Source organism: Eptesicus fuscus, chromosome 7, assembly GCF_027574615.1.
Source record: "Eptesicus fuscus isolate TK198812 chromosome 7, DD_ASM_mEF_20220401, whole genome shotgun sequence".
Classification (NCBI taxonomy): domain Eukaryota; kingdom Metazoa; phylum Chordata; class Mammalia; order Chiroptera; family Vespertilionidae; genus Eptesicus; species Eptesicus fuscus.
In genome coordinates, this window is record NC_072479.1 from 96,348,346 (window position 1) to 96,470,241 (window position 121,896).

At 46.5% G+C, this 121,896-nt stretch overlaps 2 protein-coding genes and 1 long non-coding RNA gene across 7 annotated transcripts; 1 reads left to right on the forward strand and 2 right to left on the reverse strand.

Annotated features, from left to right (window-relative positions):
* Positions 1–26,664: 26,664 nt before the first annotated feature.
* CKAP4 (cytoskeleton associated protein 4) lies at positions 26,665–38,151 on the reverse strand. The gene is made up of 2 exons (XM_008144934.3): positions 37,526–38,151; positions 26,665–29,131 (listed from the first exon to the last, which is right to left on the reverse strand). Exons 1-2 carry the CDS (start codon positions 37,982–37,984, stop codon positions 27,803–27,805), a joined length of 1,788 nt encoding a protein of 595 aa, XP_008143156.3. The 5' UTR covers positions 37,985–38,151; the 3' UTR covers positions 26,665–27,802.
* Positions 38,152–70,904: 32,753 nt separating this feature from the next.
* Positions 70,905–113,627, forward strand: TCP11L2 (t-complex 11 like 2). 5 transcript variants are annotated; one of them, XM_008144726.3, is made up of 10 exons: positions 70,949–71,202; positions 80,652–80,845; positions 83,399–83,534; positions 85,284–85,404; positions 86,373–86,596; positions 88,411–88,547; positions 102,440–102,627; positions 102,839–103,020; positions 105,486–105,658; positions 111,210–113,627. In XM_008144726.3, exons 2-10 carry the CDS (start codon positions 80,686–80,688, stop codon positions 111,452–111,454), a joined length of 1,566 nt encoding a protein of 521 aa, XP_008142948.2. In that variant the 5' UTR covers positions 70,949–71,202; positions 80,652–80,685; the 3' UTR covers positions 111,455–113,627. The 5 variants fall into 5 exon arrangements, with proteins under 5 accessions (XP_054575418.1, XP_008142948.2, XP_028005972.2 ...); XM_028150171.2 differs by having other exon boundaries at positions 70,950–71,202; positions 83,402–83,534; XM_054719441.1 differs by lacking the exon at positions 70,949–71,202 and adding an exon at positions 71,227–71,610.
* On the reverse strand, positions 85,302–120,772 carry LOC114232661 (uncharacterized). The gene is made up of 5 exons (XR_003618753.2): positions 120,739–120,772; positions 116,226–116,341; positions 110,694–110,894; positions 95,755–95,864; positions 85,302–85,383 (listed from the first exon to the last, which is right to left on the reverse strand). It is a non-coding gene; the product is annotated as an uncharacterized LOC114232661 (long non-coding RNA).
* Positions 120,773–121,896: the final 1,124 nt, after the last annotated feature.

A 121,896-nucleotide genomic window follows, 5' to 3' on the forward strand; every position in this document is an offset into this window, starting at 1 on the left:
GCTGGCCCAGCACAAAATGTTTGGCTTTGGCCAAGTCAGGATGCAATGAAAACCAGCCGGGAAGCTGAGCATGACCAAGATCAACATTCACCAGGACAATAGCAACCCATCTGTCCATCAGGCCTTGACCATGAAGCTAAATTACCCACTGCCCTAAGTCCTTGTTCAAGTTGCTCCGCAACTTACAGAAAACTTGCCTTGCATGCCAGGGACTTTCTAAGACATTTCATTGCAGGGACAATGGGGTGGAGGAACTTGTGGACGATTGCCTGAGAACTAGAAAACTCGTGAAAAATGTCCATGATTTCAGTGGAAGGGAAATACAACTGCAAGCGTGGGATGTGGGTGGAATGGGGTAAGAAAACATTTTAAAGAGAAAATAATTGCAAACACATGAGAGGGAGAAAGGGCATGGCCCAGGCTAGGAGAGTGTAAGAAAATAAAATGAAAACAAGAAAAGATTTGGCATTATATTTGTGGGTTTTAAACCAATTTTAGAGTTGACAATTCTACTCTCCTGGAAAATGTCTACTCTTAGAATTTATGAGATATTATTTACTGAGTAGGTAGCGTGTGCCAGAAGCTGCTCTCAGCCCTTTGCACATATTATTTCATCTAATCCTCACACCAACCTACGGGGCAGGTACTAAGATTATTCCCATTTTTCAGATAAGGAAAGTGATTTTACAACTTGAACCAGACCTTGAAAAATTATCTTAACCAGTAGTTTCTAGATTGACTTGTACATCAGAATTATCTTAGAAACCCTATAGAATCTGGGGCTCTATTCTAGATACCACACCCCAATCAGAATGGTGATCAGTAACTGACTAAAGAGCCACTTTTACAGAGCACCCACATGATTCTCACATTCAACCTTGTTTGGAATCCACTTCCAATCCAACTGACCTCTGTTTTCCAGACCAGAAAAGCGAAGCCCAGAGAGTTCCAGTGACATGCCCCATATAACCAGCCTGCTGGGAGCAGAGCCAAGACCAGAACCCAGAGCTTGTCATATGATGCTCTTGCCATGATATCACTCATTCTTCACTGGAATCTTAAGTGGGGGGAAGGTGGTTTCTTTCTCTCCCACGAAATCACTAGACTTGTCATTTGGCTCACCCAACTCGTGCCCAAACCCTTTAACTGAACTCAGTGCAATTAAACAAAGTTTGGCTGAGCACCTACTATGAGCTACACACTGTCCTTGGTGCTACAACCCTGTGGTGAACAAGACTATCACAAGCCCTGGCCCTCAGTGCAGCAGAAAAAAACAACATAAAAAATATAACCAGCCCTAGCTGGTTTGGCTCAGTGGGTAGAGCATTGGCCTGCAGACTGAAGGGTCCAAAGTTCCATTCCAACCAAGGGCACATGCCCAGGTTGAGGGCTCGATCCCCAATAGGGGGCATGCAGGAGGCAGCTGATCAATGATTCTCATCATTGGTGTTTCTATCTCTATCTCTCCCTCTCCCTTCCTCTCTGAAATATATATATATCCATCTTCCTGAATGAACTAGAATCAGCAGAAAGCAATTTTATTTTCTCATCACTACCCCTTTAAACCTGCTCCATCTTCCTACTCCCTGGAAATCTTAGGTGTCTTAGATGGATCCTATAGGTATTCTGGCCACTTTTGAGTGTTCAAGAATAGCCTTGTGTTTCAGGTCTTTTGGAAAGTCCCATTTGGCAAAGCTGCAATCCCTCATCCACTTAAAAAGTTCTTCCCCACCCTCAGCTTGGGACTGGCTCAGGCTCAGGACCTTCCATGGAGAAGAGGGTAGCGTGGTTTCCTTTGCTAGTTCTTGCCCTTCTCTCCAGCTCACTGGGCTTATTTAGGGTCCTCTGGGGCCAGAGTCAGGAGCCCAGAGAGCACGAAGAAGAGACTAGAAAGGTAAAGAAGGTGAGAAAGTTTTATGGAGCCAGGGTCGTCTGTACTACTCAAATGTCCTCAGTCATGGGAGATGTCCAAATGCTGGTTCTTTCTCCCGTGATGGCTTCCCCTCCTTCCCTCCCTCCAGCCAGTGATGGAATTGGCCTCCTGCAATTCCCTGATGGGGGCCATGCCTCCTGCCACTGACTTCTCAACCTCTCACTTCTATCCATGTATCCTATTCAGACACTATCTGTTGGGGTCACCTTGTGCTTCATAAGGGATGGGGACCCCTCTCAAAATGACTCAAGTCTGGTTTTCCCTCCCTAGAACCAAATCCAGGCCCCACTGCTATTGGGAGGACTCTTCATCCCAGCGTAGACCTTCTTCCTCCCTTTCTCATCGGGGCAGCTCCAGGAGGCCTCTCTCTTTAGACCCTCCAGGCATGAGTTGTGCACCAGTCACTAAGGCCCTTCAGTGCCAGGGGTTTTTCCAGATGATTCTCAGAAGTCCTCCTCATTTGGCTTAGAGGAAGGGGAGAGAAGCATGCCCTCCCTTCCCCCATTCTGACTACTCGCTCTCTAATCTCTCTCAATTGGTTCTCACACCCCATTGTATGTCCTCCATGTGGGTGATGAGCTAAGAATTTTTAAAATAAAAACCAATTTCACAATCTCTTAGCATGTATTACACAGATGTTCTCAACCCTTGGGTACTTTGCCAAAACAGCAAAAGTCAAATATAACATCCTGTTACATGAGAAATTACAAATCCAGAGTGCCAAGGGAACACATAGCAAGGGTATCTGGGGCCAGCCCACTTTCGTTCCTAAGATCTTTCCCTCACAGCTCTCAGGTGAGGTACCAAATCCCTCCTCTAGGCTTTAGTAGACACTGGCTTTCTAGAGGGCAAATGAGTAGCTTTTGCTGTCACTCAAAAGTCACCCATCCCACTCCTCCCAAACAGCCACTGCTTTGCATTGTATAGTATATATTTAACTTTATCCACGAGTGGCCTCGATATACTTCTGTTCCTATCTTTAAAAACATCGACTGTAGCCCAGCTGGCATGGCTCAGTGGTTGAGCGTCAACCTATGAACCAGGAGGTCACGGTTCAATTCCCGGTCAGGGCACATGACTGGGTTGCAGGCTCGATCCCCAGGGTGAGGCGTGCAGGAGGCAGCCAATCAATGATTCTCTCTTATCATTGATATTTCTATCTCTCTCTCCCTCACCTTTCCTCTCTGAAATCAATAAAAACATATTTCTTAAAAAATAATAAAATAAAATCATAGATTGAAAACTCCTATGAAGGAGTCTAAGACATCTCTAGAATGATGATGTTGACAACAACGATGTTGATGATTGATGACTGTGATCATGTCAGTTAGCAATGCTGATAGTGATTAGGGGTGAAGAAGCAGAGAGAAATGATTGGCCCACGCCTCCCTATCTTTTCTAATGATTAATACACAGCCCAGCCTTCTAGATCCAACTCAAAAATCTATCACTTCCATCAATACCGTTCCAGAGACTGGAAATATTATATTGTGTACCTTCTACATCTAAATAGTACATTGTAGCAGCCAGCCTACAAGAGAGCCCCCACTGATCCTCACCTACTGGTATTCATATCTTTGTGCAGTCCACTTTCACACTGAAGAGGCCTGGCCCACGTTACCAAAAGAATGTTGTGGAAATAATGCTGTGTGACTTCTGAATTGAAATATAAAAACTGCCATTTCCACCTTGCTCTCTCTTTGAACATGAACTCAGTAGAAATCCAGTTGCCATGTCATGAGGACGCTCAAACAGCCTTTGGGAGAGGTACACGTGGTAAGGAGCTGAGGCCTCCTGCTGGCTTGTCAGCCATGTGCACCAACCACTGCGAACTGGATCCTCCAGCTTCGAGACAGCTTTGTGCTGACTGCAGCCCCAGCTGACACGTTGACCTTAACCTCGTGAGGGACTCTGAGCCAGAATGAAAGATCCCGAGCACCCAAGGTAAGCAGCTCCAGAATTCCTTACGCATAGAAACCGTGTGAGATAATAAACATTCATTGTTGTTTTAGGACCGTAAATTTTGGGGTAATCTGTGATATAGCAATAGATAACTGATACAATGGTTAAATGCATGAGCTCTGGAATTACAGTGCCTGGATTCAAATCTTTTCTGTATCGCTCACTGCTGGGTGATCTTAGACAAATCACTTAATGTCTCTGAGCCTTGGTTTCCCCATCTGAAAAAATGAGGAAACAATAATACCTGCTTCCTACTCGTGAGAGAAGATTCAATTAAATGCGATGTGCCTCTAAGGCACGAAGCACGGGGCCTGGCATAAAGAGGACACCAAGTAAACATTAGTTCTTCTTGCCAAGCCCCTCAAAAGCTTTCCTGATGTCCCACGTAAAATGAGTCCTTTCTTCTCTGAATTCTGAGCGCATTTGCCATTGTTTTTGCAAAAACAGAAAGAGAATGAGAACAGAGTTGACTTTATCTGAGCAGGAGTCAGTATACTGGATGCTTGACGTGTGTGATCACATCTGATCTTTGCACAGTCCTGTAAGTGTAAGGGGTCTCAGCTTAAGCATTTAAGTCTTGTTCATTTTAATATGTTGACGTGTGGCTTGTCCAGCAGATCGATGGGGCTAGCCTGAGAGCAGGCTATTTGTATGAGGGACCAGGGAGCCCCCTAAGAAACATGCCACCTTAAGGGAGTCAAGATTTTTAACATTAAAGACGACCGATTAAAGATGGCCAATTAAAGAGGACATAAATTCTTTGACACTCCACACATTGTAAGGTAGGATCTATTTCACCTCCCCTGAATCCGGGCTGGCCTGTGACTGTTTTTGACAAATAGAATACAGTGAAAGTGACACTATGATAATTTTGGGTCTAGCCTTTGAAGAAGACTCACAACTTCCTCTTTGGTCTCTTGGAGCCTCCAGATCAGAGCACCCAGCACCGTGGTCGGCAAACTGCGGCTCATGAGCCACATGCGGTTCTTTGGCCCCTTGAGTGTGGCTCTTCCACAAAATACCACAGCCTGGGCGAGTCTATTTTGAAGAAGTGGCGTTAGAAGAAGTTTAAGTTTAAAAAATTTGGTTCTCAAAAGAAATTTCAATCGTTGTACTGTTGATATTTGGCTCTGTTGACTAATGAGTTTGCTGACCACTGACCCAGCAGACAAATGCCACCAGGTGATTCTAGTTAATACCAAGTAGAGCATCAGAAGCATCCTGCAGAGCCCTCCCTGAATTCCCTTGTGTAAATGTATGAGATATAATAAAATGTTGTTTTAAGCCACTACGTTTTGAGGTGGTTTATGATGCAGCATAAAATATATCTGACATGTGTAGGATCCACATATCCCAAAGTACCTATAGATAGAATTCAGGGAGTCCATACGTTTGAAGGGGGGAAATTACATCTTAATTTTTGCTAACCTGTAACTGGAATATAGAATTTCTTTTATTTAGAGTGTAGGCAGCAAACCTCACTCGTATTGGCTACACCTATGACTTTGACACTAATAAGGGATTTATAGGCTTTTCCAAACTGTGTACACACACACACACACACACACACACACACACACACACGCACACCACACACCCGCATGCACACATGCATAAAGCTTAAGAACACTGGAAGAGAGAGCAAAGCAATGGGCCAGTGTTATGGGAAGAAGGATGATTCTGATCATGAGATTCTATTTCCAAACTGTCTATGACTCATGCCTGAGCCCCAGAAACAAGGGGTCTGCATTGACAGTCGTCAAAAAGGCTGTTTTACTGAAATAACTGTAAAACCTTGAGAGCCCAAAGTGGCATTGACACAGCAGCACAAACAGAAGCAGACAGCTCAGCCAGAGCCAGAGAGAAGAGGAGACGGTGGCAACGACTCCAGGCAGCCGGAAGGACTCTGTGAACACAGGCTGGATGGGGGTGGGGGGCTATTCAGAAACAGTTGGAAATAACTCTGAACAAGGAGGATAGAGTAGAGAGACAGTCTTTAGGACAGTGTGGAATGGCTTGGAAAACATGGGCTATACGACATCAGCAAAATAATGACCTTTTTGCAGGGACCAGACGAGGTTCAACAACTTAACAGAAGACATTGAGGTGGTACGTGGTCGAACCAGGATTCAAACTCAGAGCTGTCTGGCTCCAGGAAGTTGGTCCAGCCTTACCTGCTGGTTCTCCTTATCGAGGCTCGTGGTCTTCTTCACACATCTTGAGCTCCCAGACATCAGTGTCTGCTCACGTTGTTCCCTTCACTGGTTTTCCTTCCCCAGTTCCTCCTACCCCTCACTCCACTCCCGAAAATCCCTTTCATATAAGCTTTTTCTTGTCCCATCAGAAGAATTTATTGTGCTCTATATTTCCATAACCCTCTATTCATTATAGATTTTTATCACATTGCAAGCTTTGGCCTCGTTGTCTCCCTGACTGGATTAAGAATAGAATTATTATTATTTATCATTATTATTAGCTAACATTCACTGAACACCTACTAGATACTAGTCCAAAGATCTAACATTTAGGTATTTAATAGCAATAACCCTATAATATAGACACAACTATTACTTTTATTTTACAGACATGGAAATTAAAACACAGAGAGTTGGGTCAACTTGCCCAAGAATACCCAGCTACTAGAAGGCAGACCTGGGATTTGAACCTATGTCTGTCTGACTAGGTTCTAAGGCAGAGATCATGCCTACAGTTCTTTACACCAAACATGAGGGTCTCACCCTTGTGTGCGCTCAGTAAATAATCCCTGAATGAATGATGGATAGACATATCATGTCTATTTGGTCAGTCCTTCTACTCCAGGTCCTGCACCTGGTGCATGAGAAGATGCCCATTAATATTTGTTAATGAATCAAATGAATGAATATGTTTCTATGTTTCTGGTGCCCTGTGGGGGGGGGGGGAGGAATCCTATATAATAAAAGGCTAATATGCAAATCGACTGAACAGCGGAACAACTGATAGCTATGATGCACACTGACCACCAGGGGGCAGACGCTCAATGCAGGAGCTTCCCCCTGGTGGTCAGTGCGCTCCCACAGGGGAAGCGCCACTCAGCCAGAAGCCAGGCTCATGGCTGGCGAGCACAGTGGCGGGAGCCTCTCCTGCCTCCGTGGCAGCACTAAGGATGTCCGACTGATGGCTTAGGCCCACTCCCCATGGTCATCCCCCCCCCAACCAGTCGGACATCCCCCAAGGGCTCCCAGACTGCAAGAGTGCACAGGCTGGGCTGAGGGACCCCTCCCCTGAGTGCACAAATTTTGTGCACCGGGCCTCTAGTACAGACATAAAATGATCCTCTCAGGCAAGAGTGATCACAACTCTTGATTCTGAAGTCCTGACTCTTTTCTGGGGCCATCACCACCAACAAGCACTTTTCAAAGCCTAGCAGAACCCACACCCTGCCACGTTCTTAGACTGACTTCCTGGCGACTGGGGAGTCCAGTGAGCAAGTCAAGGAGGAACGAAGTGTGCTGTCTGTGAAGCTTCTGGCTAGAGTTACATTCCGAGCCAGACCCTGAGGTCTGGTCTTGAAGCAAGCCAAAATTCATAAAGAGCAGACTTCATATTCTCAAGCCACTACTTCAATAAAACAACAACAATAATAATGCGTTGAAAGAATAACTAGTTCTATGCCATTATTTACAAACCCCTGGCCCAGCCAGGCAGCTTCAGTGTAAAGCCTCCAGGTGTCCCAGGTGACAGGGAAAGATGAGGTGTGATACAGAGAGAAAAGGGGGCTCATTTAGCTCTCACGACAGCGGTGCTTTGCGGTTTTGCTGGGGGTGATGGTCCCAGCCAGACCAGCACGGCGGCCCACTTTTCCTCACCTGGTTTTAATCACCCACCAAGGTCCCAGGAGGACCTTTTACCTGCCAGGTGCATTTCTAAAGTGGGCACAGGGAGAGGGAAGGAGAGGCCCAGAGGAGGGGGGAAAAATGGGGTATGCAATTTGGGATTCTTTTGAAATAAAACAACACAGGCCATGAAGTTAAATTAAATACTAACTATAAAAGGCTCAGCCCAGGACCTGGCACAAGATTAAATGCTAAGTAGGTGTGAGTTCCCTTTCGCTCTGCTGTTCCCAGATCGGGCCTAATCTACTGCTAACAGGTGAGTAGAGATTTTTAAATTCTGTGTTCAGTGTCCCAGTCAGGGCTAATATTCAGCCAGTATGCCCAGTAACACTGGACTGGCTGTTTATGGTAAGTCTCCATCTCACTGGGGTCATGCCTCTGCCTTCTAGTTATGATATGGTTTGAATATTACATCTGGGGCCAAATATTCATTTATTCAATACATATACAAGGGGTGTCTACTACAGGCCAGAACCTGGTCAAACAGCAGTGAAAGACTGGATGAAAAAGGAAATTGAAAATGCCCTCTCTGTTTATGGAGCTCACATTCCAACGGGAGAGACAAATAAAGTAGCATAATCCGCAGTCGGTGAGATGGGGGTAAGTGCTATGGAGAAAGCGTAGGACAGGCTCAGCCAGGGCAGGAGAGCAGTTTTTGAAGTTTTTAGCGAAGTGTCATACACATAAGGAAAAGTGAGCCCATCGTAAGTGTTCAGCTCGACCGATTTTCTCAGAGTGCATGTAGACATGTAAGCAGCATCCAGCTCAAGACACAGAGCATGAACAGAACCTGTGGGTTCCATGTCACAGCCAACTTCCCTGGGATGGGGGGGCATCCCTGGAGCTGTTGGCCAAATGTTTCCAGCTCTCTGTCTCCTGGACATGAGGCAAGATTGCAATTCTCTGCTCCCTGTTAGGGACAGCCATTCATTTGCCCTGGCCTGTGATACGTGAGAGGGAGCAGTGAGCATCACTTCTCCATGACCCCCATCATGCAGGGCTGGTGGTGGAATCCTTGTTACCTTGGAGTGTCCATCAGCCTGGGTCCCAAGGGACTCTAATGAGAAAAGCCCTGCTAACGTCCAGTGGGCATATGGCATGTGGACAAATAAGTCGTTGTTGGTTAAGCCACTGAGATGAGGGCCTTGTTTGTTACCTCCGCAGAGCTAGCCCATCCTGACTGATAATGAAGATGATATCTCATGAGAGATCTGAGGAGATAGGAGTGAGCCTTCTGGAAACCTGGAGGGAGAGCAAGCCAGGGGCAACATATTTCAAGACCCTAAAACAGAAGTATATGAGGTGTGAGGAACAGGGTCTGAGGATGAAATGCCCAGAAGCAGACCCTGAGACAAAGATTTGAATGGAAGGCATTTATTTGGCAGTGAACCCCAGAAACACTGAGAAGGGGGTGAAGAGGTGAGACAGGGAAGGGGCAAAGTCATTATAGGGAGGGTCTTTCATAAGCAGTTACCCTGGGGCTCAGTCCCCCTGGGGACATCTGGGAGGTCTCAGACCTGTTCCCCTGGGGCGTTTATCCACCAACACTGGCTATTGACTGAGGCTGCTCCCAGAGCTCAGGCCTGAAATGGGATGGGGAGGGACAGGGGCTGTGGGCAAGATACAAACATCCACTACAAACAGCAAGGAGGCTGAAGGACCAACATATATATGTATAGAAGTATAAATTACAGAACCACCCAAAATCCATTGGCAACCTCTCCAGACTAAACAAATTATCCAGGCTTACTGCCTCATCGGGACTATACAACCCCCTCCTACCTGTTATGCTGCCTCTAGCCTCACTCACCCTGATCTGATCCATTCTTCATGCTCAACCGAAGTGGTCTATAAAACATGAGAATCTGACAGGGCCACATCCCTGCCCAGAATCCTTCAGTGGTTTTCCAGCTGTGTCAGGATAAACAGCAAGCCCTCTGCGTTGGCAGACAAGACCCTGTGTGTGTGAGCTGGCCCTGCCCATTGCGACAACTCATCCCCTCCACTCTCCATCTCATCGCTGATGCTCCAGCCACAGCCTATGGCTGAGCACCCCCACTGCCCCTTGTCCTCTCAAAGCCCTATGCCTCTGCGAACGCTGCTCTCTCCACCCAGAGTGCCTCTGCGAATGCTGTTCTCTCCTCCTATGCCTCCCCTTCATCTTTGTTCACCTAATCAACTCTCATTCATTCATTCATTCAGCAAATATTCACCCAGGGCATGCCATGCGCCAGGCACCAGGACACAGCTGTAAATAATCAGACCAACCCCTCTTGCACTCAATGAAGATTACTAGGGGGAGAGACCAGTAATAACAAAGTAAATGAGTAAGGAAATCAAATAGTAGGAAATGCAGTGACGCCAAAATAAATAAATAAATAAATAACCGTGTTACATGACAGACATCGGTGATTAGGCGGGAAGACAATGTTGATTGGGTGATCAGGGAGGGCCCTGAGGAGGTGATATTCGAGGTGACTGGTCGGAATGACAAGAGGTTATCTGTCAGGCATGTAAGCACTGAGGCAGCAAGTTCTAGGATGAGCAATCACACGGGCAAAGGCCCTGAGGCAGGAAGGAATTTGGGGTGTTGGCATAACTGAAAGAAGGTCAGGGTGGTGGGGCATAGCAAGCCAGTAAGAAAGACAGAAGATGCGCTTAGAAGGCAGGGTCCAGGTCAACATGGAGGGCTCTGCTGGCCATGGGGAGGGTGCAGGACTTTAGCCTACCATGTTCAGTGCAGGTGACAGCTGCCTGTGTGTTCTTCTCCAGCCACTGGAGAAGGTTAGGGATAACAGAGCCACTTCTAGGATCCATCTCTTACCATAAATAACCCTGACAGAGAGTCCTCAAAGGTAGGCTTGCTCCAGACATCTATTCTTGTCCTTGCCTCTCCCTGGCTGTGTGACATTAGACAAGTTATTGAACTTCTCTGTGCCCAGAATATCTCCATACATTTCTGTTCTATCCTCTGAGTGATACTGAACTAACTCGGCCTTGCAGGTGAAAGAGAAGAACCAGCAAAATTTTCTCCCACCAGCAAAGTGTTTTATGAGTCCTCTTTGATACCACAGACCTGGTGTTGTCTCCTGTCTCCATTGCTTTCTTGAACAAATTATTTAATCTCTCTTAGCCTTGGTTGTCTTCGTTGTAGAATGGAGCTAATAATTGTCCCCACTGCATCGTGTTTGGGGAATGGTTTTGTGAGGTAAGGTGTTTGATCGCTTACCATAGTCTTTGCACAAATTAAAGCTCACTATATAGTTTCTATAATTCTTTTTATCAATCTTTCCAATACCATCTTGGCTCAGCCACCTCATTACTTCCTCTGTAAGAAGGCTAAGATTTGTAGTACAAGGATCCCCTGCCACCCTCAAAAGTTCACCCTCTAATCCTGACGTCATGAAAAGACAGGGGTCCTAAACTAGGATTCAAATTCCATCTCAGCCAATGGCTGGCTTTCCAACCTAAAGCAAGTCCCCTCTGTCCTCTGGGTCTCACTGCATGACTCACGGCAACTGCTTTTCAAAGAGGCCTGTGGTAGACAAAACAAGGGTCTCCCAGAGATGCCTACATTCTAATCCCTGAAGCCTGCGACTATGGGACCTTACACAGTGAAAAGGAATGTGGCACATGTGATAAAGTTAAAGAATCCTGGATAGATTGGGGAGATGATTCTGGATAATCTAGGTGAGTCCAATGTGATCACAGGGGTCCTGAAAAGAGTCAGAGAAGGAATGCAATGAAGAAAGCCGAGCATCTGAAGATGCTATGTTGCTGCTTTGAAGATGAAGGAAGGGGCCATGAGCCAAGGCATGTGGGCGGCCTCCAGAAGTTGGAAAAGTCAAGGAAACAGTTTCTCCTCTAAGAGCCTCCAGAAGAAACCAGCGCTGCCAAGACCTTGACTTTAGCCTAGTAAAACCAATTCCGAACTGTGGCTCCCAGAACTGTAAGAGAACAAATGTGTGTTGTTTGAAGACACTATGTTTGCGGTCATTTGTGATAGGAGCCATAGGCAATCAATACAAGGCCCCTGAGTGTGAGTTCTTTAAGAGCTGCTCTCGCCTGGCCTGTGTTGCTCAGTGGTTGAGCGTTGACTTATGAACTAGGAGGTCATGGTTTGATTCGTTGGGGCACATGCCTGGATTTGGGGCTCAATCCCCAATCGGGGGCATGCCGGAGGCAGCTGATCAATGATTCTCTCTCATCATTGATGTTTCTATCTCTCTCTCCTCTCCCTTCCTCTCTGAAATCAATTTTTTAAAAGAATTTTTTTTTTTTAAAGCTGCTCTCTGCCTGCCTTCTTTCATGCCCCTCCCTCTGGCCACTGCTACTGCTAACATGTAAGGTGAGTGACTTGGCAGGTCAGCAGGTGGCTGGAGCTCCGGCAGAGGGGAGAAGCATAAACACAGGGTTTTATTACCCAGAGGCCAAGGGTCGCTGCACCTTCGTTAGACCAGAGCCAGATGTCACAGAAACTGAACCGCAGCTTCAGAATCACAGCTCCCCAGGACACGCAGAGCCTGGGGAAGGTCAAGGGATTATCTTTCCAGCAAACACTTATTATGCTTTCCACCCTTACTCAGAACCAAAAGATTTCATCCCTTACTCAGAACCAAAAGATTTCACCCCAACCAGATCCATCCTGGCAAATAAAACGGGACCATCCGCAGGAATTCAGCACAGCGGTGGCTTTTTGGCATCCGACATGCAAAGTGCGAAGGAGAAAAACAACAGCGATCTCCTACAGCGCGGCGCTCATCCTCCGTAATTACCCTGTTATTGCCGGTTTCATGTGCTTTCTTTCTTTTTCTCCATAAACAATGTAATTTGCCATTACTTTTAAGAAAGTTCCTTGGAGAAAATGCAAAAAAAAAAGGGGGGGAGGTTTCAGGATCCCTCCCCATGGTTAAAACCGCTAGACTCCAGATTTTTCTGAGAAGTCCCATAAACATTCTCCCATGCGGAGAGCCCTCGCCTGGCACCCAGATGGGTGGCCAGGGGCACACCTGCTGAAGGCAGCCCTCAAGGCCGGGGGTGGGCCGAGAGAGAAAGTGGGCCGTGCAGGTGGGCAGGGCAGAAATGCGAGCCAGGGGGCTGGGGCCGGGGCTGGGGCTGGGGGAGCCCTGGGCTTAATGGGATCCACCTGTTGCAAACTGCCTGGCAAGGGGAGCCCTCCAGTCAGCTGGGCCCTTTTTAAAACCATGTGCTTTGAAAATACACACCAAGAAATAGCGAGAATCAAGGACAGGAAGGGTGCGTTGGTGAAAGTGGGTGAGGAAGGAAAAAGGAGTGGGAGACAGAGAGAGAGAGAGGAAGGAAAAGAAGGAATGGAAAGAGGGAGGAGGGAGAAAGGGAGATACGGAGCTCATTTGGGGCGCAATGAATTTAATACGCTTGTCCCTTTCATGGATCTTGGCTGCCGTGGACACAGAGAAAGCCCTGGTATGGAAGGGTGTCGGCAGCTCACTGGTTCATCAGAAGGCCCGAGACACAGTCCCTGAAAGTATTCAGACAAGAGGGAAGCAAAGTTCCTGTGGGATCAGTCGGTTGTGGATGCTGCCAGGGCCAGTACCATCCTGGACAGTTACACCTCCACCCAGGACAGTTACACCTCCACCCTGGACAGTTACACCTCCACCCTGGACAGTTACACCTCCACCCTGGACAGTTACACCTCCACCCTAGACAGTTACACCTCCACCCTGGACAGTTACACCTCCACCCTGGACAGTTACACCTCCATCCTGGACAGTTACACCTCCACCCTGGACAGTTACACCTCCACCCTGGACAGTTACACCTCCACCCTTGTCAGTTACACCTCCACCCTGGACGTTCCACGTCGTCAGCAAATAACCTATCTCTGAACCTCAAAGAGGAAGAGCGCTAGGCGGGGAGTCTGTGACGGGCTGAGAACTGGAAGAAAGGGCGTTCCGTACCGGGGAGTCCGCCGTGAGGCCTTCAGACATCCAGGGAGAGATGCCAAGTGTGCACGTAACCGGAGCTGGTCCAGAGCGCAGAAGAGAGGTGTGGGCGGGAGGTGTCTGGCCTCGGTGTCCTCAGCCTGTGGAGGTGGCACGCCGAGCCCGGGAACAGATGGCATCGTCCAGGAGACAGGGAAGAGCAAGGATGAGGACTGCCCGTGGCCGGCTCCTTCGGCCTGATGGAGGAAGAGAAGCCCACGCAGGTCCCGAGAGGGCGTGGCCAAGGACGCCCGAAGCAAACCAGACGCGTGAGGGCAGGTGGACGCCAAGGGAGGAAATGGGCACCTGTAGTGAGCACAGCGGTGGGGCCCGGGGAGAGGAGGGCGGGGAGAGCTGCATCTTGGAAACCTCTGATGACTTCAGCAGGAACCACTCCGATGGAGGGGCTGAAGAGGGAAGAAAAGGAGACTCCTTGGGAAGTTTGCCTGTGGGTGGAGGCATGAGGTGGGGTGGGCAGTGGATGGGGGGGATTTTGTTGTTGTTTTGTTGGGTTTTTTGGAATGGGCAAGAGATGAACACGTTCAAGACTGGACTGGATGGAGCCAGGAGAGATGAGGTTGGGTCATTCTGGATGGTTCGGTCATTCGTTGGACAAATAATATTGGACACTTAGCTACAGGCTCGGGCAGGATAGCACAATGGCCCAGACCACAGCCTCTGGGATGTTTGAATCTTGATTCTGCCCCTGACTAGCTGAGTGACCTTGATCGAGTCCTTTAAACTCTTTGAGCCTCAGTTTTCCCAGCTGTAAAATGAGACCAATAATATAACATACTTCACACCCTTGTGAGGGCTAAATGAGTTAAAGCGTGAAAACAATAACACCAGCAAACCTTTAAGAAGCGCTTGTTATGTGCTTTGTATTTACCGATTTCAGACAGGTGTGTAAATGCAGTCCCTGTCCTCCACCAGAGCCAGACACTGAAGTAGAAATAGTGATTTTTTTTTTAATGTATTTTTTTCTGGGATTTTTTTTTTCTCTGTCTCCATTAGCCTCTATAATGTAGACATGAATGTATATTTTCAACAAATCTTTATCAGGTTCCTACTTGAATGCACTAAGCACTTCAATTCTCACAAATAGCTCTGTGAGGGACTGTTAGAGTCACCCCATTTACAGGTGAGGAACTGAGGCAATAAGAAGTCACTTAGCCTGAGTCACACAGCCAGGCAGCCAGTTCCAGAGCCTGCCACTAGGCTTTCTTGCCCTCACTAATTCCAAGAAATGCAAGGGTAATAACGGGAAGTGAGGTAAGCGGTCCACAGCCAACGGATGCAGAAACACACTGGGAAGTGGGAAGGAAGCAGGCTAGGAGGCTCCTAAGCAGGGCTCACCTGACCAGCATGTATCCTTCCGAGGCTGGCTTTTGGGTGAATCTGGAAGAATTAGAGGCCAGTGGAGATGCATTTACCCTGAACCACCCAAAATACCCAGTCGTCTCTCACTGACAAGTTAGACCCTTGGTGGTCTCCTTAGAGAGAATCTTGTCCTTGAGTTCCAGGGCACCCATTCAAAGGACTCCAATGGAAAAAGACTCTTCCCAAAGTCACTGGGGGACCCCAGGGCTCCGACAGGGTTTCTAAAGCAGAACGAGGCATGCTCCGTGCAGCTGGGTGAGCCAGAAAGGGTTTTGCCTGCTGACTTCACTTTTTATCTCTGCCAAGGGGCACCCCGAGGCCACCACAGACTCTGCATCCAGCCATTTCTGGAAGGAATTTCCACCAAGAAAAAATAATGGGCTTTGCTGTAACAAAACGCAGAGATGAGCAAACCACCAGTGTGTGGTGTTTGTAACTTTAATTGTTTCTTTGGGATTAAGCGTTTGCCCCAACAAGGGCAGGGGCAGACTGTAATGGTGGATTCCAAGCTGCTTGAGGTGGTTTGACACGCTGCCCAGTCCGAGCACATGACCCTAAAAAATATTTTAAGGCATTTTCCCAATGCTGGATTGACTTAGAGAGATTTGGGTCCCCACAAAGGAAACTTCCCAGCTGCCCACACACTCCCATCCCTCATTCCCCTCCATCCCCACCTCTCCGCCGAGTCTGGTTTCTTCTTAACATGAGCTTATTTGGAGTTCTTGGCTAATTCATTCCAATTCTCTCCTGATAGGATCGCAGAACCTTAGAGCTAGAAGGGTCCATCAGGAAAAACTGGGCCAAACTTATTTTACAGAGCACAGCTAATTCCAATAGTCTGGACTGGAACCTGCAGCTTCGGGGACCAGTCCCTTCTCTGTCCTCTGCACTACACTGCCCTCTTCTGGTAATGGCTGGAAATTGCCTTCTGGGTCTGCGTCTAGTTTCCAATACTCTTGAAGCTCTGACACCTCCTGGGGCAGACTTTTCTCTGCAGAGCGGCTCCAGGGAGTGAGGCTCTAGACTGAGTTTCTCTGCAAATCTCACTCCCTCTCTCATATAGTGCTGGCCAACCATAGGCGGCTTCATTTCACAAGCCTCACATTTTCTTCCTTTTTTTTTAACTTTTTAAAAAATATATTTTATTGATTTTTTACAGAGAGGAAGGGAGAGGGATAGAGAGCTAGAAACATCGATGAGAGAGAAACATCGATCAGCTGCCTCCTGCACACCCCCCACTGGGGATGTGCCGGCAACTAAGGTACATGCCCTTGACCTGGAATCGAACCTGGGACCTTTCAGTTCGAAGGCCGATGCTCTATCCACTGAGCCAAACTGATTAGGGCTCTTTTTTTTTTTTTTTAACTTTGTAAATGTTTTTTATTGATTTCAGAGAGAGGGAGAGGAAGAGAGGGATAGAAACATCAACGATGAGAGAGAATCATTGATCCACTGCCTTCTGCATGCCCCCTACTGGATATAGAGCCTGCAACGTGGGCATGTGCCCTGATCTGGAATTGAACCGTGACCTCCTGGTTCATAGGTCAGCACTCAACCACTGAACCACATCAGCTGGGCAAGCCTCACATTTTCAATTCTCTGCCTTTCAGTCAATTTCTAAGTACTATGTACTGAGTACCTTACTGTGGGATGGCACTGTTCTAAGCACCTCAGGTGTAGTCTTTCTTTTAAGCTTCACACAACCCTCTGAAGTAGGTGCTATCATTAGCATCAACCCCACCTATCACGGGAAACGGGCACGGAGAACTGCAGTAGCTTTCCCTATGTCAGGCAGAAAGTGGTATGGCTGGGATTTGAATGCAAATAGTCTGCCTTCAGAACGCTATTTCTTAACCATTATATACAAAATAGAAGTATTATATACAAAATAGATGTACATAGAGTTGTATTCGTGGACATGATGGCATGCCAATGTTATTGCTATGGAATAGGGAGTGTGATTTTATTTATTTATTTATTATTTTTATTTATTTTTATTGGGCAGAGAATAGCCGTTAGAGACAGAAACATGTGAGCCTGAATCATGGTCCTACCACTTACTGTGTGATCCCAGGACAAATTATAGAAACTTTCTTAGCTGCAGTGACTGATCAGCAAATCAGAGACAGCACAGCTGTTCTTACTCCCTAGGTCCACAGTGGTCGGCAAACTCATTAGTCAACAGAGCCAAATATCAACAGTACAACGATTGAAATTTCTTTTGAGAGTCAAATTTTTTAAACTTAAACTTCTTCTAACGCCACTTCTTCAAAATAGACTCTCCCAGGCCATGGTATTTTGTGGAAGAGCCACACTCAAGGGGCCAAAGAGCCGCATGTGGCTCACGAGCCGCAGTTTGCCGACCACGGCCCTAGGATAATCGTCAGGATTGAGATAAAAAATGTATTCAGTCCTAGCTGGTTTGGCTCAGTGGACAGAGCATTGGCCTGCGGACTGAAGGGTCCCAGGTTCAATTCTGGTCAAGGGCTCTTGCCTGGGTTGTGGGCTTGATCCCCAGGAAGGGGCGTACAGGAGGCAACCAATCAATGATTCTCTCTCATCATTGATGTTTCTATTTCTTTCTCCCTCTCCCTTCCTCTCTGAAATCAATAAAAATATATATTTTTAAAAATGTGTTCAACTTGACACATGACATAAAACACAGATACTCAGTTATGGGGTGCTGCTGCTATTTACATTAATGTCTAAGCATGCAACATTAGCTGCTCCAAGGCTCAGTGCCTGCCTGGACATGGGAAGGAGAAAGACCATTGGGACTCTAAGCTTCTACAAACAAAAGATTCCTACTGGCAAAACCCTTAATGAATCATTATACATTTTCAGAAGGAGTTCATTAGGGGGAGAGTATACATATTACAAAGTGTTCGTGTCACATAAAAATGCACCCATGGGCCTTCTAAACAGTGATTGTCTTAGTGTATTTTAATGGTGCAACTGTGTGTACTCTTCTTCTAAAACACAATAGTGTTTTTTTTAAAGGAAATTAATCCTGTAATCCCCACTTTAGACACTAGATGGCACTAAATTCTCACTTCAAGCATCATCTCTGGTTCCAAAGCCACCAGTCCTACTGATTGAGAGCTACTCCCCAGCTGAAAGTTCAAACGTTTGAGCTATTCTAGATTTGCTACTGGTGATTCCAGGCATCTTCAGGAAATAAACAGACTTCAGATAAAGTTACACAAGATGTCATCCCAGCCTGGCAAATATGCCCAATAACAAATGTAACGAATTACTGGCCCCATCCCAACAAGAAAGAAAATATTTGAGCAGCCACTGTCTACCAGCCTCTGATGCAACTAGGAATCTAGCCTTGGTAAAGACAGAAGTCATCCCTGCCCCTCCTCCCCACCCCCCCAAGAGATTTGCCCACCTGCCCCCAGGGATTTGCCCACCCTCTCGACATTTTTCCCTCAGCCTCGTGCTGCCCACAGGAAACTCCCAAAGAATTATATATGACTAGTAGCCCTGCGCACAAATCCACGCACCAGTAGCTCTCTGCGGGGCCTGGCCGCTCCGCACCCACTCCGTGCCCACTGCCCAGAGGCCCTCTGTGGCTGGGGTGGAATGCTTGCCTAGGACTGGGGGACTCCAGTGGGGCTGAGAGGACTGGGCACCGCCATCTTATGGCTATGGGCGCTGCCATCTTTGTGACGGAGTGACGGTTAATTTGCACATTACAAACCTTTTTATTAGATAGGATGATAAAGTCAAAGAAAGTTGGAACTGGAAGAGAACTTGGGAAACCATTTTATCACCCACCTCACTTTACAGATAGGAGGAAAGGCTGAGAGAGAAGATGAATTAATTATCCAAGGCAACACAGGCAAGCAGACCAGCACCAGGCCCAGCTCCCTGCTCCCAGGTCCTTTTCCACCTGCCTGCTGTCCTTACAGCTCCAGCTGGGGACACCCTTCCTCCCTCCACCCCCCTTAGAGAGCAAACCAGGACCAACCATACCAGTGAATGAGAAAGAAAAGCTATGGTCCTGAGTTTCTAAGAGAGGCTCCGTGGGACAGTGAGCATCTTAACACCAGGCAGCTACACCCAATTAGTAACAGGCATTTCAACAGAACATTACCCAGTATTTAAACACAGATAGGCCGCGGTTTCCTCATAGCCCATTGCCCAACAGGCATTGCTTGTGTGTGTTCATGACCAGCATGCTCAGTTTGGCCAAGGCGCCACGCCCTTCCCACCCAGCATGCAGTTCCCTCCCTGCAGGAACTCGGCTGCCCTGATCCTTTGCTGCCTTGTGGGCAATTGGGGATCTTTGCTTAGGCCTGGGGTGCAGCCAAAACAAATAGTGGGGGAGAGAAGCAGGAACAAGGTCCTGTCTCCTTCACAGTTAGTGTCCTAGCTTGGAGGAGCAACTTCCTCTCCCTGAGACTCACTCTCGCCATCTGCAAAATCAGGGAGTTAGACTGCAGACCCTTCTCAGCCTCCGCTCTCTCAGGCCTGCCACATGGCTTATTCAGCTATCATTATTATGAAAACTAATTAATCATGTTTAAATATAGCACTTCATGAAGTATATGGAGGCCATTTGTTTTCTGACCTATGCTATTTTAAACAATAAAAGTGTGAGTTTTCCCCTATGTTGCTTCTTCTCCTTAAAAAAAATTTTTTTTTAAATTACAACATATTCCTAACATACCAAAAGGTATCCAGGATGTGGGGAAATGGATATATATGTGGTAAGTAAATAGAGCAATCTGTCTATTGTGCTAAGTAATAGAGATATGAGTGCTCACAGGACTAGTCTTGCAATTTTTCTGTTTGAATAAATGTTGAGAGGAGAAAAAAGTATTAAGAATAATAGCACAAATGCACAAGTAGCCCCCAAAGAAATCAAACAACCTGAATTTGGATATGCTGTCTCCTACTCATTTCACTACAATATATATATATATATATAATATAAGGCTAATATGCTAAGTGTCCCCTTGGGAGTTCAAACGGGAGACCGGGAGTTTGATTGCTCGCTATGACATGCCCTGACCACCAGGGGGTGGCACAGAATGAAGGAAGGCCCTGGCCAGCAGCCTGAAGGAAGGCCCTGGGCTGCCCCTGATGCCCAGCCAGGCCTAGGGACCCTACCGGTGCATGAATTTCATGCACCGGGCCTCTAGTAGATAATATTATTCTACATGGTTTCTTCATTTTACGTGCAAGTTTTCTTACTATTTCCTTCAGCAACTTGTTTCTTTTCACTCATCATTTCAGTGGATGGATTCCTCTGCACTGATACCCTGCGTGATTCTGACTTATTCATTTTTATTTGTGTTTTGCGGTCCATTGTATGAACAAGTGGCAATGTAGTTATTGGTCAGGTTGCCAGAATTTTTAGGCGTTTCCAACTTTTTTAGTCATAAGCAGTGCTGCGATGCCCATTCTTTACATGGTGTCCCGTCACCTTGTATACGTCTAGCAGGTGGACAGGGCTGTGAGATTGTGTGTGGAAGAGTGTGGCCTCTGGAGCTTCAGGCACAGCTGGATCCAGGGCTCATTAGGAGCCTGTCTCATGCCATCTCTTGGCTTTGCTTTCTTCTGTGCTGGTGGCTTCATTCTCTGTAACGGCCCCTAGAGGTTCTGGGCTTATGTCCTGTCAGCTTGGCAGCCTCAGTGGACAGAGGGCACCCCTTTCTGGAAAGTCCAGCAGCAGTTAATGGACCAGATTGGGGCATGTCTTCATCTTGAACAAGTCAGACCAGGAGAAGAGAGTTTCTCATTGGCCAAACCTGGGTCATGTGCTCATCCCGATCAGTCTCATCAGAGCCAAATGGATCGAGAGTGATGAAGGGCTGGTTCTTTTTTTCTTTTTTTTTTCTTCTTCTTCTTCTTCTTCTTCTTCATTTTTTTTTTTTTTCTTATTCTTTTTTTTAAATATTTCTATTTATTTCAGAGAGGAAGGAAGAAGGGGAGAGAAAAATAGAAACGTCAATGATGTGAGAGAATCCTCCTGCATGCCCTCTTATTGGGGATTAAGCCTACAACCCGGGCATGTGCCCTGACCAGGAATCCAACCGTGACCTCCTGGTTCATAGGTTGATGCTCAACTACTGAGCCACGTCCATCGGGGGAAGGGGTGGTTCTTTAAAGAAAAATAAAGAAGTGGTTACCACATTATGGAGGACTAGATACTGGGAAGGCAACACAATGGCAACCATGGTCCCAGACCTCATCACTCCCCCTGTATGCACCCCTCTACCGTGATTACAGTGTCCTGTGTCCTGTTCAGCTAGGACTCTCCAAGGAATGGAAACCTCCTCTCTCATCCCTACTCCCCAATCGGGTGCAGCTCAGTGCCCCACTCATGATAAACAGCTGCTGTGGAACCAACCCCTGACCGAGCACAGCCTGAGGAGGGGGAGGGGCAGCCATCCCTCCGCCTCTGTGCTTTTCACCTCCTCCCACTGTGGCCCCAGCCCCAGAGGCAAGACAAGAATGCTCCCACCACATCGCTCGCCTTTCTCTCAGCAAGATGGAGACCCGGAATGCATCGTCCAGTTCACACATCTGCAGGTTCCCAGACACCTGGGTGCCGCATGTTTTCTCTAGGTGACCGGGGCAAGATTTATCAAGATAGAAATGTGTCCAGCCTCCTGGGAATATACTAAGAACGGTTATACATTTGAATAGGGTGGATTTTATGGTATATGAATTACATCCCAAGAAAGCTGTTGTTTTTCTTAAAGGACTACCATGTCTCATAGGGTATGATCCCATGCATTTGAAATTCAGAAATGGGCAAAAGTGGTCTATGGTGAGAGTGGTCAGAAGAGTGGTGACCCTGGGGGCTACCGGCTGTGGGCCATGGAAAGCCCCCAGAGGGCTGGGAATGCTGTTGCCGGAAGCCAGTTCCAGCATGTCATAATTGCAAGAGTTTCATCAAAAGGTTGATGGAACTTGGGGACTCCACAAGGGCTGAGTCACATATGTTATCGCCTGTTGGAATGGCTAAAGGCATTTCCCCAAACCTGAAAAATATTTGAATAGATGATTGTTTGCTGCCAGACAGCTCAGGGCATCTTAAGCTACATGTTATTGCCTCCTACTGGCCAAACACCTGAACAGCCGTAGGCTATTCCCCAATCTGACAATGCTTCTATACAAAACCCTAGCCTTTGAAGTGTATATCTCCACCTTGCCTTAGGACAAATTGTGTTAATAAAAAGCAAGGGGTCCTGAGACAAGGAGAACTTAGCTCCTTTACCTAAAGCTCCTCTGACCCCCAATGCCTTTCAAAATTATCTTTTGTCTCTGGACTCTTACTTCAGTTACACATGGATCCTTTCTCCAGATTGCTGAACCCTTCTTAATGCTGGAACAAGAACCCTGGCATGCTGTGTCCTGATCTGGTGGTTAGTCCATGGTGAAGCATGTGTAGAGATTCATTAGCTGTGTACTTCAGGTGCATGGGCCTTAAAGCACGCAAATTATCTATAAGAATAAAAGCGTAATATGCTAATTAGACCGGACAGCCGAACGACCTTTCGGACATCCGAAGCCTCTAGTATTTCAATAAAAAGTAAATCCCAAAACTGTGAGGTACCATCCAGAACTGAAATGTCAGTGCTGACATGTACACATAAGGAACTGTTGGACATTGAAATTGGGTCTCAAAAGAACTGTTGGCCCAGAAAGAAACTCACTACAGACTGATTCATTTGTCTGTCACCATAACCATTATTGCTTGTCTCATTTTCGGTTCTTATAAGTGTATTTCTAAGAGCACATGATCTCACTCATCTAGGGGAAATAATGAACAACATAGACTGATGAACAAGAACAGACCCAGAAACAAGGAAGCATGGATCAGACTGTCGGGCCTCGGGGGGTGGGTAGGGAAGGGTGGGGATAAAGGGAGAGATCAACCAAAGGACTTGTGTGCAGACATATGAGCCCAACCAGTGGTTAAGGACAACAGGGGGGTGGGGGCATGTGTGGGGAGGGGGGTGGGATGGAAATGGGGGGACGAGGACAAATATATGATACCTTAATCAATAAAGAAATTTAAAAAAAAAAAACTGTGAGGTAATTTTAAGTGAAGAAAAGAAGCCAGTTCTAGAGTCATTCCGACCACAGGTTTCTAACTTAGAAAACTGGGTTCTATTTGTGCCTCTACCACAGCCTTATCTGTGCCTGGTAAGTACTTGGCATGAGCTATTTAACCTCTCTGTGCCTCATTTTCTCCACCTGTAAAATGGAAATAATAATAGTATCTTCACTGTTGTGCCATTTTGAATGAGTTAATCCTTGCAAAACCCTTGTAACAGTGGTTGGCACATAGTAAGTGCTCAATAAACATTAGTTCTTTCTCTCGTTACCGATGTAGGTCAAGCACAGTGTGATCTCTGTGGATAGAGAGATAAGAGACACAGCCCTATCACCCATGCAGTGCACCACCCAGTGGGAAGCCAGCAGCCCAGGAAGAGTGCCCATCCAGCCTGTGGTTCCAGGACGGGAACACGGAGCACTTGGAGTGGGAGGAGGAAGAATGTGCAAAGGCGCCTGGTGGTGGAGCAGGAGGTGCGTGAGGGATGGTTCAGTGGGTCAGTGCAGTTACGAGCAGAGTCCATGAAGATGAGGCTGGGTGGCAGGGAGAGAGCAGTCGGCAAGTTCCTTCTCAGCCCACCGTGGAGCTGGGGTTTTCCCCTGAAGCCAAAGGGGGACACTGAAGGATTTAATGGGCGACACAGGCAGGTCTCCTTTGAGAAAGACCACTCTCTGAATAGCAGACAAGGTAGAGACAAGGGAATGTGCCTGCACCTCAAGACATATACTGTAATTTGTACGTTTAGATCATATTTATTGCTGGTCTCCTCCCAGCTGGACCATGTCGATGGAGAGAATGCTCTGAGATGCGGGATGGGGTGGCTGTGTCAGGGCTTCCCCCAGCGGGCGGGGGGAGGGAGGGAGTGTGGAGAGGCAGGAAAACGGAAAGGCAGAGAGAGGGGTGACTCCTGAGCTTCTGGCTCAAGGAGTGAAGGGGGCAGTGGTTTCACTTACTCTGGGTGGGGGAGGGGAATGCTGCCTTTAGTTTGGAACCCTGTGAGAGGTCTGGTGAGGTGTGTGGCCAGATGTTACTAGAAAAACAGATCCGTATCTCAGAGGCATGCTTTGAGGAAGACATAGGGTGATTGCAAAGTATTTAACCACTGGGAAAGCATGGGTGCCCATGCATTAGAATTAATGCTGGCCATGGGGCTGCACAGGGTCCTGGAGGCCCTCGCTGTGCCTGGGTGTTAACCTGTCAGTTGCTGGGCTGAGAGGTCTAGAGGTCCTGAGGGAGGCACTCAGGTGGCTCAGGGATACAGCTCTTTACCAAGCAGCACATTAGATTGAAATATGGTTACCTCTGGTATGGCTGCACATGGACGAGCCTGGAGCTCTTAACTCCATGCCCGATGTTGTGCTAAGCTCAACCCTCTCCACCCATGACCTCATTCAAACCTCACAACCACCCTGTGAGGTATCATCACCACCATCCTCCTCCTCCTCCTCACCATCATCTCCATTCTGACAGGGGCAGTGGTAGAGCTGTCTTCTCACAAGTGTGCTGGTAATCTCACCTGGGAAATTTCACTGCAGCCTCTGATGCTGGTGCTGGATCACCTGCAATTTAATCAACATCTTCAATAGTTTGTGCACATTCCCTGTTCAAAAAGCAGGGCAGCCCTAGCCGGTTTGGCTCAGTGGATAGAGTGTCAGTCTGCGGACTGAAGGGTCCCAGGTTTGATTCCAGTCAAGGGCACATACCTCGGTTGCAGGCTCTTCCCTGGCCAGGCCCTGGTTAGGGCTCATGTAGGAGGCAACCAATCGATGTGTTTCTCTCACATCAATATTTCTCTTTCCCTCTCTCTAAAAATCAATGGAAAAATATCCTCGGGTGAGGATTCACACACACACACACACACACACACACACACACACATACACACAGCAGGGCAACCGTGTTTCCTGAAGGTTCCCCTCACTCATGGAGGCATTCCAAGAGACATCCCTCAGCCCTTTGCAACCTGTTCTAACCACCCCCAGCCCAGCCCTGGCAGAACTGGCCACTCCCTCCTCTGTGCCCTACTGCACCTGGCTATGGCACCTGTAATTCCATATGACAACTACCGTCATCCCCACTGGAATGTAGGCCCTTGGAGGACAAGGAGCCTGTCACACACATCTTGCATTCATCGATGCTTAGCAAGCATCTGGCTGTGGGCTCAATAAATGTTTGTTGAATGAGCAGATACATGAACGAGACTGAATTGTGATTATTATTTGGGGTAAGATGGAGCTCCAATTGCCCTACCATCAGGAATATGTAAATTCATAATGCATTCCTTTTATTTTCATCACTTGAATGTTCATTTCTCTGACCTTTGTAGATATTTCCTACTATATTAAATAGCGATCTATTAAACTACTAAAGTCTAGGATTATAGACTACAGACATGATGGAAGAGCAAGAATGTGCCTGATGCAACCAACCAACCTGAGAAAGAACTCAATTTAACTTTCTCGGGAGCATAGTTTATGTTGCTCAACCCCTCCCCAAATGAGGGCAAAACTAGTTGTTATAGCATATACTTATCAACTCTCAGACTTTAAAATAAGAATGCAAATGACTTCTAACACCTATAAAGGGCCAGTCCTGATTGGCAAACTGCTTTGGGAACATCATGCTCAGAGGCGTGAGGCCTTAGAGATGATGCCTCTGGCACCTAGAATGATTGACGGAGGGAAGCTCGGAGATGAAGGCATGAAGCTACATATGCACTCAGGTCCTGGCCCACCTCTGCTCCCTGGGTAAGGGGTTGGGGGGCGGGGAGGGGAGAGGAACTCCTGCTGCTTCAGGCTCTGAGCCGTGACAGCAGGTGCTCACAGGTCAGTGTGGCCCTGCACTGGTGGTGTTAGGTGAAGGGTGCTGTCATGGTTTTGAGGGACTGGGTTCAAATCTTGACCCTGCCATTTCCTAGCTAATGATCTTGCATGTTGCTTCTCGGCCTGATGCCCTGTTAAATGGAAAATGATAATGCCCACCTCCAGGAAATATTAGCAGGAACAAACAGAGGCCAATGGAGTGCTTAGCACAATGCTGGCACACAGGTACTCATAAACCCCTGTATTAGCTAGGAGGTAGAGGCAACCTGGGAAGTAAAGGCAACATGCCCAGGTTTGTACTGGGGTCGAAGGTTGCCAGATGGTCTGAGACCCTGGATCTCATACCGGGATGCACTTTAGAATCGGCCGGGGTGCCTTTAAAATCCTACTGCCGGCCCTCTTTACACCCCCTTCATCCCAAACCCGAGGGCAGGCCCGGGCCTTTTTAAAGCTTCCAGAAGATTCACATAGCTAACAAGAGCCGTGTCAATCCAAAGTTCCAGGCCTGAGAGTGAGGCCATCCTGATTTCAGAATTGAAAAAGAGAGTCTGAAAATTGAAAACTTACCTTTCTAATCCTCAATGCGGCACATTAGTAAAAGACATCATAATTACTAAATTCTCTGAAAGCAACCACTCTGGGAAAGTAACAAAGCTCAAGTGTTTATTAAGAATTAAAAATACTGTAAATAAGCCATACAGTCCATTTCACAGTAAACTAAACAAACCTTTTTTTATCGTTTTCTTTGCTTTTTTCCTCTTTTTTGAAAGGCAAGACAGCCATTAAAGAGCAGCACAGCCCGAAGGGGAGGGAAACAGCACACAACTACGGAAGATGCACACGCTCCTCACTGCCGGCGGGGCCCGCACACCCCTTCCCGGACACCGGGGCGAAATAAAGACGCGGCCTCCACTCCCCAGGGAGACAGCCCAGGCCTTTGCGGACAGCCCCCCTCACACGTTTCCTGAAAGAATCCAAGGACTCCCCTTGCAGGGATTATAAACCTATGCATTTTGGGGGGCACCCTACCAAGAGGTGGCACAGGTCGGCCACAGGGGACTCTGTGGGGTGTTGTGCCTTCACATTCAGGACCGTCTGGATTCTTTGCATAGTTACCTTTGAGATCAGGAGAGGACTCGGGAGAGGAAAGGGAGAGGAAAAAGACACCCTCACCACGGGAGGCCACAGTCCGCACCTGCTGCTTGTCGGCTGAAAAACGAGGGGCTCTCCCCCTCTCGGTTCGGAGCTGACGTTTATGAATTTTAACCAGTTTAAAGTGGAAGACAAAAAGTGAGTGACATCTCCCGAACACTTACTTCTTCCGGAAGTATAAAAAAAAAAGGTAAAATGAATTTTCCTTAAAGACAATCAGAGAGAAAAATGCCCCTTCCCCCCCACTTTTTTCACTTCCAATCTGCCAGCCAGGCAGGCTTTGTTGAGGTTAGCGTTAATCTGCTTCTGTTAATCCTCAGGACAACCATCCCCGTTCTCTGACACCAGAGACATCCCTGCTGCCCGGCACCTCCGCCTGCCGGCCGCTGGGCCTTCAGGAAACCAAGCAGAAGCTGAACGCTTGAGAAACCAGTGGTGTGTGGTAAGGACTGTAAATAAATTAACCGGGCACAGAAATACAAAATGCTGTGGTGTCCTCTGCTCTTTAAGAGGGGACAAGAACGTGAGGGGGAGGGGCGCACGGGAGAAAATAACACTTTTTTTTTTTTTTTTTTTTTTTTTTGGTCATGAGAAATTGGGACTTTCAACCGCACCCTGCAAACACAATCCATTTAGACTTTTTCATGAATTTTTTCGACTTGCACAAACAACCTGTCCAGGTCATTCCTCAGGTCATCGAGCAGACCCTTGGCTGATTCCAGGTTGTTCTCGTTGGTTTCGATTTTCACTGAGTAGGCCACCAAGCTGTCCACGGCAGTCCTGAGCATCTTCAAGTCCGACTCCACTTGGCTGACGGAGGACTTGAGGTGGTCCAGAGAAGACAGTCTGTCCAGGAAGTCCTCAGGCGGCAAGCGGGCCGCCTGGGCCTGGTCCTGGCCCAGCAGCGTGTGGACTTGCTCCTGAACCTTCTGGAGCGTGTCCACGGTGCTGGGGAGCTCGCCCACGCTTCTCTTCAGCTCCTCCACGTCGCTGTAGAGCGAGAGCTGGGCCTCCCCCAGGCTCCTCACGGTGCTGGCCAGGCCGCCCTTGTCCGCCTCCTCCGAGGAGTCCAGGCCGGCCAGGCGCTGCTGCAGGGCGGCCAGGCGCTGCTCGCACTCCTCGCTCTTGGCCAGCAGGGACTCCAGGCTCTCGCTCTGCCGCGCCGAGGCCATCTGCACGGCCTGGACTCCGTCTTCCACGGTCTGCAGCCGGGCGTCCAAGCCCTGACTCTTCCTCTGGAGCGCGTCGAGGGCGTCGGAGTGTTTGAAAACCCCATCTTCTTCCGGCTCCAGGGACTGGGCCTTCAGCTGGCGCAGCTCCTCCGCGAGTCTCCTGACCTCCTCGGGGAGGCGGGAGGTGGCCTCCTCCGACTGGAGGACCTTCTCCGTGAGGGCCTGCAACGTCAGGTGCTCCGAATCGGCCGCCTCCTTGAACTTCTGCTGCTCCTGTTTGAGGCTCACCAGCTCTTTGACCTCAGTGTAGACATCCGACTCCATGGTCTGAAGGGTGCTTCTCAGGGCCTCCAGGTCCTTTTCTTTGGACTTCAGAGAGGTCTGTATGTCCTTCACGACTCCCTTCAGGGCTTTCAACTCCTGCTTGTCCCCCTCGGAGTGCTCCAGAGAGGCAACCTTCGCCTTCACGTCGTTGATCTCCTTCTGGCTCCTCTTCTGGACCTCAGTGAAGATGGCGATGTTGTCGTTGATGGACTTGGTGAGCTCCGTCAGCCTCTCCTCCACCGTGTTCTCGAGGGACGTGAAGTCCCGCTCCCGGGCATCCTTCACCACGTGGATGCCGTCCGAGAGGTCCTTGAGAATCTCGTTCTGGAGCTTCTGCAGAACTTCGCTGATCCGGTTGATCTCGCTCTCCCCTTGCTTCATGACTTTCTCCGCGAGCTCTTGCTTATGTTGGAAGGTTCTCAAGAAGGACTCAAAAGTCCCCAATGTGGCTTGCAGAGACTGCACCTGTAACCAAAGTCCAGATGTTAATTGCTAAGAAGAGCTGATGAGTGTTAGGCGACACAACTCATTTCTTTTCGTCTGCCCAGCTTCCAAGTCCCACCTCTTCTAGAATGACACCACAATTTTCCTTTGGAGAACCATCCTTCCACATACAATCTATGTGGTTTGGGGGACCAACCTAAGGGCCCTCCCAAGTGCTCCAGGGATGGTTTCTAACACAGGCTTAGGCAATCAGCATTCTCCATCCACCTCCCCCTCAAAATGGAGCCACAGTGATTAGTCCAGGGATGGGCATATGGCCTAAAGCAGGCCAACAAGTCAATTCCAGAACTTCCTTTAAACCTACTCAGAAAGAAAGCCACTTTCTACTGGAGACTGCTAGCTGCAGAATGAGGGAGCCTGGAGCTGAGCTACGCAGACTAGCACAGGAAGAATGCGGGTCTAAGAATCAAGCCAGCACAGAGGGAAGCAGAAGTGAGAAACACGATAACAAGATCAAGGTCTGAAGATACAATCTGAATTCCCGGATGCAGCTATACCTGAAGGAATCTCTCCCCACCCACTGCTCTTTGAGCCAAGTTTCTAGCTTTTGCAAGAGAAAGAGTCTCACAACTTTTCATTGAAAAATAGCTGAGGCACGTGGGAGACACTGGGCTGGGAGGCAAGAGACAGGGCCCGGGTCTCTGTCACCACTTTTAGCTGTGTGGCCCTGCACAAGTCATCGTCCTTACCTGCAAAATGTGAGCGGTGGACCAGATGATCCTTTAGCATTCTCTGGCTTAGTGAACACATTATGATCCCGGGAGTTTGCCATTACACATTCATTTTAAATAAATTCTACCCTAAACAAGGTCTGACCTCGGAACTACCCCCAGGGAGCTGGTTTAATGTACTGAGAGGCTGACAGATGATGATTAATGGCCCGGGCTTTATCCGAATGTGGTACACGGGGCCACATAGAATGCTTTCTTACACACATACAACAGCAAAAAGAGCCTGAATCTATCAAGTCTCTAACTTTTTGTGAATTGGTTAGTCACCAATTCACAAAAATACATACTAGTGAGAAATATGCCAGGAGGAAGCAATCAGCCAAATCCACAAAGTGGAAAATTCCACAGGACAAATAACCAGGATCTTCAACAAGTAAGTGGCATTATAAATGGCATTTTAAAAGGGAGAAAGACAGGAGACTATTGCAGGTTAAAAGAAATGTAAGGCTTATCAATCAAATGTAATGTGCAGACATAAATGGATCCTGATTCAAACAAACCAACTGTAAGAGAGACATTTTTTAGAGAATTGGGGAAATCTCATTATGAACTGGGTATCAGAAGATAATAAAGAATATCTGTTAACTTTGTTAGGTATAATAGACTGTGTTTTGTCGAAAGAAACAAGGAAAAAAAGAGAAGAAACTCTTATCTGTTAGAAATAAATCCTAAAAATACTTGGGGTGTGTCAGTCAGGGATTAATTTTATAATTAGTTCCTAGTTCACTATCCACAGGTCTGTCAGGGCCACACGGGCCCTTCAGAGGGCCTAGAACCAACTGGCAACATTTTCGGAAGCCCTGCACCCACTGTGCCGCTGAATCTTCTGGGTCAGGGCAGGCCAGCTTCTCTGCCCAGGCTGAGACCACTCAGAAGACCTGGGCCATTTTCCAAAACTGGGAACCAACAGAAACCAGGTGGGCACCCAACAGGGCAGTGGAGCAGAGTGCTTCAGCATCAAACTGAGGGGAGAAGGGGTGGCAATGGAATGAAACAATAGAAAAAAATGATAATTACTGAAACTGGGATTCATTATATTGGTCTCTGTTTATGCTTCAACATTCCCGTGATAAGAGGTTAAAAAATAAAATAGTGTGGGCTCCAGAACCAGACTGCCTATGTTCATAGCCCAGCTTGGACACTTCCTGTGTGCTTGTGGGCAAGTAACTTAACCTGGGGTCAGGGCACCCCAGGACCTTCCGCTCCACCACTCAGGATCTGTGCGTGACCTTGGTTTCCTCAGCTGCAGCATGGAAACAAAAATAGTACCCGATTCAGGCTTGTTTTGTGAGTTAACCTATGTAAAGTGCTTCAATTGTACCTAACACATAGTGAATGACCAACAATTGGTAAATGGCATCTTCATTATTGTTTAAACTTTCTTTTGAAGTAGCTCAGAAGCCTGGAGATTCCTAGACCATCCTTAGCCCAATGCCAAAGGGAAAACACTACAGGAATGGGAACAGGACACCTGGGCTCTAGTTCCAGCCCCACCAATAACAAGCTCTGTGGGCACAAATAAGTCACACTCGCTTCCCAAGTCCCAAGCTCCTTGTCTATTAACAAACAGGTTTCTCAAGTCCCTTCTGGCTTCTACCAGTCTGTGATTTTAAGATAAATTAGACTAAGGTTCTCAGGGACTCTAGGATATTAGACAATTTTCCTGCCCAACCAAATATAACCTGAATCATTAAGGACAGTGGAGAGAACTCACCTCTAAAACTAGGTTATGTAATCACAGTACTTGCCTGTTCTAAGCATAGCACTCAGAATAGAGGTGTGAGAGCAGCACCTGCAACGTGCACGTGTTCGCCAATGTTTTCTGAATGAATCAAAGAATAAATGAATTAACAGAGCAAAATCTAATGAGGACCAAGCTGGTCCATTTCCTCTCCGATCCCTGAATGTCACTCTGGGCTGGCTCTTTACAAATGGCTGGGAAGGGGACTAGATCAGAAATTATGAATGAAACCAAACAAACCAACCCTCATCATTATGGAAAGAACATAGAAAGTGTACCCCCCATCCCCCACGGGGTACTGATGTTGTTGGTTGTTCATTTTTACATGCAAAAACCCTTATTATAATTAACTAGTGGCCCAGTGCACGAATTCGTGCACATTGAAAGGAAATTAATTAGAAGAAATATTTTAATATCACTATTTGCCCTTTCTCTATAATAGAAGTGTCAACCAAATTCACAATCGACAATGACAGATGGAAAGAAACAACATGTGTGCAATTGGCACCAGCGAGAGTTTTATATGTGTTGCGCATGCAACTTAGCCTTTTATAGATATAGAAAAAACTTGCTTAATTAGACCTGCTTTCTGATGTAGCTAAACTTTTTCCAGCCCAGTGAAACACCCCAACTTCTCTTTCAGGTAATTGTCAGCAACACAGCAGTAAATATCAACACGAAGCAGATTATTATTGTAGATCATGCAGGGAGAACAAAGGGTAAAATATTTAACTGCAGCAGTGTTTGATTATATTCTGCACAGTGAGAAAACCTGAAGTCATTTTCAAGGTCCACCATTTCTTACTTTTCAGTTGGGTCAAGTTTCTAAACATTCTAAATCTCCATTTTTCGGTTAATGAAAAGAAAATAGGATTCCACTGAGTCTCCTATCTACCTACTCCAGGACTTCTGTGAGGATCAAATGAGATGAGGCATAGGAAAACGCTTCACAGACATTTGGTTAAAGTGTGAAATGTTTCCACCTGGCTATAAAGCAAGTCGTGTTCCTGGGCTGAAGAAACTGCAAGGAGGCTAGTCATCGCTAGGGAGAGGAAGCCAGACGTTGCTATGTGACATCATTACTCAGATGAACACTTAGCATATTAGCCTTTATATATATATAGACTACAGGCCTAGTGCATGATTGAATCATGCACGTGTAGGGTCCCCTACACGCTTTCCCTTTCAATCACGGGGAGCTGGGTGCCTGTCCGCTGGTGCACCAGGCGCCGGAGGCTTCTGAAAGGCCTGCTGCCTGAGTGGACAGGCACCCAGCTCCCACGCTTTTGCTTTTGATCACGGGGAGCTGGGTGCCTGTCCGCTGGTGCACCAGGTGCCGGAAGCTTCTGAAAGGCCTGCTGTCTGAGTGGACAGGCACCCAGCTCCCACGCTTTCCTTTCGATCGCTGGTGCACCAGGCCTTTCAGAAGCCTCCGGTGCCGCGGAGGCTTCTGAAAGGCCTGCTGCCTGAGTGGACAGGCACCCAGCTTCCACGCTTTTGCTTTCGATTGCGGGGGAGCTGAGTGCCTGTCCACTCAGGCACTCAGCTCCCCCTCTTTTGATGGTCCGCGTGGCGGGACGTCATCTCGCTGCCCCAGAGGCCCCTTCTGTGCTCGTGCCGCTGCTGGCGACGCAGCTCAGCGTCCCGCCGGCCCAATCAGCTACCCCGGCCACACCGAGTCCCCCCCCCCCCCGCGCCTCCTGGCCAATCGTGGGCATAGCGAAGGTACGGTCAATTTGCATATTTGTCTATTATTAGGTAGGATATGCAATGGATGCATCTGTTCCCCCAGTATATGCGGAGTGCCACTAAGTGATGGGTACTGGACAAGACGTCAAAGATAAAATAACAGCTAAGACAGGATCCCTGCCCTCAAGGAGCTCACAGCCTGGGGAAGGGGGATAGTGGTGACTGTCATTCAGTAGAGTGCTTACTGTATACAAAGTACTTCAGAGATATCATCTCATTCCATCGTCATAATAATCTCATGAGTTGGTGGCTCCCATTGATCATTTTACAAGTGAGGAGCCAGAGAAGAGGTAGAGCTGAGGATCAAAATCCCTGAAGGTCGGACTTCAGAGCCCGAGCTCTTAACCTTTATGCCAGGCGTCCTCAAACTACGGCCCGCGGGCCACATGCGGGTGTTTTTGCCGTTTTGTTTTTTTACTTCAAAATAAGATATGTGCAGTGTGCATAGGAATTTGTTCATAGTTTTTTTTAAAACTATAGTCCGGCCCTCCAACGGTCTGAGGGACAGTGAACTGGGCCCCTGTTTAAAAAGTTTGAGGACCCCTGCTCTATGCAGTATGCTTGGGCAGAGGTGTGTTCAAGTGCACCGAGTGCCTGGAGGTGCTGCCTAACCCTGAAGCCGACTCCTGGTCAAAATGGGAAAACAAAGAAATATGACCAGAGAACTCACTCTTCTACAAATAACAAGTGGTCTCATTAAACCGCCCCCACCCACTAGGCCTAAGCTGACTCCTTCAACCACTTGAGGCCACCCTGGATCTGCCAGGGCACCCCAGGACCTTCAGCTCCACCACTCAGGGTCTGTGTGTAACCCTGAACCAGTAACAACCGCTCTAGGCTCAGCTGGCCCCTCTGTGAACTAATAAATGACACATGCCTCAGAGGGTGGCTGGGAAGCACTTGAGAGAATGCCTGGTGTTAATATGTGAATACTAACTATGAAAAACACTGTAGGTATAATACTATGAATAATAATAGTGAATACTGATTATGAATAATAACACTGTCCATATATGACCCTGCTGAGATCCAAACCTCAGCCCCAACCAAGCCTCATATAGAGTTATAAAAAGGTTTCAAACTTAGGTTGTCAGAGGACCCACTACTCAATCCAAAATAACTTACTTACTGTCTACCCAGAGTTGCACACAGAAGGGACCACACACTGTGGCAAATCCTAATACTGTTCTGGGCGTGTTCTGAGTTACAAGTCAACGGAGTAAGCATAAATTGAGCACTACTGCGTACCAGGCAAGGCATAGGAAAGGTAACAAAATGAACAGATGAGTGGTTAAGAGTGTTCCGGGATACCCAGCCAGCGTGGCTCAGTGGTTGAGTGTCGACCTATGAACCAGGAGGTCATGGTTCTATTCCTGGTCAGGGCACATGCCTGGGTTGAGGGCTTGATCCCCAGTGTGGGGTGTGCAGGAGGTAGCTGATCAATGATTCTCTCTCATCATTGATGTTTCTATCTCTCCCTCTCCCTTCCTCTCTGAATTCAATAAAAATGTGGTGTGTGGTTTTTTTTTTAAGTGTTCTAGCCCTACCTGGTTTGGCTCAGTGGATAGAGCACCGGCCTGTGGACTGAAAGGTCCTGGGTTCGATTCCAATCAAGGGCACATGCCCGGGTTTCGGGCTCGATCCCCAGTAGGGGGTGTGCAGGAAGCAGCCGATCAATGATTCCCTCTCATCATTGATGTTTCTCTCTCTCTCCCTCTTCCTTCCTCTATGAAATCAATAAAAAAATATTTTTTTTAAAAAGTGCCTGGGAGACAACTGTGATTTGAACCCTAGCCCTGCCATTTACTAGCTGTGTAACTATGCAAAGTTCCTTGTGTCTCACTGTTCTCATCTGCAAAGGGGGATCACAGTACAGCTGACCCGTGAGCAATGTAGGAGTCAGTGGTGCCAACACCCCTGTAGTCGAAAATCCACATACACCTTCTGACTCCCCAAAACCTAACTACTAATAGCCTGTTGACCAGAAGCTTTATCATTAACATAGTCGATTAACACATATTTTGCATGCATTTTATATATAATATACTGTATTCTTACAATAAGTTAAGCTAGAGAATATAAAATATTAAGAAAAGCATACAGTACTGTACGTATATATCAAAGAATCCACATATAAGTGGACCTGTGCAGTTCAAACTCATGTTGTTCAGGGTCAATTGTACTTACCCCCTGGGGGTTGTTGTTAAAGAAATGAGTGCACAATAAATATGATGCATTAAGTAATAGCTTGATTGTGCTACTAAATTAGTATATAAAGAAAGGTCACTAAATAGTGATCACTATTTCAATACTTTACAGATGGGTGGATTCTTAAAAATCTAGATGGGACCCTCCTCTCAATGTGTAGATGGGAAAACTGAACCCCAGAAAGGAAAGGAATCCACACAGCAGTGCCGAGAAGACGTGGGAACCAGAAAAGAGGGAATAAGAGAGACAGGGAGGAAGTGAAGAGAAGAAAGCCCAATTTCTTCAACCTAGATTCATGGCCTCCCCCATGTGGGCCCCAATTTCAATCACCCCTCTCACAGCTTCCCATTACAAGCAGGGTAGCCACCTGCTGTCCCTCAAACACGCTCAAGATTGTCCCCTGCCTGTGTGTTCTTCATGCCTTTTCTCAACAGTTACTAGATCTCCACTGAGCCTACCCTGACCACCAGGATACAGGCCTAGGCAAACTCCACACCCTCTCTCTTCTGGACAGTTCCCCAGTTTCCCCTGATACAAACCTACTTTATGTGCAGCTTCACAAATGATTCGTGTCTTTTCCGCTTCATATCCTCCACGGGGCCCACGTGAAGCCATATGACTATCAGACTTCAATAAATATTATGATTGATTAGTAAGTGGGTGGATGATAAGGACGAAAATGGGAGCCTAGTGATTACACTCCAACAGCATTTCTATTTTTTAAGAATGATTTAACATTCAGGAGAGGCAAAGCAGCACTGCCTACTTGATTCAAAAAAAAGTCACCTCCCCTGGCCTGCAGCACTGAGCAGACTGACTCATTCCAGTTGCTCTGCCGGTCTTAGGGGGAAATTCCCAGTCCTGCATACTCCACCAAAGTGGAGAGGAACTTGGCAGGCCAGGCCGCATGCTGGGAAAAGGAGGCAGCAGTTTCAGCCTCATAAGTGGTGGCGGGATTTTTTTATTTCAATCAGGCAACCAACTTTCATGGAGCAATGACATTGGTGGAGGTCGGCAGAGGAATGAGATTTGAGGTTATTGCACTTGGCATGGGAAAACACACAGAGAAGGATGGAAGCTAAGCGACTCTGGGTTAAAAATCTGGGTCCATCCGCACACCTGAAATAGGCCCCTGCGAAGCCTGAAGTGGGCACTGGACTGGACATTCTCATGCAGCCCGCCACTCACTAGCTGGGGTCTTGATCCATTCACTTCATCTCTCTCTAACCCTCAGGGTTCTGGTCTGAAAAATGCAGTCAAAACTGCCAGACCCACCTCCCTCCCAGGGTTGCTGCGAGGATTAGATTACAAGTGAGTAAGCCTTCTAAACACCACCTGAGCGGTATCATTCACCAATAACAATGACCTACGAACTTGGCCTTTCCTCTCCTCCCCAGCTGGAGTGTGCTGCTTCAAAGGCCCACCTGGGCACATGGGTCCAATCAAGGACAACGGGGCCCAAAGATACGATACATTTCCCTTGAACTTCGTAAATGAGTAAGACTCCCAGGTCTTCCTCCCCCAGGCTCCGGATCTATGAAACACTGGCTCAGATGACCCCCGCTGGGAGAGCCGGGGTACTTGCGGCCTTGCCAGAGGCTTCCAGGGATGCGCTGGCTTCCCTTCCAACCTCCTCTCCAGACAGCTCTGCCCATTCAGCGGTTCCTAATCCAAACAGAACGGGCTCCCCCGCGCCTGCCTGCCCGCCTCCTTACAGGTCACCGCTCCTGTCCAGTGACAGGCCTGGGCCCCCCCTCGCGGCGGCGGTCCATCCCTCGGGGCCCATTCCTCCGCAGCCATTAACAAAGGGGGTCAGGGGACCAGCCCGGGGAGCCCGGAGGCCGGATAGGGGGGGCCGGCTCCGGCCACGGGTCTGGGGCAGGGCGAGGGGTCCGGCTGTGGGGGCGGGGGCCGGGGGGAACCCACCTTCTGCTCGACGCCCTGCAAGCCCTGCCCGAGCTCCTCCCGCTGCCGGCAGAAGTCCTGGTGGCTGCTCCGGACCTCCTGGACCTCCTCCAGGACGTGGTGGACACACCAGCCCGAGAAGGCGGCCGCGGCCACCAGGACGAGGTAGAAGAGCCAGTTGAGCGCCCGGCCCAGCCTGCGCGAGCAGGACGCCGAGGACGAGGCGGCGGCGGCGGCGGCGGAGGCAGAGGCGGCGGCGGAGGAGGACTTGCCGCCGCGGTGGCCCTTGCCGTGCGTCTGGCTCTGCGGCGGCTGCGGCGGGTGCTGCTGCGGGTGCGGCGCGGGCGGCGGCGGCTGCTGCGGCGCCGGCGGCGGCTTCTTGGCCACGTCATCCGCGCCGCCCGACGGGTGGGCGCCCTTCTCCGAGGGGCTCGCGGCGCCGTGGCCGCCCTTGGAGCCCCTTTGTTTGGCCGAGGGCATGGCGAGCGCGGCGGCGGCGGCGGCGGCGGGGCCGCGGGCTGCGAGGCGAGCGAGCGGGACGCGCGGCCCGGGAAACTTCCGCGGCTCCCCCGGGGCTGGGCGAGCGGCACGCGGCGCGGCTGGCGTCGGAGCGGCCGAGAGAGCGGCGGGCGGCGGGCGGCGAGGAAGGAGGCCGGCGGGGAGGAGGGAGGAGGAGGAGGAGGAGGGGGCCTGCCTCCGCCGCGCGCGCCGACCCCGCCTCCCGGGAAGGAAGGCCGGGAGCCGGAGAGGGGGTGGGGGTGGGGGGAGCCTGCCACGCACGCGGGCGGCGCGGCCCCTCCCCTGCCGCCACGACCCCAAAGGGGAGGGCCACGGGGGGGGGGGGCCCCCGCGGGTCTGTGGGGGCGGATCGGGGTCTCGGACGGCGGAGGTGGGGGTGGGGAGGAGGATGGCGGTGAGCGATCGAGGTCTACGGGGGCCGAGGGGTGCGGGCTGGCCGAACGGGACTACGGGGCCGGGGGAGGCGGCTGAAATGGGGGAGAGGTGGGAGGGCGGCCGGGCGGGGTCTGCGGAGCCGGGGGCCGGCGGCCGAGGTGGCCCGAGGGAGGGAGGGGGCAAAGGACTGGGTGGACCGGTGCTGAGGCTGGCGACTGAGCTGGGGCCACGGGGGCCTCGGGGATAGGCGGCCGCGGTGGGGGTGGCCAGGCCAGGCGGGTCGGAGGGAGGAGAGTTGGGGATGCCACGGTGCAGAGGGCCAAGGGCGCGCCCCCCTCCCTTCTCGACCTGTGCGGAGAGAGGAAATGAAGGAGGGCGCCCCAGGAACCCTGCCCCTGGGAGTAGGAGTAAGGGGGCGGGAACAGACCCCCCCCCCCATTCCTTCCCGCTGGGAGTTGGGGCATCCCCTCCCCCCCCCCCCCCCCCTCCCGTCCCCACATGCCATCCTCCAAGCCCGCCGCGGGGCCAGGCCCTGTCTCTTTCCCCGGGTTTGAAGGCGGAGGCTGGAAGAGCTGTCCGTGAAAGCCAGTCCACCCGGAGGCGGGAGTGGGACAGTTAGCGAAGATTCTCGGACTGTGTGAAGTCTGTTCCTGGAAACACACACGTATTGAGTGTCCCCTTAGCCCAGTCAGTCCACTGTCAACGCCGTTTACTATTTTTTTCTGAAGCCCGATCAACTGCGTTTTTTTCGGGGGGTGGGGGGGCGGGGGAAAGGGGGTCCCGCAGTCTGTCCAGAGTCCTACTAGAGCCAGGTTCTGGAAACCAGCAGCAGGGCACTAACAACTAACAGGGAGGGGATAGGGTTGTGACCCCTACGTTGACAGGAGCAAATATATTGATGCCAAGACTGTGCGTAGCAACTTCCACGTGTTCTTAAAACTACAGACGCCTTGGAAGGTCGGAATGATTCTACCCGTTTTACAGGAAGGAAACTTGAGGCTGAGCCTCCACCCCAAATGACTGGCTCAAGGTCACATTCAGCCACCTGCTTCTTCCAGAGTCTGTGCTGCTTACTCACCTCAGAATGGGAAGGAAATGGGCCCCCATGGAAATGAAGCAACTTCCCACTCTAGGGCTAGTTGCTGCTGGGGTGGGGACCAAACCCCACGACGCGGCTTTCCTCCCCAACCTGGTGTCCGGTGTGTGTCTGGCACTGGGTGTGCCCAGCAATGTGCTGTGGGAACACAGCCTCTTCTGCCTGTTCTCTCAATTCTATTTTTTAAAAACACTGCCCGTTCTTAAGGCCGAGCTCAAATGCCTTCCCTATAACAGCACCCGATACCTCTCAGGGGGACTTCGAGCCAGCAAATAATTGAACATATATATGTTCGAAATAGCAAGCCTTTGTTTAGCTCCCACTGTGTGGCAGGCAGATGTCTGCAAACTATTAGCCTCCCCTCCTTGAGGACAGGAAGCAACCATTGCTTATATTTTTCTTTATATCTCACCTGGTAAGGCGCTTTTTAAAATCTCTAGTGAATGAATGAACCCATGCGTGCCTGCCCTCAAGGGGCCTGCATTACCTTTGGAGAAATGTGCAGAAACATTTTGAAGCTAATTTGTATGGTTGAGAATATAAATGTAAAGGGAACTTGAAAAGCAAACCCCTGGGCTGCGCATGGGGAAGTCTTCTGGGCCAGAACGGTCTTGAGCGAAGACTCGAAAAATGGATTTGCATAGGAAGAGAGCAGGGAGGATATTTCTGTGGCAAAAATGGGGTGAGCCCAGGACACCTGCCTGATATGAAGGGTGTGTGGTGCAATATAGAAAAGAAGGAGATGAGCTGGGTGGAGTGGGTCCAGATTGCAGCCAGGCAGAAGAGTCACTATTAGTGTGGGAGGCTAGAGTAAATCATAGTGGGTTCCACAAATACAATCATTTGCACCTAGTTCAACCGGACACACAACTCTGACTTCAGGTGGGGGTTGGGATGGAAAACATAACACTAACTCATCAGAAGGTACTAGGAAAGCCTTGTTTAAAACTTCAGCTGAGTTCTGATTGTGTTTAGAATTTCTAGCACACACAAAAGCGATCATCCTCCTTCAAGCAGCCATCCATATGAAGGCAGAGATAGCAATAACTTGCAAAACAGCTTTGGGGGCCCAATCAAGCTCGCCTGGGAGGCAGGAGTGCTACTTTGTTAGCCCGAGGTCTGCCATCAAACTAACTGTGACCTTGAAACTCGCACTTAACCTCCTCTGGATTTCATGGTCACCCTTTCTGCATCTCTAAAGACCTTTCTTACTACTAATCTAGTTGTTTAAATATATTTTTATTGATTTCAGAGAGGAAGGGAGAGGGAGCGAGATATAGAAACATCAATGATGAGAGAGAATCATTGATCGGCTCTCTCCTACACGCCCCACACTGGGGATAGAGTCTGCAATCAGGGGATGTGCCCTGACCTGGAATTGAACCATGACCTCCTGGTTCATAGGTCAATGCTCAACCACTGAGCCACACCAGCTGGGCTATTAATCTGTTTCTTAGAGAAAATAGTCATCTGATGGTTATCAGAAATAATTAAATATTTAAATTTTTAAGTTGATTTAGACCAGGCGTCCTCAAACTACGGCCCGCGGGCCACATGCGGGTGTTTTTGCCGTTTTGTTTTTTTACTTCAAAATAAGATATGTGCAGTGTGCATAGGAATTTGTTCATAGTTTTTTTTTAAACTATAGTCTGGCCCTCCAACGGTCTGAGGGACAGTGAACTGGCCCCCTGTTTAAAAAGTCTGAGGACCCCTGATTTAGACTGTAAGCCAGCTATAAAAGTGAGGTTTTTTCCCATTCTCTGACTCTACCGAGCCCTGGAAGAATAGAGGGGAGCCGGAGGGGACTGTTACCATTTTCAGTATTTCTCTTTCCTCATGTTCCCCTGGGAGATAGTGAAGTATAGTGGTTAAGACACAGGGTCTGGAAGAGACTGACTTGCGTTCCAAGTCATTTTCGTGACAGACGGGGGAACATGACCTCTCTGAATCTCTGTCTTCATCTGTGAGACGGGGGTAATAACTACTTCGCCGGGTTGTGGTGAGGACTAAATGAGAGACAGCATCTAACACTGGGCACATAGCAAGGCTCGGTGAATAAAGGGGAGCTAACGCAATTTGCAGAGTCATTGAGGGGAAAGTATAGCTGCACAGACCTTGTACGTCCAGGTTTCAATGATTTTCTTTCATCACTATTTCTTGGCGCTTCCAGCACCACATGTGGCTTATAGACCACAGGCTCTGATGTATTTAACTTGACAAAGCAGGCACTGTTTTCCTCTGAAGCCTGGTTCCACGGTGGCTTTTGGCTGCACCCAGAGGAGGAGGTTGGTAAGTAGTCGTGAAAGTGCATCTTCCAGGGCAGGAAGGCACTGACGAGTCTCCGTGGAGGAGGTTTCCATTCTTCTGCCCCGTCTTCTGAGCATGCACTTAGTCGGAGTTTCCCTTCGTTTCCCTCTAGAGTTCTTCTCTCTCCCTTTTCTGCTTTGTCCTCCCTCAAGTGTGCTGATGGCCCCCCCAGTGTGTGCAACAGCTGGGGACAATGAAACACTGAAACACAAAAAGGCTGGGGAAATGAGCCCAGGCTTTGGCTCCCTGAGAAGTCAGAGAAAAGGAGGCCTCGGGACAGGTTGAGGGGGTTTGCCTGGATGAACTGCCACTGCCTGTTGCTGCCCTGGTTGCAAGCCTCGTGGTGTTCCTTAGAGTTTAGGAGGTGCATACCCGTGGGGAAAGAAGAGGGTGGGAGTCCTGGGCATGCTCTTGGGAAGGAGAATGTGTGTGCTGGGACCTTCGTTTTGAGGGGTTTTAAAGACAGGCCGTTTAGGGGGGATCTCAGTAGAACATTCATCATCTTTATGCTGATGAACCAAAATGAGGTTTATTCTCTTCATCTGTCCTTGGGTGTGGTTGGCAAATGGCACTAGTTGGATTTCTGCTACCTGTCTTTCTAAGTAGGGTGATTTCAGCTATTTACCCTCTGGTGGGAAAGGAAAAGTGCAAACCATTTACTCTTAAGTGTCCTTGGTTTAGAGAAGATAGGACTTACTAGATGGCTGCAAGCTGCTGTCTAACTATCTGTCTCAGTTTCCCTATTTCACTTGTCCTGGCTCACTAGGCTGTCTCACTCCCCCTTCAGAGACTTCCATCCCTGAAATCTTTTCAAGGTGATGAGGGAGGGCAGTCTGTCTTCAGTAACTGCTTCCTGCTGACAGAGGCCGTGGTCACCGCCTGCATAAAGTGTGGAAGTCTCTCCCTGCCTGATTTAAGGGGGACAAGGGAATGGGATCAGAGACTGGGACAGAGAGGCTGCTAGCTGATACTTCCAAAGTAGGGACAGGCTTGAATCCCCGAAACATCATCATCTTGATATGGAATTCTATCATTCCAGAAGTGAGGTTGGCAGATTGCTCCACATTTCATCGACTCAATTATTTAGTCCTGAAAATAAGTCAGTTCAGTTAAATGGTTGAGTGTCACTCCAGGAGGTGGCAATGCAGATGGGCATTCAAAGTGAGACCTATATTGTGTAAACAAGCAATCAGGTATTTCATGAGGAGTATGCCTATGAAAATAGAAGAAGAAAAAAAAACCGAGGTTAATGATCACAGCAAATTATCAACCAAATGCTGAGTCTGTAAGACTGTCCGTCGAGAAGGCTTCAAGTTTCTTTTGCTGGAATGAAAATGTTGTAGATGGTGGGAACGGCACCTGGCGTTAGACCGGTGGGGTCAGACTGGACCTGGGTTCAGCAACCTCAGTACTTGAGATCTGGCTAGGAAAGAATTCAGAGCCAAGACTCAAACTATCAGAGAACTTTTATTTATAAAATCACAGAGGTGGAAGAAGTACTTTGTAGAAGAAATGGGCTTAGGAAATAAGTTATAGAGGCCAAGGAAGGCCCTTGGACCTTGGGAGTGAAGAGGCTAATGGTAACATGCTGGGGGGAGTGGGAGGGAGGAAGGAGGAGGAGGAGATGGAGGAGAAAAGGAAAAGGAAAGGCAGGGGTGTGCTCCTGGGAGGGAGAGTGCACTGGGTCTTCCTTCCTAAGGATTTTAAGGGTGGAGATTTTAGGGGAGGTCCCAGGGGAAGAACCTAACAGAATATTTATCAGCTTTGCAGGTGTGTCCTTTCAGGGTCTGGGTCTCCACTGATGGATTGGTGTCAGCATCAGGGAAGGGGGTCATCATCCAGTGCAGCTGGTCCTGAGGTCAGCGTGGGATTGCTGGTCTGGACTTGCCACTTTTCTGGGCCTGAAGGTGAAATACAACTGAGGCCTAGATGTTATCTCTAGGGAGGAAAGGTCGGGGTCCAAACCGAATGACCAGTGATCTGCTAGGGGAGGAAAGGTCACCCTGGGGCGAGGTCCCACCCTACAAATGTCCTTTGCTAGGCACCCAGGGCTTTCCCCCTGGTGACCTTCTGTACCTGGCCCACGGCCCTTGCTCTGCTCATGTCTGTCTAACTGCCTGCCACAAGAGCAAGCAGTGACAGTCTGACAGATCCTTTTTATCTGCAATTAAATATCTCTGGTGATGTCATCAGATGCTCAGGTAAATTCTGTGTGGTTGACATTGCATCAGTAGTTCTCAAAATTCCAAGTCAAAGGACGGGAGAAAAAGAAAACATCAGCTTGGAGGGTTGAAGACAGCTAGGAGAATTCAGCAACCAGTTCAGCAAAGCCTCTTCAGAACACTGTTGGATTACATGGATCATAAACTACAAGATAGAGCTTTACAAGCCTGCAGCCTTGGTTTTCTGCATTTCAGAATGTGAAAATGGAAAACCCCAATTACTGCTGATTGCCTCTTCTCTGTTCCAGGTTGATAACACCCGCCCCCTCCCCCCAAGAGGCCAAGGCATGAGCCTGAATGCCTTGCAAACAGCATGTGTGTTAGATGTGGGGCCTCCCTTATAGTTTGGTTCTGGAGAGCTAGGAGCCCTCCTCCAAGCCTCATGGTTCATACTCCCAGGAGCTCCCCAGCCCCAGATCCTATAGCTCCATGCAGTTGAGGAGTTATTTCTTGGAGCTCCTAACACTATATGTGGCTTCTAGACCACAGGCTTCACCTCCCTGAGTCCCAGTTTTTAGAGAAGATAACCACAGTACCTATCCTGTAGAGGCAATGTGAATATTAAATTGATTTTCTCCTCTACATCTGCTTCACTCATAGCCTTCTTCACCCCAGCACATGCCAATAACATCCGTTTAGTTACTCAGGAATGATCCTTGACTCTTCTCTTTCTCTCACCCATCCCCCCCACACTCCATGCAACATATTAGTAAATCTTGTCTTTACCTTCAAAATATATCCAGCGTCTCCCACTTCCCATGACCTGCACCACTCGCTACCACTGATCCAAGTCACCATCAAGTCACACTTGATCCTGGGTCACTGAAATAACAAACTGGCCTCTCTGCCTAAGCACTTGCTGCCCTGTGGTCTGCTTTCAACACACCAGACAGAGCAATCCCTGGAAATATGTCAGATCATGTACACCTTTTCTAGAACCCTCCAATGACTTTCCAAGTCAGCGGGAGTAGAAGGCAAAAATTGTACAATGCCCTCCACAGCCCCCATGTTCTGACCCCCTGCTGCCTGCCCTCTCTGATCTCATCCCCTCTTATTTGCCCACTTGATCACTGATATCAGTTACAAAGTCCCCCGTATCGCTCCTCAATACGCCAGGTATGTTCCTACCTTGGGCCTTTTGTAATTTTGTTCCCTGTGCCTGATGAACTTACGCCCCACCCCTCCCCCATCCCCGTCTTCCACGGTGCAGGGTCCTTCACTTCAAATGTCACCTCTAGGCATCCTCGTCCTTGACCATCTTATATAGACTAACAACTGCCCCACCTGAGACTCTTTCTTTTCCTGCTTTATTTCTCACTATAGTATTCATTTTCCTCTGACATGTTACATACTTGTTTAATTACTATTGCCTCTTTTCATGAGACTGTAAGTTCCATAAGTGGGACCTTTATTTAACTCACTCTTGTGTCCCCTAGTACCTAGAACAATGTCTGGCACAAAATAATGAGTTCAATAAATGTTCTGAATTTCATGTTATTCAAGTCCCTCTCTGTCATAGAGCCTTCTCTTTCATAAGACAGCCACAAAGGAGGAGAGGGCAGGGGAGGAACCCAGTGAGGAATGACCTAAACTTCAATATTGTGACGATGGGAATGATGGGATGGCGGTGAGGACAGTGATGATGGGGACGGCGATGACACAGAAAGGATGATTGCTAACACTGTTGGGCTGCAGGGGAGCTGCAATATCTCAGTAAGTTGACATTTACTGATCAGTTATTGTGTGCCAGGCACTATGCCAGGAGTTTCACATGTATTATTACCTCCTTTCATCCTCAGGGAGCCTTTGATGTAGGCACCACAGTAGTACTGATCCAGTTTACCGATGAGGGCGGACAACTTCCTCAAGGTAAGATCCTGGAGCTCACCCTCTCAACCAGACATGAATGTATAGACAGATAAGAAGAGCAAAGCCTAGCATGATGAAGTGGCTTCTCCAAGGCCAGTCAGCCTTCTGATAAGATCCAGACTCTTGATAAGCATCATGAATCTCAAACTGGGAAGGGTTAGGCAGGGTTATATCTCCACCTGAGACTGGTGATTCACTAATTCACTTCCACAACTATTCCCTCTCACTATGCTGCTGATGGATATATTATATATAATGAGGATCATTGCCTTAACATGTCATTAAAAAACCCTTCATAATCTGGTCCTTTCTCCAGCCTCATTTCTCCCTCAAATTCCTTCCTACTCTATGTAGCCAGATTGAGCTTTCCTTCAGGTGCCCTAATTTGCCATATTCTCTAAGGAACTCAGCTTCCTTAACCCTTTTCCTGACCCCACCGCCAACCTAGATAAGTGTCCCTCGTTGGTGCTCCCCCAGCTCCCAGATAGGTCATAGTACTTACCATGATATATTGTCATTGCCTATTTACTTAACTGTCATCCACTCTAGAGCTTGCAGGGCAGAAACTGTGATCTGTTCCTTTTCTTATCCCCAGTGCCCAGCAGTTTGCCTGGACTGTAGGAGGCACTCAGTACGCGGTGGGTGGACATGGCAGTAGATAACTTACAATGCTAGGCTTCTTAGCATCCCACACTGTCAGGGAACCCATTCTTTAGGGAGTGGGGCTATTGGGAAAGTATCAAAGTTGTGAAAATTTAGCAAAAGTAGGTATTATGTGGAAATGCAGTGTGTTATGATAGGTTCAGATAGCATGGTATAAATGGATGTTGCTAATTTAACCAAAAAGTAGAAGAGGTGAATGGATATGATGGATCCCTAAGTCAATGGGATGGAAAAGTTGCTATAAGAACCCCACTCTCAGAGACCGTTTTTATCCTGCTCCAGCCTTACTCAAGAATCCCCCATATCTCCTTATTAGAATCAAATCACAATGACCAGGCGTGGGGGAAGGGGGAGGGGAGTTTAAGAACTATGCCTCCCCTCCCAGCTAGGATTCTGTTTAACCTACCTCCCCCAACCCTCCAGCCACCTGTAAGACTTTGTTCTTTGTTCAAACTCTTCTCCCCAATCCTCCAACCTGGAAGGCCCAACCCCCTCCTCTAGGAAAATCTAGTCCCTGACCACCTGTCCCACACCCCCACTCCATTGGTCCCTCCTTCACTTGGGTTCCTCAGAATGATACAGATTGGGTTTGCTCCTGTCTAGAAAACTAACAACGTTGTGTGGTTTGGGGAAGTTATCTTAACTCCTGCTTCCACATTTATGGAGTAGGATGAATACTTCACAGGGTTCATGGAAAGTAATGAATATGAAAAAGACCATTGTAACTGAAAGCTACATATACATAACTATCATTATTATGTGTCAACTAAATAAATCCAGCCCCTCTATAATTCAGAGCCTACCTGGGTATTTTCAGCTGTAGAAAAAATCTAAAATAGTGTCTATAAACTGTGGCTTAAAGTACCAATAGCATAGAGTCGTGATGCGGTTTCAGTGAAATAATATCAGTAAAGCACCCAGAATGCTCTATTTCGGTAACATGGAATTACTACGTAATTAGTGAAATATCCCCATCAGGCCATAGACCCGTAGAGGGCAAACACCTGTCTGCCTTGTTCACTGCACTATCCTCAGTGCTTACTGTTTGGGTGGATAATTGACTCTGAGAAAATATTTTGATTCGTGCATTGAATCAATTTGAGCATCTGACTTAGGCAAGGGGGCTAGAGCAGTGAACAAACAGTCCAAAATCCCTACTTTATGGAGCTCTCACAGCAGCAAGGGAGGCCAGGCAATAGCACATGGGTAATACAGTATGCTAGCTAGTGCTAAGGAGGAAAAATAAAGTCGGAAAGGGAAACAGGAAGTCTGTGGAATTGGGAGGAGGGTTGTGAGTTTAGATGGTCAGGGAGACCCCACTGAGAAAGTAATGTTTCTGCAAAGAACTGAAGGAAGTAAGGGAGCCAGGCGTGTAAATATCTGGAAGAAGAGCCCTCCAAACAGAGAAAAGAGCAAATGCAGGGGCCCTGAGGTGCATATGAGGAGCTAGAGGAGGCCAGTGTAGCTGGGGTGAGTGAGTAATTCAACAAGTATTTATGAAGGCCCCACTACTGACTGAATAAATGAATACATGAGCACAATGCCTGGCACACAGTCACCTCTCAGCATGTTTCTGTTTTTATTATCATTGTCATTATCAATATTATCTCTGGATTTCCCTCATCCCATCACCAGTACCAAGACCCGGCACCTAGTAAGAGTTCAGTAATTGCTTGGTGAACCTAGTCTTGCTGTCCTGTGTAGACTGGTGTCCGTAACCATGAACACCCGGTTATCCGTTGAAGTTTAGCTGCATTGGAGACTTATTGTCTCCTTACATTGGCCTTTGCTCTGAAAATCCCTAGGCCTTAAAGTGATAACAGAATTGTATGTAAATGCAGTATTACCGCATATCACTTTGGTTGAGTTCTCCAACCTTCGGAAAGATAGAGGGAAGTCCAGCGGTTCCAATTCTGTGACTTCTGCTCAGTTCTGGGCCCTTTCATTTTATGGGGTCCCCTAGAGGAATGGCAAGCACCGGGCTCTGGGCCCAGCATCCTCCTTGGCTTTGGGGGATGTCACCTGAGACCCAGCACCAGAACTAAGCCTGCTCTGCAACTCAGATTAGCCTCGGCAAAGGTTTCAGCCTAGAAGTGAGTGGGTGGGTGTGGGAACTGGAGCTCCCCAGGAAACTTTCAAACACAATGATCGTCACAGTAATTCAGGAAACTTGTCCAGTAAGTGGAAGAGATTGAGAGTCACTAATGAACTAATTAACTCCTCTCTGAGCCTCTGCCAGCCAGGAGATTTCAAGTCTCTTAGAAAGGAGCCTCCTTAAAGACATAGGATACTCTTTTCTCAAAGGGAGAAAGTCAGTATTACTGTCTAATTTAAGCCCTTCTTGTTTCAATAAACCGAAGTCCCCTTATTCTTTCTTCAAGTGAAAAAATAGCATCCCTCTCTTGATCTACTTCTCTGATGTCCAATGAAGGCAAAGCAGACAAGAACTCTGCTCATAGGAAGCTTTCAATTCAGTTGTCACGTGACTCTAAATGCATTCATTTCCCCTGCAGCTCAACCCCTCCATCTGTCATCCAGGAGCTTCCAAGACACCTGTCCTAAAGCCAGGGCTCTGGTGTGTGATCAGTGTACAAAGCAGAAGAGCCCGTCTTTTCCTGTCCCAGTGTTTTCTCTCGTTGTTCCCCAAAATACCCTCCCCGTGAGCAGGCTGGCCTTTCTCTCTCTCCTCTCCTCTCTAGTACCACGGAAGTTCCGTTTTTCAGAATGAGTGATCTCTTTCCTCCTCTCCACCCAACCCAATGCTGCTCTTTTAGGAAAAGAGCACTGGCTTTAGAGTAAAGAAGGACATCCTCATTTTAGAGAAAACTAAGGCTGGGCCCAGAGTGTTTTAGCAGTTGGCCTAAAGTCACACAGCTCATCCCTATCAAGAGTCAGGGTTTGAGATCATATATGTCTGATTCCAACTCCCCTCTCCTTTTTCATCAGTCCTCGCTGCTTTTTTGGATGGGTGACCTCCAATTGAATTAGAACCCAATTCTAAAATAAATATTTGGTTAAACTTGTAGTACAGGGCGGCATGGACAACTGAAATTAAGGCAGAATAGACTTGCATGAGAAATTTTATAAAAATGACTATGCCTGTGTTTTTTGGTGTTGGTTTTTTTTTTTGTTTGATTGATTGATTTGTTTTTTAACAACAGCTTTCCTTGCTTTCCAGGCTAAGCTGCCTGGAGGCTGGGATTATCTTTGCTACTGATCACAGGTGCCCTGTAGGGAAGCCAGATTTTGCCTTTGCCAAGCTTATGAAGGTGCTTTGTGAAGTTCAAAGCGTCTCTCCATTTCTCTAAGGAAAAGGGGTTCCTTTCCACAAAGGTGCAGCCTCTTTGAAGGTTTCTGAAACCTCGGGGATTGAAGAACAACTTGGGCCTCTTTCCATTTCTCATCCTGACATGTATGCGCGTGCTTCCTCTAGAAATGTCTTGCATCAGTTCATCCCAAAGGCAGCTATGATGCAGGTCTGGCATGAGCCAAAGGCTCACTCAAGAGGAAGAAGAGAGAATTAATTACGGTGTCAGGTGCTGAGCCAGACATTTTATACTTGATTTCCCATTGAATCATCACAACCCTGTTAGGCAAATATTATTATGTCTGTTTAGGACAGAAAAATGAGACTCAGGGAGGACCAGTGATCTGCCCCAATAACGGAGCTTGCAAGTGGCAAGAATGGGGCTGAAACCTACATCTGCCTGAATCCAAAGTCCATGCTCTTTCTACTCTCTCTTCTGAGGTTTCCTGGACCTACGACTAAATTCATCTTGGCACTGACACCTCTCTCAGTCTGCTCCCTACCTATCTGCCCAGCTTTACCCACCACCAGGGAGCTTTTAAAAAATAGATGAACCCTGGCTCTATATCAAACCTACCAATGGCAGGGCCTGGACATATCTAAGAATCACTGCAATATATGGACTCTTTATTCCAGACAAACTCCACCCCACCCCCCCAATTAATGCTTGTATTCCCCACCCCCCTTCACCTCTCCCTCAACCAGAATTCTGTGGAGAAGGGAAGGCTTCCATAGTGTTAAAAGTTTGGGGGAAATGACCAATTTAGATGCTCAACTCAGCCACACACTATGACAAATTACAAATGAATGAAATCATTGAATACAAAAGTTTCAAGCCTAGGCAAATAGGAAATAACTGTTTTTAAGCCTAAGGAAAGAACATAGAAAAAATAGCTGTTGTAATATGAGAAGCAAATGTTTGTATATTATTATCTTAAAAGGCCACACCAATAGGGTAAGTGCTTTGAAGACCCTATCTTGTTTGCCGTTATAGGGTCAGTGTCTACAGTTGCTTGGCCTGTAATAACAGATCCGTAAATATTTGTTGAATGGAGAGTTTTTTTAAAAAAAAAAAAAACAAAAACACACCTTAAAACCCCAGGAAATAAGGAAGCAAAAGACATGAAAATACTTCACAGAAGAATAAATACGGTTACTCAACACACAGAAGCACATTGCTCACCTAAGAAATAAGCACATTTCTTATTTCACTGGTGAAATAAGAAATAGAAACAATTGAAATACCAATGGGTTATTATTTTTGTCTGTGAAACTAATTGAGATTTTTTTTTTTTTTTTTTTAGAAAACTATAAAATGTAATGCCAAGTCGATAGGTAAAACAGCTCCTTCATGCTGTCCTAGATTCCGCCACTTCAGAGACTCATAGAAATGGGAACTGGGTTCTGACAGTATTGAAACGATCACGGTAATGGGAATCACTGGGTTTGTCTCACCAGCAACTCGCCCTCCCCACTTCTGACAGACCCCACAATCCGCAGGCAGTGCGCCTACCCTCTGACCCAAGGAACGAGTAAAGGCTGGTTAGCCCTTCCCTGGGATTTCTCAAAGCAGAACTGGCTGGAGGAGTAACTCTCCCTTTTCTTTGGTTATGAATCAGTAAGGATGTGACCTGGAAACTGCTAGCAATCATAGCTCTTGGAATCTGGAGAGAGTATATCTGTGGTAGAATAAAAATATCAGTTGGTTTGCAGAAAGAATCCTGTCAACATTGGATTCCCTGCTTCCTGTCATTCCTGAGGTCATTTTGTGTGTCCCTGCTCCTCCCACATGTGGATGACGGAAGTCACTCATCCCCCACTCTGAGTGTACGCCAGCGTGGGCTCCTTCTGGTTTGCACGAGTCTAGTGTTAAATTGTCAGGAACTTTGCTAATCGGTTGTTAAACGGTTGAAGCTTAAAATCAGCGCTGGTAGAAGAACTGACTCCACAGCCGTGGGGGAGTTTCTAGCCCAGGGAAATCTACAAACAGCGCACATCAGGGCTTTTCTTCCACAGATGTTTTTTCTGTCTTCTTTCCTTCGGCTTCAAACAATTATTTCCTATTTGCCTAGGCTTGAAGCACTTACCAGCACGCCACTCTCCTGACGCTGCCTGGACTGGATTTCTGTCACTAGCCTTCCCAAGAATGTTGGGCAATGAGGCCAGAGATGCTGAGAGCACCCCAATCCCACCTAAGACTTTTATTATCCCCTAGTTTACCAATGAAACCTCCCCAGGCAGTCTCCAAGGGAGGCAAAACCCTAAGGGGGAGCTTTATTTCTAGGTGGGCTTCAGGCTGCGCCTCAAAACAGAACTCTGATGCACAAAACTGTTGTACAAAGTCACAGCCACGCCCTTAAGGGTGGAGCCATTGGGCCCGCCATTTTGCAGGGGAAGGTGTAAGTGCATATCCACCCATGCCTGAGGAGATGGACCCACAGGAAGATCTCAAGAGAAAGTGTATTTTCCTCCAAACCCAGCAAGAAGCCCTGGCAGAGGCCGGGAGGCTCCCAGGCCTGCTTGCCACATGGGAGCAAAGAGAGAAAAGGAAAAATCAGGGTTCCTCCAGAAGTTCCTGCTCTGGGTCAGCTTTCTCTCGCACTGCATTCAGCAGGTTGGCAGAAAAAAGAGAAGCTGTGCCCATCTCCAGACCTCTTTCTCCCCGGCCACGCTGCCCACTGACCTAGATGACCCACTCAGTGCCTGGGCCTTTGTTTAATCACATTCCTCCTCTCCCTCCTCCTCTTGGAAAAGAAGCCAAAAAGAGGGAACCAGGAATCGGACCATAACCTCCTCGTTCCTAGGTCTGTGTTTAACCACTGAGCCACATTGGCAGGGCCAGAATTTTTTTGACTATAAGTAGGAACATTAAAACTGTTGTTACTATCGGGCCTCAGAGGGAGGATAGGGGAGGGTAGGGGGAGGGTGGGGGGGAGGGGGAGAGTTCAACCAAAGGACCTGTATGCATGCATATAAGCCTATCCAACGGTTAAGTTCAACAGGGGATTGGGGCATGCGTGGGGAGAGGGGTGGGATGGGAATGGGGGGATGAGGACAAATATGTGACACCTTAATCAATAAAGAAATTTAAAAACAAAACAAAACAAAAAAACTGTTGTTACCTTCTACATCAGTGATTTCATTTTTGGGAATGGTTTCTAAAGAAATAACATATATATATATGTAAAAGCCTAACATGCTAATTGTTCCTCCGACTGTTTGACCATTCAACCAGTTGCTATGACGCGCACTGAACACCAGGGGGCAGATACTCCGACCAGTAGGTTAGCTTGCTGCTGGGGTCCGGCTGATCAGGACTGGGCCAGACATGCCCTGGAGCCCTCCCATGGTCCCTCCCCAGCCCTGATCGTGCACTGGTGGGGTCCCTTGGCCTGGCCTGCGCCCTCTCAAAATCGGGGACACCTCAGGGGATGTTGGAGAGCTGGTTTTGGCCCAATCCTCAGGCCAGGCCAAGGGACTCCACCAGTGCATGAATCTATGCACCGGGCCTCTAGTATAAAATAAAGGAAGAGATTTATGTCCAGACTTGTTTAGTACTGAGTTATTTAGGAAAAAAAAACCACACACACTTGGAATCTACACAAATGTCTAACAATAGGAGAATGATTAATTACTATATACGAATTCAATTTAATGTATCCCAGTCATTAAAAAATGTCTTAAAGAGACTATATTAAGACTAGAAGCCCAGCACACGAAATCGCACAGCCCCGCCCACCCGTGCGTGCCTTGCAGCGCCCACCTCTCCGTGCCCACCTGCCCACCGCCCCGCCCATCCGCCGGCCGCCAGCCTTGCTGCTATCGGAAGCTGTGGGCTGCACCGCGTGAGCCGCAAACCCCGCCCCGCCGCCACGAGCAGCTCAAGGGCCGGGGGAAGGGACCGAGAGGTGCTCCATGCACCTCCTGGTGACCCAGGCTGCTTCGCTCCAGCCACTGCTGCCACCCACCTGGTTCCCCGTGGTTCCCCATCTGGTCATTATGGTGTCACGGTGTAATGGCCACAGGCCTTTTATAATATAGATTGGCGGGGGGAATCCTATGCTGAATAGATGTTAATTAGGATTTAAGTTTTATATTCAGAATGACTGGCAATACAAAAAGAAAAAAAGGCCACCTACATCATGCATTGACTGAAAACTGGGGAAGGAAGGCCTACTCTTGCACAAATTTCGTGCACTGGGCCTCTAGTATAGGGATAAAGAAGAAAGCTGCATGTATCTGGGGAGGAGGGAGCAGAATACTGGCTGCAGGATCCGTGGTCCCTGTGTCTCGATCTTAAAATCCCGGTAACAAGCTAGTTAATTTTCAATGGTGTTAAAACCCATCCACCAGTTCCTGGGACTGGAGAATGGTTAGCATTCCTAAGGCAAACTCCCGGAGAGGGTCAGGGTCCAGGCACAGCAACCAAATCAAAGCGCTTCCTGTCCTTTGTTCTCAAAATGTATTTTCTTTTCTGAGCAATGGACCCATCCGGCCCCAGGCGTCCTTACAGCTCTGTTTTTCTTCTTGCAGCACATCCTCCAGTTTCCCAGGGTCTGTAAGAAAACCTCTTCTCTATAGTTAGTAACGTGAATAATCATTCAATAACTGGGGTCCTGTTCCTATTACGTGCCCTTCCCCCTTTCACTCTTATTGTCTCCAGTGTACAAATGAAGAAACTGAGGCCCCATGTCAGAATTTCGAGCCTGGTCTGTTTAATTTCAGAGCCAAAACACATCATCCAACTCACCCTCCCCAATAAGAGAAGACAATAGACAAATAATTAACATATAACTATATTTATATCACTAGATATGTATATAAAATAAACTTCTTTTAAGCAGTAGATCCATCCCTCAAGGCCAGTTCCATCCAGGCTTACTTCTTTCATGAGAACGGCTTTTTGTCCCTAAGCTCTTACACTGATGCTTGCTCCCTTTCATGGACTCTTACTCTCTCTTACATTGATGGCTATCTTTTCATATTTATAGGATCTACACTCTCAAATAGGCCAGACAGCCTGGGATTAGGAAGGGCATCTTCTCCTCACTCTTGTTCTTTCCTCCCTCTCTTCCTCTCCTTCCTTTTGCAATCTCTACATCATAAGAAAAAAATGAGCTGGAAACTCCCACATTTCTGTCTTCGGAGAAGTTTAAAAGCCTTCCCCGCGATTTCTGCTTACTTTCTTAAGTTTACTTTCATGTGGCTGCTTCTGCCTCCAACTCCTGATTCCACTGAACTAGTTCACTCAGGAAATGGTCTCACCCTTCTGTCCCTGACTCAGATGGAAGCTCAGCCCTTTCCTCGTGTTTCTACAGAAAACCCACATTATAGCCCAGCTGGTGTGGCGCAGTGGTTGAGCATCAACCTATGAACCAGGAGGTCACGATTCACTTCCCAGTCAGGGCACATGCCTGGGTTGCGGGGCTTGATCCCTAGTAGGAGCATGCAGGAGACAGCTGATCAATGATTCTCTCTCATCATTGATGTTTCTATCTCTCCCTCTCTGAAATCATATAGATATAGAGATAGAGATAGAGATAGAGATAGAGATAGAGATAGAGATAGAGATAGAGATAGAGATAGAGATATATTTTAAGAAAGAAAACCCACACTACAAGGTGATCTGGATGCATAGGCTTTATCAAAGATACTGGAGGGCAAGGAGAGGTTTGCACTGTTGAAACACATTCAACATGAATGTTAAACAACCCTTTGAAAACAAAACAAAACAAAACGCTTTAGCTAGCAGGCCCTGGAGATGTATTATTTATTGGCTGCTTTGCTCTATGAGTATCATACTAGTCCCTCTTCCTCTCTCCCGCCCTTTCTGTGTTCTGCACAGTATTCCGCTTCCTCAAGTCCCAACCTTCAGACTCAGCTCCTGATCCTTGCAGGTGCCCAGCTGAACAAAAGGACCTTTCACAGAAACGGAATCCACTCTTCTCGTGCTGGTGGATGGCAAACATTGTATCTCCTCTGCTACAGAAATCTGTGAATTTAATTGAGAACCTGCTTTGTGCCAGATGCTGAAGATATACTAGTAGAAAAGTGGAAAAAATAAGCAAACAACAATTCTTAAGAATGTCATCATTAAGTTCCTTAGGACCCATAGCTTTGGAACAAGTAACCCCCATACCAGGTCATTGGAGCTATAACGAAGGTGAGGGCGAAGGGGCCTGCTGGAGGGGATGAAGCTGCTTGCAGATTTGTGCCCCTTTGAGACTCAAGGCCCAGACACACAGGAGCCTTGAGTTCCGAGTTCCTTTCTCTAGCCATGGGTTCAGCTGCTGTTCCTCACATTTCCCCTCCGAAAGCTCCTCTTTGGCTGTGGCTGCCACGAATCTTTCCATTGCATTACACAATACCCCAACATCCCGACCTAGACAATCACCCCAATATGAAACTTGCAGAAGAATAGCTCTGCAGGGTGCCATGCGCATCTGCAAGGCCCTTGGATGGTTTGAGCAACAGAAGATATTGAGGGTTCTCCAAAGGAAGTCAACATGTGCTAACACACTCAACAAAGTCCGTTTTCAACCCAAGTTCCCTGTCTTGTTTTGTTTTCCCCACTTTCAAAACCAAAGGCAAACCAGAGCTCTTCATTTAGATTCTTCAAAAATGGTGACCTCTGTTATCACAAAGGATGTTGCCTCTTTTGACATCAGTTTCAACAGTTCCTTACCAAGCAATGGGCCTGTGCCTTACTTCGCCCTGGCTTGAGTTTTGAACATGGAACAATTGGTTGGCAAGACACTCAAGCGAGTTCTAATGTTTGTGGAGCACATGTTACATGCTAGTGATTGGGCTAAATATAACATCAAATTTTAAAAAGAGAGATTTAAAATCTGAGCCAGATTTGAGAAAGAAAAAGAAAAAGTGATGAGACCTCACAGCTGCGAAGTGGAAGAGCTGGAGTTTGCAGTCAGGTTCCTTTGAGTTTAAGCTCCTGGTATCTCCCCCAAAGCAATAACCTCTGGAAATAAAAGTCATAATGGCTTTGAGGTTGTTTCCTGGTAATTTGAGACTGGAAACCAAATATTTTATCTTTTAAGGATATAGTCAGGATCTGCCTTCACCCTAGCATAATATACTACTACTAGAAGCCCGGTGCATGAAAATCCATGCACTGGAGGGGGCTCCCTCAGCCCGGCCTGCCCCCTCTCACAGTCCGGGAGTCCTCAGGGGCAGGAGATGACCCAGGGATCAGGGGAAGGCGACACCCCATCACACCTCTGCTGCTGCCACTGCCAGCAGCGCAAGCCTCAGCCAGCCCTGGTTACCTGAGCCTCGGGCGGCCCTGGGCAGCTGGGCAGCCGCTATCTGAGGCTTGCCTGCACCTCGGGCTGGCCCTGGGCGGCTAGGGGGCTGAAGGGACTGGGGGACTCCGGAGGCAGGCGCATGGAGTATCCGGGCCCACCTCAGGGCGGGCCCGGCCTTGCCGCATGCCTGCCACCCCAGTGGGGCTGAGGGGACTGGGCACCGCAATCTTGTGGCTGTGGGTGCTGCCATTTTGAGGGTGTGACAGTCAATTAGCATATTCCCTCCTTATTGGCTGTGAGTGCCGCCATCTTTGAGGGCGGGGCAGTCAATTAGCATATTCTTCCCTTATTGGCTGTGGGTGCCGCCATCTTTGTGATGGTGTGATGGTCAATTAGCATATTCCCTCTTTATTAGATAGGATTAAGCTTAAAGTTCGAAATGTAATTATTGTTGTATTCTGGGTTGAGATATTTTTAATTAGTTTTTTATTATAAAACACATATAAGGTAGTTATAAAATTTAAAACTCTATGAAGTATACAGGGAAATGAATGTCAATAGCTTACAAACATTTGAATAGATATTTCACCAAAGGAGCTCTACAGCTGGCAAATAAGTATGTGAAGAATCTACATCATTAATCATTAAAGAAATGAACATTTCAACCACCCATTTAAAGAGCTAAAATGAAAAAGTCTGATCATGCTAGAGACTGGCAAGGATATTTATATTCCAGAGAAACTGGAATGCTCACACAGTGCTGGCGGGATGGGAAATGGTACAATCACTTTGGAAACCAATTTCTTAAAAGTTAAACATACACCTACCGTATGATCCTAGGTATTTACTCAAGAGAGATAGACGCATACACAAATAATAAACTGGCACACGAACACTCCCAGCAGCTTTCCTGGAAATAGCCAAAAGCTGTTAACAATCCACATGCCCATCAGCAGGTGAGTGATAAGCACATCATGACACATCCATACGATGTAATGCTGTTCAGCAATGAAAAGGAATTAGTGATTGATGCACTTAACAACATGGACGAATGTCAGATTAATTCTGCTCAATGAAAGAAGCAAGACCAAAGATAAGACATTGTATGATTCCATTTATGTAAAATTCTAGAAAATGCAAACTTGGAGTGACAGAAAGAAGATCAATGGTTGCCTGGGGACAAAAAAGGAAGGCAGAAGGGATTACACACAAATGTGAGGAAATTTGCGAGGGTGATGGATATACTCACTATTTTTTTATACTCACTATTATTATTGGGAAACTTATTCAACTGTGCAGTTTAAATATATGCAGCTTATTGTATGCCAGTTATACCTCAATAAAGCTGTTACATACACACACAGAGTCAATAGCCCCCAAGCCCTCTCTTGAAATTACCACTCATACCAATTTCATGATCATCTTTCTAGACATTTGTACAAGAGGGATCATGTTCTACACTATTCTACAATTTCCTTTTTTCGCTTAGACTTTTTGTTTTGTTTTTCATGTGAATGCATACAAATCTACCTCATTCCCTTAAATGGCTTCCTAGTAATCCAGTATGCAAATGTTTAGTGATATTTAATGCATCCTCTAGTTGTGGACATTTTGGTGATTTCTAGTTTTTTTTTAAAATATATTTTATTGATTTTTTACAGAGAGGAAGAGAGAGGGATAGAGAGTTAGAAACATAGATGAGAGAGAAACATCGATCAGCTGCCTCTTGCACACCCCCTACTGGGGATGTGCCAGCAACCAAGGTACATGCCCTTGACCAGAATCGAACCTGGGACCCTTGAGTCCGCAGGCCGACGCTCTATCCACTGAGCCAAACCGGTTTCGGCAATTTCTAGTTTTTACTAGAGAATTTTTTAAATTAATACAGTCATTTACAGAGTTATGAGCACCTACCTGACTTAGAAGCTTCCTGTTCATGAAAAGTCCCCTACCTACTGGTGCTTCCTCCTAATTTTTTTTTTTTTTTTTTTTACTGTTGTCAGTATTACAGATGTCCCTCATTTTCCCCTTCCATCCAACCCTTGGCCCACCCCAGGCCTTCCCAACACTATTGTCTGTGTTCATGGGTTAGGCATATATGCATATATGATCTGTGGTTAATCTCTTCCCATCCTCTCCACCTCCCTCCCCACTGAGATGTTATTCTATTCCATGCATCCATGCTTCTAGAATATTTTGTTCATCAGTTTATTTTGTTCATTAGATTCCACATATAAGATATCATATGATCTCACTTATATGTGGTGCTTTCTCCTATTTTATCCTTTCTACATACCCCCCAGGCAGCAACTAAGCTGTTCTGGCCTACTTGCTCCACCTGCTGGGCAGTGTAGGAAACTGCCAAGCGTTATTATTTTTCCTGTGAGTGGGCCTCCTTTTTTGCCCTCTCAAACCCATCTTGCCCCTGGATGCCAGAGTGGTCTTTCTACATACGAATATGATCCTCTCACTCTCCTCATGAAAACTCATCACTGAAAATAAACCCCAACCCCCTAATGCAAAGTATTAATACTCTGGCCTTTGCCCAGCTCTCCAGCCTCAATTTTAGTAATTCCCCAACTGGTACATGTATTCCAGAAATACATAACCAGTTGTAGCTCTCTAAACAGACAGTGCTGCTTTATACATCCATGCATTTGTACCTTCCATTTGGAGTGTCAAGCTACCCTTTCCTATGCCATGTTTGCCTATAGGTAAACTCCTATTCAACCTTCAAAACCCTACTTAAGAATCACCTCCTCTCTGCAGTTTTATCTGTTCCCTCCACATGGAGTCATTCATTCCTTCCTACCATGCCTGGCGTAAACATCCAATATCACACCTTTAACATTCCATTATAATTGCCTGTTTACATGTTTGTCTCTTGCACTACACTGGCTGCCTCACTAAACTACCTCACTGAACTTGAGAGCCTTGGTCATTGTTACACCTCTAGCATCTTCCATAGTGCCCAGAACATAGGAAAATGAGGCTTACTAAGCAGATCTGAACTAAAATGAGCTAACCACGTCACAGCCTCAAGGAAATGGTGCCGCATGCTTCTTATTTTTCTCATGTGTGCAGGGCCTGCCAAAGTAGGGTGCTATTGGTCAAGACACAAAGTCCAGAGGCTGAGACCAGTCAGGGGGGCTACACGCTTTTAAAGCTTTATCAAATACATTGCCAAGTGATATCCACCATCTGGTCAAGTCTGAAGATCATTCCAAGTATCTTGAACATGGCATTTCATTCAATGATTGGGAAACAAAGATTTGTTTGATGAATGAATTTTGGGGTTTGGTTTGTAGTTTACATTCTTGTCCCTTGGAGTGCCACAAGGAAACTGTTTCATCAAATGGAGAGTTTCCTGACTTTTTTTCTTACTTCCCCAGCAGAGAGAGTTTGGGGCCATCACGACCTTTCTTTTGCTTCATTTGGGATCCAAAGGAAAATATTTCACACTTTTACTCATTCATTCAACAAATACTGGGTGTCCCAAAAAACTGTATACACACTTTAGCTGCTGATAGGTGCCTACACAGTTTCAGACACCATTCTAGGCACTTAGGATACGTAAGTGAGGATATGTAAATGAATAAAGCAATGATCCCTCCCCTCTGAGCGTTTAATTCTAATGGAGGAAGAAAGGCAATACTAATAAGCATGGTAAGTACATCTTGTAGCATAGTGGAAGGGGAAAAGAAAGAGTCGAGCAGGTCATATCCTCCTATCTAATAAAAAAGTAATATGCAAATTGACCATCACTCCAACATACAAGATGGCCGCCCCCATGTAGTCAAAGATGGCCACCCCCATGTGGACACAAGATGGCTTCCACAAGATGGCCAGCAGGGAAGGGAATTTGGGGGCGACCAGGCCTGTAGGGGAGGACAGTTGGGGGCAACCAGGCCTGCAGGGGAGGGCAGTTGAGGAGGACCAGGCCTGCATGGAGGGCAGTTAGGGACAACGAGGCCTGCAGGGGAGGGCAGGGACCAGGCCTGCAGGGGAGGGCAGTTAGGGGTGACCAGGTGGGATCGGGCCTAAACGGGCAGTCGGACATCCCTTGAGGGGTCAGATTGGAGAGGGTGCAGGCTGGGCTGAATTTCATGCACCAGGCCTCTAGTATGCAGGCTGGGCTGAGGGACAATGGGGGCCAGCAGGCTGGGCTGAGGGACGAATTTCATGCACCAGGCCTCCCCCCCCTCCCCCCCCATGCACGAATTTCATGCACCAGGCCTCTAGTATGGCTATAAAGACATACATATCAAAATGTGGAAGCAAGCACAATACCATTGGACTTCCTATTATGGGAGATGATTTGCTCACTGTGTAAGCCAGTGTGAATTGGCTTTTTGTTCCTCAAAGCTAAAAGCATCCAAACTAAACTGCAGCCATCATTTTGGCATGCTCTTCCTTAAGAGCAATGCTTGTCATCCACTGGCCCCATCTGTTCCCTTGGCAAGGAAAATTTAATTACGAGGAGATAGCAGAGTCTCGGCGTCCACTTGGGGGTTTTCCCGAGGGCCTTTATGATACTATGTTCCTACTCATGTACCACTTTATTGCATCCATCCCAGGTAATCTCCTCCTCACTGTTCGACGAGGCAGTGAGAAAGCTGCACCTGACAGTGTACCCCCAGGACAGAAGTGAAGAGGAAACACCCAACTACTATGCACAGCCTTGCTCCATCCACAGGGGGAGGCCCCCAGCACAAGCCCAGACATCCATCTCTAGTCTGAATACTGCCACGGCCTCTGAACTGGCCTCCCTGCTTCCTTCTTGCCCTACTCTGTTATCCTCACAGGGGGATTCTTTTAAAACATCTGTCACTTCTCTCCAGTTGCTTCTCATCCCTTACGGGCCCTGTGCGACCTGGCCCCAGATTAGCTCTAACCTAGTGTGCATCCGCCCCCATCCCCTTCACCACCACACCCCAGCCACACTTGTTCCCTGGCTATTCCTTAAGTATGCCGGTGTGCTTCTACCTCAGGCCTTTTGCACTTGCTATTCCCACTGCCTAGAATATTCTCATCCCAGACACCTGCAGGCTTATACCCTCACTTCCTTCAGATTCCTGCTCAAATATAACTTTAGGAGGAATCTGAAGGATTTCTTGCCTGACAAACTACCTGAACTAGTACCTTGCCTGACCAAACTACCTAAAAGAGCACCCCATGCCTGTCTGTCCGTCTCCTTATCCTGCTTTATAGCACTTGCCACACCTGAAATTATGCGGATCCACTTATTTATTTCTGTGCGGCCTGCCTTCCCCTGCTAAAATATGAGCTCATTGAGGGCAGGGACTTTGCCTACTTTGTTCACTGCTTGGCCCTCTGAATACAAACAGTCCCTGGCCTATAGTAGCTGCTCAGTAAAACTTTGCTGAATGAATGAATGGTAACTTGCTGACTTCACCTCACTCCACGGCCAAGATAGGACATTCACACAAAGACATTCTGGTAAAGCCTCTTCTTGCTCTCCAATCCTCTTTTGACACTTATAATATCTTCAGGAAAGCTTCCATTTCTCTTTTCAGTCTCTTAAAGAAAAACGTAGATAGTGGGTGTTTTTTTAAGTCAGGTCTGATTAGTAATCTGATCAGTGCCCAAGTTCTTGGGCTGTGCACTGACAGAAGCGTCTCTGGAGGCCAAGCTGTGTTGGAACTGATGAAAGACCTCGTGAGGCTCCGAGCATGAGCAACCAAGAGTGTACAGGGCCAGGGCGGGGGCTCAGCTCCCACCTCTGCACTGAGCCCAGCACAAAGTTGGGAAGGTTTGGAGGCATCCAGAGGTTGTCTGTTTGGCAGGGACCTGGGCTGTCGCATGGCTTACAGTGGCAGAGCTGTCCAAGCATCTCTGTGAGCAGCTGACCTGGACACCTGGGAATCTGAGTAGGTGGGGACAAGCAGGCCTAGTGCCATGCGGTGTCTGTGAGCTCGGAGGCACACGTGACTGCTCAGGATTAACTGGGGGATGCTTTAAAGGAGATTCGTTTCCAGTGATGCAGATAGCTGGTGGGCACCCAGGCTCTCATAATGTGAGTGCAAAATGGAAATGTGACCTCATTTTCTGCTCACAGCCTTGTGAGTGCTGGGACCACTGGGTTATACCTGGAGGCGGGGGGCATGAGTTGGCAATCAGAGTTAGATATAAAAGCGAACCGGGTAAACCAATCTTCAAAGTCATGGAGAGGGTCAAGAAGTCATTAGTATATGCACCCCAAATTCTGCAACTATTTTCTCACTTTCCTTTCCTTAAATTAGCTTTCCCCTCAGACATCAGCATACTAGATTTTCTTCAAAAACTATATATTTTTTTCAGTTTTGTTTAATTACTAGGAGTGTATTATTTTTCCATTGCAACGAATCGGTGTTTTGAAGATATTATTGCTGGAATGGTGTTTTGTGGGTCACCTAAGGAGCTTTCAATTCTTTGTGTGCAATCGGGTGTTTTTGCAAAGTAATGCCTGAAAACTTTTGGAACATCCCTTGTTTATAAGTCAGAAACTGCTCCACAGTGAGGTGCGTTGCTTTTTTGTTTATTTGCTTTAACACTGATATTTACAGTGAGTGGAATGATCTCGGTCAATCCGTTTACTGTGGCCCAGAAAATCCTGCTTTTGGAGAAGAGAAAGTCAGGGAAGGGAGCGGCATGAAAGGATGGGCTGAAGGAGACCCTGGTTGGTTTGGGACAACAGCATCCGCCTTCTCCAGGAAAGTGGCTGTTGGAGGGTAGCCATGCTAAAGACCATTCATTCTGACCTGCGGTGTCTGGTGGATTAAGAACATTTCATGTCCTTTCAACATTTGAAGATTATCTCTTCCAGCGGTTCCAACCTGCTTCAAACCAACTTAATGGAAAAATGAACAAACTGTGCACGTGTGTGTGTGTGTGTGTGTGTGTGTGTGTGTGTGTGTGTTGGGGAGGCAGGCTTGATCGTTTAATTAGCAGTCTTTGAAAGTCTACTAAGGCCGAAGTACTGCTGGATGACCTAGAAGTGGGAGGGGGTGGGCATACTTACAAAGGTAAGTCAAACTTGACCCCTACCTTCCAGACACTAAAAAATCCAGAGGGGAAAATGAACATGAATACAAACAAGTTCATGAAGGATGTTCTTAGTAACACCTGAGGTCACTTTCACACCTGAGATTTTATTATTCTACTTATCCATTCAACAAATATGTATTCAGGTCACCTAAGGGAAATTGAAAGAGGGCCATGGGCAGAACAGAGAAGGTTAATTACTTCCAAATGTGGGGCAATAGAAGGTTATATGCAGATGGCATCTAAGCTGAATCTCAAATGGTGACTAGAAATTTGGGAGGTAAATTTGTGGGAACAAGGGCAATGCAAGAAAAGGGTAGGGTATAGGTAAAGGCTTGGACCAATGGGTGGGTTAGTGTCCCTAAAGCGTAAGTGGGGTTTGTGGTAGTTTCAAAACGTGTCTAACAATTCTTTGAAGCCCTTGCCACAAAGGGTGGGACGTAATTCCCCTCTCCTTGAATATAACAGTCTTTTAAGCAATAGAATGTGGTAGAAGTGACGATGTGTGACTCCCAAAGCCAGATTAGAAAAGTTCTATCAAACAGCATTGCGTGTATATTAAATGGTAATAATGGGACTACCATTTGGGAAGCTGGATCACCAAAATGACAAGGGGTCCCCACAACATCCCCATTTTACAACTGTAAAAATAGGGTCATATGTGTAATGAGTGGTGGAACTTGGCTATGAGCCCTCTGGTCTGTCTGAATAAAAACAAACAAACAAACAAAAAAACCCTCTTTCCACCATACTACATTCGCTTTTTATATATACAGTTAGTTTGTGCCTTAATGGATTTGCTCTTTGAAAACTTTTATCTACATATACTTGTAAATTTAAAACAACAACAACACCTTTTTAACTTTACAAGTATAATCGAAGTAGCCTTCCTTTAAATAAAGAATTCAGCGTAAGCATTAAAATTCACTTGTACACAATTACGTTGTACCCAACTTTTCAGGATTTGCTGATTATGTGCATGCAGTGTACCTGTAACATGAACAATGTCATGGCCAAGAATCCCTCTCTGGAAATCGCCCAGAAATGCCTCATTGTTGCTCTTTACTCCAAATGTTCTTGTAGCCAAATTTACTTCTTTTTCCCCTCTACTTCCTATGTACAGGAGAGAAGCACAAACAGCTTCATAGTTGAGGAAAGTTGGCAGCATGTCATTCTTCTTGCTTTCTGGAAGGCACAGCCATCCCTGTACCTGGTCCAAGCACCCTTCTAGAGGAATGGAATGTGGAATGTGATTACAAATGCTTTGGGCACTTAGTTGATATAATGCTTGTTGACATGTTGTTATGGAAATTAGATAATTACACCCATGGGTAATACTTTGCATGTGACACTGCATGTGTATGTGTGCGTGTACAGAAGCCATGAAATGTGTTCTGGTTTCTATTCTTGACCTGCCAATTCAGTGAGTCACTCAATATCCCTTGGGTCACCCAAACCCTCAGTGCCCTAATAAACTGTAGGAGCTAAAAAAAACACACACACACAAAAACAACCACAACATTTTCTCCCACCTTCTAAGCTCTTTTAGCTAAGCTAATAATCAAATTGACAGAGACAGGTTAACAGAAGAAAATCAAAATTTTAATACAGGTGCATGGGAAATTCACATAAGCTTGAAAATTCCAAAAACAATGAGGCCACATTGGGTACATAAGGCACTTTGGACAAAGGAGGAAGGGGGGGAGGGGTACTAGATTTCAGAAGTGAGAACGTCAATTTGCAGGTAGTTGTGGGAGAGCGGGACACACGGCAGGAAAGTTCTTGCTGGACAACTCGGAAACAACGGGACACGCGGGATATCTAACTAATAGGTTCCTGTCAGAAGCCCTCCTATTTACCTTACTTAAATCAAATTCGGCTAAGGTGAACATCCTAAGATTTCCTTCCTGAAGCAGATTTTTCTGTCTGAATCGCTTGGGCAGGAAAAGGGGGAGGGTGGAATGTTCTTTTAAAGTCTTATTTCTTAATAAACAACTTAAAATCAATATCCCCCCAAAGGCAGCTTCGGGGTGGCAAAAAAAACAACAACACAAAACCTTTGGTTCCCTTCAATACCTCATCCTAGAACCCCAAGGAACTCAGCTAACGGCTACACTACAGGCATCTGAATATTCAGGGCTCTCACTTTATCATCCTCAAAAGTCACTGTAATTAAAGTCCTATGTCACTTTGGGAAAGAATGCCTGTTCAGTTTATCATCAAAGGGAGGAAACCCTTAGAAGTCGAAGGTTGGGCAAAACGTGTTTTAAAAATGCAAGTAAATGCCATACATGTTGACGTTCTAAGAACTGGGCTTGAGAAGAACTACTGAAAAAGCAAAAATCAGCATTTTCCCACCCAGCATAAATAATGCTGACGTACCATAGAATTTTAAATTAAATTATCTTTTTAAAATAAAGACCTTTTGCAAATATATTCCTTTCTGTAATTTATATGAAAAGCTCCTTTTGCTTTCATGACTTTTAAAAAATATGAATAAAAGAGAGATGGGAAAGTTATTTATTGTGCAGTGTTAATGGCCCACCACCACTAAGGTATATTTAGGAGGACATACAATGATAAAAGTGGTGTGGTTGTATTGGCACCGTGAAATTATATTAGTGACATCTGAATGAATACATTCTTACTGGAAAAGAAATAAGCCATTTGCATTTATATAAACTAAACCACAAACTTCTCCCAACTGCCTCTTAAACCGTTTGGAGGGTAATGTTTTCATCCATTTCTATGCATTTCATATGTATAAAATACATTATTTGTGCTCTCAAGTACAGCTCTCAAGTTATAAATGGTATCACCACATAATCATTGTTCTAACTCACGTTTTTTTATGTTGAACACACTATCTGCAGACACAATTCTTAATCTTTTCCTTTATGTCTTCTAAGTTGTGCCCTTTATTTTAGAAGCTCTTCCCTCTCTGGTTTTCCAATTGATGTTTAAAGTGAAGATCAAAATATTCAACCATGATTGAGCTATGAAGGCATTTAGAAAAGGACTGCCTGGTGGCCCAGAGGTCGGATAAAGAGCATGACTGTGTTGGCCAGGGCTCTGAATCATCTCTTTGGCTTCTAGGTGCTCCTTTGAGCATCAGCTCTGCTTGGCCCCTCCCACTTCCTGCCCAGAGTTGTCTCCACTGCTGCTGGTCCTCACTCTTTTTTGCTTTCTAAGGGACAACAGTGGTTTCCAGGTAAGTGGAGGAGACCCATGGAGGGTGAAGGGTAGGTACTAAGAATGTTTTTTTTCTCTTAGTATGTGAGGGGTCAGAGCCTGGAGCTATGTCCTAGGTGTGAGGATACAAACAATTGGAATGAGAAATAACCTCCAATTTTATACTAATTCAATTCAGTGGAGTCAGAGAAAAACTGGTTTTGGTGCTTTGGAAACTTGATCAAGAATCAACTTTTTTATTACCTTCAAAACTGGTCAATGATCTAATTCTGCCTTATATTCAAGACAAAAAGAAAAAAATGACAAAATCTGCCAAAAAGGTGTGGTTAAATTTTGTACATTCAGTGACCAGTTTTCTAGTCTGTATATTAGCCAAATTATTTTTATTCCTTTCACTTTATATTGCCCTTCCCCCCACCCCTTTACTGAATTTTAACCTTTCCTAGCACCTTAAGATGAACAGGGAAGAAAAAAAGAAATGAGGTTCCATTTAATCAATTTTCCTACTTACAGTGGAGTCATATCTTATGTGAGGGGTTAGGTTCTAAAGTAACAATGTAAGGTCAAAATTATGTGCAATCAGAATTATCCTTCATAGTTCCTTCAATGGGCCATGAGGCCTGGGATACACCCCCGTGTTTTTGCCTACAGCATTGAAACAGATGTATGTTTCTTCAACTAGATAAAATAGTAATTGCTTTGCATTTGGGGACAGATTAAAGGAAAATAATTATCTGTAAATACTAGATTTATCATCTGTGTGGTGAGATCAGGACCAGCTACATAATTTGTGAGGTCCAATGCAAAATGCAAATGTGGGGCTCCTTGTTAAAAATTATGAATGTCAAGATTGCACCAGCAGAGCATTCAAGTGTAGGGTTCTTCCAAGGGTAGGGTCTTGTGCAACTTTACAGGTTGTACATCCACGAAGCCAGTCCTGGGTAAGCAGCTTGGAACATAATGAGAAACTGAGATCAACTCAGGAAGAGAAGCCTCAAAACTCCCGTACAGAGAATAGGGGCAACGTCACTGTCAGAGTTTGAAGTATTCTCTGTGCTCCACACACCCTGTCCCATCTGAGCAGTATAGTTCAACTTACATTATGCTAGATCAGCACAAGGCGCAGCTCCATTATGCAAGTTAAAGGGTTGAGAGGTTGCAAATCCACATTAACACTACAGTTTTGGATTTTTTCTATATTTTCTCAAGGATTCATTGTAACTTAAAACTCGGATGTGTAAAAAGAAAATGCGTATTTACTTTTCTTTACTAAGCAAACATTTTGACCTGTCCTTAATTCCTTGCCAAAAGCAATAGATCAAGTTTAGTCTATTGTGTAGTTTATAGGAGAAAACAAGCTGCATTACCATGAGTTCTCTAAGTGGTCCTCCCCCCCCAAAAAAAAGTTAGAAAAATTAGGTGTGATAATACCTTCTTAAAATAAAAAGCTAATTACTTTACTTCCTAAAGAGGTTGCCTTTTCAGACATCCTCCCCCCCCCCTACCCCCCCGGCCAATGAGGTCTTGAACATAATCTGAGCAATGAGGATTTTATTCTATGACTGCCTGAGCTCTCCGTGCAAGAATGTGATACAAGGCTCATTTTGTAAAGGAACTGCCTAATACTTTGCAGCACTATATTTTTTTTCAAAGGGCTTTTATATCCAAGTCAGGCTGAGGGCAGTTGGTCAGGTAACTGACCAAAAGGTCTCCAGATAGCAAGCTATTTAATGTCAAACGAACAGAAGTTCGTGTTCCCAGGATATTTTCTCTCCCTGGCTCGGGTCTCTGATGTTACCCAACCTCTCCCACCTCAAGGTTCTCAACCCAAAACATGTTGAAACTTGACTCACCTGATTTGACAAAAATTGCTTCCTTGTGGTCTTGAGAGTTACATATGTGGGCTTTCAAATAAGTGCCATGCACAGGGTCAGGCAGTTGGTCACCCAGGAAGACTGGTCAACTCTCTTGACTCATGCTCACCTGCTCCAAGTGACATAATAGAGCAAAAGCAACATTTAAGCTCCTACAAAGCTAAACAAAGGAAGCAAAACTGAATGTGTCATTGTCACAGTGTCCAGAAGTTTGAAGGATATTTTTGGTTAATCTTTCTATTGTGGAGATTTTAGGGTGTTGATAGTAGCTGTGTGGTGGGTTATTGGGCAAGAATTGAAATTGGAGGCGTCTATTATCCTGACTGCTGATTCCAGCAACCTGTATAAACAAGGGCATGAAAGAACCTGGGTGGCAACCGCATTTTCTCTTTAATCTCTTGATTTGTATCAAGTTGTATATTTTTAGAGGAAGGAGGAGAGAATGGCATAAGGAGACACAAATGCAGCTTTATGCAGATCACCAGACGAGTGTGTTCAGAGTGGTTTGTCAAATAGTTTCAATAACTAACACTAATGGAGTGCTTACTCTCTACAGCCCTAACCACTTCACATGCTTTATTTCATTTTCTCCTCATTTGAATCCAAGACGAGTCCCTATTGTAACACTGAATTATTCCATCTAGGATAACTGGCTTTCTACCCCTCCTTTAAAATGTTGCCTGTCTGGTTTGTTTCTAGAACCAATTTTTGCCTCCACAATCCAGATATGATTTCAGCACTAAATAAAAATACATCAGTCTATATAAAATTCATTTACATAAAACTATCTCCTAAATAACACCAGTTTTTACCTGGCAGAAGACAGAGTGGTTTTCATGTGTGAGGTTGGGGGAAGGGTGTTTCTGAACACCCTGAAGCGTGCCCACAAGAGCTGAGCAGCTGGCCTGCCCGCACAGAGCCCATCCTGGCCCTGCTTATTTACATTAACCAGTGTCGAAACGTCTCCCGGACATAGAGCTAGGTGCTGCCAAAAACCCTAGAGGAAGTTAAGATGCTTTATCTTTTGCATACACACAAGTTTACTCCTCAGAGAGCCTGGGTGGGTGTGACTCCCAGGAGTTAATCGTCTAGTCCAGCCATATGCAAATCTGGACCCGTGTTTATGTGGAGGTGCAGACACAAACGTGGGTGACACTGTTGGTTGCTGACGTGCGTGGAAACACACTAGCCACGTAGTCATTTGGGCTGTCTCTGTGTCCACGGGGGGACAGGGAGCACCTAATTTGGATCGTCCCGTCTAAATGAGGGGTGTCTGGGTAGTAAAAGTTCCACCCGCGGCAGAGGAGCTTGCAGCAATGTCCACACTCTGCTGCGCACCCGGGGTTCCTTAGGGGGTCAGTCAGGCGCGTCTAGGAGCCCAGCCGCCTGTGCCCTCGCCGCGGCCCCAGCTCCCCCGCTCCGCCCCCAGTTCAGCGCACCCGTCTCGGCCCCGCCCCTTAGGCCCTGGCAGGCCCCGCCCCCAGCGCAGGCCGCTCTCGGCAGCGCTGCTGCCCCAGTTCCGTAAACACTTTTCTCCCCGCCCCTCGGAGCCCCCGGACTGCACCATTCCTAGGACGCGGGGGGTAGCGGCTTTTCTCGTGCATCAAAAACACCGTCAATCCAAGCTCTCCTCAGTTACTTTCATCCGAACGTGCGCAAACGTGTGTTGTAGTTGGGACATCTGTCAGAGTTCTGCTGGCGGAGCCAGGAGTGCCCTGGATCCCCCTCTCCCCCGTGCTGTTACCCCCCCACTCTCCGGTTCTGTTATGGTCACGCCGTGGCTGCCTCGTTAGAGTCCGTCCCGGCCCTTTAAATACCGCGTGGGGGGTGGGGTCGGGGAGGCTGGGGGTGGTTGGACTGGCGAGTTTTCCAGGTGCTTGTGCCGTGCTGGGTGAGGGGACACCCGGAGACCCTTGACTTGGGGCTCACTCGGTCGCCTTTCTCCTCCGCTGTCTCCGCGCCGGCCCGGTGCGTATCCACCCCGGGGGAGGGTCGCCGGCTCCGAGGTGCCGGGCCCAGGCCGGCGGAGGGGGACATGTTGGCGTGGGGCAGCCCGGGGCCTTTTGCCCCCCGTTGGAACTCAGTCCTGGGACGCCCGGGCCAGGCGCGATAAAGCCCGGCTTCTTGCTCCCCGCAATCCTCTTGTTTGACCTCGAACCGCCGTCCCGCGTGGGAGCGGGGCGCGGGCGCCGAGTAGCCACGACGGGTGTCCGGGTGGTCGCGGGCGTCGGGCCCCGGAGGCGGCCGGGTCGCTGCGGCTGGGCCGCTGGGTACATCTCGCTGGGCCCGAGCCAGCGACCGCTCTGCCAGCCGCTTCCCACCATCTGGGCTCCGGGAAGGGACACCCGCTCGCCTGCGACCCCCGGCCCGGCTGGAGTGAGCGAACCGAGCCTCGGTGAAGGCCAGGCGGGGCCCGCAGTGTCTGTTTAGGGTTTGTTGCCGGGGTTTCCCTGGCACTCGGCTTGCCCTCCGCCGTCCCCTCCCCCCAGGGTTTGTTTTGACAGGAAACGTGCTGCCGGAGGACCTGTGTATGAGTGGGGGTGGGGGCGTAGCCTGTGCAGACTCCGGTGCGCCCCTCGAGGTTCCCCTCCTTGGGGGAAAGAGGCGGGAAGTCCAACCCCTGGCCTCTCCTGGGATGGCGTGTGCTTCCCAAAGCTGCCCCTCTTGTGGCACCACCGGGGTTAACAGTGGTGATTGGAGATGGCACGCGGACAAACATGGTTATGTGTTTTCTTTAGTATTAGGAAAAGCTGTTCCATCAAATGAGCGATTTCACCATGATAGCAAGTTTCCTTTTCAACTGAATGTGTTTAAATGCAAAAATCTAGCGAAGATAAAGAGAAGTGATGGATAAATTAGTGTATGGGGGAGGGTGGCAACATGGAAACGTGTGAAGAGTGGTACCCAAATGACTCCAAGTTTGGGAAATACTGCCTTGGATGGCTGTCCTGTTCCTTTTATTTTGAAGAAACTAGACAAATTGTCCTTGTCCCCAGTGGGCCCACCAGTCCCCAAGATCCCCGTGGTCTCCTGATCCTCCAGCCCAGAGCCCTTGCCCTTTGCTACCTGCCAACCATAATGAGGTTATGGCAGTGTTTGCCACTTGGGGAGGCTCCCTGCCTCTCTTTTCCTCTTGCCTCCAGGGATTTCATACATCACCCTGGCAGCCCACAGAGGTGGCCTGACTTGAAGTGGCCCAGGGCTAAAGATACCCAGTCATGTGTGGAAGCGGCTTCATTGCCATTGGGGGAGGAGAGAGGGAGGGCCCCAGAGGGCACAGGTACTAAAACAGGGCAGCGGGGGTGGGAGGTGCAGTGTTTTCAAGGATGAAAAGTGCCTAGAAATCCTCCTCCCTGCTGCTGTCATGTTATGTGTAGTGTGAACATCTGCCGTTTTAGACAATGACTGGCTTGTTGTCTTTTATCTGGCTCTTTGTTGTCTCTAATTTGGTGAAGACCCGTATTCTCTAGCTGAACGGAGCCAGCACCTATCTCTCTGCTCTGTGGTTTTTGCTTTGCTAAGGATGAATACTTTTTGGAGCCGCTGTTTGGGATTGGTTCTAAAGCAGCATTTTGCAGAAGACGGAGATTTTCCACACCATCTGCAATTTTACTCTCTCACTCTTTCCTCCTTACTACACATATGTGAATGTTAGTCCTGGCACCTGACCTTGATTGGGTCTTCAAAGATGATACCCACTAGATGTTTCTTGAAATGTCTCTTTTGTATGACAACCTTAGGTGGATGGGTTTCATTCCTCGGCACTGTGGATAATCTGAACAATCTACTTCAAAATCTTTTTGGCTTACACTCGTTGAAAGCAGTTAACCCTTTTGATACTTGCATTTTAACTAGGGATTTTGCAGTGCTTAAAGAATGACTCCCTAACAGAGGATTTTTGGTCACTCTAGTGGGCTGGTTAGAGTTATTGTGGACAATAGACTCATTCAGGGATGCCCTTCACCGCATAGCACTTGAGCAGCCACCCTGGGGTAAGGTCAGCTTGCTACCACATGTGCACATGTTCACGTGGTGATAGGTAGATCGATTTGGCAGAATGGGGAGTGGAAAGAATGAGCAGCACACCAGATTTTCTCCAGCTGTCCTAGAGTGAAAGAAGCGTGGGCTTTAGGGATCCGCTACCTGGATTTGAGTTGTGCTGCTGCTGCTGCTGCTGTGAACCCTTGGGCAGGTAATTTAACCTCTCTGAGCCTTAGGTTCTTATGTATAAAATGGGGATAATAGCAGCACCTTAGTTAGCAAGGCTGCAGTGAAGATTCAAGGAGATAAAACATTTCAAGCACTTTTCATGGGGGCTGGGTCAAAATAAGCACTTACTAACCATTAGCTTTAATTGTTATTATTTGCTATCAATGAGTATTGAGAGGGTGGAAAAGCACAATGTAATCGTGTCTTTGCTACTTTGAATTATTGGTGCCTTATAAATTCAACACATTTCTAAGGCACTGGGAATTGGAGAGTGTAGACATAGCTTCTTCCTGCAAGCTGCTTAAAATGTAGTGGGGAAACAGAAATGCGGAAACAACTATAGTACTTTAAGTGACCACATAATGAAAATAGAAGTAATGTGAGGGAGGCCAGAGGAGGAAACCCCAAGGTGTCTTATGAATAGAGGCGTGGCTCAATTTGTTCTTCAATGATACTCATTGAGCTTTCTATCTGTCCTAGGGTGGCTAATTTAGATGGATTGAGTGGGGATATCAGGGAAAGTGACTTTGAAGTTGTAACATTAAATTTTAAATCTGAATGACAAGGGGCCAATCATGTGATCAGGGAGAAGAGCATCCCAGGAGGAGAGAATAACAGGTGCAAGTGCTCTAAAGTAGGAAGTTTGGCTTGTCTGCGGAACCTAAAGAAGACCATGTGTCTGGAGCAGGAAGGGTTAGCTGGAGAGTGGTACCAGGACGAGGTGGGCAGAGGCCAGATCACAGATGGATTATAAACCACCGCCAGGAGACTTCTTAGGAGAAGGAAAACCACATGGCAAGGACTCTTAAAAAGGATGATTTATTTTTCCTCTCTGTAAGGACTCTGGCCTATTTCCTGTTTTATTCTCTGCCACTTTTCAAGAAGGACGTTGGGACAAGTTTGACTGTGTAGAAGCACTTTTGTAATAGAGTGGTATCTAAGCTATCACAGTGGTGGGAGCAATCAAAATCTAAACTCTGCAGGAGATTGGACTGTTTCGAATTAGAGTTGAAGTTTCAGTTTAGTACTTGTTTCTTCTTTTTTTAACCTTTTTCTCAGAAATAATTTCAAACTTATAGAAAAAGTTGCAAGAATAATACAAAGCACTCTCTATTGTCTACCTTTTACTTATATTCACCTATTAACATTTTGCTCCATGTTTTATTGTTTTCTCTTTCTCATTTGAATAATTTGAGAGAAAGTTGCTTACCTTATGGCCTTTTATTTCTAAACTAGAGGCCCAGTGCACGAATTCGTGCACCTTGAAAGGAACTGTGGGCCACGAGGTTGCGGTGGGCACAGGGGCAGGTCTTGGCCCATCCTCCACGCCCCCACCCGGCCCCTCCCACCACGACCCCCGGGTCCCCTGCCTGCCAGCAGCCCTGCTCCCGCTGCCAACACTCCTATGCACTGATGGCACCAGCCCCGCTAGCACCCGCTGACAGCGTGGAGCAATTGGGGCCAGCGCCAGCAGCGGGTGCGAGCAGGGCCAGTGCCATCAGCTGGTGCCAGCAGCGGCTGCTGCCCTAATCGCCCCTCAGTAGCAGGGGGAGGTAGAGAAGCCCCCAGGGATGATCGGGGCCAGCAGCTGCCGCTCGCACCCATTGACGGTGCTGAGCGATCAAAACTGGTGCTGGGCGCTGGCAGTGGGTGCGAGCAGCAGCTCCTGCAGCGGGTGCGAGCGGGGCTGGCACTCGCAGCAGGTGCAAGCACCGGGAGTGACTGTGGTGTGTGGGAGCAAAGAATTTTCAGTAACCACCAGAGGCTTGTCCCTGCCTTGGTCTGGCGCCCCAACTCACCTGCTCCACCATCCCGCTGCGGCCAACACCTGCTATGTTTCACGTGCCCCCTGGTGGTCAGTGCACGTCATAGCAACCGGTTCGGTTGTTCTGCCGTTCGGTCTATTTGCATATTAGGGTTTTATATAGATAGATAGATAGATATAGATAGATAGATATAGATATAGATATAGATATAGATATAGATATAGATATAGATATAGATATAGATATAGATATAGATAGATAGATAGATAGATAGATAGATAGATATATAGATAGATAGATAGATACATATTCACAGTGCATTTATCAACTTCAGTAAATTTAATGCTGTGATACAGAGGTAGATTCAAGTATTGTAACAATGTTCTCAATTGACCCAATAATGTCCTTCTCTCCCCATCCCCCGCCCCCGCCTCTGGTGCAGGATCCAGTCTAGGATCATCTGTTGCACTCACTGTTAAGTATCTTTTCATCTGGGACATATTCTAGCCTTTCTTTGTTTTTATGACATTGACATTTTCCTAATTCATAACTTTTTTTTAGTAAGAATAACATAATAGTCGATAATCTATTACTAGGAGCTTAAGTACTTGACTATTTAAATTATCTTCACAATAATTAAAACCTGTCTTCCCTCCATCTGTTATGAACCCTTCAGGTTCCTGTACCCATTCCTTCCTCTCTGAAATATTAGTGGTCATTCTGCCATTCATTCATCCATTTATTCACTCAACAAGAAATACTTAAGTGTCTGCTACATCCCAGTCTTTGGCCTTGGAAGGAATGATAGAATATTGCATTTATTATTATTAAATATGGGACACTTGCAATGAAAAATGTGATCCTCTTTGAATAGTGACCCAGTGTAGTATTGGGAGCTTTGCTTGGAGTGATCTTCTGTTTTCACCTTTGACTTTACCTTTAGCCCGTAAGCAAATTCTTCAGGTTTGAGATGTGTTGTTCCAGAACAGTTGTGTTTGCTTGTGAGTTGCAGTGTTGAAGGTCTAAGTTTCTGGATATGAGAAGCATCGCCTTTCTCAAAGAATCAGCCTGGTTTCATTATCACTTGTTCTGAGAGAGAATCCAAAATAGTTTTCAAAGCAATCTAATTACCCTCAATGCTTTTTTGAATCAAGTAGCATTGTCCCCAGATGACTTACATGGAAACCCGAGACCAAGAAAAGTAAGAACAGATGTGAAGGAACTTACTACAGAAGACCATTTACACCAGGACGGGCCACTTGTTTTTTGTTTCTGTTTTGTTTTGTTTTTGGCTTTTGTATTTCAAACACGTGCAGGAGTTCGGTCCTAGGTTAACTACCGGCCTTCTTTATCTGTAGTACAGGAGTAGGGAACGTCTGACCCCCGGTTGTATATGGTCCGCCCAAGAAATCACTTGGTCTGGCCCTGCCAAGGCATCAGGGGTGAGTTAATTGAATGTTCGACTAAATATAGCAGGCTAATTTTTAAGTTGATAATTTTGTGTGGCCCCTGAATGATGTTATGAATATGCAAAGGGCCCTTGTCAGAAAAAAGGTTCCCCACCCCTGCTGTAGAGGGACATGCTTTTACCATCCTGGGATACAACTGTCCTTCCCTCTAGAGTTTATAATGCCTAAAATAATGATAATAACAACAACAAAAGTAAATACTACTAATAACAGCAAACATCTGTATCCTGTTTACACTGTGTCAGACACTGTTCCAGACTCTCTCCATACACTGGCTAAATGAAATCTCACACCAACTCTATGAGCTAGGTAGTATTAGCATGCCTACATGAGGAAACAGGCAATTGCCTAATAAAGTAATGATGGACATTTTGGCTTCAAAGAAAAGTTTCTGCTTAGGTCCACTGAAGCCCAGTGTCAGGAGAGGCTCCTGCCAAATAAACAGGTTTCTAAACATTTTGAAGCTTTTAAATTGTCTCTTGCATTCCCTGTGCCAAGAGCTCTACCTTCAGTGAAATGTTGGAAGAAAGCATAGTTGCATGTTATTAACTCTGTCTGCCATGAGCACATTTAACTTCTCAGAACTTCTAGTGATGCCTCATGGAACTCTGGGTTTATAGCATTTTAGCAATTCCTCGCTGAAATGGAACTTAAATACCTGGCCCAACCCCCTCAGAAAAACAAGGTGAAGAGAGCAGATGTGATGTGCGGGAAGTCACACAGGAAATTAATGGCAGAGCAGGCCTTATATCCTCGACTTCCAACTTCTAACTTAGATCTTTTATTTTTTAAACTTTTTGTTCATTTATTTATTTTTAAATAAATAGTTCATTGATTTTTAGAGAGAGAGGAAAGGAGAGAAACATTGATGTGAGAGGGCAATATGAGTTGGCTGCCTCCTGCATGCCATGCCCCCCACTGGGGAATTGAGCCTATAATCTGGGCATGTGCCCTGATCAGGATTCAAACCAGCAATCCTTTGGTGGAACGATATCCAACCAACTGAGCCACTCCAGCCAGGCCTAGATCTTCACTTTTTAAAAGCTTTGTACTTTGCTGCCTTATTAAACAATTTAAAAGCCTATAAAGTGTGCTGTTCAGCTGGAGTAGGAAAAAAATGGACCATTCATAAATTCTAATGGTTAAATAAATCCAATGGATTAATATATGAATGAACCTAATTTATAAATTCCAGTGGATGGAAGCTTTTGTTCACCTCTACTTGGAAAAAACAGCCAATGTGAAGAGAAATAAGAACAGGCCAATACATGGCACAATTGTTACAGTGGAATGACTTGGGGGGAGGGGAGTGAAACAACGTTTAAAATATTCAAATAAGAGTGTGATAAGGACCAGGGAATGTTAAGTCTTAACCCCAGTAAGGTAGGTCTTGGTGTAGGTTCTCTATTCTAGTGCTTGAACTTGGGCAGCACCAGGCCTGTAAATGCGTCATGATATCAGTTTGCAAATGTTCTGGTTGAAGCTGCACCAGATGGGATTCAGTGACTCCAATTCAGCTGACACTGAATGAATACTTGTCACATACTTGACACCGGCATGGACGGGCCACAGTCCCTGCCTTATTAAGGAGAGTTGGAAGTAGCCATGGGAGGAAAGTCACTGTACGAGGGACTAAGCACTCTCATGGAGATACAGGGAGATGAAACAGGTGTGTCTCATGGAGATACAGGGAGATGAAACAGGTGTGTCTCATGGAGATACAGGGAGATGAAACAAGCGTATGAAGAAGGTGTATAAAGAAACTGGCCAAGGAGTAGAGGGAAGGCTTCCTGGAGGAGGTAGCATTTTCAAGAAATGCCATCAATGAGAAGTAGGATATTGGCAAAGAGAAACGCTAGAGGGAAGGCAAGCATTCATTCCCTTTAGGATCTGGGGTTTGGTGGAAGTGAAAGGATTAGGCAAACGCTTTTCTTTTATCCTCCCCCTCCTGCCCAGAAGATGGGAGTTAAAGCTCAAGTCGAATCTAGTTTGCATGGGGTAAAGGAGGACGCAGGGGTTCAGGGCTATTTTATAACCTGGTGGCTGGCCTTGGGACTCCAGGATAAGGTGACTGTCTCTGCCTGGTAGCTTCCTGGCAGCTACACTCAACTTCTTGCCCTTCGGTCTGCAGAGGCAGCCTCCGAGTTAGTGGTTTTCTGTTTTCGAAAGTGGTGGGCCACGCAAGGGTGCATTTCTGTGAGTGGCAGGTCTAAAGAAGTTTGTTTGGGTGAGGTCAGGTGCAAATGCCTTTGGGCTTTTGACCTTAAGTCCCTTTCAGGCCCATCCTTGTCTCTACTACCCAAGAGATAAAAAGTGGCACTATTTGTCTCAACAAAGGCTAGATTCCCTGTAAGTCCCAGCCCTGCCTGCCTCTCCTCTCTCATGTTTCCTCAGCAATGCCTTGTTTTGCCTTTTCTTGTCTTCTAGCATCTGGCACACACCGTTTCGGTCACTGGACTTGAGAGCCGTGAGAACAGGGCCCTGTCTGTTTTGTTCACTATTACTTTTCCCAGTGCCTGGCACACAGTAGGCACTCAATAAATAAGAAAGGAATCATTGAAGAAACTGTGCAGGTATTTCTAGGCATACTATGCGTCGTTGTGGTTTCACATTCTGGCAGCTTTGAAAGCCCTGTGTACCTCATTTTGTGAGCTGGTTCAGGTTTAAAGACGCTCGGTGAACCCGTACTATCACAACTGTCCATTTAGGATTTGAGATGCCTTTCTCTTCGAGCCCAGGTTTCCCCTCGGTGTCAGCTGCCACCACTCTCATATGAAGGCCAGCTTTCTCACGGGCCTGGCTCAGGCTCCTGGGCTTACGCCTGGGCATCCCGTGTGCCCAGGATCTCCTTTCTGCCCTGCCCTGCCCTGCCCTGCCCTGGGAGGCACGGAATGTAGTCAAGGGACTAGTTTTAGGGCAGAGTAAGTCCTCTTGTCCCTCAGAGTCTGTTCCCCCAGCCTGTCAATCAGGGATTTTGTGGTGGTAGTGGGTACTTTGTACATTGTCAAGTACAAACCAACTACCAGGCCTTACTCTTGATATCCTGGCAGTTCATGGGAAAATGGAGAAGAACATAATGACTGGCCAGTCGGAGATTTTAATTAGCCTTCTCCTTTCCCCAGGAGGCTCACTGCCAAGGAATGAGGCTGATTGCAAAAATATTTTATTTCAAACAAAGACATAGGAACAATAGTAATAGCTAACATTTGAGTGCTGTACTAAGAACTTTCTTTTCCTCACTCGAGGATATGTTTTTATTGATATTTTAGAGAGGAAGGGAAAGGGGTGGGGGGGAAGAGAGAGAGAAAAATATCAACCAGCTACCTTTCATATGTGCCCTGACCTGGGGATAGAACCCGCAACCTAGGTATGTGCCCTGACCGGAAATCAACCCCTCAACCTTTTTGGTGCATGAGATGATGTTCTAACCAACAGAGCCACCAGCAAGGGCCAGAGCACTTTTTCATGAGTCCTGTTTCATCTTCAAGTAATCCTCCGATTAGTCTTCCAGGCCAGTTTTACTGTCGAGGTAGGTAGTTCAGTGGCTTCCTCAAGGCCACATGACAAAAGACTGAAGGAGCTTCGAACCTTCATAAATGTCTTATTTATGACATTTCATATTATTATAACTATTCATATATTAAGCGGCAGTCTGACCACGGAGCCCCAGACTCCTACTCCTACCTGCCCGTGATTTAGCAGCCCAGGCGCAGAGATGGTGTTCTGCACTTTGTGCTTTAAGGATCCGTTGTTTCTGAGAGTCCACATCCACACCGAGCTCACCCTGTGGCTGTGGTTTCCCTCTTCCGGAAGGCAGTCTTGAAGGCCTAGTGACAGCCTGGCTGGGGTGCTATGGGAAGCATGGGGCCGTCTTCTGGGAGCCTTTTCCGACGCCGTGACACCCGCGACACGGAGGCACCACCGGTGAAGTACCACCACAGACTATTGACACAGGGTCTGTTTGTCTGTGCAGGTACCATCTCTGCCCCACACTCAAGTGACACAAAATGCCCTTCAATGGTGGCGAGAAGCGGTGTGTGGGTGAGGACCAGACGAGCGACTCAGATTCTTCCCGGTTTTCCGAAAGCATGGCTTCGCTCAGTGACTATGAGTGCTCCAGGCAGAGCTTCACCAGCGACTCCTCCAGCAAATCCAGCTCCCCTGCCTGTAAGCTGACGGGGCAGAGGCCGGGGCTGGGGAGGGTCCAGACCTGCGTGCTGGATTCTAACACTAAGAAATGCCTGAGATCAGGGGGCACACTTCCCTTCTTTCTAGATCTACCCGAAAACCACTGCGGGGACCTTGTGCAGACTCTCGGGAATAAATAGCCATGCAGGTTTACAACCTGCCCATCTTTTTCTTTCATCACTGTCTCTGGTCTGCTTTGGTTCAGGTTTAAAGACGCTCAGTGAACCTGTACTAGCACAATTGTTTGACTATAAATCCACCCCACCTGTCTTTCTCAGTAGTGGAAAAACAGTCCTTGACATGACTTCTTGGACCACATTCAAGGATAAATTCAAATTGGTCTTTTCTGATCATTTGTGACTTACATGAAAGGAAAGTTGCCCCAATTCAAGGGTCATGGAGGAAGTGAAATAATCTGAAGAGTTTCCTGCTGATTTCAAAAACTATTGTGCAAATCGCCCCAGAAAAGTGCCCATGAGGAGAATTACTACACTAGGAGGGTGAGAAAGCAGTAAAAGAGTGGCCCCACCCATGGACACAGACAATAGGGTGGTGAAGGCCTGTGGGGGGGAGGGGGGCGGGACAGAAGGGGTCAATGGGGGAAAAAGGGAACATATATAATACTTTTAACAATAAAGATTTTTTAAAAAGAAAAGAAAAACGAGTGGCCCTGCTGAAGGGAAACATCTTTTTCCTCCCCTTTTTTTGTGTGTGGAAGCTTGAGATGTATAAACAGATGTGTTTGTCTTTTTTTTTTTTTTTAATTGGCATTTTGTATAGAAAATAGAACACTTTAGCTGACAAAGCAAATGCAGAAAAAAGCAACTAATGTTTAATATGATCAGATGCCCACTTCAAAAATAATTGGTTCATTTGTATTTATTTTAAATTTGTGCATTCTCATTTTTTAAAAATTGGGGAGTTGATAAGTATAGAGAAAATAAAACATTGCCTATGATATCATCTGAAGATGACAGCTGGCAGTGCTCAGTCATATCTTCATTCTTCACATAGACATATCATTTTGAATTATAACTAAAACATTTACTCATGATAATATATTGTCAAAACATTGTTTTTATGACTACTTACTACTTTATCAAGTGAATATGATTATATTTATTTAGCCATTGATTTATCATTGGGCATTTGTTGGGTTTTTTTGTTTTGTTTTGTTTTTACTGTTACAGTGTTTTATGAATACCTTGGTGGTGCATAAAGCCTTTTCAGGAATTCTTTCGATATAATTGGATTATTGGACCAAAGGGTACAGACATTTTTAAGGAGATTTCTTTTTCTTTTTTTAATCCTCACCCAAGGATATTTTTCCATTGATTTTTAGAGAGAGGGAAAGACAGAGAGAAATATCGATGTGAGAGAAACACATCCATTGGTTGCTTCCTGCATGCTCCCCGACCAGGGTCCAGGCCAGCGAGGAGCCTGCAACCAATGTACGTGCCCTTGACTGGAATAGAACCCAGGACCCTTTGGTTAGCAAGCCGATGCTCTAACCACTTAGCCAAAACAGCTAGGGCTTAAAAAGATTTCTTACTGGGACAGAGAATTGGCAAACGAATTTGCTAGCAGCCACCATTTTCTGTGCTTTTTCATACTCTTTATACTATATGCAGGATTGATGCCTCTAAAAAGGTACCTAGGAATCCTGAAGAAGGGTTTTACTAATTCTGTATATTACCATTCCAATCTCTTCCTCCTCCTCATCCTCTTCTTCTTAATATTATCTTAGGTAGCAAAATATTGCTAGTTTTGAGGTAATGATTTTTAATTAATAGGAGCTAAGAGTTCCAACAGTGAATTCAAAGGGGCCTGATTTATTAGAGTAATTTTTAAAGAACAATCTTTAGAAATAAATAGATTGATTATTTACTACTTCTTTCTGAGAAGTACATTAAGAACCTTATCAAATTTATTTTAATTATCTACATTTATTGAGTTCTTACTGTGTTCTTTTTTACCAGAATTACCTTATTTAATCATCCCAGATCAGCCCTATGATGAGGTCAGTTATACCCCAGTGAAGTCAAATGATAACTACCAATTGGCAAAACTTAGAACCAAATTTAAGCATTTTGCTATACTGCCTATAATTTTAGAAATTATAGTTTTAAAAAGTTATTTCATATTAAGTCTGCTTCAATTAAGGAGAGTTATGAATTACAAAATAAAAAGTAGTCATCAATTTCCTGTATATTATATGTAATAAATACATATATAATAGGCACAAACATGAGATGATTTAATTTAAAATTTAACTTAGCCTATATTAATAAGATCATCTCAAAAACATTGAAAATTTATCAATGCAGTAACTGAAGCTATCAAAGGAGTTTTTAAATTTTTGAAGTCTTAAATATTAAGCAGGGGAATCCACCTATTTTAGTATATAGTCTCCTTACTTACAAAACCCTGAAAATATATGTTGGAATAACTTGCACTCCAGTTGCATCAGGAAGCTTCACTGGATGACAACTTCTCTTCCACAACATTCACTGGTTTTTGCTTTTCTCTCAGCAGCAAGCCCTCCCAGGGTTGTAACGTTTGATGAAGTGATGGGTGCAGCAAGGAACTTAGAAAACATGACTCTTGTTCACGAAATTGCTGTAAATGAGAACTTTCAGTTGAAAAAAGATGCCCTCCCTGAGAACAGGTAACCTAGAGATGTTTGTTGTGCATAAACTGTACTGCAGATTGTGTGTGTGTGTGTGTGTGTGTGTGTGTGTGTGTGTGTGTGTGTGTGTATGCACGCACGCGCCTGGAAATTCTTGTGTAAGGTCGAATGGAAGTAAACATTATCTGGTTCTCTAACAAAGCCTTATATTGAATCTAAAACCATTCCTCTGGGGTACGTGTTACCCATAATCTTTAGAACGCAGCTTTTACGTCACTTCCTGGGTGAAGCTTTTCCTGACTTTCCTGAGCCCATTAGACTACATGATATCCCCTTGTTAAAGTCTCCTGTAGCCCCTTCTACCTCCCCGTTGTTAAGATACCTTATAATATTATGTTCAATGCCCCTCTTTCTCACTGGACCCAAAGCACCATTAATGGAGGAACTATGTCTATATTGTTTGCTCTATCCATCTTACCTAGCAGAGTACCTGGCATATAATACATGCACAAGAAATATATGCAGATCAACTTATTAAAAACTGATATTTACATTGTGAAAGATAAAGAAATGCGGTTGAGTTGCCAAAATGCTAAAGAGAGACAACCCAGAAGCCTCTGGATAAGGGAATCACAGCTGCATAGGCTCCCCTCTTTAACCTCATGACAAGCCACCTTCAGTTATGGACACACTCTTATCCCCTCTCCCCCTCTCTGGCTTCAGTGGCGGGGCCAATGAGGAGAAAGGCTTGTGGCGATGACTACAGATAAATCATCTTTAGAGGCCAAGTTGGCTCATGGGTAATGGCACTGAGCCTTCAATCTCATAGTGCCATTTATAAACCCAGAGGCATTCTCTCTAACACTTAAGCCAACATATAATAGTTTATTCCATTCAGAATTTTTTTTTGTTTATTTTAAAGTAGGACAGTAGTAAACAAGTTTTTAAAATATAAAATGTGGATCATAGTCTTCCTGCTCCTGGGGATGTTGTTCCTAGTAATTCTTAATATTGTTTAAGATAACTGGCCAAAGTAGGTGTGTCCGTTTGGTTTTCTGTGGTAGCTGCACTTCATCATGATTGTTTATACCAGCCCTAGGTGAGGGGTATAGAGCCTGGTGAGTAATTCTAGGGCAGGGAAATATGTGCTGTTCTCAAAGCTGGTTGCAAAGGGGTGTCGCTCAGGAGGGATGTGTGCTTTAGTGTGCACCTATTTTAGGACATTGACATAAGGGTGAAGCAAGGCGACCATCTATTCTATTGTGAGCTTTTCCTAGGAAGCTCCTATTTCAGCAGTTTGGTCTGGCTAACTTTAAATGGGACATGGAAGCTGAAATTGGCAGGCTTTCAAATATATGTCTCCTTGGGGCCAATCTGTTCTGTTCTATTCTGTTCTGTGCCATGAAATCTCAGCTGTTGAGGAAAGAGCAACTTTGCCATCTCATCCCAAAAATCTAGAACAAGTCTAAGAATCTGTGTAAAAGAGTAGCTTGGTAAATTCTGACATCTCCTTAGGCAAGAATTTTATGAACTTACTGAAAGCTATAAGGAAGCATTTTTAAAAATTTAGGAGAAACAAGACAGAATATTAAATGAAACAAATACGTAATGTACATCCTGGGTGCTCTATGTTAAAACAATACATGAAAAATGGAAGTAGTGGGATGATGGCCAGTTTTTATTCTCTGTTTTTTTTCCATTTTCTAAGGTTTTTACCATGAATATATTCCTTTTATAAACAGGGAAAACAATGCTCGTTTTAAAAAATAATCCATTTCATTTCTTTAGCTTGGCCAGCCGAGTGAAGCGCATCGTCCACCAGGCCTACTGGGATGTCTTGGAGTCGGAACTGAATGCTGACCCTCCTGAGTATGACCACGCCATCAAACTGTTTGAAGAAATCAGAGAGGCAGGTTGACATTGTCTGTATTAATTAGTAATTGTCCCCCCTTCCCGCCCCCAAGACTGTTTTCATGTACTCCAAAGAGTATTAGAGACTCTTTTTGAAAAACTGAGCAAGTTCAGTCACTGGGAGGGATTTTCCTGCACCTCCTAGAGTAGGGTGGAGGCTGGGAAATGGGCAGTGGAGGGAACTCGGGGTGATGCTTAGTGCACAGAATAGTGGTTAAGACCACAGACTCTGGAATTAGATAGTCCTGGTTTGGTGATGGCCTCTCCCTCTTTACGTCTTACTTCCTGAGTATGTACATGGTAGTTGTAGGCACTAAATAAGGTGGCAGTTACAGTTTTAGCCAACATGAACAAGACACTTGCTCTGTGCCAAGCAGTAGACTGTTCATTTATCCTTACCATAACACTGTGAGGTAGTTATACCTGTCATTTCATGTAAAGAAACTAAGTTCCCACATTTACCCAGGGTCACACAGCTTTGAGGGGTGGAAACTGAGGCACTCTGCCCATGTGCTATGTGTATAAGTACCGTGTCTGCTATGTACTGAATACATTGTACTAATGGAGCCCATGGGAGGATTCCATTTGCTCTTCTTTAATGGATTCTTTTGGAGCCATGATCTGCAACTTGTTTTTTCTTTGCACAGATTATCTATAACTCTTTGGAAGTTATTTCAGTAACATTGCTTCCTTACTAGTTGCTTTCATTCTGAGAGAATCAATAATTTCCCATGAAAAGCAGGGGCAGGGAAGGGTGGGAGAGACTTTAATTCAGAAGCTAGATCTTTCTTTTTAGGGTTGAGACACCGGAGTGCTCTGATCCACCACCGAGTCCTATAAACTTCTGTGGCATCCAGGGCATTAAAATATGGGGTGGGAGCTTGGTCATCTAGACATCGAGATAAAAAGTGGCAACCTTTACTCATGTAATGATGCTGCTAATTTTTCTTTCCTTTCCCTGTGTAGATTCTTCTCTCCTTTCTGATTCCTGGTAGTGGAAACCGGCTTCGCAACCAGATCTGTGAAGTTTTGGACACGGACCTCATTAGGCAGCAGGCTGAGCACGGTGCTGTTGACATCCAAGGCCTGGCCAACTATATCATCAGCACAATGGGAAAGCTGTGTGCGCCTGTGCGAGATGACGATATCAGAAAGTTAAAGGCCACTGGCAACATTGTGGAGCTGCTGAGGTTAGCACTTGTGCTGCTTGCCTTTTCTTAGAGTACCTCTGAGGTCACACAAAGGGGACGTGTGGGGATTAAGGGACACAGAGTAATAACTGGCCTCTCAGGGAACTCCTTGGCCGTAGGAAAACAAACAAGAATTTAAGTTAGTCATTTGCTGTGTACATAGAGTTTTCAGCTAGAATGATCAAACAGGCTTGTTAGTTGGCATGTGCTGGGCATTAGGGATGCAGTGATGAAAAAGAGACAGCCCCTGACCCCAGGGAGTTTACAGTCGAGTGGGGAGGCAGATCTTGAATAAGGAATTGCAATTGTGATAAGTGTTGTGGAAGGGGAAGTAGAAGGGTTAATAGAGACTCCAGCAGGGGGACCTAGTCAAGGATCTAGAAAGGTCTCTTTATTAGGGTAATGCTAGCTGTCGTAACACATAACCATGAATTCTCAATGACTTAACGAATAAAAATTTGTTTCTCCTTCATGTCACAATCCAAGTCAGGGTTTTTTTTGGTCAGGAAACTTTCCACATGCCATTCAGTGACTCAGGTTCCTTCTTGCATTGGCTCCACCCTTGCCCAGGTCCTCGGAGTCCTTTACATTCAGCTGGTAAATGGGAAGGAGATCATGGGGAAAGTGTAGCCAATGTTTAACCACCTCGGCCCACAGTGACACCTTCTAGTATGGACTGACTAGTATCATGGTCCCACCTAGATTAAGGAAGGCCTGAGAAATGTGGTTGCCGTCCAGAAACGCATTTCCCAGCCACAAATCCACACTGTGGATCTAACCATCCCTGCCACAGCTTCCCGAGGAAGTGAGAATCTAATCTGGTTTGGCAGATAACAGCTTCTTTGTGAGCCCAGAGGAAGGAGGAGTCTGCATCACTTCTTGTGATTGAGGGGAACTTTTCTTAGTGTGTGTGAATATGGCCACGTTGATATGTAAGTTTTATGTTGTAGTATTGGAAAGGTAGAAGAAGGAAAACTGTATGTAGCAGGTAACTTACTTTATGACCTTGGGTGATAAGCTCTCAAAGTCACTTTCCCCACCTGTAAAATGGGGTTTATGTATTCTTGGAGTTGTGCTCAGCTCCGGCAAATTGAAATTCTTCAGATGTAGGATCTTTGTTTCTAGTTGTCTTATCACGTGTAATATCAAATCTGTGGTGTTCATCTTGGTCATTTATTGAGCACCCACTGGGTGCCACTGTCCCCTACATTTTACATTCATTATCTCATTGACTCTTCACAACATCCCTTTAAGGTTGATCTTGTCCTGTCCTTTCAAAGGTGAGGAAACAGGCTCAAAGAGATTAACCTGTGCCTGGCCACAGAGCTGGCTTTGAGCGCCAGGCTGCCCAACTCTGAAAGGAACGATTTTTTCCCCTATACCTCATTCCTCCATCCTTCCTTTTCTTTTTTCTCAACCCCTTAGGAATAGAAACCATATACACTATGTTTAGACTCCTTAACATTTCAGGGGCTTTCAAATGAAAATTTCTTCTTGAACCCTTTTTGTCTCATTGTTAAGACTCATTGTATACACTTCTTAACGTCTTTCTGTCAGTTGAGGACTGGATGTAATGGCTCAGCTGGAAGTATTATATTTGCTAAAGCAAGTACTCTTGAGAGCTGTTAAGAATACATTTGGAATGCATGTGTAATGTCTTCTATGAAAAATGACTTTGCCAAATGGCAATTGGAATTTAAAAACCATTTTGGGGATGTTTATTTTTTTCCAGTCTGGATAATAGGTAAAAGGTAAGGAATTTTGGATTAATTTCTTAATCACATCTCTAATTATTTTAACTCTAAAATTTTTAGGCAAATATTCCATGTCCTGGACCTCATGAATATGGATATGGCCAATTTTCTTATTAGGAGTTTTAGGCCACATTTTCAACGCCAATTGGTGGATTATGAGAGAACCAAGTTCCAGGAAATTTTAGAAGAAACTCCAAGTAAGTACAAGATATTGTATATTTATATTGAAATTAAGTGAAAATATGATATTTTATTTTTTACATCTTAAGAAGTGTCACTAAAGAATTTTGGCCTTTCTGTTCAACTTTTTTTTTTTACTTTTAAAATTAACATCACAAATGTATAGCTGTGTACTATGTCCCAGCACTATTCATTGATGCATGGAAAACAATATTTATTCAGCACCTGCTGTATCCCAGACACTGCTTAGGTGCTGTGGGCATTGCAGTGAACAAAACAATAAAGTTGTGACCACCAAGGAGCAGATATTCTAGTAGGCAAACTTATATTATCAGCTGTGTTGTTAAGTGCTATGAAGAAAAATAAGATAAAAGGGCAGACAGGAATGGTGCAGGAATGAGGGTGGGGAGTGTTTGTGTTTGTTTTTTTTAGATGAAGTGGACTGGGAAGGTCTCTCTCACAAGTAGCATTTCAACAGAGTTTACAAAGGAATGAGTAAGGGGGATGTATAGATGTGAAGGAAGAATATTCCAGCCAGAAGTAGCTGCAAACACAAAGGTCTTGAAGCAAAAATGTGTTTGTGACGTTGGACAAACATAGGCAGACAGTGTGGCTGGCATAGAGTAGGCAAGGAGAGAGTGGTTGGAGATGAGGCCAAGAGGTAGACAGTTCATATAGAGCCTTGTTAGGAAATGAGAGGAATTTAGATTTCATGCCAAGAGTGATGGGAAGTCCTTGGAGAGTTTTGAGCAGAGAAACAACATCTAATTTTCATTTTTAAAGAAGACTCTGGCTTTTGGGTAAAGAATCTATCTAATAATAGGATAATATGCAAATTGGTTGGGATGCTATCACGTAACGACCAATCAGCAGGCTGCGTCCCCACCCCCTGCACAGGCCCGGAGACATGATGCTTGCATCCCTGCCCCCTGCACTGTCCTGGGGACTTGAGACTCGAGTCCCCAACCCCAGCAACGGGCCTGGGGACATGAGGCTCATGTCCCCGCCCCTCTTCACCAGCCCGGGGGTCCACAGGTGCGTGGAGAGGCCCCTCTGCCACGGGCCCAGCCGGGGGTCCAAAGGTGCATGGAGGTCCGCAGGCCTCCACCGTGGCCTGGCCTGGGAGTCTGCAGGTCTCCCTGGCTCCAGCCTACCTCTTTGGGATTATGGATCGTGAGGCTCCCACACTGTGACAGGGCACAGGCCAGGCTAGGGGACCCCCCCCCCCCAACCCTGAGTGCATGAATTTTGTGCACTGGGCCACTAGTAGATTCCATGGAGCAAAGAGGGAAGCCAGGGTACCAGTTATGTGGTATTGCAGTTGCTCGGGCAAGAAATGATGGTGGCCTGGTCAGGTGGTAGTGGTGGAAGTAGTAAGAAGAGGTCATATTCTGGATGTATTTTGGAATGGAGTAACAAGATTTTCTGAAAGTTGGATGAGGGGAAAAAGAGAGGAGTTGAGGATGACTCTAAGGTTTTCACCTGAGCACCTGGGTGAATAGTGATACCTGTTAGTGAGATGGGGGAGATAAAGGGAAAGAAGGTTGGGGGAAGCTATGGAATCACGTTTAGTTTTAGATAATATGATCACTAAGATCTTGTTGAACATCAACATGAAGATGTCAGGTGGGCTTTTAGATATGAGCCTGGAGTACGGGAGAATGGAGATAAACATTTGGGAACCCTCAGTATATTTATGGTAGATGAATCCACGGAACTAGATAACATATATAAAAGCTTACCACATTCTAAGCTCTTTACCTGTGTAACTAATTTAATCTTCACAGTAACTTTAGGAAATCACTCCTCATTTTATGGATGAGGAAACTGAGGCACAGGGAGGTTAAATCACTTGCTTCCATCACACAGCTTGTACGTTATAGAGCTGGGACTCGCCTAGGCCAGTGGTTGGCAAACTCATTAGTCAACAGAGCCAAATATCAACAGTACAACAATTGAAATTTCTTTTGAGAGCCACATTTTTTAAACTTAAACTATATAGGTAGTTACATTGTTATTAACTTAGTTAGGGTACTCCTAAGCTGGCCTTTGCTAAAAACGTGGTATTTTGTGGAAGAGCCACACTCAAGGGGCCAAAGAGCCGCATGTGGCTCGCGAGCCACAGTTTGCTGACCACTGGCCTAGGCAGTCTGGCTCCATGGCCCATGCTCTTATCCGCAGTATTACACTGGATGTGATGACCTAGGGCAGTGGTGGGCAAACTGTGGCTCGTGAGCCACATGCGGCTCTTTGGCCCCTTGAGTGTGGCTCTTCCACAAAATACCATGGCCTGGGCGAGTCTATTTTGAAGAAGTGGTATTAGAAGAAGTTTAAGTTTAAAAAATTTGGCTCTCAAAAGAAATTTTGATCGTTGTACTGTTGATATTTGGCTCTGTTGACTAATGAGTTTGCCAACCACTGCCCTAGGGAATGAGTGTAGATACAGAAGGGGCCTGACCTGGGACTCTAGAGCATTTGGAGCTGAAGAGAAGGATCTAGCAATTGAAACTGTGCAGGAGTAAACAGAGTTAAAGAACACCAGGAGAGACTGGTGTCCCATAAGACACATGAAGAAAGTGTTCAGAAGAGGAAGAGGTTAGCAGCTGTGATAAGTGCTAAGTAGTCAAGAAAGATGAAAGCCACGGCTTGACCACCGATATGACTACATGAGGATCCTTGGTAACCTTGATAACATTGATGGGAGCAGTCAGTGAACTAGTGGGCCTTAAAACTGGACTAGAGGGGGGTCAAGAAAGAATGAGAGTCAAGGAGGTATTACCTCATTGAACCCACACAATTACTCAGGGAGGTAGATACTGTTATACCTTCATTTCACAGGCGAGGAACTAATACTTCACAGCTGGCAAGAGACGGGCTAACTGGTTCTCCCATTGGCAAACCCTTGATATCATTCTCTGGACTTTTTAATTCACCACAGTCTAAGGCTGAGTTAGGGATCCACCCACCTCTTTCCACCCCTTGTGGACTGAACTTTTCTGTCAAGATAGTCAATATGATAGCATTATGTACACAAAGCCAGGCAGGAGCCACTTATAAATGTCTAGGAAAGAGAGCATGAGTCATGGAGGGTCACAGGAGGAACAGTCGATGAGCTGGGCACTTCTGCTTGACAACAAGGAGACTCAGGTGGGCCATGAGCTCTGCCATATTGATAGTCACTCAGGGATTTGGTTAAGCTCTGTAGGCCAAGCAGAATCCATGGGAGGGAAGTAGCAGCCAGCCAGTTTTGACCTTAGTAGCAGCTAGAACTATTTTAACATTGGAATGGGCGGCTCTTTTATAATAGTAGTCTATGTTAGCTACGTTTTATTTGAGCACTTATTAAGTACCAAGTCATACTACATTTGTCAAACACTACATTTATTAACCCATTCAAGCTCATAATAGCTGGTACTATTATCACCCACTGTTTACAAAGGAAGAAATTGAGGTTAAGGTGCTTAACCCTAGGTGGCTGCTAGTAAGTGGTAAAGCCTGGATAACCCAGTTATGTTTCTGCCCCAAAGCATGTGCATTCAACCACTCAACACTGCCTCTCTCCCAACACGATATTGAATGTCTTTGGGGGACTGGCAGAAGGAGCTGTGGCATCAGAGGGTATATAAGATTAGAGGACTTCTCAGGATCCTTCTACATCAAAAAGGCTATGACTTCAGGGCTATGTTGCTTTAGTTTCAAAGTGAGAGAAGGATTGAGGGAACTATAACCCCACATAGAACCTGAATCGGAAACCTGAGCAATAGTTTTTTCTTAGCAGTGTTTTTCTGAGACTTAGTGGTTGGTTTTGTTTGTGTGCCTGTGTATGTGTGTATGTACACATATGTATAAATGTCTCATGTTTTGAATAAAAATAGCTTGGAATTTTGAGCAAATTCCTTAATATAGGGTTAAATTACGGTTTTGTTCATCTCAAATGATTTATTTCTCTCCTTAAAACCTAGGCTTAGTCACCTGTAATTCACTTGCACCTTTCACATTGAATGGGATATTTTCAGAGATTTAAGAATAGAATAAATCCTGCTGTGCATATAGGTCATTATTGCCCAGGCTCCAGATATGTTCCCAGACAAGTCAAGAGTCCAGGAAGCAGAGTGTATGTCAGGTGTTAATTATATCCTTAAGTGACTGCCAAAAGTCGGCCACTGTGCTCTGATATCAAAATAAGAGCCTCACAGTATCACACAGAAAGACAAAAGTGTTGGATTTTTGTGTGTACATGCTTTTTATGAAATAATTGTTGGAAAATTCATATAGAGAAGTACTGAGTTTCTGAATTGACTCCAAAAAAAATTTTACTTCGCTGACAGAGAGATTTTATATATACATATCTGCCTTACTTAAAATACACCCAAAAGATTTCACTTATAGGAGGAATCTAAGAAAAAGCAAAGCAAAAGAGCAAACCAAACAGAAACAAACTCATAGATACAGAGAACATTCTGAAATAAATACAAATTTTTTTTAAAAGGGGGAAGGACTACGAAGTATAAATTGGGCACTTGCCAGTTAATTGGGGCATTGTCCCGTACACCAAAAGGTTGTGCATTCAATTCCTGGTCAGGGCACATACCTAGGTTTCGGGTTTGATCCCTGGTCAGGGTGCATACAAGAGGCAACTGAGAAATGTCTCTCTCTCTCTCTCTCTCTCTCTCTTTCCTTCCTCTCTCTAAAATCAGTAAAAACATACCCTCAGGTGAGGATTTAAAAAAAGAAGTACAAATTGGTAGTTATAAGTAGTCATGGGCATGTAAAGTATAGCATAGGGAATATAGTTAATAATATTGTAATAACTACCACATGGGGCAAAAGTAGGTTTACAGTTGTTAGTATGGAAAATAATATAATGGTTAATAAATAATAATATAAAGAATAAACTCTGTGTTTCATGTACTCACAACTGTAATCTTACTTTTGCCTCACCCTGTATGTATGGTGTCAGATGGGTACTAAATTTATTGGGATGATCACATCATAAGTTATATAAATATCTAATCACTATGTTGTAAAAATAGTTCATATGTGATTTTATTTTTATAAAACTGTAGACAAAGCAAATTGATGTGACAGAAAGCAGATCAGTCTGTTTGGAGGTAGTGAGGGGGGTTGGGAGGGAGGGAGAAGTGGTGATGATTAGGAAGACCACTCGGAATCTTTTGGGGGTGATGCATATGTTCATTTTCTTAACTGTGGTCATGGTTGTGTATATGTATACATGTATCAAAAAATAAAATTGTGCACTTTAAATATGTGCAGTTTATTGTATGTCAATTATGTATGTATTGTATGTAAAAATATTTAAAATAAAAGAAAGAATGGGATAGGATAAAAATGAAATAAAATACACCCAAGAAAGCCTTTGGCAATGATTGGGTGCATGTATTAAGCATCAAAAAGATAACCAGATTAGATCCAAAAACTAAATTACCTGTGGAAAGAGTAATAAATTACCCCTGAGGGGGCCTTACCACAGGTAATTTTTAAGATACTCAGAAAGAAAAAGGTTTTACTTATTTAGATATTTTACATTTGATAAAATGTTCTCATGAACTTCAAGTGCTTTTTAAAAAAATTCTATGAGACAAATATTTTTTAAAAATACATTATTATACTGCATTATGATTGTCTTTGCTTGGCATACAGGACATTCAGGATATATTTATTTTAAAAATGAGCAAAGTGATGCTTAGCTATAACCTGGCCAAAGCCAGAGTCACACAGCAAATAAGTTAGTGGAGCTAGGACTGGAAGCCAGGTCTCCCATAGCCAAGCCAAGATTAAACCAAGCTGCTGCTTTGGCAACTTTGATTATTCAGTTTTGTGTTAGATCAGCTGGGTTATATTGCAACCAGCAGAAACCAACTTTGGCTGAATTAATAAAAAAGGAAGTGAATGGAAGGATGAAGGCTAAAGCTAAAATACCTACCCTGCCCAGCGGGTGTGGCTCAGTGGTTGAGCATCGACCTATGAACCAGGAGGTCACAGTTACATTCTTGGTTGGGGCACATGCCTGGGTTGCAGGCTCAATCCCCAGTGTGGGGCATGCAGGAGGCATCTGATCAATAATTTTCTCTCATTATTAATGTTTCTACTAGAGGCCTGGTGCACGAAATTCATGCACTGAGTGTGTGTGGGGGGGAGTCCTTCAGCCTGGCCTGCATCCTCTTGTAATCCGGGACCCCTCTGGGGATGTCCGCCTGCCAGCTTGTGGCTGGATGGCCTGCTGCTGCTGCACAGCCTGCTGCTTGAGCTTCAGCAGCTGCTGCACATGCATGGGCTGGGCCACCATGGTCTGTCCTGCAAACACCATCGAGTGGGTGAGTCAAGCGCAGATGCAGGCTCACCCTGAGTTCCCTGTGCTTCCCTGAGTCACTGAGTTATTCAGACTGACTGCCTTCTACAGAGAATGGCACTGGGATCGGGTCTAAGCCGGCAGTTGGACATCCCCCGAGGGATGTAGCAGTGCGCCAAGCAGCAGGCGGCCAGGGAGGAGCTCGAATCAGGGTCGAGGGCCGCGCTGCTTGCTCGCATCCTGGCCCACTGGGCCTGCTGCTACCACTCGGTAGTGCTGCTGCGGAGTCAGGAGAGGCTCCTGCTGTGGCAGCTGCGTTCACCAGCTGTGAGCCCGGCTTCTGGCTGAGCTGTGCTCCCCCTGTGGGAGTGCACTCAACATCAGGGTGCAGCTGCTGTGTTGAGTGTCTGCCCCCTGGTGGTCAGGGTGCATCATAGCGACCGGTCGTTCTGCCATAATGGTTGCTTAGGCTTTTATTATATAGATATCTCTCTCCCTCTCCCTTCCTCTCTGAAATCAATAAAAATAAATAAATAAGTACCTACCCTGAGCAAGGCCAGAAACCAGGAGAGTGTCAGGAATCTGGGTTGGAAAAAAAAACTTAAGGAAGACTCCTGGGCTCCATAGTCAGGTTGGTTTATGTGTACTTCAAAACAGGTCATCCTTGAAAGCTGTAGTCACCATTCAGAGTCTAGGTAAAAGTCTGATGGGCATCTGGCTCAGTCCAACCACTGGTCAAGGGCCTCTTAATTGATAATCACAAAAGAAAGCATAGAGCAAGAGACAATGGTTTCTCAAAGAAAATAATTACCAAAAGAAGTGAGATGAGGTGTTGCTAGGCCTGAAAGAGCAAATATCATGGATAAGTGCTCTTAGGCCTCCACTGCTCCTGGTAAATTCTCAGGTAAACTCACCTATAAAGCCATTGCCTGCTCTTGTGTTTCTGTCTCCGAGTAGACTAGGTGCTTCTTGAGTGCAGGGACTGTATTTACTCATCTCTGACTCTCCAGCACCGGTGCAATACCTGGCGTGTAAAGGTGCTCAGTTACCATTGATTAAATGAGTGGATAGAGAGGCTTTTATTATTGTCCACATGAAAGACCTAGGTACAAGTGCCTCATGGAGTTGACCTTGCTTTTAGAGCCACATAGAGCATTCAGGGTACTAGCTTATGAAGTGAAGTCTCAGCCGATCCCTTAGAAAAAACCTGATGTTTTATTCTGAATTCGTGTTCTTTCTGCTTTACTAGTTGTACTCAATTCTGGCTACATAATAGGATCACTCGGGGTGTTTGAACAGAGATGCCTGTGCCCCATCTCAGATTGATTAAATCAGAATCTCCAGGAGCTGTGCCCAGGATCATTTTTTTCTCTTTGTAAAACTCCCCAGATGATTCTAGAATCAGCAAGGATTGAGAACCACTATGCTACACTCTTGCTTTTGTTTGAACCAACTAAATGGCCTTTTAAATGTGTCAGCTGTAAATGATTACGCTTGCAGTATAAATGCTTATTACGGCCACATTGTGATTATATCCATGATGATATCTGCACACACACTCTGTTGGATATCTTTTAAATAAAAGACTGCAAGTGCTTTGCATCATTATAAACAGAACTAGAAAAACCAAGAACAACATTTGCCAACTGAGGAGAAACAAAATTGTGAAATTCTGGGGGTGGTGTTCTCTTAGTGTGGCAAACAGAGCTGCTGATAAATTACCCCTATTTAAGTGCTGGGTCTGAGGAAGAATTTCAGGGTGACTATTCTTTAGTTCGTTCTCTGGATTTATTTTAAAATCTGCACCTGTGCTCAGGCTGCATTTTTAAGCAATTGCCACCTGATAAATTCTACTAAATACATCTATATTATAAAGAGGTAATATGCAAATTAGGCCAGGACTCCCTAACGGGTCACGACCAGACAGGAGGAGGTTGCGCGCGCAGATGAGGCCCAGAGTGGAGACAGAGGCAGAGGGGCCTGCCTGAGCCTGCGCAGTGGCTCGGGTGGCCTCAGAGCGGACACAGGCAGGGTGGCTGGGGGACACTGCGAGTCAGGTGCGGGTCCCAGCCCCCCGCGGGGTGGCTCCTCGCATGCTGGGCCTCTAGTAGTTTTATAAGAAATGAGGATGTGAAGAAAAGGAAACCCTCGTGCACTGCTGGTGGGAATGCAGACTGGTGCAGCCACTGTGGAGAACAGTATGGAATTTCCTCAAAAAATAAAAAATGGAGAAACCAAGATGGCGGCATAGGTTAAACACCTAACCTGCAGCCAGGCACAACAATTTCAAAGGCACAACTAGAGGTCAGAACGGACATCGTCCAGAACCACAGGAGAGCTGGCGGACTGAAATGCCCACAGCTGGGGGGAAGGAGAAGGCCACGGGGACAATCGGGGGAGCCTTAAAAGCCTGAGGTATGGAGAAACGGGCGGAGACACGAGCACGCGCGCCTGCGGGGAGGATGGAGCCGGAGAGGAAGGGGCGGCTGAAGGCCTGGCCGGCGTTCACTGGCAGGAAGGAGATAAAGGCTCCGGATTGCGCTGAGCGCCGGCTCCGACTGCACTGAGCGCCAGTTCCGGGCGAAACCCTGGGAAGCCAGGCGCAGGCTGGGGGAATGAATCTGGGCTGTGGGGCGCAGGCACAGAGGAGCGGCGGAAGGCAGAGCTCCAGAGGCGCGCACGGGAAGGGGCGCAAAGGACGGACTGTTGCCTGCGCCACTGAACTGCCCTAGCGGGAAGGAGACATAAGCTCAGGACCGTGCTGAACCCCAGTTCCGACTGCACTGAACCCCAGTTCCGGGCGAAACCCTGGGAAGCCAGGCGCACGCTGGGGGAATGAATTTGGGCTGTGGGGCGGAGGCACAGAGGAGCGGCGGCTCCAGACGCGCGCACGGGAAGGCCTGCAGAGGACGGACTTTTGCCTGCGCCACTGGGTGGCCCTGCTGGGAAGGAGACAGGGGCGCCAGACTGCGCTGAGACCCAGTTCCAACTACACTGAAACCCAGTTCCAGGCGAGAATCTGGGAGTCCAGATTCATTAGGGGAGGGACTGGACTGTTTGGCAGTGGGCGAAACTCCAGGGCGCGTTTCTCTCAGAGGTGTTTGCAAGGAATACAGAGGGACACAGAGGCAGGAGCCTCTTAGGGCGGGGCTGACAGGAAGCCAAGGTTGTAGGCTCCACCCTGTAGCTCCGCCCCAGCCAAGCTGAGCAGAAGCTTTTTCCTGCTGAGTGCCTCAGGTAGTGGCTGACCCACACTACATTGGAGACCCAGAAACGAGGGCATCTAGTGGTTGGTGTGAGATGACACCAGATTTCAACCACTCGCATAAGGGAGGCATTCTAGAGGCAGACTCAGTGAGCGCCAAGGCATTGCTGCATCAAGACCCAGCCCATAAACATGTCTCCTGCACAGCAACTCTTCCTATATAGACAAAGAGGGTCCTCACGGCCAATTGGCCTGGAGGACAATTCCTCCCAGTGTCACCAACAACAATCAAGACTTAACTGTACAAAGGAGGACCAAGATGGAGACATAGGGCGGCAGCCTGATCGTTGCCTACCACAACAATATTGAGACTACGACGGGAGAGCAGAGCAGACACCAGCCAGAACCACCGGGGGGCTGGCTGAGCAGATGCTCTACAACTAGAATAAAAGAGAGGGGTACGTGGGATGATGCTGACGCCGGTGACCCAAAGTCCACACTTTAAGAACTATGGCTCAGGCGACACAATGGCGGCCTGGAACGTGCTCGGCACAGTTCCCCCGGCGGTCTCCGGCTGAGGGGACGGCTCCACTCGCTGCCGAGCACGGACAGACGAGCCCCTGGGAGACATGGGGTGGGAGACTCCGCGCTTGCTGACCTCCGAGTCCTTCAAGAATCTCAATGCCCCGAAGCGGCCAGGTGCGCACGCTCGGCGACCGGCCACCGCTGCAGACCCAAGGGCCGACGCAGCGACACCGGACCAGCCCGCCGCCGCGCACCGGGCACACCGGAGCTTCGCCGAGCCCGCCGCCCAACGAGTTCTGGGGCAGCCGCCCTGGAGCTCTTGAGAAAATGACCGAAGGAATTGCTGAGAGGGAATTGACCAACAGGAATTGGGATCAAGAAGACGAAACCCCGCTGAGACCCGAGTCCAGGCGAGGCTGCGAGCCTCTGGGCTCAGGTGTGGTCACACGCCTCTGGGTCTAGGTGAGGCCTCACGCCCCTGGGTCCAGGTGAAGCTGGATTCCGGGTTCGGGTGAGGCCATGTGCCCCTGGGTCCGGGTGAATCTGAACCCTGGGTCCGGGTGAGGCCGTGGGCCCCAGGATCCGGGTAAGGCTGGGTCCCGAATCCGGGTGAGGCCGTGCGCCCCTGGATCCGGGTGAGACCACGCGACCAGGGGTCTGAGAGAGGTAACGCGCCCCTGGGTCCGGGTGAGGCCACGTGCCCCTGGGTCTAGGTGAAGCTAGATCCCGGGTCCGGGTGAGGCCATGTGCCCCTGGATCCGGGTGAGGCTGGGTCCCGGGTCCGGGTGAGGCCATGCGTCCCTGGGTTTGGGAGAGGCCACGCGCCCCTGGGTCCGGGTGAGGCCATGTGTCCCTGGATCCGGGTGAGGCCTCGTGCACCTAGGTCCGGGTGAGGCCACGCGCCCCTGGGTCCGGGAGAGGCCACGCGCCCCCGGGTCCGGGTGAGGCCATGTGTCCCCGGGTCCGGGTGAGGCCTCGCGCACCTAGGTCCGGGTGAGGCCACATGCCCCTGGGTCTGGGAGAGGCCATGCGCCCCTGGGTCCGGGTGAGGCCATGTGTCCCCGGATCCGGGTAAGGCCTCGAGCACCTAGGTCCGGGTGAGGCCACGCGCCCCTGGGTCTGGGAGAGGCCACGCGCCCCTGGGTCCAGGTGAGGCCATGTGTCCCTGGATCCGGGTGAGGCTGAGTCCTGGGTCCGGGTGAGGCCACGCGCCCCTGGGTCTGGGAGAGGCCACGCGCCCCTGGATCCGGGTGAGGCCATGTGTCCCTGGATCCAGGTGAGGCCTTGTGCACCTAGGCCCGGGTGAGGCCACGTGCCCCTGGGTCTGGGAGAGGACAAGCGTCCCTGGGTCCGGGTGAGACCATGTGTCCCTGGATCCGGGTGAGGCCTCATGCACCTAGGCCCGGATGAGGCCACGTGCCCCTGGGTCTGGGGGAGGCCAAGCGCACCTGGGTCCGGGTGAGACCATGTGTCCCTGGATCCGGGTGAGGCCTCGTGCACCTAGGTCCAGGTGAGGCCACGTGCCCCTGGGTCTGAGAGAGGCCACGCACCCCTGGGTCCGGGCGAGACCATGTGTCCCTGGATCCGGGTGAGGCCTCGTGCACCTAGGCCCGGGTGAGGCCACGTGCCCCTGGGTCTGGGAGAGGCCAAGCGTCCCTGGGTCCGGGTGAGGCCATGTGTCCCTGGATCCGGGTGAGGCCTCGTACACCTAGGCCCGGGTGAGGCCACGTGCCCCTGGGTCTGGGAGAGGCCAAGCGTCCCTGGGTCCGGGTGAGACCATGTGTCCCTGGATCCGGGTGAGGCCTCGTGCACCTAGGCCCGGGTGAGGCCACGTGCCCCTGGGTCTGGGAGAGGCCAAGCGTCCCTGGGTCCGGGTGAGACCATGTGTCCCTGGATCCAGGTGAGGCCTCGTGCACCGAGGCCCGGGTGAGGCCACGTGCCCCTGGGTCTGGGAGAGGCCAAGTGTCCCTGGGTCTGGGTGAGACCATGTGTCCCTAGATCCGGGTGAGGCCACATGCCCCTTAGTCCAGGTGAAGCCGTGCCCCTGGGTCTGGCCGAGACCAAACCAGAGGGAGTCGGACCTCCGTTACCACCATTTGTCCACCATCCAGAGCTGAGGGGTCAGTGCTGACATGTACACATAAAGAACTGGTGGACATTGAAATTGGGTCTCAAAAGAACTGTTGGTCCAGAAAGAAACTCACTACAGACTGATTCATTTGCCTGTCAGCATAACTATTATTGCTCGTCTCACATTCAGTTCTCATAAGTATATATCTAGTGACATATGATCTCGCTCATCTAGGGGAAATGATGAACAACATAGACTGAGGAACAAGAACAGAACCAGAAGCAAGGAGGCATCGATCGGACTATCGGGCCTCAGAGGGAGGATAGGGGAGAGTGGGGGGAGGGGGAGAGTTCAACCAAAGGACTTGTATGCATGCATATGAGCCTAGCCAACGGTTAAGTTCAACAGGGGGTTGGGGCATGCGTGGGGATGGGGGGGATGGGAATGGGGGGATGAGGACAAATATGTGACACCTTAATCAATAAAGAAATTAAAAAAAAAAAAAGAAAAAAAAAGAAAATAAAATAAAAATAAAAAATGGAACTCCCATCTGACCCAGTGATCCCACTTCTAGAAATATATCCTCAGAAATCAGAAACACTCATCAGAAAGAATATATGCACTCCTATGTTCGTAGCAGTGCAATTTACCATAGCTAAGATTTGGAATCAGCCCAAGTGCCCATCAGCAGATGAGTGGATAAAAAAACTGTGGTACATCTACACAATGAAATACTACACAGCTGTAAAAAAGAAAGAACTACCATTTGCAACAGCATGGATGGACCTGGAGAGTATTGGGCTAAGTGAACTAAGCCAGTCAGAGAAAGATTGAGTATCTCATGATCTCACTCATATGTGGAATCTAATAAACAGAATAAACTGATGAATAAAATAGAACCGGAGACATAGAAGCATGGAACAGACTGATGAATTTCAGAGGGAAGGGAGATGGGGTGGGAGGGAAGTGATTAACAGGGGAACTTGTGTGCATAACCCATGGACACAGACAATAGACTGGTTAAGGCCTGGGAGGGGCTGGAACAGGGTGGAAGGAGTCAATTGAAAAAAAAATCAAACACAAACAAAGGGGACATCTATAATACTTTCAACAGTAAAGATTAATAGAGAGAGAGAAAGAGAGGGGGGGGTAGTATATAAAAAGCAACTTGTTTCCAGTGGGAAACCTTAGTACTGGGTGGAAGTAGAATAAAGTGTACACAGCAGCATGCATGTGCATTTTGGGAAAGACAGCTCTAATCAGACACTCAGAGGTGTTCAGGACCCCAACATGTTTAATAATCAATGCTTTTATTTAAAACACCTTCTCTGCACAAAACTCAAGGTCGTGTGTGAGCTGGTAAGTCTGCTCGTCCAGTGCCATGCGCTACCACTCTCTTTCCCTTAATTCTTTATGAACTGGCAATAACAGATTTGCTTGTAGCATCCAGAATGTGCCATATTCTCTCACTTTTACGGGTTTTGTATGGGCTGTTCTCCTGGCCTGGGGTGACAGCCCTTTCCTCTGTCGGCTGTGTATCTTCCAGTGTCACAGCTCTTTCTCTTAGTCTCTGCTCTGGACATCCTCTGCTCCCTCCACTCCCACTGTGCCTTCTAGTCTTTATATTCTGCTGTAATTGTTGGTGTGCAGGTCTGTCTCCTCATCTAGACTGTAAGCTCCTTGAGGGCCATGACTGTCCTCATTCATGCCAGCACCTAACACAGCATCTGTTCTGAAGAATGCACGAATGCAGCGATCCATCAGCTGTAGGACAAATGTGTGGCCTTTTCACTTGTAGGTGCTCTTGATAAAACTACCAAGTGGATAAAAGAATCTGTAAATGAAGAATTACTTTCTGCTTCTGAGACCGGTTTAACTCCTGGGGCCGGAACCAGCTCCAAGCCACACCTGAGCCCTACACTGGTGCTAAATAACAGTTATTTGAAACTGTTGCAGTGGGATTACCAGAAAAAAGAATTTCCAGAGGTGAGTGATTTTTTTTCTTCCTTCAAGTTTTTCATTATTTTCATTCTTAAATTCTAACTATGAATCAGCTAGTCTGTCTGTGTTGTCAGGTGGTTTAATGACTTCACTGAAATCAGATAAAAATGGGAGTGTGGATGTAATATTGCTTATTTTACATTTTCATGGTATTGAACTTCCCTTTCTATTTTTCCATTTTAAATAAATCTGCTAGACACTGATCACAGATGAAGCACGTCTTCAGGAACTGACAGAAAAGCTGAATCAATTGAAAATTATTGCCTGCCTGTCCCTCATTACCAACAATATGTTGGGTGCTATCACAGAAGGCCTCCCTGAGCTGGCAGACCGGTTAAAGAGGGTCTCGGCTGTTCTGCTCGAAGGCATGAATAAAGAGTAAGTTCCACGTGTTTTCCTCTGTTCCCCTTGTGTTAGGCTCTGCATGCATTTCAGAGAATGTGAGTCACCTTGGACGTTTGGATGTGACATTCAGAACTGTGCTTTAGAGAAGCTTATCTCATACTTTTTCTAGAATTTCTTTTTTTTTTTAATATTTTTATTGATTTCAGAGAGGAAGGGAGAGGGAGAGAGATAGAAACATCAGTGATGAGAGAGAATCACCGATTGGCTGCCTCCTGCACACCCCCTATTAGGGATCGAGCCTGCAACCCAGGCATTATGCCCTGACCGGGAATCGAACTGTGACCTCCTGGTTCATAGGTCAATGCTCAATCACTGAGCCACGCCTGCCGGGCTAGAATTTCTTTTAATATCTCTGAAGACTTAGGTGTCCTTTCATAGGAAGGGAGAGGTCTTTTCCATGACAAGTGCCAGGGTGAGTGTAGTATTTCCACTGAGGATGGGTGTGTGCAAAAGCCCTTCTTTGACGGTGCTGTGGAAATAAAACAAACAAAAGCCAGAAATCCACCTAGCTCAGTCTTCAGGATGCCCTATCAAAAGAGGCTTTCCAGATTAAGTAGTTTTGACACCAGCATTTTTCTGTAATGAAATGTTTACCAACTTGACTGATCCCCTGAGCTATGAAGTCTTCAGAAGTAGTGACCTCTCTGTCCTTTAGAGATGTTACACAAGTTCACTGAAGGTTTTGTTTTTGAATTCATCTCCCAGTATCATACCTTCATTGAATACTAGAATCCCATTGAGATTTTGCAATTAGGTCATCCTGCTGGGAATCTTGTCCAGGTCAGAAAACTGCTAATCTTAGTCAGTGGCCACCTTTCCATGGGTCCTATATGGGTTAAGCGCCTCCTGCTGGTTGCTTCCCCTTTTAGGTGTTTTCAGGGACGCGGACTCTCTTCCTCTCATTGAAGGGAGGGAGATGCACCTATTCCCATATTCCTGTGCATTACTCAAAGAGCACATAAATTACTTGAGAAAATCCTAGAATATTAAGAGCCAAAAGGAGCCCGAGTGGTTACAAAATCCAATGTTCTCATTTTGAACAGAAGCCCAAGGTTTTGCGTTGGGCTGCACAGCAAGAAAAGGGCAAAGCAAGGTCTGAGTCCTGGTCCGACTGGCTGCCTCCTGCACACCCACTACTGAGGATCAAGCCTGCACCCTGGACATGTGCCCTGACTGGGAATCAAACTGTGACCTCCTGGTTCATGGGTCAACCCTCAGCCACACTGGCCAGGCTCTTATTGTTGTTAATGATGGCAATAATGAGAAACAGTCTTTTCTTCTTCTTCTTCTTCTTCTTCTTCTTATTATTATTATTATTATTATTAAGCATTTACTATGTGCCTGACAATCTGCCAAGAGCTAATATAATCTCATAGCAAGTTTAGCGTTAAGAGGCAGGATTTGAACCCAGGTCTGTGTGACACCACAGCTTATGCTATAACCACATTACATTGCCTCCTATCATTGGGCTTCTCATTTATTAATTTCTATTTTGAACAGGATTATTTTAAAGATCCTTTCTGGATAGTGAGATGCAGTTTTCAGTCATTATTCCCCGATAGTGTAGACCCAACAAATGCACTTTCTAATTACCTTTTTCCTTACCTATTAAATAACCAACTGCTAATTACTTTGTACAATTTTCTGAACTCTGTATAATTGCATTATTGATCAGTTGCTTGAAAGTAGCAATGAGAAGGAGCTTCTTATCTTGAGTCATGATAAGTCAAGAGTTTTAGGTAATTTGCTATTTATGGAATTGACCACTAAATATCTTCATTTCTTGTTTTGATTGGTGTTACAGGTTTACAGCTCAGGCATAGATAAAGGAATTGATTTTAACTCATTTTCCAAGCTGAAAAAAAAAAATCTATGAATGAAATCCACTCAGACCAAAGGTTTATTTTAAGAATCGGTATTTTCTTTTCTAATAGCTCTGCATGAAAATGGGATTGCAGACTTATTTTCAGGGACCACATTTTTCTGCCTCTGCTTTCCTATATAAACCCTATGTAGAGAATTAAGTGGTTTTAAGCATATAAAAATCTTAACTTTAAAATGTTGGTGATTGGGAAGAGTTACTATATTCTGAGTTCATTCTAATAGAGATAATGGTTGTTTGTATAAGAAAAAATAGGTAAATGTTTGAAATAAGTTGGTATATTTTATTTTTATTTATTGATTTCAGAGAGGAAGGGAGAGATAGGAACAACAATAATGAGAGAGAATTATTGATCGGCTGCCTCCCGCATGCCCCACAAGGGGGATCTTGGCCGTAACCCAGGCATGTGCCCTGATGGGGAATCTAACCGTGGCCTCCTGGTTCATAGCTCAACCACTGAGTGACGCTGGCCGGGTATGTTGGTATATTTTAAAAACAACAACAATAAATGGAGACAAAAACTGTCTCTGATTGGGTTTTGTTTTCTGTTTTGTAGGACCTTTAACTTGAAGGAAGTCCTGAATTCTGTTGGTGTTCAGACTTGTGCTGAGGTTAACAAGACCCTGGTGGAGAGAGGCTTACCCACTTTAAATGCGGAGGTCCAAGCTAATCTTGTAGGTCAATTTTCAAGCATTGAAAAGGAGGACAATCCTATCCGGTCTTTGATTGGTGGGTCCTCATATTTTTATCATTTTCTTCTTCAATTCCAATTTGCCTTAACTTGCTGGTTTTGACTAATGTTAACTGTCAGTCAACATTTAGTTTAAAAAAAATCTACCTGCTCCTTTTGGAGAATAAATATTGAAAATATGAAGATAGTATTAATACTTTAAAAGGTTTGGGACTTGCTGCTTCTTCTGTGTGTATATGTAGTGGAGTAAGGGATGTTTCAGAGCCTTCTATCTTACTATCCAGACAGTAGATTTTTATGAGGAAAATAACAAAATGCTGCCAAGTAATGTTAAAATCTAGATCCATATGACAGTCCAAACCAACTGACCGTATGTTCACAGAAAGTAGACACCAGTAGTACGTGAGCTAGCCTCAGCCAACCGGAGCCCCTTTCTTGGTCAGGCATAAGGAGACAAAGAATGAGAACGCTATGGAACTGGGAGGCATAATGGGTGGGCTTTTGTTGTACTTGCTTGCTAAGAACATGAATATCTGGGTGTCAAGCTGTGTTGATAAGTTGGGAAAATGGAGGATGTATCAAGTAGGACATTTTCTGTTGCTTCTGACTAAGAATCTAAACTAGCTTAAGCAAAAAGAGAATGTATTTTCTCATGTAACTGAAAAGACGAGAGGTAGGTTGTGTCTGCAGGTACAGCTTAACCAGAGCTCAACCTGTGTCCCCAGCACTAGTTTCCCCACTTCCAGCCCTCGGCGCTGCCTTCCTCGGGGCTGGCTGCCTCACAGGTCGTCTCTTCCCACACAGTGAGACAGCTTCAGCGCAAGCCTGCATCTTCTCGTGTTTATTTCTATTTTATTTATTTATTTTTGTTAATCCTCACACAAGGATATCTTTGCCATTGCTTTTTAGAGAAAGTGGAAGATGGAAAGTTGGCGGGGGAGGGAGGGAGATGGAGAGAGAGAGAAACATCGATGGGAGAGAGATACATCAATTGGTTGCCTTTCACACACACCCCAACTGGGGCCTGATATGGAACCTGCAACCCATGTACATGCCCTTGACTGGGAATCGAACCCACAACCCTTTGGTGCATGGGCTGACACTCTAACTACTGAGCCACACCAGCTAGGGCTCTTCCCCTGTTTAAAACAAGGAGCTGGCTTCCCTGTCAGCTCATTGGCTCCAGTTGGCCTGACTGTGGGTCATGTCCCATTCTTGAATCAGTCTTGGTGGCCAGAGGGGAAGGAACTTAGGGTTCAAGATGTGTTCACCATGGAGCCAGGGTGAGTCACTTTTGCTGTAATACCTGGTCTGAGAATAGGGTGCAGATAGTTTCCCCCAAACAAAATCGGGTGCTGTGGTCAAAAGAGGGAGCAGGTGATGATGTGGGGCACAAAGCAAGTGTCTACTATCAAGAGTGAGAAATAAAGACTAGAAGGAAGAAGGGAGTGTAGAATAGAACACAATAACATTCTGGGACTAATCTGCAAGTTTTTGAAGTACAACATTGACTTCCCTAAGAATACAAATACTTGTTATTATTTATTTGAGGCTCTCAAATAGTTCCTCTCATCCTTATCCCTGGAGACACGGAATGCTTGGGATCTAGGCCACACAGGCCTCAGCCCTCCCCAGAAGAGAGCAGTCTGGTGTGCAGCACCGCAGGCTGCTGCAGGGGGAGTTGATCACAGTAACAAGCACAGCCTGACCACAGCCGCCTGTGGCTGAGCCCTCTGCTGCATAACCTTCACTGGGGACGAGTCTGTCCGTACAGCCCGTTATCTCTAGCTGAAGAGCTGATACCTGGGAGATGGTGTTCCTCGGAGGAAGAGGGGCAGGCACTGCAGTCTCTGCCACATGTCGCTTGTCCCCCACAGGTGTGCAGGCCTCAGGATGGGGATGCTGTATCCTCGTACCATGCTGGGCCCATAGATGACACTTAATAAATATTTGTGTAAAGGGCGAAGGCAGCGGAGACTTCGTGGTTAAGTGACTCTCCCCCAAGGTCACATAACTAGCCGGTTGCAGAGTAGGGAGTCTTACTGAGCCTGTCAAACTCCGGAGCTCATGTTCTTTACTGCTCTCGTTGGAGCCGGAGCCCTGCTGCTTGTTGGCAAGGTGGCCGGAGCATCCAAGTGTCCTCTGCGCCCTTGCTTAGGATAAGGAAGGTACTTGCAACGCCATAAGAGAGGGGGAAGCTGGTAAAGCAACTTTTTTCCACCCCTCTCTCCCCAGTCCACTTTCCTGTTCTTTTAAAAATTTAAGCATTTTTTTAAACCTCATTCAAAGTATTGTTGCCTAGCAACTTGAATGACTCACTTGAGCGGCTCTCTTGCGACTCTAGAAGCCAAGAGCACGCCTTTGGCAGGGAGTCGGTTTGGCTGCTCCTAACTGGACAAATGCTTCTGTCATTTTGGTCTTGGCCTAAAAACTGACTCATCCACAGTGGAGACAGAGCCACTTCTCAGCATAATAACAGTTTTGAAAGAGTTTTATCCTTTAAGCAATCTTGTGGGAAACTGTTTGGACCATATCTGTGATGACAATAGACCTGGGTTCTGGAGAGTCAGGCAACCAGTCTAACGGGAACTTTAGTACACGATTGATTCTTAATGTCCTGCCCACAGAGGAGTTAGGAGAAATGGAGCACTTAGAGGACATAAAAGGGCTTGACCAGCATTAGCCATGGTTCTCCTCCCCTGTGCACAGAACCCACCGTGGTCTGCCTTCTTTTGTTCCTAGTTGTTGTGCTGTTTATTTACAAGGCAAGTACAACTCCTACTGTGTTCTTAGACCTTTAAAAAGATAATCAGAAAAGCTTTCTTTCAAGCTAATGTTTAAAAAATGCATACCAAAACCAGGTACATGTTATTTGTAGCTTACCTACTGTGTATTATTTGCATGCTTATAGCCATCTGCATTAAAAAAAATAATTTTCAATTTTATGGGCTGTGCATACATGAGTAATTTCTTCTTGTCAACAAATTATGGGCAAGGCTCAAGTTACCTTTGATGCCTTTTCCAGCCCCCATTCCTCCCTGACTCCCCTTTTTTTCAGTTTGGCATTGATCTTTATAGACCTTTTTCATTCCATTCTTACTTAATTCAGTCAGCATTTGTGACATGCCTGCCATATGCCAGACTAGGGATATCCTATATAATAAAAGCCCAGGTGGCGTCATGCCCTCATGTGATGTCATCATAAGGTGGCTGTGTGTGTGGCCACACGCACAGCAGAGGTGGGACCCAGCGGCCGCTCCGCACAGTGAGGCCTGGGGGTCCCACGGCTCTGTGCAGCACGGAGGAGGCTGGTCCCAGCGTCTCCACTGCCTCGTGCAGAGGAGGTGTGTCCTGGTGGAGGAGGTGGGTCGCTGCAGGGGAAGGCAGTTGTGGGCGATCAGGCCGGCAGGGGAGCAGTTAGGGGGTGATCAGGCTGGGGGGGGAGGGCAGTTGGGGGCCATCAGGCCAGCAGGGGAGGGCAGTTGGGGGCGATCAGGCCCCAGCAGGGGAGGACAGTTGGGGGCCATCAGGCCCCAGCAGGGGAGGGAAGTTGGGGGCAATCAGACCGGCAGGGGAGCAGTTAGGCATCATTCAGGCCGGCAGAGGAGTGTTTAGGGGGTGATCAGGCAGGCAGGCAGAAGTGGTTAGGGGCAATCAGGCAGGCAGGCAGGCAAGCAGTTAGGAGCCAGCAGTCCCAGATTGTGAGAGGGGTCCCAGATTGGAGAGGGTGCAGGCCAGGCTGAGGGACACCTCTCCCATGCACAAATTTCATGCACCGGGCCTCTAGTAAAGATAAAAAAGAGTAGCCCTTGCCCTCAGAGAGCTCACCTAAGCAGGGAGAGAGAGACACATTCTCGGATAACAATAATATGGTGTGATAGTCTGACAGATGTTAGGGAAAGCCACAGAAGGAGATAATTTTAGGCTTGGCATTGAAGGATGCTTTTGACTTGGGGCAGAAATGAGGTGAGATGGAAGAACATTCTAGTAAGATGAAGCAATTCTGGCTAAGACATGGACATGGGCTATTGGGAACTTTGAGTTCTAGGACAGATCTGGCTAGAATGTGTGACTTTTGGGAGAAGCATTCGGAGATAGGAATTTCATTAATGTCATAGTTGTCTACATTTAACCCTTTGCACTCGCTTGCTTTTTTCTCGATTCCTTTATTCTACTCGGGATTTAATTTTTTAAATACCCCAGATTTTACAAAGCGCGGCAGTAGAATAAAAAACTGGAGTTTCTTTTCATACAAACTTATTTATTTGGATGTTTTTATATTTCAAATTATTGATACATTCAAAGAGTGTAAAAAGAGCTGCTACCGATGCTAACCGTGTCAGTCACACTCAACATCCGAGTGCAAAAGGTTAATGGCGTTTATTCTCCTTAGTGCTCCTTCTTTGTGAGATTTCTGTTCCCAAGGCCAAAGAAAGGCCTGGGAGCAGCATGAGCTGTGGCAGGTCTGGTTTGTCCAGTACTTTGACAGCCCGATTTACCTATGCATTTGCTTGCTTTTGTGAAGTCGTCTCAAATGTAGATCGTTGAAGCAGTGGGATACAAAGGGTGAAGAAGATGGCAAATTGGAGTGCCAGTTGGGGTGCCCCTTCTTCAGTGCCTTCAGATTGTTGGCCACATGTTGGGTGAACATAAGATTTTTTTGTGCAAACCAGGACACTTTTGAGAGTGCTCTTTTTAATTATGCCAAGACAGCAGGTGGAAACTTCAACGGCTCTGTGAAAACCCTTGCCATGTGGTAATTGGGCTCCCAAGTTAACCAGATCTCTAGATTTTTCAAGAGGAACCAGAAATTTGGATTTCTATATGAATTCCCATGACCTTAAGTGGTTTGTTTTTTAAAAGCACTACGTGGACCAAACTGTCAGTGCCAGTTTACAAAGTCTGTTTTAGTGTACATAACTAAAATGACAAGCATTAAATATTGAGTTTTTGTAAAAGATTCCCTGCCTTACCCCAGAAGTGCGCTGCATTTTAATCAGTTAGCTATTGCCGCACAGGTCACCCTCAGACTCCATAACTTAAACAGAAAAGTAAGTATTTAGTATTGCTCACCAGTCTTTGGGGCAACGGGGTAGTTCTTTTGGTCTTGCTGGACTCACACATGCGTACATGGTCAGCTGTGGCTTGGACAGGTAGCCCTGCTGATGTTGGCTGGGCTCTCTCAGGTGTTTGAGAGTTGGCTGGCTATAGGTTGATCTGGGATGGCCTCAGATAGAAGAGCTGCAGTCTTTCATCAGGCCCAGGCTTGTTCACCTGGTAGGTAGAGAAAGCAGATGCAGAAACCTTGCCTCTTCACGCCTCTGCGTGGAACTAACCTACCAGCACTTACGCTGTGTTCGGTATTGGCCAAAGGAATTCATAAGGCCAGCTACAATTCAAAACCAGGGGAAACAGACTCCAACCTGTAATGGGAAGAGTTGCAAAGCTACCTTGTAAAGGGCATGGATATAGGGAGGGTAAAGAATTGGGAGTAATATTATAACCCACCTACCATAATTACTATTCTCATGTTTTAAAAAGTATGCGCTTTATTAATGGGACAGATAAAGATATCTTCTTTTCTCACAGATAAACGAATCCAGCTATACTTGAAGAGCCTACTTGGTCTTCCAAGCCCTCAGAAATGCCTGCCTCCCATGCCCGGAGGTCTTGCTGTCATTCAGCAGGAGCTGGAAGTGCTAGGTTGTCAATATGCTAACATTGTGAATCTCAACAAACAAGTGTATGGACCATTTTATGCAAATATACTTCGAAAGCTGCTCTTTGGTGAGGAAGCCACAGGGAAGACAGATGCTTCGTCTTCTGCTAACTAAAGAGGAACTGACTCTGGACAAGAGATGGGAAACCCATACTTCAGTATGGAGTCCATTTCTATCAGAGGCTTTACAGATGCGGCACATGCTCAGTCCTGTTGGTGGTGCAGTGTTAGCCCAATCCTGTGTAACCCAGTAACGTTAGAATTGCAGGAGACACGCACATCATATACACCCTACTCGTGCATCGTTTTCAAGTTCAAAGGAAGAGTTTTTCATGATCAGAAAGCAATTTGTAATTAATTATATTACCCACATAATACTTGTGTTTTCTTAAACATTTATATCTGGCTTATTCATTCAACCCTTAAGGAGTTGCATTTCCTCATTTGTCACTATCAAACCTAATGATTTTAATATTGGTACAACTTAAAAGGTTGAAAGTTGTGATAATAACCAAGGGGATTGATGTTCTGAATACATGATGTAAAGTAAGCATAATTGTATTTGAAATGTACAATGAAAAAAAAATAAATCAAAAAAGACATGTACAAGGAAATTTTATTAATGTGTAATAGAAACTTACATAGTTAGTAAGTCCTAAAATTCCTCAGATGTGCCAGTTCACATTTTATAATACCAATTGTCAGTATTTGTGTAGAATTTAAATTTATTAAATATATTTTAAAGCTATATGCAAATTTTAAATAAAACCTCCATTGTTCATTTAGTGAAATTAGAAGCTAATCCCTTCTAAGATTTTATTCTGGAGGTTGGTTTATTCTTGCAATTTATCCTGCTCTCTGAGAGAAACAATTTTTGCACAAATTTCTTAGTGAATGTCTTTGCATTTCTCAGGCCATTGGTAAGGTTTGTATAAGATTTTAATATTTTTACATAAGGCAGGAATGTTTTGATTTGGTTTAACCTATAAGAAGAAGGGAAGTTTAACAAGAAAAAGAAATGCCAGGAGATTCCCATTCTCAGTGAAGTTCACGAAAGAGAAGGAGTTGAACTTTGGATTTTTTAACCACATAACTCCCTAGCAAATGCCTTCTGTGCTGATTAGATACATACCCTGCTATGACTTAGGCGCTCTTCTAAGCATCGTTATCATTTGACATTCTTGAGCATGAAACAATTTTGCCAAGTTGGCATTGGTTGTCATTAGAGAAAGCTGCTTGTCCTGGAATTTGCATACTTTTTTGAAGTGTTCAAGGAAACATTTCCGTTTGGGCGGTCTCAGTCGAGAAAGCGCTCTATTTGCTAAAATACCTTTTGATGGTTTTGTTTTCTAAGGACTCAGTAGGTTGCTGGGGAAGAGTGGGTATGACGTTGAAAGTTCTTTCTTCCTCACCCCTTTTGCCTCACCACGACCTCCACCAGGATGGTGCTGCTCCTTTATCTGACAAAGTTCTAGGAAATGATTGTGTGAATAAATTATCTCCAATCTTCACATTTTGGAGGGATCTGCCAAAATCTGAGGAAATTTTGAAAGTCAGTTTTTTCTCTCACAGTGACCAATACAGAAATCAGCCAGTGTGTCCATTTCTGCAGGGGCTTGTAAGTGGAAACCTACCGAGGAGCACGTCGCTGGTCTTACCATGCCCTCTTCCTGTACTCCCATTCTGCCCGCGCTTTTCTATGCTTAGAAACCATAAGGTGCTGAAGATTTCGTTTTCATTTTCTCTTAAATTGAAGTAGTTTTCAACTGTGTTCACTTTGGGGCATGGGCAGCAGCGGAGGTCTAATATAGCAAAGTAATGTATTGTGTGATTTTTTTGTTGTTGTTATTGCTGAGGTGAACTGTATACTTATCAGAAAGACCAGGTGCACTTTTTAATTATCAGATTGGAATCCAGCTGGTATTCTTATATACTTGATTATACTGCGATTGCCAGCAGGAAAACAATGTGCAAACATTTTTTAAAAATGCATTTTAAATGAAGGGCATTCTGCTTTTTTTTTTTAAGTGGCAAAGTAAATCTCAATGTCTCAAGTCTGGATTTAGGCAACTACATTTATTAGGATTTTTGCATCATATCTCTTAGCATGTTGTTTATTTGGTTTTTTTACCTAAATGTTTACTTCTACTTTTAAGGTTTTCTTAACATGGTCTTGTTTTGTAATGTCAATTTTATTAAACACCATACATACATTTTCATTCTTCTACTGCTAAGACATGTATTGTGTGCACTGTTAAATTTTAAACATTAAACATTATTTCAACATAGCTAGTGTCTGTTTGTCTTCTAAACCACCTTTGGGGAGCTCAGGGCTGCAACACGGTACAGTCTTTTTTGTATTTGTTCTGGAGAGCCTTCTGCTGATCCTCGGACGCTTACCGACACCAGATCATGTTCAGTCAGTCAGTCAGTCAACAAACACCTAGGAGCATTTTCTAGGTGCTCAGAGGTGTAGTGATAGATGACTAGACAGACACTGTCCTCAAGGAGTTTAATTACTGCCCAGCCGGTGTGGCTCAGTGGTCGAGCATCGACCTATTAACCAGGAGGTCACCAGTTCAATTCCCAGTCATGGCACATGCTGGGCTCTATCCCCAGCAGGGGGCATGCAGGAGGCAGCCGATCAGTGATTCTCATCATTATTGTTTCTATCTGTCCCTCTCCCTTCCTCTTTGAAATCAAAAGTATATTTTTAAAATTAAAAGTTTATTACTAGGAAGGATGAAATTGTGAATAATTACAATAAAGTGTAACAAGGGCTATAAAACAGGTACACACAGTGCTAGAGGGAAAATCATCAAACCCTATTTCCTGGAGATCATTCCTGAGATAGAACATGGGAGATAAGCTGGAACTCGCCATGGAGCCAAGCATCAGAAAAGCGCAACAGGCCACGTGCACAGTGAATACAATGGTGTGGAGAAGGGGTGAGCCCAGGGACCAGCGTACGGTAGAAGAGTGAAACAAGAACAGGTTCTGGGGTGTCATACTAGAATGTGTGGGTTTTGCCCTGAGATAAAGAATCATTGAATCTTTTGAACCAGGAGAAGGTTACCAACAAATTACTGTTTTGGAGAGATTGCCCTGGCAAAGAACACTTCCTGCTGGTGCTGGAACAGTCCTGTGTTGTGTGCATATGCATACATGCACTTACACATGAGCACAGAGTACAAGCAGAAGGGATTTACTGGATAGGTATCGAGTACCTCACAGAATCTACTTGACCCGGGGAATCAGGCTTGGGAAGTGGGTAAGAACCAAGGCAATGCAAGCTGCAGGACGCCAGCCAGACTGGATTCAGTGTGTGGCTTCAGAGACTGCAACTGTCCTTGCTTCTTTGCCCCATTTGCTTAAGTTTTAGCATCCCGGATATCAACATTCAGCTGGAAGGATCTAAGTCAAGTGCCCAGACTCTGATTTGCAGGGGATGGAATGAGGGAATAGCTGATCTTTGACTCCCGTGGTCCCGGCAAAGTCACCCCACCAGGGATTTCTCCTAAATTGGAAGGGTATAGTGAGGAGCAGGAAGAGAAAAACAAGTCCATTACCACGCACATTCAGAAGGTCTTTAAAATTTGAAAGTAGGGAATGTGTGAGACCACCTGGTCCAGCATTGCCTCTGAGAAGGACACCAAAAGATGTTTCAAGGAAGGGCATAATCACAAGGAGTCACCCTTTATTGCTGAACAAAGGCTGCCAAGTCATGGTGGCCTCAGTATAGCCTTATTTCTCAAATTATAGTTCAAAGCAGGGGGTATGTTGCTTGGGGGTTGGGGATAATCATTCAGCCACTCAAAGACCCACTTCCGTCCATCTTGTGGCTCAGCTGAACCCTAAATCTTCTCCATTCACCCAGTAGATGGGGAAAGAAAAGAATTGCCCACTTCCACAAATGGTCCATTCCAGAACCCAATTCCGTGGCCTCATCTAATTGCAAGGGAGGCAGGAAAATGTGCCCAGGAGAAAGAGGCTGACATGAATACTGGCAAGCATCCAGCTTCCTTGAATATGCCCCATGAACCTTCTTTTCATGAAAATAAGTTTACAATCATGTGTCTGCTCTGACCTTTCAGTAGCTCCCCAGAGCACTGTGTTGGGATGATTTTGAAGCAGCCCCAGGACAAGCAGCAGAGAATTCTGGGTCCGATTGGTAAAGTATGCCGTGGGCATGGGGAATGCCACCTCTTGTGCAACATATTTTTACTTCTCACTTGACCCCCCTTTTTGAAACTGAAGTTAAGCCTGTTCTACCTCTGAGGATGTGAACTTGCAGAATTTTCCACTCCTTTAGTAAAAGTAGCATGGGACTGGGAGTCACAAGATCTGAGGTGGAATTCACTTTCACTAGTTAATAGCTATGTGAACTCAAGCCAGTCTTTTTTTTTCTTAAATATATTTTATTGATTTTTTTTTTTTTACAGAGAGGAAGGGAGAGGAATAGAGAGTCAGAAACATCGATGAGAGAGAAACATCCATCAACTGCCTTCTGCACACCCCCCCCCACTGGGGATGTGCTCACAACCAAGGTACATGCCCTTGACTGGAATCGAACCTGGGACCTTTCAGTCCATAGGCCGACGCTCTATCCACTGAGCCAAACCAGTCAGGGCTCAAACCAGTCTTTCATCTCCCTGAACCTCCCAGATGGAGGCTGCCTACTTTACACCTGCCTAACCTACTGCCCGCCTACCTCACAGAGATATGGTGAGAATCAAATGAGATAATGTACTTGAAACTGTCTGCAAATGCTAAAGTGCAATGCAGCCAGAATGCGTTATAATAACTGTAATTTATCAGTCCTAAATCTCTTTCAAGCTTCAAGAGGTTTTAGGAAAGTGAGATGCGATGATTAAGTACTTACGTACACAAGCACAAAAATTGTCGTATCTCCTCAGAACCATGGCTCATTAAGCTCCATATTGTCATTGGCAGAGAAACTGAAGGGTATGTGGAAGGCTGCGGTTATTGTCCTTGATGTCACCTTCAAAGGATACGTGACAAAACCCAACATGTTCTGATTTCCTTTTATTAGTCAAACGTGACTTTATTCTCCATGATTTAATCGAACCTTTTAGAAGTAGCTTTGTATTATCCACTTGTTCCCTCTTGTTCTCTGTTTTTGAAGTGAAGCTTTATCTTTTCATTTCTAAGCTTACTATGTTAGCCTCTTTCAGGTTTCAAAGGCAGGGACCTAGGGATTTGGTGGAAGGCTTTACGGAAAAGAAAGGAAACCCAGAAATCTGTCCCAACAGCTGTGCTGGCAGACTTGGTGGAGAAGCTGAATATAACGTTTTCCCTTCAGAATAGAATAAAATAGTAACAGCCACCAAGCACTTACCATATGGCAAGGACTCCCCTAAGCACTTGATATAAATGGTCTCATATAACTGCATAATAGGCAGGCTCTCTCGTTTTTCCATATGTGCAAAATGAGACTCAGAGAGGCTAAGGAAGTCATCCAAGGTCACAGAGCTATGAAGTATATTTGAACTCAAGGAGTTGACCCTGGAATGCATGCTCTTAACTATTTGCTACATTGGTTTCCTTAGATCACCAAAGGAATTTTTTTTTTTTTTTTTTTTTTTTTTTGCTGTTGTTAATCCTCACCCGTGAATATTTTTCCATTGATTTTTATTTTTATTTATTTTTTTTAAATTTCTTTATTGATTAAGGTGTCACATATTTGTCCTCATCCCCCCATTCCCATCCCACACCCCTCCCCACGGATGCCCCAACCCCCAGTTGAACTTAACCGTTGGATAGGCTCATATGCATGCACTCAAGTCCTTTGGTTGATCTCTCCCCCCTCCCCCAACCCTCCCCTGTCCTCCCTCTGAGGCTCGATAGTCCGATCGATGCCTCCTTGCTTCTGGTTCTGTTCTTGTTCCTCAGTCTATGTTGTTCATCATTTCCCCTAGATGAGCGAGATCATGTGTCCCTAGAGATATACTTATAAGAACTGAATGTGAGACGAGCAATAATAGTTATGCTGACAGGCAAATGAATCAGTCTGTAGTGAGTTTCTTTCTGGACCAACAGTTCTTTAGAGACCCAATTTCAATGTCCACCAGTTCCTTATATGTACATGTCAGCACTGACCCCTCAGCTCTGGATGGTGGACAAATGGTGGTAACGGAGGTCCGACTCCCTCTGGTTTGGTCTCGGCCGGACCCAGGGGCACGGCTTCACCCAGACTCAGGGGCACGTGGCCTCACTCAGACCCAGGGGCGCGTGGCCTCTCCCAGACCCAGGGGCGCGTGGCCTCACCCGGACCTAGGTGCGCGAGGCCTCACCTGTATCCAGGGACACATGGCCTCACCCGAACCCGGGGGCGCGTGGCCTCTCCCAGACCCAGGGGCGCGTAGCCTCACCCGGACCTAGGTGTACGAGGCCTCACCTGTATCCAGGGACACATGGCCTCACCCGGACCCAGGGGCGCGTGGCCTCTCCCAGACCCAGGGGCGCGTGGCCTCACCCGGGCCTAGGTGCGCGAGGCCTCACCCGGATCCAGGGACACATGGCCTCACCCGGACCCAGGGGCGCGTGGCCTCACCTGGACCTAGGTGCGCGAGGCCTCACCCGGATGCAGGGACACATGGCCTCACCCGGACCCAGGGGCGCGTGGCCTCTCCCAGACCCAGGGGCGCGTGGCCTCACCCGGGCCTAGGTGCGCGAGGCCTCACCCGGATGCAGGGACACATGGCCTCACCCGGACCCAGGGGCGCGTGGCCTCTCCCGGACCCAGGGGCGCGTGGCCTCACCCGGGCCTAGGTGCGCGAGGCCTCACCCGGATCCAGGGACACATGGCCTCACCCGGACCTGGGGGCGCGTGGCCTCTCCCAGACCCAGGGGCGCGTGGCCTCACCCGGACCTAGGTGCACGAGGCCTCACCCGGATCCAGGGACACATGGCCTCACCCGGACCCGGGGGCGCGTGGCCTCTCCCAGACCCGGGGGCGCGTGGCCTCACCCGGACCTAGGTGCGCGAGGCCTCACCCGGACCCAGGGACACATGGCCTCACCCGGACCCGGGGGCGCGTGGCCTCTCCCAGACCCGGGGGCGCGTGGCCTCACCCGGACCTAGGTGCGCGAGGCCTCACCCGGACCCAGAGGCGCGTGGCCTCACCTAGACCCAGGGGCGTGTGGCCTCACCCGGATGCAGGGGCACACGGCCTCACCCAGACCCAGGATCCGGCTTCACCCGGACCCAGAGGCGCGTGGCCTCACCCGGACCGAGGAGCGTGTGGCCTCACCCGGATCCAGGGGCACACGGCCTCACCCGGACCCAGGGGCGCGTGGTCCATTGATTTTTAGAGAGAGTAGAAGGGAGGGGGAGAGACAGAGAGAGAGAAGCATCGATGTGAGAGAAACCCATTGATTGGTTGCCTCCAGCACACTCCCTGACCAGGGCCGGGGATCGAGTCTGCAACCCAGGTATGTGCCCTTGAGCGGAATTGAACCCAGGACCCTTCAGTCTGTGGGCCAATGCTCTATCCACTGAGACAAACCAGCTAGGGCAGGAAATTTACTTCTTATTGTCATGTTGCTACCAAATGCTGACTTGATATTTACTTCTCTGCTTCTGCTTTCTGTTGCTCCCCTCTCTTTTGGTTCATCTTCATTAAAAAGTCCCAGGAGAGAGAATATGATTGGGTCTACTTGCCACTATTCAGTACGGACAGCCCCTGTCCCACTGTCCCTCATTGGGTAGGGAACCTCATGACAAACCAACTCAGCTCCCTCACAGGACTATCTTTGGAAGATTCCTGGCCCTACCGCTTTGGACAGGATGATAACGTCACAGGATGAAAAGCAAGGCTTTTCGGAGCAAGGCCTGTGGGTATGGCAGGCAGCTGGAGGTTTGGGGATCACCCAGTCTTACTCAAAATGCAGAATGTTGGCACTCCCATTTGACCCAGTGATCCCACTTCTAGGAATATAGCCCAAGAAACTAGGAACACCGATCAGAAAGGATATAGGCACCCCTATGTTCATAGCAGCACAATTCACCACAGCTAAGATTTGGAAACAGCCTAAGTGCCCAACAGCAGATGAGTGGATTAAAAAACTGTGGTACATCTACACAATGGAATACTATGCTGCAGTAAAAAATAAGGAATTCTTACCATTTGCAACAGCATGGATGGAACTGGAGAGCATTATGCTAAGTGAAATAAGCCAGTCAGAGATCTCACTCATTTATGGAGTATAATGAACAACATAAACTGATGAACAAAAACAGATCCAGAGACAGAGAGGCATCCATCAGACCGTCAAACCTCAGAGGGAAGGTAGGGGAGGGTGGGGCTAAGAGGGAGAGATCAACCAAAGGACTTGTATGCATGCATATAAGCCTAACCAATGGACACAAACAACAGGTGAGGGTGAGGGCATGAGTGGGGGGGTTGGGGAGAAAATGGGGGGATAAGGACACATATGTAATACCTTAATCAATAAAATTTTTAAAAATGCAGAATGTTCTCTGCTTGCAGTAGAGACGTCTGATCGTATTCCTCCTCACCTTGCTGCCTGTGAAATGACCCACTTCAAGGACTCTCCCTCTGCCCTTGCTTTTCACACTGAAGAGCCCTGATCCTTTCTCCAACATTGTTCTGGTCTTCTCTAGTTCTATTATGAATTTATTCGGCTATAGAAATCAAGTCCAGACATATTTTTCCCAGCCTGAATGCACAAAGCTTTTGAAGAGAGGGTGATTTTTTTCCTTTTGTTTCTAGTATCTGCATGTTGCAGCCTCTCATAAGGTCTAACTTTAACGTGGCATAAAAGCCACTAATGGTTCAGCCCCAGTGGATTTTTTCTAGTGTCATCTATAAACACAGCCCTGGACAGCCCTACGGGAGAACCACACTCCATCACCAGGATGCGGCATTCTGTCATCGAAAGCCCCCATGCCATTGCCCAAGCTGTTTTTCTCTGGTGAAAAGCATGGGCTCTGACATCAGATAATTATAAATTCCTCCTCTGCTTGGCAAATTTCTTACTCCCTATGGGCGTTAGTCTCCTCACCTATCAAGTGGGGATCATCCTACTTATCCCCCAGGGGCCATTATTAAGTCAGAGAGTGCACGTAGAGTGGGGTTCCAATGTCTGGCCAAGAGTAAAGACTCAGGAAACGGGCGCTCTCTCCAATATCTCAGGGCCCAGCCTGGACACCTGTTTTCCCCTTTCCTTTATTCTCTTTTAACCAATGTCACTGCTCTTCCCCCTGATGTCATTGGTCACTTTCTCCCCTGGCTACCCAAACACTTGATACGTAAGGGATGGAGTAGTCCAAGATATCAACCATTTTCCCTTGGCATTTCCCTTTCCCGACCTGCCCAGCCCTCTATACAAACCACCACTCATTTTGTACCAATACCTCAGGAGAAGGATGTGGCAGCAGAAGACACAGAAATCAGGAGACTGTTCCTGGCTTTTTGGTTTCTGATTTTGTTTCTTCCCTTAGGAGATCAGAAAGAAGTCATGGATTTCCTCTGGGGGTGCAAATGCTGATATGTAAGTGAAATGTAAGATCCTCAAGAGCAGGAGCTGATGCTTTCAGACATCAATCAGCACCTGACTTAGAAGATACAGGCATTAAAATTTACTTCAAGTAGCTAATTCAGAAATTAGCCTGGTGCAAGGCCTATACATTCATGAGAAACTGGCAAATGTATATTTAACAAATTTTTGTAATTTACTGTAGTAAAACACACATAAAGTTCACCATGTTAAGTGTACAGTTCAGTGGCTGTAAGTATATTCACATGGTTGTGCAACCATCACCATCGTCCATCTCCAGAAGTTTTGCATCTTCCTAAATGGAGACTCCTCACACATTAAACAACTGTTGGTATCTTTTGCTTTGTTTTTCCCAGTGGGATATTTTTTCCTATTGATTTGCATGAGTTCGTTTTTTTTGATCCTCACACAAGGATATATTTTTATTAATTTTTATTGATTTTAGAGGGTGAGGCAAAGGGAGAGAGGAAGGGAGGGGGAGAGAGAAGGAGAGAGAAGGAGAGGAACAGAGAAACAGAGAGATAGAGAGAACATCAATGTGAGAGAGAAACATCATCAGTTGCCTTCCCTAAGAGCCGGGTGTGCATGGAATGATGCTCCAACCAACTGAGACACTTGGCCAGAGCATGAGTTCATGTTAAATTAGGGATACCAAGCCTATGTCTTTTATCAACTTGTGTTTGTTTGTGTTTTTTTTTTGTTGTTGTTGTTTTTTAAAAAACCTCTTATTCATGGTGATTTTTAAAAATTTGTTCAGAAAAAAAGTTTTTAATGGACTCATGAAACTACGATTAGAATTATATTGCCAAATCTATGAATATTTTCCCGTTATAATTTCTGACTGTGTTGCCACCCTTTAAGGCCCTCATCACCACAATGTTATGAATATATTCACTTGCATTTTCTTTTAATGTTTTGTTAACATTTAAATATTTCATCTATATAGGATTTACTTTTTTTTCTAAATGGCTAATCAACTGTTCCAACATCATTTATTAGATAACTCATTTTCCCC

Bases quoted from the DNA above. Each gene is read 5' to 3' on its own strand.
- CKAP4 (XM_008144934.3), bottom strand. From the start codon at position 37,984: ATGCCCTCGGCCAAACAAAGGGGCTCCAAGGGCGGCCACGGCGCCGCG. The intron at 29,132-37,525 runs GTGGGTTCCCCC...CTTTGGTTACAG, and splicing joins TGCAGGGCGTCGAGCAGAAG to GTGCAGTCTCTGCAAGCCAC.
- TCP11L2 (XM_008144726.3), top strand. From the start codon at position 80,686: ATGCCCTTCAATGGTGGCGAGAAGCGGTGTGTGGGTGAGGACCAGACG. The intron at 88,548-102,439 runs GTAAGTACAAGA...TTTCACTTGTAG, and splicing joins AATTTTAGAAGAAACTCCAA to GTGCTCTTGATAAAACTACC. The intron at 105,659-111,209 runs GTGGGTCCTCAT...CTTTTCTCACAG, and splicing joins TCCTATCCGGTCTTTGATTG to ATAAACGAATCCAGCTATAC.